Raw genomic sequence first — 144,179 nt, forward strand, 5'->3', positions numbered from 1 at the left:
CATATTTTGAAAAACACTTGGCATGATCCTGAAATACACAAAGAGTATTTGGTAAAACTCAATAATTTTTATTTTAAAATAAATATTTATAATAAACTATGTTTGTTAATTTAATACAGTGTATCCATTTTAAACTAAGAGCCAACAATATACCTAATGTTAAATTTAACTTGAAACATTGGCTTAACATTGCAGGTTTTTTTTTTTGACTGTAATAAAATTATGAAATTAAATCATTATTTTTTAATTTAAAAATAAACAGTAAAGTATGATCTAAATTAAAAAGTAAAAGCTCTACAGTATCCTGCCATCACAATCTGCCTATACCCACACATACAAATACGTGTTAAACCCTGTCTATCAGACATTACTAATTGCAGCTAGGACTGGATTATATCTCTTCAGACTTTCCCTCCTGACCTTTTTATCTTTCCTTCCTTTTCTTTTTTTTCCCATTCTTTATTTCTTTTCAAATTAACTTATATAAAGGTGTGTCTTTGTATTTAGGTTTATGCACACTTATGTAATACAGACATAACATAAAATTTACAGTATGTATTTACACACTGATATATTTTTGTATAAGTTTACACAAATTGTGTCATGCTGTGCTTCTTTTTCTATAGTTTTCTTATCCAACAATATGGTAAGGATAATGCCTCATATTAATATATGCAGTTATTTCTCATTCTTTTTTAAATTCATTCCTTTATTTATTAAGAACATTCACTGAACATCTATGTGTTCTATTCAATTTTTCAAGTGCTGGGAATATGGCAGTAAGCAAAACTCAGAAATGAACACAGGCACTGGGAGATTTCTATTTTATAAACAGAAATAGAAAAAGCCTATTGGCACTTCTGGAGGAAAGAAAAGTGAGGGTGTAAACATGTAGATATGGGTTGGGGTGGGCGCAAGAACTCCAGGTGGAGAAACACAGAGATAAATCTCTGAGAGAGCACTTCTGTTGTGTGAGATGAAAGCCTGCTGACCAGAGTGGCTGAGGCTCAGCAGGTTAGGGGTGAATAGTGCTGGCCAAGATCAGAGAGATAGAGGAGAGGGATCATTTAAGGCTTCTGAGTCATAATAAAGATTTTGGATGTTGGAAAGTCTGAATGAGATGGAAAATCACTGGAAGATTTGAGCAGAGTGGTAAACTGGCTGCAGTTTGGAAAACAGACTACAGGAATAAGAAAAATAAAATATGTCTCTTGGAAAAGGGCTTAGGTGAATTATTCTGAAATAATTATGAGTTACTTTAAAATAATTGTTTTCCGTATTATTAGTTTAACACATGCAACTTAAAATGCAGCGTACAAATTACCCAAAACAAGTGGACTGAGGGGAGCATACTTTTCCATGATTTCTTTGCCCTAGAATATTTTAAAAATGTTTACCCTCTTTTATCAATCTTGAGTAAAGAGGTTTTTAGAAGCATGAATTTAGAATATCTGGAAGAATAATGAAACCGTCCATGAACACATACAAATATTCACTTTTTCTGACCAATTTGAAAAAGTAAAGCTTTCATAATCTAAAGGTCAATTGTACTATATTGGATAATGATAATCTAGGACAGAATTCAGCCAACTTCTTTTGCAAAGGGCTATTTAGAAATATATGGGGTTTTCCTGGTCATACTGTCTCAGTGGCAACTACTTGACTGCCATTATAGCGAGAAGGCAACTGCAGATGACACATAAACACATGGGTGTTGCTATTATTTACAAAAGCATCAGTCAGTAGAATTTGGTCTGCAGGCCTCAATCTGCCAGTCCCTGACCTACCAGACGAATACGATGTGAACCAAGGATTCTTTTCTGTAAAGCCGCATGACCATATTTAACACATGTGTGGTGTATAATTGCAGGGGCTCTAAAGCCTAACACCTACTACATGGAGTTGCTATAAATATTAAATACTGAATGAATTTAAAGCATTTGAGGGGCATCTTAGTGGTTGAATCAGTTGGGTGTCAGACTCTTGATTTCAGATCAGGTCATGATCTCAGGGTCATGAGATTGAGCCTTGAGTCTGGCTCCAAACTTGGGGAGTCTGCTTGAAGATTCTCTCCCTCTGCCTCTCCCCACCTCTAATATAAATAAAAAAATAAAAAAATAAAGCATTTGAAAAATGTCTGGCACACCACGCATGCTCAATAAACATTGACTCTTATTGGTATTCTCTTTTACATACATAGGCTTATGATAAAAACATGCAATAAAATGCATTGCTAATACCATGCAAACATATTCAGCATACATTTCAGAATCAATCATATAAGTAAATCTGTGCATCAAGTACAAACTAGAGAAAGATCTTCAGCTACAGAACTAGAAATTTGGAATAGAAGTCTAAAGGTGATTTTAAAAACATTTATTTATTATATTATTATTTATCATTATTATATATTATATATATAATATTATATATTATTTATTTATTATTATTATTTATTAAGGAAAAAAATCATCAAAACAGCATTTGGTAATGTGCAACCTATATTACTAGTTTCCTGTTTCACGTATAGATGAGACAAATGCACCAACGACCCTATATTTACAAATGTCCAAATCAATTCCCTAGAGACAGGAGGGATCACAGCCCAGCTGATAACTTGATTTCAGGCTTCTGGTCTCCAGATTGTGAGAAAATAAATGCCTGTGGTCATTTGTTATGGCAAACAAATAAGGTTCCAAAGTACCTTAAAAACAGAGTATATTAATCCATAATTATCATTTAGTTCATATTTTAATATTTTTTTTGCTTTTATTTTAGGTTTACTCTAACCTATAATATAGCTATTGCACTCTTAGGAAGGACAAATTAGGATTTCAGAAAAAAAATTTAAATATGATCAGCGAAAAATATAAGAATTTCAGGAAGCTCAGATCTTGTAAGTTAAGGGTTTTAAAATACATAGTAAAATACAGTGAATTACACATAAACAATTTTAGACAAAGAGCCAATGTTCATATAAAACTAGAAAAAATTAATTTAAGAGAATGAATACAGGTAAATCTTTTTGTTTCCTAAAATATAAAGCAAACCTCTCTATAAATCAGAATTTTAAGAGACACATTCTGGTAGTTTATATGTATATAGATTTTTAACATAAAGATGATTTAGTCATTTAGTCTATGTTATTTGCAAATTTGCAACAAGTTATTTAGTACTGTATTTACTTTTAGTGGTATTAAACTAATTCAATGACAGCACACTTGTTAAATACTATTTATTTTATGTCATTCATATTTTTAAGATTAATATATTCTTATTTCTTAAATTTTTTATTTATTTAATTTAATTTAATTTAATTTTAATTTTTTAGAGAGAAAGAGAATGCAAGCATGGAGGGGAGGGGCAGAGAGAGAAAGAAAATCTTAAGCGGATTCCACACCAAGCACGTGGGGCTCGATCTCATGACCCTGGAATCATGACCTTAGCTGAAATCAAGAGTGGGATGCTTAAAGGACAGAGCCAAGCCACCCAAGTGCCCTCAACTAGTATATTTTAAAATGCACCACTGAGTTTCATTTAGTATAAGAAGAGGATGTTTTTCTGTCAGAGTAAGTTTTTCTTTTCTTTTCTTTTTTTTTAGGCTCTCAAATTTTTCACAGCAGAGTATTAATGTTAGCATCTGTGTTCTAACGAATAAGAATTTATCTTCAGTCCATAACACAAAATATCTATCAGGATATAAGACATTCATATAGTGTGACAATAAATTAATTTATTTTCTGTACCTGCCAAAATTGTAATTTAGATCATTATTATTTGAAACAGTCTGGATGGGTTGCTAATTATCTATTCCTTCAGATCTCTGGTTCTCAAGTGCTAATGTGCTTAAAAATCATCTGTGGGACTTTTAATATTCAAATTCTTTACTCTCTGATTTAATAAATGTTGAGGAGGAGGATAACATTGATGGTCTCTCTCATTTTTTAATTTCCCGCTTACCCCACAGGAAGGGAAATTTGTTCCTTCTCTCATGTTTGTCCTCATGCTCTTGCTTCTCTCTTCATCTGTGGGCAGCGATCCGCCACAAGCTGCTCTAGCTTCCCTAGCTGAAATGTGTCTGAGACACTCATTGTAAGAGGTTTAATCTACTGACGGGTGGCATCATCACCTCATAGTTAAGAGCCAGGTTCTGTTACCTGACAGAGAGTCAGTTCTGAACTGAGATTCTGCTGGTCCTAGCTTCAGAATCAATTCTCAAGAGACAAGTGATGGTAGGAAAGGAAAGGCTGTTTCAGTCAGGAAGCTGGAAACCTGGAAGATAATGGTCTAATGTCCCAAAGACCACTTTCCCCATCCAGGTGAAGCAACAAGATTTTAAAAGGGGAGGATTCTCATAATCTCATAATCAGCCTCATAAAGGTGAATGACATGGGAAATGGTTGGGGAGGAGACAAATGGGGGCTACATTTAGGAGAAGCTGGTGCCCAGGCTCTTAGTCAGATGTTGACTGACTGTAAATAGACATGCTGTCATCTGGGGCAGCTGTTTTTGAATGTAGTAGGGACCTTACCTTCTGGGAAATCTGGTCCTTCACGCCTAAAGGCCAGCGGTCTGCAAATCTCAAGGAAAGTAGGTTAGCTCTACCACAGATCAAAGGATTTAGGTCAGCAAGCAAGGAGTGCATAAGTTTGAGGCAAGTTAAACCTTAAGACCAGTTTTTGTGCTATTACTGTTTTACCTATTGGGATCATGTTTCAGAGGATCTTCTTTCCTTTTTTTTTTTTTTTTTTTTTTTTGGTCTTCAGAATGTAATATCACTGTGGATACCATTTTTCAGAAATATACCCAAGCACATGTGTTAGGTTTATGTACTAGATTCAGCTATGCAAGGCTGGGAGTAAGGTGGTTTCTGTGAGAGGCTTGTTTCATTGTTCATTTGTCTATATTAGAGATTTATTTTCCATATGGATTCTTTCTCAAGACTGGCAGAAATGAAATGTAGAATTTGGGACTTAAAACTCAACAATTTAACTTGAACATTCTTAAAAGCTATACATTATTACTGAAAGAAATATCCGATTGAAGATCATCTCTTGATGGTCAAACATTAAGAAGATACCACTATTTTAGTTAATATCCTGTTGTGTGTATATGTGTAAGAGTCTTATAAACCATAATAAATATTACTCATGAATTTTTAGGAAAGTTTATATACCCAGGAGACCCATATACTGATGTTGATTAAAACTTCTATTTTATAGGCCAGATGAGCTGAAATTTCTGCTTTGTTTTCTAGAAAATAAAGTTAAATATTTTGTATTTGCATAACAAATATCTGCCAGTCACACATAGACATTTCTCCACTCTTTCTAAATGTTTCTTGAAATTTCTTTCACAGTGTCACTATCAGCAAGCGACTCTGTGCTGCAAAGACTGTCACAAAACATCGAATAGCCTCATTAGTTGATGCCACTGTAAATTCTAGGATTTCAATCTCAGCAGGAACCTGAACTCACCTTGTAATCTTTCTGGTAGCAGAGAGATCAATTGTTTTGAATTTGTTTTTCCATTTTTAGCAAATTACCCAGGTTCTTAGCAGACAAGCTCAATTTCTATATCTCAGGTAATTATACAGGATCTCCTAAATTCCATATATATATATATATATATATATATATTTTTTTTTTTAAAGATTTTATTTGTTTATTTGACAGATAAAGATCACGAGTAGGCAGAGAAGCAGGCAGAGAGAGAGAGAGGAGGAAACCGGCTCCCTGCTGAACAGAGAGTTTGATGCGGGGCTCAATCCCAGGACCCTGGGATCATGTCCTGCGCTGAAGGCAGAGGCTTAACCCACTGAGCCACTCAGGTGCCCCCATTTATATATATCTTTACATATATAATATATATTTATATATAATCTATGTAAGCTTTATATATATACATATGTATCATTATATATTAAATAAATATATTATATTTATATATTATTTTAAATGTGTGTGTGTGTATATCTGTATGCAAGACAGTTCTTACTCTCTCATTTTTTTGTAACAAAAGAAAAGGCTTTTTTCTTGTGTTTGAACTTAGTCTCTGCACCTTCTTTGTCAAGATCATATGCCCTCCACACAGATGTTGCTCCATCTGTTATGTCTTTACCCTTGATCTTCATTCTCTCTAGCTCCTTTCCAGCAGCAATTCAGTTTAACTTTTTAAAAGTTTTAAAAAGGGGCACCTGGGTGGCTCAGTGGGTTAAGCTGCTGCCTTTGGCTCAGGTCATGATCTCAGGGTCCTTCGATCAAGTCCCGCATCAGGCTTTCTGCTCAGCAGGGAGCCTGCTTCCCTTCCTCTGACTCTCTGCCTGCCTCTCTGCCTACTTGTGATCTCTCTCTGTCAAATAAATAAATAAATAAATAAATCTTTAAAAGTTTTAAGAAGATTTTATTTATTTATTTGACAGACAGAGGTCACAAGTAGGCAGAGAGGTGGGCAGAGAGAGAGGGAAGGAAGCAGGCTCCACATGGAGCAGAGAGCCCTAACTTTTTTTTTTTTTAATTTTTAATTTTTTTTATAAACATATATTTTTATCCCCAGGGGTACAGGTCTGTGAATCACCAGGTTTACACACTTCACAGCACTCACCAAAGCACATACCCTCCCCAATGTCCATAATCCCACCCCCTTCTCCCAAACCCCCTCCCCCCAGCAACCCTCAGTTTGTTTTGTGAGATTAAGAGTCATTTATGGTTTGTCTCCCTCCCAATCCCATCTTATTTCATTGATTCTTCTCCTACCCACTTAAGCCCCCATGTTGCATCACCACTGCCTCATATCAGGGAGATCATATAATAGTTGTCTTTCTCTGCTTGACTTATCACTAAGCATGATACACTATAGTTCCATCCATATTGTCGCAAATGGCAAGATTTCATTTCTTTTAATGGCTGCATAGTATTCCATTGTGTATATATACCACATCTTCTTGATCCATTCATCTGTTGATGGACATCTAGGTTCTTTCCATAGTTTGGCTATTGTGGACATTGCTGCTATAAACATTCGGGTGCACGTGCCCCTTTGGATCACTATGTTTGTATCTTTAGGGTAAATACCCAGTAGTGCAATTGCTGGGTCATAGGGCAGTTCTATTTTCAACATTTTGAGGAAACTCCATGCTGTTTTCCAGAGTGGCTGCACCAGCTTGCATTCCCACCAACAGTGTAGGAGGGTTCCCCTTTCTTCGCATCCTCACCAGCATCTGTCATTTCCTGACTTGTTGATTTTAGCCATTCTGACTGGTGTGAGGTGATATCTCATTGTGGTTTTGATTTGTATTTCCCTGATGCCGAGTGAGAGTGTCCAGAATCTATAAAGAACTTAGCAAACTCAACACCCAAAGAACAAATAATCCAATCATGAAATGGGCAGAAGACATGAACAGACATTTCTGCAAAGAAGACATCCAGATGGCCAACAGACACATGAAAAAGAGCCCTAACTTTTTTTTTTTTAATTTTAAATTTTTTATTTTTTTATAAACATATATTTTTATCCCCAGGTATACAGGTCTGTGAATAATATGCAGCCATCAAAAGAAATGAAATCTTGCCTTTTGTGACAACATGGATGGAAAAGAGCCCTAACTTTTTAAAGGTTTTGCTATTCATTAACCACAATATACTTTTTACTATAAAATAACAGTAGATGTTCACATAGAAAAATCATCACGTAGATGTACACAACCCAGAGAAAACAACCCAGAAAATAATTAACTCTGTTTCCCAAACTAAAATGCTAGAAAACAATTACTAACATTTTAGTTTGGGAATCAGAGTTAATTCAATTCAAAGAGCCAGAGAGCTAAAATCTAGAGATCCAAAAAAACAACAAGGGTGACTACTAGTGGCACTGACAGAAGTAGCATTTAAATAATAACTAAGTCAAGAAGGAAAAAAAAGGGAAAGGAATTCTGGAAGAATTTCATGTATCAACTTGTAGGGCAAGACAAAATATAAGCATATGAAAACAACACATGGAAACCCTATCACTCTAAGGTCAGGAATAAGTAATTGGAAATGGTAGGACAAAAACTAGGTCAGAATTTTGTCTGAGTTCCTTTCTTTTTCTCATCAATATAAACTCATAGTCTGGATCAGAAGCTGACATATAATATGTTTAGTATATGTTGTTTAATTGAGCTACCCCTGAAGATAAGCAATTACCAAATTGCTGGTCAAGAGTGAGGGGAATCTGGAATGAGTGGTAGGGGAAGGATGTGATTACAACTGGGGATAACTGTATCCTGTCTGTATCCTGTCTCACTAACTCTCTCCCTGAAGCTAGAAATCTTAGGGCTTGAGTAAATTTATGTAAAAGTTAACTTTTTTTTTTTTTTTTTTTAAGATTTACTTATTTGAGAGAGAGAGCAAGCATACAGGAGCAGGAGGAGCAGAGGCAGAGGGAGAGAGAATCTCAAGCAGACTCCTCACTGAAAATGGAGCCTGATGCAGGGCTGGATCCCAGGACCCTGAGATCATGACCTGAGCTAAAACCAAGAGTTGGATGTTCAACTGACTGAGCACTCCAATGCCCGATCATTATCTACTTTTTTTTTTTTTAATCTGAAAGAGCAAGAAAGTATCCATGATTCTAAGAATTCAGCACACACACACATACCACACCACACACACACACACACACACACAAACACACAGCACAGATGAATGTAACATACCCAGCTAAAATGGAGAGAGTTACCTGGGTGGCTCAGTGGGTTAAAGCCTCTGCCCTCAGCTCAGGTCATGATACTAGGGTCCTGGGATTGAACCCATCAGGCTCTCTGCTCAGCGGGGAGCCTGCTTCCTCTTCTCTCTCTCTGACTGCCTCTCTGCCTGCTTGTGATCTGTCAGTCAAATAAATAAATAAAATCTTAAAAAAAATAAAAACAATAAAAAGGAGAAAGTCTACATCTTTAAAAAGTTTTGTTTTGTTTTGTTTTTTGGATTTCGTTTCTTTGAATGAGTAGGCTAAAGAACAAATTTTTAAAATTTCAATTCTATTTTACCCTCTTACACTATGGGTGGGAATGCAAAGTGGCACAGTTACTTTGGAAAACAGTATGGATGTTCCTCAAAAAGTTATAAATAGAGTTACTCTATGACCCAATAATTGCACTATTGGTATTTATCCAAAGAATATAAAAATACTGATTTGAGGAACACAGTCATACAATGTTTATAGCAGCATTATCTACAATAGCCAAATTTGGAAACAGTCCAAACATCCTTTGACTGGTGAATGGATAAAGAAGATATGGGGTGTGTGTGTTTGTACTACCCACCCATCTAAAAGAATGGAATCTTGCCATTTAAAACAACACGAATGAAGCTAGAGTGTGTTATGCTAAGCAGACTAAGTGAGTCAAAGACAAATGCCATATGATTTCACTCATATGTGAAATTTAAGAAACAAAACATAAGCATAGAAGAAGGGAAAGAAAAATAAAATAAGACAAAAACAGAGAGAGGGGCAAACCATAAGAGAACAAACTGAGGGTTGCAGGAGGGAAGGTAGGTTGGAGGATAGGGTAATTGGGTCATGGGCATTAGGAGGGCACTTGTGATGAGCACTAGGTATTTCATGTAAGTGATGAATCACTAAATTTTACTCCTGAAACCAATAATACACTGTATGTTAGCTAACTAGAATTTAAATAGAATCTTAGAAGAAGAAAAAAAAAACTAAAAATAAAATGCAGGATTGCTCAGTTTCTTAAGCATCTGACTCTTGATTTCAGCTTAGGTCATGATCTCAATATCCTGGGATTGAGCCCCATGTTGTGTTCCATGCTCAGTGGGGAGTCAGCTTAAGCATCTCCTTTCTTTTTTTTTCAAGTCCTCCTCCTTCTTTCTAAAATAAATAATAAATGAATCTTTAAGAAGTAAGAATATTAATTCCATTATTAAGCATGGAGTTGTCATATTTTTCACTGGTCAAGACAATAATATATAGATAATCAGGATATTTTAAAATACATAGATGAATAAATGAAACAAGATGGGATTGGGAGGGAGACAAACCATAAGTGACTCTTAATATCACAAAACAAACTGAGGATTGCTGAGGGGAGGGGGTTTGGGAGAAGGGGATTATGGACATTGGGGAGGGTATGTGCTTTGGTGAGTGCTGTGAAGTGTGTAAACCTGGTGATTCACAGACCTGTACCCCTGGGGATAAAAATATATATTTATAAAAAATTAAAAATTAAAAAAAATACATAGATGATCTGGATATTATTCTAAATTTTGAATATTCCAAGAACTTGGAAAGACAGATTTAGAGAGAATTTTTTTTCAGAACTTTTATAGAACTTAAAAAATAATTGCTACTGACATAAATGGTAATGGCACAAAAGTAGACACAGAGATCAATAGAGTAGAATACATAGCCCAGAAATAAACTCACAATTATAAGGTCAAATAATCTATGACAAAAGAGTCAAAAATATATACAATAGGCATAAAACAGTCTCTCCAACAAATAGTGTTGGGAAAACTAGACAACTATATGCAAAAGAATGAAACTCAACCACTTTCTTACACCATACACAGAAATAAACTGAAAATAAATTAAGACTTAAATGCAAGGCATGAAACTGTAAAAGTCTGAGAAGAAAATATAGACAGTAATTTCTTTAATATCAGCTATCGAAACATTTTTATAGATATGTCTACTCAGTCAAGGAAAACAAAAGTAAGATTAAGCTATTGAACTACACCAAAATAAAATGCTTTTGCATAATGAAGGAAACCATCAATGAAACAAAAAAGCAAACTATTAAATGGGAGGAGACATTTGCAAATGATATCTCTGATAAGACATTAATATCCAAAATATATGAAGAACTTCTACAACTCAACACCAAAACACTACATATAATCCAATTAAAAATGTTCAGAGGAAAAAAAAAAATGCTCAGAGGACTTGAATGGACATTTTTACAAAGAAGACATACAGATGGCCAGAAAGAAGCTCAACATTACTAATCATTAGTTAAATGTACATTAAAGTCACAATGAGATAACACTTTATACCTGTCAGAATGGTTAAAATCAAAAACACAAAAACTAACAAGTGTCATTAAAGACATGGATAAAAAGGAAACCTCGTGCACTTTTGGTAGGAAGACAAATTGTACAGCCACCATGGGAAACAGTATGGAGTTTCCTCAAAAAAATTGAAAATAGAATTACCATATGATCCAGTAATTCTGCTAGAGGGCATTTACCCAAAGAAGATGAAAGCAGCAATTCATAAAAATATATGAATATTAGTCAGCCATAAAAAATGAAAAGTTGCCACTTGCAACAGCATGGATAGAATTAAAGAGTATAGTGCTAAGCAAAATAAAACAGAAAAAGATAAATACCATATGATTTCACGTATATGTGGAATTTAAAAAACAAACAAGCAAATTAAAGAAAAAATAAACAACAACAACAACAAAAACAGATTCAAATACAGAGAACAAAGTAGTGGTTGCCAGAAGGGAGGTGGGTAGGAAGATGAGTGAAATAGATTTAAAGAAAATTGTTACTAATTACTGTTTTGCCATTGCAGATATTTTCTCAAATAGATAAAATGAGATAAAGTTTAAAAGTCCTACTTCTTTATAATTATTATATATGGAGAGATCAAGATTTATCAAATATGTCAATGAGTGTGATCTAACCGGTTACTTACCTTACTACAATAATGTGTTAGATAATTCTTGGTTTCCTCTAAGTTTCCATTTATTGCTTCCTTGCTTTTTATTTGAAATATAAACAGCAAGAAAGTTAATGAAAGGAAGAGCTTTGGTTTAGCCATCATAGCTGAAGAAATGAGGGTACAGAATAACACAAATAGAAGTAAGAAGCAATAAGGGAAACTGGCTCAAGTAGGCGTTTTTTCATGTTAACATTCTTTTCCCACCTCTGTGTATTACATTTACTAACTAAGAGAATAAGAGAAATGGTGATTACTTATCATCCATGATTTTAAAACTCTAGAAGCATTTTGTATGAGACCGTATACTTCAAGGGAGAAAGAAGGCAACAATAAAGCTATATTATTATCTGTTCTATTTTACATAGACAAATTTGTAAGAAACATGCCCTGGTGAGGATCACATTTAATTTTGTCTATAAATACTATGGAACAGAAAAAAATTGGTTGCATATTTCAAACTTTAAATGACTTTTTCTAAAAGTATCTAAATGAATAAACAAGAAACTGGAAAGTGCTTCACTTTTTTTGAGAAGTATCCAAATTTTCATGTAAAGAATTAATACATAAAGAACTAATACATAGCCAGAAAGCTATTAGATATTTATAGGTCTACATAGATTGATATATTTTTGTTAAAATGTTGAATTGTCCTCAATATGATGGTAAATGCACTAGTTTCCTTGAGTTATTCAAATAGCTTGGTGTAATCATTTAGGAAAACAAATGCCACAGCAATCTGAAAAAATATTAAATCACTAATAAATTTAAAATTTGGTAAATGGAGTTAGTAAATATAGATGTTAAAAGATTCTGAGCTACAATGCATGACAGTCATCTACTTTGGTATCCTTTTTTTTTTCCCCCATATGTAACATTCTTACTGTTTTCCAAAGTATATTCCTCATTTATTTCTCTATAATTCAAAATTAGAATTTTCTATAATTCAGAATTATATAATTATAATTCTATAATACTTCCAAGAATTGACCAACCAGAAGAAAAGGGTATGTTATGAAAGTGATGACCAGTAATGACTAGGAGATTCATGTGTCAGACAGAGACCTTTCTAAGCAATCCTTGGGAAATGCTGGCCTATCTCTGTTAGGTAAATGGTGGAGATAGGTGAGACACAGACCGTATACCTATTTCACAACAGAAAGTGATCCAAATGTGGATTTGGTATTGATTAGTATGAGAAATCCTGCTCCTTAAACTGCCATAAATATGTATTTGCTTTCTTATGCATTGGTGAATATAAAACTGTCACTTTTGGTAAACTGAAGTTTATTAAACCTAGAAACAGATCTTCAATAAATTTGTTACATATATAAAATACACACACACACACACACATTATCCATAGTGTGTGTGTGTGTGTGTGTGTGTGTATCACACATAGAGAATTAATGGTTAAAGAACAAGATTTGAAAGATGACTTAGACCCCACTTTGTCAGAAATACATTCTCCTGAAAATTCTTTTACTTTCTCAAACAAAACTGATGGGAAGATTGACAGAAACAAAATGGAAGATTTACCCAGATCTGATCTGAAACGTGTATTATTTTGCATTCTAAATTTTGCTAAGCTGTGCTTTGTGATTATGGTCCTGAGCGAAATTCCTTTCTGTTGTTTTGACTACAAGGCAATGCAGCTGCCTCATTGTCCAATAAAATTGCACATATATTAACTGCTTTTCAGTTAACAATGTGTGAATACTGGCTGAAAAGTATGGGCAGCATTCTGTATATAAAATACATGGTTCTGATTAAAGAACTCTTCCTGTATTATATGAAAAACTCTTTGAGATTATGTAGGTACTATTTCTCTCAGATATTTATAAAAATTGAACTAACTTAGAGTAAGTTTTCTTGATGTATTTATAGTGTTCCTGTTTTAGACTGAACTTATTTAAAAAATCAAAATTTAGTGCAACGGAAATAGAAATTCCCCTCCAGGCTTACATCCTACAGACAATAGGTGCTGTCATTCACTATTCAAACTATGAGCCCAATGATTCACATGTTAATAGGGTTAGATGTATCATTCATTAATCAATTCATCTGAGCTTGACCATTGTAAGAATTTAGAAAAATAGATTTTAAAAAATTAGTCCAAACACTTGAGAAACAATAAATGATTTTCTTCAGAGACAGATGTTCTGAGCAGCCCCTTAGTGATTGTTCACCTCAGACATGTTAACATCTTTAAGCTTTCTCCTCATTAACAAAATAGAGTTTAGAGGAATAAAAGAGCCCACATAAATGTCTTAGTATATTTTCTAGTGTATAATGAAGCATGTTGTATTTAATGGTAATAATTTTTTAATTTTTTTTTTATTTTTTTTTATTTATTTATTTGACAGACAGAAATCACAAGCAGGCGGAGAGGCAGGCAGAGAGAGAGAGGAGGAAGCAGGCTCCTCGCTGAGCAAAGAGCCCGATGCGGGGCTCGATCCCAGGACCCTGGGATCATGACCCGAGCCGAAGACAGAGGCTTTAACCCACTGAGCCACCCAGGCGCCCCTAATGGTAATAATTTTTTAAATGATTACTTATTGTCTTTCAAACAATATCCATTGTTTTTTTCTACTAGATAGATCCTGAAAGGTTTGTATATTTTATTTTTATTTCTCACTATGCCTCTATTAGATAGGATCATCATAGTTATTTTTACCTCTCATTATATACATCATTTCTTCTTGAACTTATTAATTGAAAGGTATTTAAGTGAACTCCTACTATGTACAAGATTACACCAGGCACTGGGTAAGATGACTGTTACATAATCTTCATTGTCAGTCTATTGATAAATATAGGCCCAAATAACAGTTAAAAGATGCATTTATTTAACAATGGAGGCCTGCATAAATGCTTCCCTTCTCGGCTGTCCATTCATATTTTCTTATTTACTCATCCTTTAAGTTGAATTTGAGTATTGTTTTGTGTTTAATATTGTAAAATGTAGCTTATAAGTATAATTAAGATGTACACCTCAAGAATTTAAATAAAAGATTTAAAGACTGTTCTGGGTGGGGAAAAAAAGGCTACAGGAAAAAAGTAAAATGAGATCAGAAATTTATTGAGTGATCTTATAACATTAATCTAATTTAAGAACAATACCTATTCCAATATAATAATATTTACTGAGAAATAAATGCTTTTTCTTTTTGTAATCAACCTCACAATTGTCCTTCATATAGAAGCAGTAAAGACAAAATAAAATGTAAGATATAACAGGCTGAAAATTATAAATTATTTGAAAAATAAATCTAAGTTTTGTAGGACATCTTTGTAGACCAGATGTCGTATTACTGAGAGAAATTTAAAAAGATAGAATCAAGTGGAGGGATATGCAGTGGTTGTGATAACCAAGGGGTCAGTGCAGGTAGCCAAGGGAAGTCTACTGATAAAGTACTGAAGTATGCCAAGGTTTAAAGACCATGGAAGAAAAGACAAAACATCAAATGAGACCAAGAAGAAGTCAAAGAAGTAGGAACAGCAATTTTAAAGCAACCGGCTTTTAAAGTCTGTTGTTATACATCATCAAACAGACATTAAAGGTATTTGCACCAATTTATATTCTTGTAAGTAAAGCAAAAGAGCTGTTTGAGCAGCTTCACTGATACCATGTCAGAGGTACTACTTATCCTGTGTGTATGCACATGTGTGTGCTCTTTCCCCCTCTGTCCAATAAATAAATAATTTTTTTAAAGAAGAGAAATGCTTTAATGGTTAAGGTTTTGAAATGCAATGTAGTCACAAAAGAAAATAAGCAATTATCTACCAAAATGATTAGCTAAATAAACATTTATGTTTGTCTCAGGGTTATATGACATATTTGAATTAAAAGTTTGAAAGTGGGCACCTGGCTGGCTCAGTTGTTAAGCATCTGCCTTTGGCTTAGGTCATGATCCCAGGGTCTGGGATCTAGCCCCGCATTGGGCTCACTGCTCAGCAGGAAGCTGGCTTCTCCCTCTCCCACTCCCTTTACTTTTGTTCCCTCTATAGTTGTGTTTCTCCCTGTCAAATAAATAAATAAAATATATCTTTTTTAAAGTTTGAAAGTGATGATTAAATTAACTAACATATGAAAGGCATGATTTTCAGTAAAATTCTTTGGAATGCTTATCACTTCTCAAAGTATCATTATTTCAGGAGCTGATGCTTTTAGTGACTTTTTTCTGATCATCTATTAAATTTTAATATTGGTTGCCCTTGACATTTTATATTTTATGATTGCAGAGGGGATAACAGAGGGGTTGAACTTTGGAGATTTGAATTGCAGAACATTCAGTAATTTCTTTTATTGACATAATTAGAAGACATCTGTGCATTTTTCAATGGAAGGTCCTCATTTTCTGTCATTTGTATACTTTGATGAAAGTGTGTGTGAAGGGGGAGATTCCATGCAAAATCATTAAAGACATAGTATTTTCAGAGAACAGCGAAAGTGAGAGCATTTCACCTAGATCAAATCTCAGATTTCTTCTATGTAAATAATCAATAGTGTTCTAATTAGGAAAACACTATCCTTAACCACAACATCAGTAACAATAACATTGAACGTTAATCAGTACTGTGTTAAGATCACAGTGGACTAAAGGAAGACATCTGTCAGCAAAGTCACAAATGTAGTTTGATAATACGGGATTCAACCTTAACAGGGTCTAAAATACATATTCAAAACAAACTTAATTTGTTAGTATTCCCCCCTTTTTATAATAGCTTCATAAATATTAAGCTTTTGAAAACATTTTATGAAAAGGAATATTTTTGTGCTCCACAAATATGATCTTGCCTGGATATAAAATAATGAAATATAACTGCTACAGGAACACATAACATTGCAATGAAATCTAATATGTCCTGTTGTGTTAGTATTCCCAAATCTGTAACAAAAGTAGCTTGTATCTCAGTGAGGGATGGATATGCCAGTAAATGGGAAGCTTCTGCTAGGCATCCAACTAAACCCTGTGACACAATGTCTCGGTGAATTCATCATCAATCAGCTAGAAAATTCACAGGAAATATTGTTTTCTGTTCTCATTCTCCCTACCCCGCGTCGAATTGTTCTTTCTATGCTGGTTACTCACTAAAGGTCAGAACATTGATTCAGGAAGCACTTGACAGCAGTGGATGCAATATGGTATAGTCAGTTATAGCAGGAGAATTAAAAAATGATCGTAGTTTCTAGTTACAAGTGCATGGCTTGCAAGTTGGATACTGGGAAGTTATGTTTTGTCTTACCAACACATTGTTTAATGTATTTGAATGGCAATACCTTCTGGTTAGCCTTGATTATCAAATTATTCTGCATTTGACAGCAAGATACTCTAGCTCCATTGTGTTTAGCCCCTGAAAGGCATCACATTCACATTCACATCTCAGCAGCAGGGAAATGTTTCCTGTCATTAAAATTTGTATTTTATATAGATTTGACCACTGTCAAGTAAATAAGAAAATTAAGTATGCTATTTCATAGTGAAATTTAAGTGGAAATTTGTTTTATACTCACATATATGGACTGTTTTATTTAATATTTAATACTATTCAGATCCTTCAAATCTTTATCTTTGCTTGGAGTTTCAGTGATGAGACTATAAAGACAGTGTGTGACTTTTTTTTTTTTAAGATTTTATTTATTTATTTGACAGAGAGAGATCACAAGTAGGCAGAGAGGCAGAGGCAGGCAGAGAGAGAGAGAGAGGAGGAAGCAGACTCCCTGGTGAGCAGAGAGCCCGATGCGGGACTCGATCCCAGGACCCTGAGATCATGACCTGAGCCGAAGGCAGCGGCTTAACCCACTGAGCCACCCAGGCGCCCAGTGTGTGACTTTTGACCAAAAGAATAGAGCTAATTCTTATAATTGATATAAAATATTTGAGTAGCTCATTAAACAATGAATTTCCAAGCATATACTAAAGACATACACTACTTGACTGGGCACATTGAATATGGACATTAAAAGAGACTATAATTTTAAATTGTGCTTAAGGATTTCAAAGTGCAGGGGCACCTGGGTGGCTCAGTGGGTTAAAGCCTCTGCCTTTGGCTCAGGTCATGATCCCAGGGTCCTGGGATGGAGCCCTACATTGGGCTCTCTGCTCAGCAGGGAGCCTGCTTCCTCCTCTCTCTCTGCTTGCCTCTCTGCCTACTTGTGATCTCTCTCTGTCAAATAAATAAATAAAATCTTTAAAAAAAAATTCTTTCTCCCTGCTTCTCTAAAATCAATCAATCAATTTTTTTTATAAACATATATTTTCATTTTTTAAGAAATATTTTAAATTATTAGTAATACTTTAGTTTAGCCTTAATTTCATTTAACTGACTAATACAACATAGAGTTGGAGAGAAGTGTTTTCAGGTAAAAGAAAAAGGAAAGGAATGGAAGCTATTGGAATTTTTAGAGACATGAAAATGTACAAAACAAGTTGATTCAGAAGAAGAAAAGGGTGAATATTGGCTTCATGGGAGATGAGATTAGAGGTTGGGTGGAAAAAGGATATTAAATCTAATTTATTAAAAAGCAACAGACAGTATGGAAGCAATTTAAGCCAGTGAGGAAAATGATTAACTCTTCATTTTCAAAGAAATTATGCTGACAGTGTTGGGACAAATAAAGTAGGACCATCTTCACTCTCAGGGTAGTTTTTTGTTTGTTTGTTTGTTTTATTTTTAGGGAGGTATCCTTTTTTTATTTTAATTTATTTTTTTTTATAAACATATATTTTTATCCCCAGGGGTACAAGTCTGTGAATCACCAGGTTTACACACTTCATAGCACTCACAGGGTAGTTTGATATTAAAATTTTAATTAGTTTTCATTGGCAGAAGATACCATAGACATTTGTATAGTGCAGTTAATGAAATGTTTTGGCCCTATGGAAAAGGCTAGAAAAAAGATCAGAAGCCTCTATCTATCACTATTTTCCTTGCTCAATTATTTCCTCTAACTTGAGAATAGGCATTAAGTACCAAACTATAATTGTCTTTGTCCTTGTAAGCCTAACAAATTAGCACTGGTTGATCTGACTTCCCTCGAAAGGCCAATGACAGTACAACCCAGGAAGCATTCTACTGTGGTTATAATGGCTGGAAAGAAAGCCAAGCATCCATTATGTGCCATTTATTCCTCTCCTAAAAATTAATTTCATTGCCATTTTGCTATTATGTATATTGATTATGTGATTTGGGTCATTTAGTAGTTTAACTTTTGTGAAGACCACAGTTTACTTTTACCACCATGTGCTTTCATTTGTTCTCCTCAACTCAGCACTTTAAGTTTTGATGGGTAGGAAAATTTAGAAACAGGCTACTGTGGGCCATAGAAATGGATGGGAAGAATAAACACACATAGCCTAGTTGTAATTCATAATATTTATCCAAGCAAATATTAGGTTTGAAAATATTTTCTTCAAGAAAAATGAGAATGTTCAGCCAGACAGTGTGAAAGTCTACTCTAGTTCTAAGATTTGATTTAATTTGATTATTTCTTGTAAATTGATTTCTGACATATTTAGTATAAAGCAAATAAGACTTTCTCCTCAACAAATAAGATAATGTATTGAAATATTTAGATAACACATAATGTTTTCAATTATGAATATCAATTGAAGAGGAGCCTAAAAATGCAATCCATTTTAACTTAAAGAATGTAGTAGATACTCAAGAATGGTAAACACTAAAGGAAACCCATTTTAAATTAACAAAAATTTTTTTTAGCAATAACATTGATGTAAATTTATAACAAAATTATTTATTTATAATGAATTTTTTATATATAATTTCTTTATTTATTCTTTAACCTAGCATTAGGGTAAGGGCCTAAGGGCATGACGGGCCTGATTTGTGGGCACTGAGATGGGATTCGGGGTGGGGGGCTGAGTTGAGGATGGGGGTCTGGCATGGAATCACACTCCAGGTTAGTGGCTACGGTGTGGGTGCCCCTGAAGGTAAGGGTGGCCTCAGGGGGGCATATAGGTTTCTCCCACTCTGATGGTTCTGAGAAGCTCCAAACAGCAGGGTTACCTCCTGGTTGGCTGGCGGACTCCTGGGGTGTGGCTCTGGATTCCCCAGTGTATAGGGCTTGGGGGCTAAGCCTCTAGGGACAGAAGCCTAAATACCCAAAGTAGGGTTAGGGTTAGGGCCTAGGGTCATGGCAGGCCCTATCTGAAAGCACTGAGGCAGCTGCCCAGGGGGCTGAGTAGGGGGGCGGGGGTTGGTCTTACATGTGCCTGGGTCTTGAGAGCACTTACTCACGGGGTTTGGGAGAGACCATTTGGGACCACGGACCAGGTACAGGCATCTCACATGAAGGCCCAGGCAGCCAGAAAGCCATTTCATAAGGGGTCCCCAGCGTTGTGCAGCAATTTGGGCCATGGACACCTGGTGTTTGGAGCTCTTTCTTGCTAAGTGCATGTTGTGACCATCAGGGTCCATGGGCTGAGGTCTGGCAGCTCTCCGGAAGGCCCCTGTGGAGGTGAACACCCCGAGGGCAGAGTTAAGAAAAGGGGTCAGGTCCCAGGTTTGTGGCCCTTGGGGGTGCAGAAGGTGGGAGTGGCCTCAGGGATTATACAGGTTTCTCCCACTCTGAGGGTTTTGTGCAGCTCCAAACAGCATGGTTTCCTTCTGGTTGGCAGGTGGCCTTCTGGTGTGTGCTTCTGGTGTCCCCAGTGTGGAAGGCTTGGGGGCCAGCCCTCTGGGGATGGAAGCCTGATAACCCAACATTGGGTTAGGGTTAGGGCCTAGGAGCATGACACTCCCATTTTGCCAGCACTAAGGTGGGGTCCCCAGGTCGCTGAGTAGAGGGAGAGTTTGGCCACATGTGTGCCTGGCATTGAGAGCACTTTCTTACAGGATTTTGGGGCATGAAAACTTGGGACCACAGGCTAGGCCCAGGCTTCTCCCCTGAAGTCCCGCGCTGCTGAAAGTGAGTTCTCTGTGGGTCTCCAACAATTCTCAGGAGCTTTCTGCCCAAATCAATATCGATTTGCGCAGAAATCTCCTGAGAATTGGCCAGCATTGTGCGGCTATTCATGCCACATGCACGGCACGTGTTTGGAGGGCTTTCTCGCTAGGTGCATATTGCGACTATTAGGAATCATGCACTGAGGCCAAGTGGCTCCCCTGAGGACCCCCAATGAAACGTGCTCCCCAGGGTCAGAGTTCAGGGAGGAGTCAGACTGAGCTTCAGGCCCCAGGTTTGTGGCCCTTGGGAGGTGCAGAAGGTGTGGGTGGCCTCAGGAAGGCATGTAGCTTTCTCCAGCTCTGAGGGTTTTGCGCAGCTCCAAATGGCACAGATTCCTCCTGGTTGGCAGGCAGAGTCCTGGGGTGTGGCTCTGGCATCCCCATTGTGGAGGGCTTGAGGGCCGGGCCTCTGGGGACAGAAGCCTGAAAACCCAACATAAGGTAAGGTGTAAGGCCTACAAGCATTGCAGGCCTGATCTGCCAGAGCTAAGGCAGGCTCCCCTGGGGGCTGAGTAGAGGGATGGCTTGGTCTTGTTTGCACCTGGCATCGAGAGCTTTTTTGCAGGGTTCGGGCCACGACCACTCAGGACCATGGGCCAGCAGGCCCAGGATTCTCCCCTGAAGGCCTGAGCCATGGGAAACCAGTTTTCCAGGGTGTCCGGCCAATTCTCATGAGGTTTCAGCCCAAATCAATATCAATTTGGGCAGAAATCTTGTAAGAATTGGCCAGCATTGTGCGGCAATTCAGGCCTTGGGTGCGCCAGGTATTTGGAGAGATTTTTTGCTAGGTGTATGTTGCGACTCTCAGGGACATGGACTGAGGCCATGCGGCTCCCCTGAGGGTTTCTGCTAAGGTGAGATCCCTGGGGGCAGAGTTGACGTGGCATCAGGCTGAGAGTCAGTCTATGGGTTTCTGGCCCTTGGGGGCTGCTGAGGGTTTGGGGTGGCCTCAGGGTGGCATACATGTTTCCAGCTCTGAGGGTTTTGCACAGCTCTAAATGGTATGGTTTCCTTCTAAGTGGCAAGCAGAGTCCAGCAGTATGGGAGTCCCCATCTTTGAGGGCTGGGTGTCCAGGTCTCTGGGGATGGAAGGCTAAAAACCCAACCTAGGGTTAGGGTTAGGGCCTAGGGGCATGACATGCCTAATCTGCTAGCTCTGGGGTGGGATGCCCAGAGACTGAGTTGAGGAGAGTCAGGCGGGACATCAGGCTCTAGGTTGGTGGCCCAGAGAGGGGTGCCCCGAAGGTGGGGGTGGCCTCAGGGTGACATGCAAGTTTCTCCCCCTTTGAGTGCTCTGTGAAGCTCCAATCCACATGGTTTCCACCTGGTTGGAGGTGAACTCCGGGGGTGTGGCTCTGACGTCCCCAAACTTGAGGACTTCAGGGCCAGGCCTCTGGGGACAGAAGCCTAAAAACCCAATGTAGGGGTAAGGGTAAGGCCTAAGGGCATGGCAGGATTGATCTACTGGAGCTGCGGCGGGCTCCCCAGGGGACCTAGTCAAGGAAGGGGTAGGCCTCACATATTCCTGTCCTTGAGAGGGCTTTCTGTCTTAGTTTGGGCCATGACCACTCAGGACCACTGGCAGGCCAGAATTCTCACTTGAAGGCTGGAGTCATCATAAGTAAATTTGCTGGGGGTCTCCAGCCAGTTCTCATGAGCTTTCTGCCCAAACTGATATCAATTTGGGCAGAAATTTTGAGAATTAGCTGGCATTCTGTGGTGATTCAGGCCACTGGCATGCCTCGTATTTGGAGCACTTTCATGCTAAGTGCATGTTGTGACGTCAGTGACCATGGGCTGAACCCCCATGCAGCTCTACTGTGGGCCCCCACTGAGGGGAGCTCTGAGGGGACAGAGCTGAGGGAGGGGGTCAGGCTGAGCGTCAGGGCCCAGGTTGGTAGCCTGAGGGGCTGCTGAAAGTAGGGAGTGGCCTTAGGGGCCTATGCAGGTTTCCCCAGCTCTGAGGATTTTGTGCAGCTCTAAAAGACACGGTTTTCTCCTGGAGGGCAGGCAGAGTTCTAGGGTGTGGCTATAGAGTCCCCAATCTCAATGGCTTGGGGGCAGGCCTCCAGGTACGGAAGGCTGAAAACCCAACAGTAGGGTTAGGGTTAGGTCCTAGGGGCATGGCGGGCCCAATCTGAGCCCAGCGCTGAGTCAGTATGCCCAGGAAGCTGAGTTGAGAATGGGGGTCTGACAGTAGATTAGTCTCCAGGTTGGTGGCCACTGTATGGGTGCCCCTGAAGGTGGGGGTGGCCTCAGGGAGGCAGGCAGGTTTCTCCTGCTCTGAGGGTTCTGTGTGGCTCCAAATGGCATGGTTTCCTCCTGGTTGGCAGGTGACTTCTGGGGTTTGGCTCCGGGGTCCCCAATGTGGAGGGCTTGGGGGTCATGCCTCTGGGGATGGGGGCCTGAAAACCCAATGTAGAGTTAGGGCCTAGGGGCATGGTAGGCCTGATCTGCCAGCACTGAGGTGGACTCCCCAGGGGGCTGAGTAGAGGCAAGAGTTGGACTCAAGTGCACCTGGCACTGAGAGAGTTTTCTTAAAGGGTTTGGGTCGCCACCATTCAGGACCACTGACCAGGCCCCACTGTCTCCCCTGAAGGCCTGTGCTGCCAGAAATGAGTTTTCCAGGATCTTCAGCCAATTCTCACAAGCTTTCTGCCCAAATCAGTATCAATTTGGGCAGAAAGCTTGTGAGAATTGGCCAGCATTGTGCAGCGATTTGGGCCACATGCACACTGGGTGTTTGGAGTGTTTTCTCACTAGGTGCACGTTGTCACCATCAAGGACAAAGCACCGAGGCCACACGGCTCCCCCTGAGAACCCCCACTGAGGCTAGCTCCCCAGGGACAGAGTTGAGGAAGCAAGTCAGACTGAGTTTCAGGCCCTGGGTTTGTGACCGGGGTGGGGGGGTGGCATCAAAGGTGGGGGGTTGTGGGGGGTATGCAGGTTTCTCAGCTCAGAGGGTTTTGTGCAGCTCCAAATGGCAGGGTTCCCTCCTGGGTGGCAGGCAGAGTCCTGGGGTGGGGCTCAGGAGTCTCCAAGCTTGAGGGCTTGGGGATTCTCCAATTATGAACATCCTACACCACAGTGGTGCACTTATTGCAATTGACCAACCTGAATTGACACAGCATAATCACCTGAAACCGATAGTTGATCTTAGGGTTCACTCTTAATGTGTACATTCTATAGGTTTGGATAGATGCATAATGAAATATTTCCACTATTATAGTATCATAGAGAGTAGTTTCCTGCCTTTAATATTTCTGTACTTACTTCTCCTGTTCATTTCTTCCTTTCCCCACACCCTGGAAACCCATATTTTTTTATCTTGAGATTTTTACCTTTTTTAAAATGTCATATAGTCAGAACCATACAGTATGTAGCCTTTCAGGTTTCCTTCTTTTCTTAATAATAGGCATTTAGGTTTCCATATTTTCACGTCATGATTATTTTTCTTTTTGTGCTGGATACTATTCAATTCTGTGTATGTACAACAATCTTTCTGTTTACCAACTGGGAGATATCTTGTTTGCTTCCAAGTTTTGGGAACTAGGAATAAAGTTTCTATAAACATTTTTGTGTGGTTTCTAGTGTGGACATAGGTTTTCAAATTTAGGGTATAAATACCAATGAGAATGATTACAAGATTATATGATAAAAGTATGTTTGGTTTTGTAAGACCCACTAAATTATCTTCCATGTGGCTGTACCATTTTGTATTCCAACCATCAGTAAATGGGAGTTTTTGTTTCCCTACAGTCTACTAGCATTTGGCATTATCAGTGGTGTTTTGGACTTTAGCTATTATAATAGGTAATGTAGTAATATCTCATTATTGTTTCAATTTACATTGCCTTGATGATGTATTATATGGAGCAAAATTCCATATGCTTATTTGCCATATGTATATGTTTGATGAAATGTCTATTAAGATCTTTGGCTCAATCTGTAAATTGTATTAGTTTGTTATTATTAAGTTTTAAGTATTCTTCATATATTTTTATAGTGGTTCTATACCATATATGTCCATGCAAATATTTTCTTTCAGTGTGTATTTTATCTTCTCATTCTCCTGATATTTTCTTTCTCAGAGAAGAAATTTTTAATGTGAATAAAATTCAGCTTGTCAATGATTACTTTCATTGATTGTGCTTTAGATCATGTGTCAAAAAGTCATCATCATACTCAAAATCATTTGCATTTCCTCCTAAGTTTTATTCTAGGGGTTTTATTAAATTGTGTTTTGCATTTAGATCTATGATCATTTTGAGTTAATTTTATGAAGGTTATAAGGTCTATATCTAGATTCGTTATTTTGGACAAAGGTATTCAGTTGTCCCAGCACATTTTGTTGAAAACATTATCTTTTCTCCACTGTATTTTTTTTTCTTTTGTTAAAGATCATTTGGCTATATTAATGTGGGTCTATTCCTGGACTCGACTCTGTTTCATTGATCTATTTGTCTATTTTTCATCAATACCATACTATCTTGATATTATAGCTTTGCTCTAAGTCTTAAAGTCAAGAAGCATCAGGTCATTCCTCCAAATTTATTCTTCTCCTTCAATATCATGTAAATTATTCTGGGCCTTTTGCCTTTCCATATAAAATTTATAATCATTTTGTCTTTATAAAAAAATACTTGCTGGGATTTTGATAGGCATTGAATCTATAGATCAAATTGATAAGTACTGACATCTTGGCAATACTGAGTCTTCCTTTCTATGACTGTAGAATATTTTTCCATTTATTTAGTTTCTCTTTGATTCATTAATCAGTTCTATAGGTTTTTTTATATGGATAATGTACATATTTTGTTAGATTTATTTTTAAGTATTTCAGTTTTAATGGAATCATGTGTTTAATTTCAAATTCCAGTTGTTCATTGTTTTATAAAGGAAAGTAATTGGATTTTATAAATTAACCTGACATCCTGCAGCATTGCTATAATCATTTATTAATCTGAGAAGTTTGATATTTTTAAAAATATTCTGCATAGATGATTATGCCATTTGTGAACAAAGATAAATGACGTCACAGGCATTTTAAATTTCTGTTATAGTACTTTGGATTTTTAATTTTTATTTTTTATAAACATATATTTTTATCCCCAGGGGTACAGGTCTGTGAATCACCAGGTTTACACACTTCACAGCACTCACCAAAGCACATACCCTCCCCAATGTCCATAATCCCACCCCCTTCTCCCAAACCCCCTCCCCCCAGCAACCCTCAGTTTGTTTTGTGAGATTAAGAGTCACTTATGGTTTGTCTCCCTCCCAATCCCATCTTGTTTCATTTATTCTTCTCCTACCCACTTAAGCCTCCATGTTGCATCACCACTTCCTCATATCAGGGAGATCATACGATAGTTGTCTTTCTCTGCTTGACTTATTTCGCTAAGCATGATATGCTCTAGTTCCATCCATGTTGTTGCAAATGGCAAGATTTCATTTCTTTTGATGGCTGCATAGTATTCCATTGTGTATATATACCACATCTTCTTGATCCATTCATCTGTTGATGGACATCTAGGTTCTTTCCATAGTTTGGCTATTGTGGACATTGCTGCTATAAACATTCGGGTGCATGTGCCCCTTTGGATCACTACATTTGTATCTTTAGGGTAGTACTTTGGATTTTTAGCATTTTCTTTGTTATTTTCTTAGAATTTCTATTTCTCTCCTCCCATTGCTTATCTGTTCTTGCATACTGTCTATTTATCTATTAAAGTCTTTAGCATATCAATCATAGTTGTTTTATTTATTTATTCTCTCTCTCTTTTCACAAATCTTTGTTTGGAGGGCTGGCTTTTAATAGATCATAGCAAGGGAGCTGCCTTGCTACCTATGAAACCTTAACTCAGAAACAGCACATTTAAGAATGGTTTAAAACAAGGTTCCCACAAATGTGTGTTGCATGATGGGTGAGGGACAAACCCCTCCAGCTATGCCTCATTTCTTTGGACAAGGGACTCTTAGCACTAAACTCCAGTCCCATTACACAGCACGCCATGCCTCTCCATGTAAAGAGTGCATGACAACCCACTGGTGGTGATGACGTAGACCAACAATTAGAGGTCAACCAAGGGTCGTGCCATGCTTCTGTATTATTCTGCCTGAGTCGGATTCTGACTTAGAGGCATTCATTCATAACCTCTAATCATAGTTGTTTTAAGTTTCTGTTCTGATCATTCCAACATTGCTGCCATGTCTTATTCTGATGCTTGTTCTCCATTTTGAAATTCTATTTTGTTTTTTGAGATATCTTAAATTTTTTCCTGATACCCAGACAAAACATACTGAGTGAAAGGAAATGCTGTAAATAGGCTTTAGTAATGTGATGATGTAGTGTTTGGGGAGAGGAAGCATTCTACGGTCCTATGATTAAGTTTCAATCTTTGACTGAGTCTATGCCTCTGGACTCTAAACTTCTCAACTGTTTTTCTCTCTTTCTCATTGTCAGGTGGAAGAGAATGGCTAGAATGAACAGGAATTGGGCATTTCCCTTCTTCATGTTATTTAGGCTCTGATAATACCCCAGCAGGTCAGGTGCAGGTTAACTAGTTCCTCCTGAAGGTAGCACCTTAAGAAGAACAGAATACTCTGGGATATTTCAAAATGATTTTTTCATCCTCCCTTGCTGGAAGCTCAAAGGGATGTTGCTATGATATTTACTGTGGGACTTTGTTCAAGCTCATGGTAGTATATCTCACAAAAGGGGGTAGGGTAGGTGGGTGGTGCCAAGATTGATCAGGTTCTTTTTGGAGTATTTTACTCTAAGGTTTGTCTACACCAAATCTCCAGCAATCAATCAATTCCAGTTCTGACTTTCCTACTTCAGTATTGGTTTTTGAATTGTTTTCCACACAAGTCGGATATGGTAAGAAATTATTCTTGGGCTCCCAAATCTTTGGGGGTAGCAGTTTACTCTGTTTCCTCATCTGTCTTTTAGACTGTAGAAGAGTTGTTCATTTTCTCTGACTTTCTGCTTTTTACTTGAAAAGAAAGAATAGTGACTTGCCAGCTTCTTATATCTGAGAACAGAAACAAGAATAGAGTTTCTCTCTTCTTTCCTTCTTTGTTAGAATTTTCATCTCTCTGCCTATATTACCCATATGGTCTTGTTTTTTGTCCACATTTCCATTAAAGTACTTAACATGTTAATCATAATTTTTTTAAAAAATCCCTGGTCTGACAATTCTAACATTCCTGCCATATCTGACTCTGGTTTCCATTTTATTCACTCTTTTCGACAATTGTCTTATCTGATAATTTTAACATTCATGACATATCTGACTTTTGTTTCCATTGTGTTCTGTCTTTTTGAAATTATATATATATATAATTTACATCTGTCAGAACAACTAAATTCAACAATGGAAGAAACAACAAGTGTTGGCAAGGATGTGGAGAAAGGGGAAGCCTCCCGCACTTTTGGCAGGAATGTAAACTGGTGCAGCCACTTTGAAGAACAGTTTTGAGGTTCCTCAAAAAGTTAAAAATAGAACTGCCCTATGATCCAACAATTGTAATACTAGTTATTTACCCAAAGGATACAAAAATGCTAATTCAAAAGGATATGTGCACCCCAGTGTTTACAACAGCATTATCTACAATGGCCAAATTATGGAAACAGTCCAAATGTCCATCAGCTGATGAATAGATAAAGATGTGGTGTGAAATATATATTATATAAAGATGTGGTGTGTAATATATATATGTATATATGTAATATATACAGATATATACAGATTTAATGTATATATATTCTGTAATGCATGTATACATTATGTATACATACATAATGTATGTAATGTATATATATTCTGTCTATATATTCTGTCTTAATATATACAGATGTAATGTATGTAATATATGTAATATATACATATATATTACACACCACATCTTTATATAATATTTCATTTTATACATATATATATAATGGAATATTACTCATCCATCAAAAAGAATGAAATCTTGTCACTTGAAATGACATGGATGGAGCTAGAGAGTATTATGCTCAGCAAAATAAGTCAGCCAGAGAAAGACAGATAACATATTATTTCATTCATATGTGGAATTTAAGAAATAAACATTATCATAGGGAAAATAAAAGAGAGATGCAAAGCAGGAAACAGACTCTCAACTACAGAGAACAAACTGATGGCTACCAGAGGGGAGATGGGTGAGGGTTAAATAGGTGATGGAGATTAAGGAGTACACTTGTCATGATGAGGATTGGGTGTTGTCTGGAAGTGTTGGATCACCTGAAACTAGTATCACATGTATGTTAACTAACTGGAATTTAAATAAAAACTGAAAGAAAAAAAAAGGCCATGGTAATGTAGTGAAATGGGTAATCATTCTACAGTCCTATGATTTGGTCTCAGACTTTTGGTGAACCTGAATTGTTAACTTCATCAGTGCCTCTCTGGGTTTTTCCCCTGTTAGGTAGAACAGAATGGCAAGAGGGGACTGAAGTTGGACATTTTTTTTTTTCCACTTTGTGTAACATTAGAGCCAGATGGGCTTGGGTATTACCCTGCCTCACCTAGGTTAGATTCAGATACAATCCAAGATGGTTAGGCTTGGATAACATAGTTTCTCTTGGAGGGTAGGTCTTGTTAAGAACAGAATGCTCTAGGGGCACCTGGGTGGCTCAGTGGGTTAAAGCCTCTGCCTTGGGCTCAAGTTGTGATTTCAGGGTCCTGGGATCGAGCCCTGCATTGGGCTCTCTGCTCACCTAGGAGCCTGCTTCCTCCTCTCGCTGTCTGCTTCTCTGTCTACTTGTGATCTCTGTCTGTCAAAAAACAAAAAACAAAACAAAAACCCAGAATGCTCTAGCACATTTCTAATGGTTCCTTTTCCCTCACCTTGCCATATGCATAAGTGTATTCTTCTGTATTTATTACAGTATGTATAGTACTCCTTTAGGTAAACATCAAGAAGTTTGGGACCCTCGGATCCTTTTGGAACTTTAAATTCTCAGACTTATTCTCACCGAGCCTCTAGAAATTTGTCAGTCATTTAGCTTTCCCCACCCAAGCAGTGTTTACTGTGGAGATTGTGATATTTGTTAGTTGTGAACTTTATATACAATTGTTTGTCTCTCCAGTTTTGGGATCCTGGGACCTCACCTCTCACAGAAATAAAATAAGTTGTTGATTTTTCAGTTTGTTTGTTTAGCTTTTTACTTGTTAAGATGGAATTATAACTTCTAAGCTCCTTAGCTGCTTGACCAAAAACAAAAAGTCAGATAGTTTATTTGTAAAGTTGGGAGAAATAACAGCCTATTTGAACATTGTAGAAAAAACACAGTAGAGAGAGAAAATTTGATGATTCAAGATAAGCCTTAAACTAAATAATTGAGTAAGTGATGCAAGGTGAATCTAGGGAACAAGTTGGATTAATTGATCAGTAATCTGAATTGAATCTTTTGGAGTTTTCAAAGTATTAACTTCTCAGACAATGCATTTAGAATAATTCATACTGGAATTTAAATGCTGAATTTGACTATAGATCTTACATTCTTTACATAAAAGAATGGTTGCTTTGAAATTATCTTAACACATATAATTATTTTCTTTCCCTATAATAGCAAGCTATTTTTTTTTACTCAAAATATTTTCTGCTCCTAGAGAAATAAAATTTTAAAATATATTTGCAATGTTTTCTTTATGGATAATTTTATTATAGAGTTAAGGTTGCTATTTAAAAATTCATCTGATCACTCATTGCTACCTTTAGTATTTTCTTTTTTCATCTTTGATATTTCCAGCTTGATTTATTAAGGAATGTCACTCACATAATTAAACTCAATACTTTTAAGGTTAATTGGGTTTTATGTATTTTTAAAGTTCTCTCTTCTCCAATTTATTATTTCTTAGAAAAAATATCTAACTAAATTGAGGATAATGGAAAAATATTTATGTGAAAACTATTATTTGTGGCAAATAATGTGAGGAATAACCAAATACTACAGTGAATTTCTTTTTTATATGTTTGATGCTATAATTACTTGGGAGAAATAAAACCAAATAATATTTTTACTTCAAAGTTGATTTGTCTCTGGAGTACAGATGGTAAGAATTTTCAAAGCCATCCTGTAGAAAACTTTTAAAATAATAAGTAGAGAGTGAAACAATAATCAAAGAGGATGAATAAATGTACATTTTTAATAATATCGATCCTTATCATGTTTTAGATTTCTGCCCTTGGAATGGTTTCTTTTGCCCTTGTGAAAAATAAAATGGATATTTTTATTGATTTATGAAATCATTCAAAAGTAGTGAATTGTATATTTCCTATATTTCAGGCAATTTTATACCATGTACAAAATGAATAAGAAGTGACCTCTGCCTTCCTAAACCTCATATAAGGGCTTGTCTTTCAAATTTCTGTATTTCTAAAACATAATTCTTACTATTGGTGTTTGTGTCTTGATCAACTGTCACGCTGAAAATGATTTTTAAAGCTGAAAATTAGTTCTGAAGATATGTTCTAAAGGATTAGAGAGCTGCCACTGGAGTGTGGAATTAGGGTCCAAGATCCATGAGAGAAGAGCACATTGCTTCCCAGAGGTGTTGGCAACTTTGTCAGCTGTAGTTGAGGAGCTAATAACCTGAGAAGAGCTTTTGACAGGCTGAGAAACACAAATCGAAATTTTGAGTTTACTAAGGAGTAAGGTCTATGGAAAACACTTAACATTTTTGTTGGTCCCCTAGAAGTAGAGATGAACTGGAGATAGAATAAATTTTCAGGGTTAAAAGTCCAGATATAAGTTATTTCAACTTCTTCCTGAATTAAAGTAATCAGGCAAAACTAGTGTCTCCAAACTAGATACTTTTAGAAAAAAAAAGAAAAATGATAGTGGGGCACAAATAGTATGCCAAGTTTCAGTTATCCATAAAACTTTTCAAGAAAACAGCCAGTACACAAACAAAACTTATCAGTAAAATGAAAGGATGAGCCATGACAGAGTAACAAAAGGAAAAAAAGAGAGTAGAGGCATGGATTTCTTAGGATTATCAGATACTTCAAGGTATTATTACACTAAAGTGATGAAATACAAAATTGAAATTTTAAGAAAGAACGAGAAATTCTAAAAACAAATGACGTTCAAAGTGAAAAAAATACAGGGGTGCCTGGGTGGTTCAGTGGGTTAAAGCCTCTGCCTTCGGCTCAGGTCATGATCTCAGGGTCCTGGGATTCCTGCTTCCCTTCTTCTCTCTCTGCCTGCCTCTCTGTCTGCTTGTGATCTCTCTCTCATCAAGTAAATAAATAAAACCTTTAAAAAAAAGTGAAAAAATACAATAACACAAAATCAATGATGCAAACAGAATTTTTATTTCTTGGGATGTAAATAGTTATGTTTATTTTTTACTCTTATGATAAGAGAAAAAATTAAGATAAACAAAATGGTGGATGCATAAAAGGCTTGATATGCTCATTTTTTAAAAAGACTTTTTAAAAGTTTATTCATTAGAGACAGAGATTGAGAGCACAAGCAGGGGGAAGGATAAGAGGGAGAGGGAGAAGCAGACTCCTCGCTGAGCAGGAAGCTCAAATGGGCTTAATGAGGGACTCTGGGATAATGGGATCATGACCTGAGATGAAGACAGACACTTAACTTACTGAGCCTTTCATAGATGAGTAGCAAGCTATTGTAGCTCAGATACTGGTCTGTGTGTTGGCAAAACAAGGTGGGTTTTATGCTTGTTTGCTTGTTTTTGTTTTCTTTTTGCCAAACACTACAAGAGTTCATTTCATCTAGAAGGGACAAGTGAGATATAAAGTCATACTGGGACACGCTGGAATGGAACAACCACAGATGCAACAATACTTTGCATGACATAGCAATCCTCCATGCCCTTTTAAAATTTTGCCTAGATAATGAATGACACTGATAAGCAGAAATTGCCCATAGAGTGTTGCATATTCATATCATGCCTGGAATGTCTGAATACAAAGATCTTATGAAAGGCCAACTCACTCCAGGCATCAACATCAAACATTTAAGTAGATATACCTTTAGGCAGTTACAATCAAAACAGTGTAATTTTATGAGTTTGATGAAAAATATATCCACAAATCCAAGAAGCTCAGTGAATCCTGAACAGTATAAAAAAAAGCTCAAGAAAACCAAACAATATATTTAAAATACTAAAATAAAATGTCAACCTAAAATTCTAGATACAACAAAAGATGTTTAAATTTGTGACAGAATCATGATTTTTTTCAGACAAACAAAGGCTGTGAGTATTACTACTAGCAAAATGTATTATAAGAAATATTAGGAAAAAATAAGATAAAATTCTTTGGGCCAAAGAGAAAGCATAGCAGTAGGAAACTCAGATATTTAGGAAACACTAAACAGCATCAGAAGTATTACATAGAGGGTGCCTGGGTGGCTCAGTGGGTTAAGCCACTGTCTTCGGCTCAGGTCATGATCTCAGGGTCCTGGGATCGAGCCCCGCATTGGGCTCTCTGCTCAGCGGGGAGCCTGCTTCCTCCTCTCTCTCTCTCTGCCTGCCTCTCTGCCTACTTGTGATCTCTCTCTGTCAAATAAATAAATAAAATCTTTTAAAAAAAAGAAATTGTTTTAATAAAAAGTATTACATAGAAAGTAAATATGAAAGACTCATTAAATAATCTTTCTAGATTTTGTAATATATTTGCTAGTTCAAAATTAACATCTCCTTCCAACAGCCTCTCAGTTTGTCAGTGTTGTCAGTGAGCCACTTCGAACCTCAAGCCTACAGCCCCAGTCAAGTCTTCAGATAACTGTAGTCCCGGCTAGTATCTGGGATAATATCTCATGAGATGACCCAAGTTAGAACCACCTACTCAATTTGTTCCAAATTCCCAACAAACAGAAACCATCAGAGATAAAATGATGATGGTGGTTTTCAGTTTCTATTGTGATATGTTATTCAGTAATTTATAACTAACACATGTGTCTTTGGCTGACAATAACTTTTATTTTGTCTTTCAAGTTTCACTCATTTTATTTTTCTTGTTTTACCACTCAAGCTAGGAACTGTTTTACAATGTTGAATATGTTGCAATAAAAGAAAACTTGTCCTATTCCTAATTTTAAGAATAAGTCATTTCACCATGAATTATGATGTTTCCTGTAAAGTATAGTATACATATTTTATTATATCATGGAATTTTTTTCAATGACTGTTTGCTTAGAGGTTTTTTTTTTTAAATAAATAATTTTTTTTAAGTAAATGTTAAATGATCCTTTTTTCCCATCTCCTAAGTGTTCATTTATTTTTTACTTATAAAGGTAAATGTCATGGATTTTCTTTTTCTTTTGTTTTAGTCTTATTTATTTATTTGACAGACACACAGAAAGCACAAACATGGGGAGTGGTAGGCAGAGGGAGAAGCAGGTTCCCTGCTGAGTAAGGATCCCAACTTGGGACTCAATCCCAGGACCCTGGGATCATGACCTGCACTGTAGGCAGACACTTAACTGAATGACCAACCCAGGTGCCCCTGGATTTTCAAATATGATACTATCATTGCCTCCCTAGCATAACCCCACTTAAAGTGAATTGACCTTTCTATACATTGTTGCAGTTAAATTTGAAAAACTGTGTAGAAATTTTGCATCTATGGCTATATGAATGACTGGTCAATGATTTCCTTTCCTCCATTGTCAGTTGTTATCAAGATTTTCTGGCCCTCAGGGCACCTGGGTGGTTCAGAAAGTTATGTGTCTGCCTTCAGCTCAGGTCATGATCTTAGGGTTCCTGGTATCAAACCCCACATGGGGCTGCCTGCTTAGCAAGGAGTCTGTTTCTGTCTCTGCCCCTCCCACTTGCTCATGCTCTCTCTCTCACACTCTCTTTCTCAAATAAATATATAAATAAACTTTTAAAATTAAAAAAAAAAAAAGAAGATTTTCTGACCCCACAAATTAGTATAATAAGTGGGCCAAATATCTATATTGTAGAGGATTAGTGTTATTTTTTCTTAAATGTTTAATAGAATGTACTGGTGAAGCCATCTGAGCCTTGAGTGGTTTTTGTTTGTTGGTTTTTGGTTTTTGGGTTTTTTGTTTTGTTTTGTTTTGCTTTGTTTGTTTTTTTTATGGAAGATGTCTAACTGGAATTACCCAATATTCATGTTAATTCAGTGTGGGTCAGCTCTGGTTAATTCTTTAAGTTTTCTCTTAAACTTTTATTTTTTCCTTTATAAGTATATGGCATTGGATAAAGAATTTGAGCTTGGCAATAGTTTTATTTCAGTGCTGGAAAAAGCTCTGAGACTGAAATAAAAGAAGATTAGTGGCAAATAAATCCTGTTTGGGGAGAAACTTCCCCCTTGGGAAGATAAAGAAAATGAAGTCACATGTATAGTGAACCAAGATTTCAAATAGCCAAATTCTTGGGCAGAGGACAGACATTGTAATAAGACAAAATTAAAGGTAGGAAAAAACACTCTTGTTCTCTTACTTTAAAGACAAGGAAAATAACATCAGAGTAATAAGATGACATTTTAGAATTAGTATAGCTTGTTGAGAACAAAGTCTAAACATGAACTCACATCCTTAATTCATAATCTGAATTGAAAATAATTCACTATACCATTATGTTTAAGATGAGTAAGCCAGCAAAGTGGGGATAGCAGACATGACTAAGGTAGAGAAAAAAATCAAAATTAATCAAGGGGACATAGTGCTGGGAGCTCTTAGTAATATGTCTAGTCAAGTTTCTTATAAGGATATATGTATATAGAGATATATTTCTATATATATATCAAGGTAGGTTTTATGTGCATGGCCTCATATCTTATATATTTTAAAATAACTCTGTAATAAAAATTAACATTTTGTACTAGCAGACTAATGCAGTGTGTTAATTACAAATCAGTACCATATGGTACTGAGCTGTGTTTTGGAGGTTAGCACCACTGGTCATATTAACACACTGCCAAAACAAAAGCATATTAAAATTGAATTACTCCAAAAAAATTTAAAAAATAAAAATCAATTACTTCAATTCTAACAAATGCAAAGGAACTCAAGTAGTTGGACATTAATGATTGTTCTTTTTGAATGTTTTCAATATATTTCTCAAGATTAATTTTTTGAGAGAGAGAGGAGAGAACAAGCACAAGGGGGCAGATGGACAGAGAGAGAGAGTATCAAGCAGATTCAGTGCTCAGTGCAGGGTCCCATGAGAGGCTCAGTCTCATGACCCTGAGATCATCACCTGAGCTGAAACCAAGAGTTGGATGTTAACCAACACCACCATCCAAGCACCATGAATTGCTTTCAATATTAAGCAACATATTGGGCAATCATTTTTTTTAACAGCTCTACCACAATGATTTGAGCTCTCTTAGCAGCCATTATGTGTCAAAATTACCGTAAAAGAAAAGAATACTTTGGTGTGTGAAGTTTTAGGAAGTGAACTGAGGTTCACTGGCATTAGCCCCACAATATGTTTGTCAACAATACCGTGTATGTCATTTGAATGGTGAGTGCTATGGACTGAGTTGTGTTCATCTCAAAATTTATATGTTGAAGCCATAAGCCCCCATGGAACTAGATTGGAGAGGGACTCTGAGAAAGTGAATACAGTTAATGAGGTCATAGGAGGGGATCCCTAATTTAACACAGCTGGTGCCTTTATAAGAGAAAGAGATACTAGAGTTCTCGCCCTCTACCATGTGAGGACATAGTAAAGAGGAAGAGAGTCTTTACTAGAAACCAATCATGCTGGCACCTTGATCTCAGACTTCTAGACACTGGAACTATGAGAAAATAAATTTCTGTTGTTTAAGCCACCTGTCAATGATTTTACTATAACAGCCCGAACTGGCTAATATAATGAAGTATGCATTATATTATCTGATGTGATTGAAATATGACTCCTTAATTATACTCTCTGTCAATCATTCCAGTTATGATCCTAAGTATAAGCTATATCTTTCCCTTTAATAATTATAAATTATATTTTATGTGTGTGTACATGCATTGATTTTAAATCATGTGGACAATTAATGAAACTAAGGAATATTTCTTTGTAAATGGAGCACATTTCTATGCTTTAAAAATAGCTAAAGCAAAATTAATAATATGTATTGATAAAAATATTTTTTCATGGTATTTCTATTGTATTGACTTGATTGTCTTTAGAGGTTTAGAATATTTTGCATTAAAGTTGATTTTCTGTCCTAGTGGCCATTTGTTTTGATGCATACATTTTCTTGGAAGAAATAACATGACATATTTCATTTCTAATTTTTCAATTACTGTATATTTAGGGTTTTTTCAAGCCTAGTTTGATATAATACTTATCTATTCTGAAATGACTACAAATTTCATAATCTTAGGTCATATTTAATTAGATCTTGTTAATTTATCAACTCAGAAGGTATTGAGTGCCCACAAAACTTATAAAAGAGACTTAGAAAAACAACCTAAATAATTTCCATGAAAATATTAACATAGGGCACATGATTTTTTTTAACATTTTATTTATTTATTTGACAGAGAGATTTAGAGAAAGAGTGTACAAACAAAGGGAATAGCAGGTAAATGGAGAAGTATGCTCCCCGCTAAGCAGGGAGTCCTATCCAGGGCTTGATCTCAGAACCCTGAGATCATGAACTGAACTGAAGGCAGACGCTTAACACACCCAACCACCCAGATGCCCCAAAGCACATGATTAAACACTGTCCTATGTAATACAGATATCTTATTAATATCATTTATGTATCAATTCTAAATAATCCCTATTCATATACATATTCATATACATCCTTGATATTCAGAAAAAAATAGTAAAAGAAAAGATAAATGCAACATAGAGTGAAGTATAAACCTGTTATTCAGTTTCCAGGGCTTGCTAACTGGACAGTAAGGGTCTTCTGCTTGTAATTGTTTATATGGTTCTTCCTTATAAAGGTTGGAACCTGCAGTGAGAATTGTCAGAACACAATATAATGAGTTGGATCTCAGAAGGACAGAAGGAAAAAAACAGAAACAAATAATGATAACATTAAAGTCACAACAAATACCTTAGTAAACAAGGAAAGAAAGTTCAGTGAATACTTTTTTTCTACCAGTACCACCATCTGGGAGAGGTGGTCTCTGTTGCAGGAAGCCCACACTATATAACTGTTTTCTAAATAAAAATTAATGTATGTACTAAAAATATTACAGTAAGCAATTCATTTTCAAGTCTCTAGGGGTGGTTACTCTGATGTATTTCAGAAGTTGTGTTATGATTTAACTGTAATTTTTTAAAATATTTAGATGGAATTGTTTTCAAAGCAAGACACTCAAGCTTTACAAAATCATTTAAAATTAATAAATTATAAGCTAAAAATCAGTGTTTGCTGAACTTAAAAAATGTGTTTTTCTAAGAAATGGCAATAGTAAATGGACTTACTTTAATATTGTACTGAGTTACCCTTAAAAATTCCACTTAGTGCTTGGACCAAGTTCAAATATTCCTTTTACCTACATATAGTTTAAAAATTTCATGCAAGTTTTCACGTTTCATGCAGTCCAGAAAGAGCAGCATAACATGTTATAAGTGTGAAATACTTTTTTAAAATTAGATGGAGCTCCTGGGGGGCTCAGTGGGCTTAGTGTCTACCTTTGGTTCAGTTCATGATCTCAGGGTCCTGGGATTGAGCCCTGCATCCCATCAGGCTACAGTGAGGAGATTGCGTCTCTCTCTCCCCCTGTCTGTGTGTGCACTCTCTTTCTGACAAATAAATAAATAAAATCTTTTAAAAAAAAAGTAAATTAAATATACTATTTTGAATAAATATTAACTAAATCAGGGTGAAAATAATAGTATAAGTAAACCATAACGCAGACTAGGTGAATCATGTAAATTTTGGTAATTTTAATCATATATGGTTGAATATTATGGTCGGACTGAATTGTGTTCCCCCAAAATTATATGTTGTAGCCTTAACCTCTGATGTGACTATGTTCTGATAGGGCCTTTAGGGTGATAAATAAGGTTAAATGAAGTCATGGGGGGTGGCTAATATGATAGGATGGGTGTGCTTATTTGAAGAGAAAGGGACACCAGAGCTTTCTCTCTGCACACGTGCACAGAATAGAGGCCATTTAAGGACACAGAAAGAAGGCAGCTGTCTGCACCAGGAAAAGAGACATCACCAGATACTAACCCTGCCAGCACCTTGATCATGGATTTCTAGCCTCCAGACTGTGAGAAAATTAATTTCTTGATTTAAGCCACTCAACCTGTGGTATTTTATTATGGCAGCCGTAGCCAACTGATAGAGTATATTAATCACACATGAGTATCATATGGTACTGAGCTGCATTTAGGAGGTTAGCACCGTCAGTCTAGCTATTATCAATCCTGCTATCTGTGAGATAATGCCTCGAGACAAAAGTTGATCACAGTACTACAGCGGCTTGGAGAGTGAAAGATTCATGAATGGGTGTTTCAAGCAGAAACTGTGCTTTCTTCTGTGTGTTTATCAAAACCATCTCCTTTAGGGATCTTGTTCCAGGAATAGAAAAAGCACATTCACAAAGCAGTGGGTGTTAGTTACAGCTTTTTTTAAGTGGGTCTCAGAAATAACAGCTAGGTGGTGTTGGAGGAGCTACTACATGGCCCTTAAAATTTGGGGAGTAAATGGTCACTGTGTTTCATAAAAATGTGTCTGTCTATAATTTAAAAGGTCAGTCAATGAAAATGTGACATTGCCATACCTTGTGTTCGCAAAAATGTACTGATTACCAAAGCAAGTGATATAGTAAGCATATAGATCAACAAGCACCTTGGTATACTTTGTTTTCTTTATTAACCAGTGACTCTAATTCTGGATCACATCCAGATTTTTTTCATTTATTTATTTTCAGCATAACAGTATCATTATTTTTTCACCACACCCAGTGCTCCATGCAATCCGTGCCCTCTATAATACCCACCACCTGGTACCCTGACCTCCCACTCCCCTGCCACTTCAAACCCCTCAGATTGTTTTTCAGAGTCTATAGTCTCTCATGATTCACCTCCCCTTCCAATTTACCCCAACCCCCTTCTCTCTAACCCACCATGTTCTCCATGCTTTTTGTTATGCTCCACAAATAAGTGAAACCATATGATAATTGACTCTCTCTGCTTGACTTATATCACTCAGCATAATCTCTTCCAGTCCCGTCCATGTTGCTACAAAAGTTGGGTATTCGTCCTTTCTGATGGAGGCACAATACTCCATAGTGTATATGGACCACATCTTCCTTATCCATTCATCTGTTGAAGGGCATCTTGGTTCTTTCCACAGTTTGGCGACCGTGGCCATTGCTGCTATAAACATTGGGGTACAGATGGCCCTTCTTTTCACTACATCTGTATCTTTGGGGTAAATACCCAGGAGTGCAATGGCAAGGTCATAGGGAAGTTTTATTTCTAATTTCTTGAGGAATCTCAACACTGTTCTCCAAGGAGGCTGCACCAACTTGCATTCCCATCAACAGTGGAAGAGGATTCCCCTTTCTCCACATCCTCTCCAACACATGTTGTTTCCTGTCTTGCTAATTTTGGCCATTCTAACTGGTGTAAGGTGGTATCTCAAAGTAGTTTTAATTTGAATCTCCCTGATGGCTATTGATGATGAACATTTTTTCATGTGTCTGATATCCATTTGTATATCTTCATTGGAGAAGTGTCTGTCTATATCTTCTACCTATTTTTTGATATGATTGTCTGTTTTGTGTGTGTTGAGTTTGAGGAGTTCATTATAGATCCTGGATATCAACCTTTTGTCTATACTGTCATTTGCAAATATCTTCTCCCATTCCGTGGATTGCCTCTTTGTTTTCTTGACTGTTTCCTTTGCTGTGCAGAAGCTTTTGATTTTGATGAAATCCCAAAAGTTCATCTTCGCTTTTGTTTCTTTTGCCTTTGGAGACATATCTTGAAAGAAGTTGCTGTGGCTGATATCGAAGAGGTTACTGCCTATATTCTCCTCTAGGGTTCTGATGGATTCCTGTCTCACATTGAGGTCTTTTATCCATTTCGAGTTTATCTTTGTGTACGGTGTAAGAGAATGGTCAAGTTTCATTCTTCTACATATAGCTGCCCAGTTTTCCCAGCACCATTTATTGAAGTGACTGTCTTTTTTCCACTGTTTTCCACTGTATATTTTTTCCTGTTTTGGTTAAGATTATTTGACCATAGAGTTGAGGGCCCATATCTGGGCTCTCTACTCTGTTCCACTGGTCTATGTGTCTGTTTTTATGTCAGTACCATGCTGTCTTGGTGATCACAGCTTTGTAGTAAAGCTTGAAATCAGGTAACATGATGCCCCCAGTTTTATTTTTGTTTTTCAACATTTCCTTAGTGATTCGGGGTCTCTTTTGATTCCATACAAATTTTAGGATTATTTGTTCCAGCTCTTTGAAGAATAACGGTGGAATTTTGATCGGAATAGCATTAAAAGTATAGATTGCTCTAGGCAGTATAGACATTTTAACAATGTTTATTCTTCCAATCCAAGAGCATGGAATGGTCTTCCATCTTTTTTTGTCTTCTTTAATTTAGTTCATGAGTGTTCTGTAGTTCCTTGAGTACAGATCCTTTACCTCTTTGGTTAAGTTTATCCCCAGGTATCTTATGGTTCTTGGTGCTATAGTAAATGGAATCGATTCTCTAATTTCCCTTTCATTGTTAGTGTATAAGAAAGATTCTCAACAAGATCCTAGCAAACAGGATCCAACAGCACATTAAAAAGATTATCCACCATGACCAGGTGGGATTCATCCCTGGGCTACAAGGATGGTTCAACATTCGCAAATCAATCAATGTGATAGAACAAATTAATAAGAGAAGAGAGAAGAACCACATGGTCCTCTCAATTGATGCAGAAAAAGCATTTGACAAAATCCAGCATCCATTCCTGATTAAAACACTTCAAAGTATAGGGATAGAGGGAACATTCCTGAACTTCATAAAATCTATCTATGAAAGACCCACAGCAAATATCATCCTCAATGGGAAAAAGCTTGCATCCTTCCCGTTGAGATCAGGAACACGACAAGGATGCCCACTCTCACCACTCTTGTTCAACATAGTTTTAGAAGTCCTAGCAACAGCAATCAGACAACAAAGGGAAATAAAAGGTATGCAAATTGGTAATGAAGAAGTTAAACTCTCTCTCTTTGCAGATGAACTGATTTTTTATATGGAAAACCAAAATGACTCCACCCCCAAACTACTAGAACTCATACAGCAATTCAGCAACGTGGCAGGATACAAAGTCACATCCAGATTTTAACAGAGCACTTGATTAAATATGGAACTTGCCCTCCATTATGTCCCTGACATTCCTAGAGAAATTCGTCTTGTTGTATGGACTGAGTTTCAAAGTACTCCAAACAAAAAGGAAATGAAAGAACTACATGTGTTTTGTTTGTTAAAGTCATAAATAATTTCATGCATGGATAAATTCATAAAGATAATGGGGAGCACATAAGCAAATGCAGAAGGGAATATATAAATGGTATTTATTTAGAGTTTAATGTATGTATAAATGTTGTGTATGTTATGATTATATACAAATGTAATGGCTGTTACAGGAAATTTATAAAGCAATCCAAATGTACTTTTAGTCTCTAGATAGGGAGAGAAGGATGGAGTTGAAGAGAAATCTATAAAGATCATCACTGGTATCAGAATTATTCCTGATCTTTAAAAATGTTTGATGCAAAAATAAACAATATAATTAAATAGACTTAAATAGAGTAAACAAAAGTCTATAATGTTATTCTTTGTACTGAAAAATCTAAATAACTCAGATATGAATAGAAATACAATATGACCTATTACCACAAATCTGCCATTTCCAATTATTGTTACTTATAAATCACATTACTTTTAAATCACATTTTTGAAATGATTTCAAATTCCAAATTCAGTTTACCCATACTCTCTAATCTTTCTAATAGTTTACAATTTAACATTTTTTTAAAAAATTGTGGCTCACTTTGTTTTTTGTTGTTGTTGTTGTTGTTGTTGTTGTTGTAGTTCAGGTAAAATATAAGTAAAACAAAGTATACAGATTGGAAGCACAAGACTCCAGCTGGCTAAAATTTGGCAAACCCTGCACATGTCACCACATACCATCAAATAGAGAATATTCATCATGACAGAAAAGTTCCCTCAAAGTTCTTTCTGGAAAAATTCCATTTTGAACGTATACGTGTTTATATGTGGGTGTGTGTACTTTTAGACACTTTATTCTATTGATCTATTGTCTGTCTATCCCTACAACTTGTAATTAGACATTAGGATATAAAATGGTAATATTTTTAAAGATCATTTTCATTTCTAGGTCCATGTTGCATTATGTAAATTGATCAGGTAACTTCGTAATTTCTGCAAAACATTTTCCTTCTATTGATCTATTGTCTGTATATCCCTACAACTTGTAATTAGACATTGTAGGATATAAAATGGTGATATTTTTCAAGATCATTTTCATTTCTAGGTCCATGTTGCATTATGTAAATTGATCAGGTAACTTCGTAATTTCTGCAAAACATTTTCCTGACTTTTATCTGAATTGCATTCAATCATGGGCCCATTTCATTCCACGAATGTTATTTTGTAGTTTTCAGTATCAGTTCTTACACACCTTTTGCTAACTTTATACTTAAGTAACTGGACAAAGAAATTTTTAGCTGAAATTTATTATTTTAGTTCCCCAAAAGCATAAACAGAATATCAGCAGAGTGTGGGAGTTGACAAAGCAAAATCTATGAGAACCATTCAGTTAAAGTCCTATAGTACAGGATTTGCCCAGCTTATCTGATCATAAACATATAGCAGTGGTATTCATAAATTCCTTGTTGCTGTCCACAATAACAATAGTGTTCCAAAGAAAGACATGTTCCAGTTCTAAGAAGTCCTTGTTATTTTTTACATTGCTCAGCTCTTACTACCTGCCTGGAAGTGCAAATTGCAGGAGCTGATGAAACTGCCAAAGGGAGAGAGACAAGGAGTCCAGTGTTTACAATGATATAATGAAAATATATTTACCTGTAAGTGAATTAAGTTGGCCCCAGATCAATAATGTAAATCAAAGGGGAAATAAACAAAATAAAACAAAACACAGAAGGGATAAAAAGGTAGGGCTCAATTCATTTTGCAGCATAAAAATTATGGTTAAAAGACAGTTCCAAAAGAAAGCAGGGAATAGTTTTAAACAAAGGAGGTGTTAGATCACCAGGAGGAAGTTAAATGCAACATGTAAGTATGGTTTGTCTGCAAAGATTGTTAGCAATCAGATTCCCAAGGTTTTATTATCCATTTGCCAGTTTGGTCTATTAAAATCATAATGCATAAAGGGAGAAATTAAAATCTATTATACATACATACTTTAGAGATATTACAAGTTCAGTACCAGACCACTGCAATAAAGCAAATATAAAAATAAAGTGAATCCATGAAATTTTTGGTTTCACAGTACATAGAAAATTTACAAATACAATATACTCTAGTGCATTAAGTGTTCAGTAGCACTATGCCTACAAAAAAAAAAAAACAACAACAACAACAACAACAAAAAAAAAACATGTACATACCTTAATTTAAAATACTTTTTTGCTAGGGTCACCTCAGTGCCTCATTTAGTTAAGTGTCTGACTCTTGGTTTGGCTCTGGTCATGATCTTGATCTTGAGATCAAGCCCTGCATCAGGCTCTGCACTCAGCAGGGAGTCTACTTGAGCTTCTCTCTCCCTCTTCCTCTGTCCCTCCTGCTCATTCTCTCTCTCTCTAAAATAAGTAAAATATTTATTTTTTCATAGTTCTTTATTATTTTGTTATTTTATAAAATCCAAGAGCATCTTTCTGGTAGCATCTTTAGGGATGTAGTAGCTTCTGAAGAGCATGACAAGATGTGTTGCAAGGGTCTTTTTGTGAATGTTGCTTAATTTTGTGAAAGCTTATCATCACAGGCAATGCTGCCTGGTTTTGTTTTCCCTGGTCTTTTGGCCTGATTAAAATTTTAGTTTCTCTCCCTTGACTTTTTATTTTATTTTATTTTATTTTATTTTATTTTATTTTATTTCTCTCCCTTGATTTGAGTAAACCCATCATGTCTTTTAGGTTTTGCTAATTACTGGAGTCTTCTTTTCACTGATCAGGGTGGTGGTTGTTGAAGGTTGGGGTGACTCTGGCAATTTATTAAAATAAGACAATAATAAAGTTTGCTGCATCAGTTGATTTTTCCTTTCATGAACAAATTATCTGTAGCACATGATGTTGTTTGATACCATTTTCTGCAGAAAACTTTCAAAATCGGAGCTGGTTCTCTCAGTCCATGCCACTGCCTTATCAGATAAGTTTATATAATATTCAAAATCCTTTGTTGCCATTTCAACAATCTTCATGGCATCTTCACCAGTAGATTCCATTTTGGGAAACCACTCTATTGTTCCAGTGATAAAAAGTAACTGCATATTCCTTAATGTGTTATTATGAGATCATAGTAGTTGAGTCATACTTTTACTTCCAGTTCTCTTGCAGTGTCTGCTGCATCAACAGTTAAATCCTCCCCTGGCCTTGGACCATTCCAAATCATCCCTGTGAGTTGGAATCAACTACTTCCAAATTCCTGTTCATGTTGATATTTTGACCTCTTCCCGTGAATCATGAATATTCTTCATAGCATCTAGAAAAGTGAATCTTTTCCAGAAGGTTTTCAAATTGCCTTCTCAAATTCATTAGAGGAATCACTATCTCTGGCTTTATGATCTTACAAAATTTGTTTCTTAAGTAATAACACTTGAGAGTCAAATAAACTCCTTGATACATGGGCTGCAGAATAGATTTTGTGTTAGATTTTCTGGACACACAGTCCAGAGCACAGGCAGAGTAGTTAGCATAATTTTTAAAGGGCTTAGGATTTTTATATGGTATGTAAACATTGCTGTCAACTTAAAGTCAAAACCTGCATTAGCCTTTAACAAGAGAGTCAGCCTGTGTTTGGAAGCTTTGAAGCCAGGCATTGACTTCTTCTCTCTAGGCATGAAAGTCCCAGATGGCATCTATTTCCCATATAATGCTGTTTCCTCTACACCAAAAAATCCATTTTTTAAAAAAATTTCAATCACTTTCATGAATTACCTTAGCTAGAATTTCTGGAGAACTTGCTGCAGCTTCAACATTAGCACTTGCTGCTTCCCTGCACTTTTATGTTCTGGAGACGGTTGTTTTTCTTAAACTTTATGAACCGACCTCTGTTAGCTTCCAATTTTTTTTCTGCAACCTTCACACCTCTCTCAGCCTTCAAAGAATTGAAGAGAGTGAGGTCCTTGCTCTGGATTAGCCTTTGGCTTAGGGAGTGTTGTGGCTGATTTGATCTAACCAGACCACTAAAACTTTCTCCATATCAGCAATAAGTCTGTCGTGCTTTCTTATCACTTATTCTGTTTACTAAAGTAGCATTTTAAATTTCCTTTAAGAACTCTGCTTTTGGGGAAAAGAACTCATTTATGTTCACAGCTTGACTAAGTATCTGGCAATTAAATCCACTGTCTCATATGCATGTGGTTCATTGTGCCCAAAAACAATTACAATAGTAACATCAAAGATCACTCATAATAGATCACCAAAACAAATATAATAATAATGAAACTCTGAAATACTGAATTGATTAAGCAATAAAGTACTTTTTATGTAGCCATGTATTTTAAATATATACATATATGTCATTATACATACATATATAAATAAATTATATATATATATATAATGCTATTATACATATAGCAGGAAGTAGTATAGTATAAACATAACTTTTATATGCACTAGGAAATAAAATTTCATTTAACCTTATTTATTTATTTTACCTTTTTAAAGATTTTTTAAATTTATTTTTTATTTCTTTTCAATGTTTCAGAATTCATTGTTTATGCACCACACCTAGTGCTCCGGGCAATACATGCCCTCCATAATACCCACCATCAGGCTCACCCAACCTCCCACCCTCCTTCCCTCCAAAACTCTCAGTTAGTTTCTCAGAGTCCACAGTCTCTCATGGTTTGTCTCCCCCACCAATTTCCAACTCACTTCTCTTCGCCATCTTCCCATGTCCTCCGTGTTATTCCTTATGCTCCACAAATAAGCAAGACCTTATGATAATTGACTCTCTCTGTTTGACTTAGTTCACTAAGCATAATCTCCTCCAGTCCCATCCATGTTGATATGAAAGTTGGGTATTCATCCTTTCTGATGGTGGCATAATATTCCATTGTATATATGGACCATATCTTCTTTATGCATTCACCTGTTGAAGGGCATTTTGGTTCTTTCCATAGTTTGGTGACTGTGGCCATTGTTGCTATGAACATTGGGGTACAGATGGCCCTGTTATTCACTACATCTGTATCTTTGGGGTAGATATCCAATAGTGCAATTGCATGGTGATAGGGAAGCTCTATTTTTAATTTCTTAAGGAATCTCCACATTGTTTTCCAAAGTGGCTGCACCAACTTGCATTCCCACCAACAGTGTAAGGGGATTCTTCTTTCTCCACACCCTTTCCAACACTTGTTGCTCCTGTATTATTAATTTTGGCCATTCTAACTTGTGAAGGTGGTATCTCAATTTGGTTTTGATTTGAATCTCCATGATGGCTAATGATGATGAACATTTTTTCATGTGTCTGTGAGCCATTTGTATGTTTTCATGCAATATATTGCCTTCAGAAGACACAGAACAGAAGTGTCTGTTCATGTCTTCTGCCCATTTTTTGACATGATTATCTGTTTTGTGTGTGTTGAGTTTGAGGAGTTCTTTATAGATCTTGGATATCAGCCCTTTATCTGTGAGTACTCAACCAATACCAAAATAATGACATTATTCCCTGCATATTTTCAGACCACAATTCTTTGAAACTGGAACTCAACCCCAAGAAAAAGTGGAAGGAATTCAAACACCTGGGAGCTGAAGACCGCTTTGCTTAAGAATGTTTGGATCAACCAGGAAATCAAAGAATAACTTAAACAATTCATGGAAACCAATGAGAATGAAGACACTTCATCCAAAACCTATGGGATACAGCAAACGCGGTCCTAAAGGGAAAATACATAGTCATCCAAACCTCACTTGAAAAAATTGAAAAATCCAGAAAACACCAGCTGTCTTTACATCTTAAAGAACTGGAGAATAAATAATAAATTAAGCCACCCCACACACAAGAAGGGAAATAATCAAGATTAAAGCAGAGATCGATGAGATATAAACTAGAGATATAGTAGAACACATAAATGAAACTAGAAGCTGGTTTTCTGAAAGAATCTATAAGATCAATAAACCATTGGCCAAACTAATCCAAAAGAAAAGAGAGAGAACCCAAATTAATAAAATTATGAATGAAAAGGGAGAGACCATAACTAACACCAAAGAAATAGAAACAATCCTCAGAAATTATTATCAATAGTTATATGCCAATAAATTAAGCAACCTAGACACAATGGATGTATTCCTGGAAACATATAAACTTCCAAAACTGAATCAGGAAGGAATTGACAACTTGAATAGATGAATATCTAGTAATGAGATTGAAACTGTGATCAAAAACCTCCCAAAAAACAAGAGCCCAGGACCTGGTGGATTCCCTGGGAATTCTACCAAAGTTTCAAAGAAGAAATAATACATATTCTTCTGAAGCTATTTAAAAAAATTGAAGCAGAAGGAAAATTTCCAGACTTTATGAAGCCTCCATTACCATGATACCCAAACCAGGCAAAGATCCCACCAAAAAGGAGAATTTCAGACCAATAACCCTAATGAATATGGATGCATAGATTCTCAACAAGTTTCTAGCTAATAGATCCAATGGTACATTAAAAAGATTATCCATCATGGGGCGCCTGGGTGGCTCAGTGGTTTTGGCTGCTGCCTTTGGCTCGGGTCATGATCTCAGGGTCCTGGGATCGAGCCCCGCATCGGGCTCCCTGCTCCGCAGGAAGCCTGCTTCCCCCTCTCTCTCTCTCTGCCTGCCTCTCTGCCTACTTGTGATCTCCGTCTTTCAAATAAATAAATAAAATCTTTAAAAAAAAAAAAAAGATTATCCATCATGACCGGTGGGATTTATCCCTGGGATGCAAGGGTGGTTCAACATTTGCAAATGAATCTATGTGAATGAACAAATCAATAAGAGAAGAGAGAAGAACCACATGGTCCTCTCAATTGATGCAGAAAAATCACTTGACAAGATGCAGCATCCATTCCTAATTAAAATGCTTCAAAGTATAGGGATAGAAGGAACATTCCTCAACTTCATACAATCTGTCTATGAAAAACCCACAGCAATTATCATCCCCAATGGGGAAAAGCTCACAGCCTTCCCTTTGAGGTCAGGAACACCACAAGGATGCCCACTTTCACCACTCTTGTTCAACATAGGATTAGAAGTCCTAGCAACAGCAATCAGAAAACAAAGAGAAATAAAAGGTATTCAAATAGGCAAACTCTCCCTCTTCACAGATAACATACTTTATATGGAAAACCCAAACCTCCACCCCCAAACACTAGAACTCATACAGCAATTCAGTAATGTGGCAGGATACAATATCAATGTACAGAAATTAGTTGCTTTCTTATACACTAACAATGAAAATATAGAAAGGGAAATTAGAGAATAGATTCCATTTACTATAGCACCAAGAACCATAAGGTACCTGGGAATAAACCTAACGAAAGAGGTAAAGGATCTGTACTCAAGGAACTACAGAACACTCATGAAAGAAATCGAAGAAGACACAAAAAGATGGAAGACCATGCATGCTCATGGATCTGAAGAATAAATATTGTTAAAATGTCTATATTGCCTAGAGCAATCTATACTTTCAATGCTATTCCGATCAAAATTCCACCGGCATTTTTCAAAGAGCTGGAACAAACAATCTTAAAATTTGTATGGAACCAGAAGAGACACTGCATTGCTAAGGACTCAGGAAGGTTTATAGATGGGTCCCAGGTAAAGAATCATAACCAGCTTAGGTACTTGCCTTCAGGAACTTGCCAGCTTTCTTTCCTCTCTTATTCTATTATTAGGTGACATAAGATGTATTACTGTATATCACAGTATTTAAGAATTGTTAACTTTAAATAATTGTACTTAAGATATAAGATAACCAAAAATGTCACTCAAAGATTTTACCTCTTCTGTGGATGGGGTTAGTAAGTTTTCAGTTGTGTGTTCACAACTGAAGTTGTGAAAAAACTTCAGTCATTATTAAGTTTTCAGTTGTGTGTAGAATAGTTGTGTTGAGATAGTTGTACTAGGTTAGGTAGACTTATCCTTGTTACTGTGTTTATTTAGATATTAATTATGGATTACAGAAATTAATAGGAGTGCAATTAAATATTAAGATAGTTAATTTTGTGGGTCAAATTGACCAGGCCATAGAATGCCCAGATGTCTGTTTAAACATTACTACTGGGTATGTCTGTGAAGGTGATTTAGGAAAAGAAAACATTTGAATTAATGGACTAAGTAAAGCAGATTGCCATTTCTGGGACCACATTCAACTCATTGAGGATTCCAGTAGAACAAAAAAAAGAAAGTTGAATTCTTTCTCTCCACCTGATTGCTCCAGATGTTTGTCTTTGGCCCTTGAACAGGAACTTACACTATCAGTGCTCCTGGTTCTCAGGACTTCAAATTTGGATTGAAATTTATACCATCAACTCTCCTGGGTCTCTAGTTTGTAGAGGATATGACAGATTAAGAGGCTTCTCAGCCTGCATAATCATGTGAGTCAATTCCTTATGTTAGGTTTTCAATGTATATGTGTTGTATGTACATATACATGTATGCATATGTATTTTTTTTCTCTACAGATCACTGAGTAATACAGAATTTGTGTGTGTGTGTGTGTGTGTGTGTGTGTGTCTAGAGTGATGGAGAGAGACAGCAACAATAAGGAGTTATGTATACAGCAACAATTAACAGAGAATGGACCTAAAACTTAAAAGAAAAAAAAATGTATTTTTATTTTTAATTTCCCAAGGTTTTTTTAATTAATTTATTTATTTATTTATTTGACAGAAAGTGACACAGCAAGAGAGAGGGAGCACAGCAGAGGAGTGGGAGAGGGAGAAGCAGGCTTCCAGCCAGTCAAGGAGCCCGATATGGGGCTTGATCCCAGGACCCTAGGATCATGACCTGAGCTGAAGGCAGAGGCTTAACCACTGAGCCACCCAGGCACCCCAAATTTCCCAAGGTTTTAAAAGGCATGACATATAATGCTATCAGAAAAATAAAATCTTCAATTTTTAAAGAAAAAAATGGACAAAGGTATGTTTCCTTGTGATACTTGATTGACAATAATACTATGAGGAAGATAAACTTCATGAATATAATTCATCATGATAGAAAAATACAAAAGAGATCAAGAACTATTAGGTTTCTATTTTCTAATTATTTAGAAAATATTGTCTCTATTTAAAGGCCTTCTTGAAAGACAAGGACTTAACTATAGTTCTGTTAGAAACAGAATTATCTGTTTGAGTTTTTATCAAATGATTTTTCTGTGTCCACTCAGAGGGTAATGTGATCTTTAGCCATCTTTCTATTAATGTGGTGCATCACACTGATGGATTTCCCTATATCAAACCATACTTGCAGCCTAGGGATAAATCGCACTTGATCATGGTGTACGATCCCTTTAATGTGCTGCTGAACTTGGTTTTGCTAATATTATGTTGCGAAATTTTTTGTACCCATGTTCATCAGGGTTATTGGCCTGAATTTTTCTTTTTGGTGTTTTTGTCTATCTTTGGTATCAGGGGCATGTTGACTTCATAAAATGTGTTCACAAGCGTTTCCTTCTCTACCCTTTTGGATGAGTTTAAAAAGGATTGGTATTCTCTAAATGTTTGAAAAGAATTCTCCAGTGAAGCCATCTGGTCAGGGCTTTTCTTTGCTGACAAATTTCTGAATGTTAATTCAATCTCCTTATTTGTTTTTAGTCTGTCCAGGCTTTCTATTTCTTCATGATTCAGTCTTGGCAGGTTTTTGTGTGTATTTATCCAGTTCTTCTAGGTTGTCCAACTTGTAGGCATATAATTATCAACAGTGGCTCTTTATAATCTTTTAAAAATTTCTATGGCATCAATTGTACAATCTTCTCTTTAATTCCCAATTTAATTTATTAAGATAGATTAAATCCAGATTTTACTAAAACCCAGGAAGTTTGGCATGTTGTATTTTTTGTTTGTCTTGAGATATAAACAGAATAATGTAACAAGGCCCTCAGGAGCTAATGTAGTATTATAACATGGTTCAGTTATTTTACTAATCAATTTGTTTGGGGGACCTGCATATAACTTCCTATAACTCCCTAGTTCCAATTATATACTCTGTTTATCAAGTAATTATTTTTAAATAACTTTTTGATTCTTGGATGGAAGATTTAGGCTACAGCACCTCTGGGTTGTTGTAAAGAGTAATTTTAGGAGCGAGGTTTTTTGGCTGACCCTGTGAAGTGTGCTTTTACATCAAACCAGCAATATGGGACTGGAATAAGTTTTCCAGAATTTATAGAATGGGTACTCTGGCATTAAAAAGGAAAGAACTCTTAAAATATCCTAGCTTTAAGACCTCCTTTTATTATACTCACATACACTGGCCCACATTTAAGATAATGAAAATTAAAGTTAAGTGGTCTTCCACTTCCAACACTGATAGAATAACAGGCTAGGACTTACATTCCTGCTGTATACCGCTGAACAACTGGCCAAAATACATGAAAAAAATATTTTTAGACAGCGAACGGCAAGCAACACAGAAGTGTTGTGAGCTTTACTTACTTCATCTTGCCTGATAACACAACCATGCCAGGGAGCAGGGCTGGGGATCCCAACCAGAGCATGGTGAACCCCCTTAAGTTGAGATGGTAAGAATTCAGGGAGGCTGAGGTGGCACAGCCACCAGCCTCCACTCAGTTGCAAAGTGGAGCTCCAGAGAGAAAGAAACAATGTTAAAAACATAAATGGGGACCTCACTGAGTCAGCTGAATACTAAACCAGCCTCATGGGCATCAGGTAACATTCCGTGAGGCTGTGCAAAGAAACTCACAGTGATAGACAGTTGTTTTACTAGCTGGAACAGAAAGTGCTCATTCATCACCTGGGGCTTTGAAAGGAGAGCCTAGAAAGGTCAAACATTAGTAAGGGCAAATTACCCCAAGACTGAATACCATCTTAGGCACACCCATAATAGTTTTAAAGTAAGCCTCTAAAGTAAGAATGCACAATCTTTGCCTAAAGGACCTACTAGTAAATTTTTTATGCATTATTAGTCTTTGCTTTTGTTTTGTTTTGTTTTGTTTTTACAAACCTGTAAACATATGTATTAGTTTCTTAGGCTGACATAACAAACTAATATAAACTAAGTGGCTTAAAATGAGAGAAATTTGTTCTCTCAGGTCTGGAGGGTAGATTTCTGAAATCACAGTGTCAACAGGGCATACGTTCTCCTTCCCAAGGCTCAAGGGAATAATCCTTTCATGCCTCTTGTAGCTTTTGGTGATTTCTAGAGAGCCCTTGGTTTGTAGATGCATCAGTCCAATCTCTGTTCCTTCTTTACATGGCCTTTACCTCCATGTATAGATGTATTTTCATGTGTCTGTGTCACTTCTTCTTTGGGGACAGGTGATTGGAGTTAGGGCCCAGCCTGATCCAGAGTGACCCCATCTTAACTCGGTTCCCCAACTCATGCTCATTCTTTTCTCTCTCTCTCTCTCTCTCTCTCAAATAAATAAATAAATAAATAAATAAAATCTTTTATATATATATTTAATTAGAAAACACAGTCCTGGGGTACCCGGGTAGCTCAGTTGGTTAAGCTTCTGCCTTCAACTCAGGTAATGATCCCAGGGTCCTGGGATCAAGTCCTGCATCAGGCTTCCTGCTCAGCAGAGATTCTGCTTCTCCCTCCCCTCTGCTGGTGCCTCTGCTTGTGCTCTCTTATTCTCTCTCTCTCATCAAATAAATAAATAAAATCTTAAAAAAAAGAAAAGAAAAGAAAACACTGTCCTGTCTAGTGCAGCAAAAAGCACCATAGTTTGAAATGACTTGTGTTCTTATATTTAATTTAAAAATTAAAAAAATAAAATATTGATCTATTAACATCAGAATTCACAACTGCAAAGTTCAGGTTAAAAAGAAAATTCTAACACCAGGGGAAAATAATAAAAATAGAGTCAGAGATATTGTCAAATAAAAGTTAAAGTACAATAAAGAAAAAAAATCTGGTGTGTCCTTTTTAATAACAGTTGCTAATCATTGTCTTCTTCCCTCCTCCAATAAGCCAACTTCTTCCTTAACTGCAAGTTTACACTAAAGAATTTCTTGACTTTATCCTAATTTCATGCCAGTAAATTCTAGACCTATACACTTGGGTCAACGTCAGTACAGTTTTTAACAGGTTTTCTTATGTAAGAATATATTTACATTAGCAGAAAAGTTGTCAGGATATTACAGAGATTTTTCTAGCATACCCTCTATCCTATGTTCCAGTGTTACATTTATCACAACTAATGAACCAATAGTGAAAGAATATTATTAACTAAAGTTCATGCTTTATTTAGATTGTCTTAGTTTCCATGAAAGGATCTTTTACTGTTCTACTTATACAGGTTGCCTTGCCATCCAAAAGTAGAGCATCCCTATGAAACCTTGCTTAAGCCAAAATGGCATAAAATGAAGAAGCAATTGCCATTAATTTTTGTAGAGACAGTTTTGAGCATTCCTAGACCTCCAAAATAACCTCTTAGGTCTTCTGATAACTCAGGACACATCTTGCTAAGGGATGCACAATGTAAATGGAGATTAAGCATAGTGCCCACAGGCACAGTTCAAAGCTATGGTGGCTTGATGCTGAGATGCTGAGTATCTTTCCAGTGGAAGGAACATGGTAGAGCCATTCTTGGTGCTCATAGAGGGTATGTACTGCCTTTGTAACAGCTTGCTACAAAACAAACCTTAAATACTATTTTTGCTTTTTGTCTTTTTTCAAAAAAAGTAAAAATCCTCTTTGGATTTTTTTTTTTTTCTAGATAACAGGTACAAATGTAGGTCTCTAAAAAAAAAAAAAAAAAGAAAGAAAGAAAAAGAAATGGCATAATATGAACTTTCAAAAACCAGGGGATATCTTAATGTGATACATCATACCTTCTTAGACTCCTCTGGGCTATAAATGTGTCTCAGACTTTTCTGATTTTGATGACCTGAGGGTTTTGAGGACTTGTGCTCAGGTATGGGTATGTAATAAATTTCCCTCTATTAGTGTTTGTCTTATTATTTCCTTTTCTTTTTAAGGACTTATTTATTTATTTGAGAGAGAGTGAGTGAGCAAGCAGGCAGAGGGGCAGAGGGAGAAGGAGACAAGCAGACTCCCTACTATGCGAGGAATTCAACGCAGGCCTCGATCCCAGGACCCTGACATCAGGACCTGAACCAAAATCAAGAGTTGGATACTAAGCTGACTGAACCACCAGGCACCCCTCTCTCATTATTTTTCTAATGATTAAACTGAGGTTATGGTGATACCAGAGACTTGGGGAGTTCTCTCTCATTGAGAACTTAACCATCAGTCTGTGCCAGGTTCTTGACTTTATTGCAAAAAAGAATTCAAGGATGAGTCAATCAGAAGAGGTTTTATTGCAAAGGAAAGGTCCACATTTGAGAGGGGAGTATGGGGGCAATTTGAGGAACTGAATTATGCCAGGTGGGTGTAGGGTTCTGGTTCATATAGGCAATTATAATTATGGGACACAATATCCACTTAGGGTTCTGGAAAAAGGTGGGAATTTTTAAAAATTCTGTATATCATTACAGCTACCCTATAAAAGTAACTATACATAGGTGTAGTCTGAATTTGTTAGCATATACTTCAAATGTACCCCAAATGTATGAGGAGTCCTCAAGCATCTCAGAAGAGGGGACATTCGCTATCATTTTCAGGCCAACTGGGACTTTATTCGTATATCTGCTGGCAGTTGGCAGTTGAGCGAACTTGTGGTATCTCTGCAGCTTGTCATGGTCACACTGGCCTCTATATTGTCTTTCTCCTTCATACAGTTGAAACCCTTACTGTGACCCCATGTTAAGTGACTCGAGTGTTGTATCTGTTGACAGACTTCTTCCTTATATTATTACAATATTAATGAACCTGAATTTTCTAACATTATGTTGTGCATGCCTATCACACTATGTGTCTCAGAAATTATTTAGTATTTAAATATGTTCCTTTAAAAAACAGTTATTCTCCTTCAAAATAAATTGTGTCCTGGAATATTATCAAAGAAAAATGCTTAATCAATCTTAACATGCAAAATAAAATATACGATGACTCATTATTTGTTATCTAAAATTTGTTGCAATTTAACTACCTGGTAAGTAAGAACACATTGGGTAAAAGATGAATTAGCACTGAAAAACAAACAGCTTGTATTTGTGAAGCCAGAAATAATTTCACTTTCACTTAAAACCATGAATTATTGTAGGATAAGAATCACAAAGATATAGCATAAACTAGAGCAACTTTAGTTGCATTATTTGCAAAATATAGGCTTTGTAACAGAGAAAATAAGGATTTCTCTTAGCCTTAGGGCTTTTATTGTAAAATATGTCTACTTTGCTTTTAGGAGGTAGGTTTTTTCCCTATTGTTTAATTATCAGATTGCCTGAAAAGATGCAGTTGTCCATTTTGTAACATTATCAATAACTTTGTGGCAAGTAAAAGAAAGACATTAATATCAAATTGTGGTGAGCCAGCCGAACAGATACAGGGAATGGATTTTTGCTCTCTTGTCGTGGTAGGCTATCACGGAACCTACTGGAGGGCTGGGAAGTAAAAGAGCTGAGGAATACAAATCATGACTCCTACAAAAGTGATATCCACTGATTGATGCATTCTGTAGAAGGGGGTTTGTGAGTAAGCTGATATGTTAAGGATATTAAAACCCTTTTTCTTGGGATGCCTGGGTGGCTCAGTTGGTTAAGCAGCTGCCGTCAGCTCAGGTCATGATTCCACGTCGTCCTGGGATCAAGTCCCACATCGGGCTCTTTGCTTGGCGGTGAGCCTGCTTCTCCCTCTGCCTCTGCCTGCCGCTCTGTCTGACAAATTAAAACACACACACACACAGAGGCCTTTTTTCTTGTCAGAATAACTGGTGCACAGCCTTCTTGGTCCTTCCCAACATGCTGTAGACTTAGGTTTTCAGAGTATTTGTCCTTCATGCTATTGCATTTGAGACAAGTTAAAAAAATTAAAAGTAATTACTATCCACGGCTAAATCAATAGAGAAAAAATGTGAAGATTGGTAATTAATTGTTTCTAGAACCACCATATAAAAGAGAAGCTTCTTCTCTAGATTAGGCTTCAAACTTCACTTTTTTTTTTTTTTTAAGATTTTATTTATTTATTTATTTGACAGACAGAGATCACAAGTAGGCAGAGAGGCAGGCAGAGAGAGAGAGAGAAGCAGGCTCTGCACTGAGCAGAGAGCCCGATGCGGGGCTCGATCCCAGGACTCTGGGATCATGACCTGAGCTGAAAGCAGAGGCTTTAACCCACTGAGCCACCCAGGTGCCCCCAAACTTCACTTTTGTATTCAGTCTACCCAAACTGTTTTTTTCATACCCTCTGTTTTAACCAGAAACTTAGAATACTCCATGTCACTATAATGCCATGAGAATTGCTTTGATCGAACAGAACTAGGCAAAAATGAAATGATGTGTGATGTCAATGGCCATGTTAGCGACAAAGGTTTTAAACAAATTGATAAAGATCAACATAAGTTTAATTTTCCACCATAGTTTGTAGACATCAAATAATCCATATATAACAAACTTGAACAGATTTTAACATATTCAAATCATTTCTTTTCATGATAAAAGAAAGCTATGGCAATCTCCTCCAAGACCAAAATTTGTACAGCATCCCTTGTATTGCATTCTATTCACCAAAGCAAATTGCAAAGCAAGTCTAGAGTAAAGGGATTAAATCAACACTGCCCTTTGAGGAGAGGAGCTGCATATATCTGTGGCTGTTTTTTAATAAACCCAACCCACTGATGATGGCATCAGTATAAATATACAGATGTCACTATCCAGGGCTTTATTTTCTGAGGCAAAGCTGTTAAATTCTTACTAGTTTCTCCATACTTTGACCTATTATCTAATCTACATTGTATTATCATATGTCTAATCTCTCTATATTGAGGATCATTATTGGATTATTTTCTTCCCTTTGTCATTAAGACAACTAAATACCAAAATGTAGCAACTTAAGATATAAATGACATTTTTACAGTGCAGAAACTTCCATTTGTTGTTTCCTCAGTTACCTCTGGGAAATGTGTAAAACGATCTAGTATAAAATATTTTAAACATGCAGTAGCTTGTTTTAGTGAAAGAAGCTAGACACAAAAAGTCATATGTTGAATGATTCCACTTATATGAAATGTTCAGAATAAAGAATTCTATAAAAATAAAAATAGTTAAAATAAAGATGCATGCATAATTTTTTAAAATAAACTAAAAATAAAAAGTAGGTGGATAAATATAGGTAGTTAGCGGGGGCTGCTGAGAAGGGGGAATGATGAGAGACTGCCGTGAGTATGAATTGTTTTAGGACAGGGATGAAAGATTCGTTGGTGATGATGTTTGCACATCTCTGAATATACTTACTTTGTGAACATACTTATGTGACTACCAGGGTGAATTTTATATTAGGTGAATTATATATCAATTAAAAACTATAAATTGGATTCTTGAATGATCAACTTTACAATATCTTTTAAAGGACCATTGTTGGACTTTGTAGTTAAAAAGGACATTTTACTTTTTTAAGTGATTCAGAGAGTTGAGTGATGTGTCAGATCAGTAGTTAGAGTAGTATCTGTGATTATATGTCCATATAATGAATATGTAATCTGCTAGATAATGTTATTAATTAGGGTCATAAAATCACTGAATAAGACACTTCGAATAATAGGAAGAGTCATAAAGAGAAGTTAGGAATTTGTTGCTTTTCAATAATTTTTAGACTTACTAAAAGTAAAAAAATAAATGTTAATGTATTTATCTGAATTATAATTTTAATTGACCTTTTCTTAGGGTTGATTGCAAAAAAAATCTGTTTATCATAGATTTATGCTTATTTATAGCAACTATGCTGGGACAGCATAGAAAATCACATGATGATACATGTACGTGTACTAAAGACTTTGTGCCAGGCACTATTCAATGCAAAGGGGATACCAAGATTAATAAAACTATGACTTGATACAGTTGTTGCTTTGATGGAGTATAGAGTCTGTCAATAATCTATTCCAACAATTATTTCTAGACATTGATGATACATCGTCAGCCATAAATGAGGTTTACTTAGGAAAACAGCAAATGTTTTGTGGAAATGGATGATTTACAATATAAATTAGAGTTCACATATATATAGGATGTACTGTGGAAAGGAAGATCTGAGTAATTTAAGGGATTTGGAGGATCAGAGGAATTCATGAGCCATGATAAGCTGAGGCATTTGTGGAAGCTGGTTGGTGTTTGCAGGAAAATTCCAGATGCTTTCCATGTCTGACTGTCAAAGTGGATCAGAAAGGGAGAATTCAGGGACAAGTGTATAGAAGCTGCCACCACTAAGAAAATTACAGTGGCGCATTTAGGAAAAGCCCACTGGTCAGTGGGGCCAGTAGTCTGGAAGAAGCGCTGGAACCTGGAGTCCGCTGGTAGGTCCACATTTGCTGTCACTCTGCCTGAGTGCTGTATTCTTCAGGGAGGAATGGCTTCTTCTCACTCACGTTCCATTTAGTAGTTAAAAATGAGAAAGAAGTGGACAGAAATGTTTATTTCTATAAATGAATGTTGAGTAAATAAAAAAATGTGTAATAATATATACTATAATGCTATATGTAACACTTTAAAGATCAAAAATATTATTCATTGATTACAGTAGAAAGGGTTTATTTATTTATTTATATTTCATTTATTTATTTGCGAGTGAGCAGAGCAAGAGAGGGAGAGAATATGAGCTGGGAGGAGGGACAGAGTGAGACGGAGAAGCAGACTTCCACTTAGCAGGGGGCCTGACTCAGGGCTCAATCCCAGGACCTTACAATCTTGGAATCTTCGAATCATAACCTAAGCCAAAGGCAAACACTTAACTAACTGAACTACCCAGGTGCCCCTAGAAAGGGTTTAAACAGAGTTCATAATGTCATAGCTCCTTAATAGAAAAAGATCACAAATATATAAGAATGTTAAAAAATTAATTTGTGCATTAGGAGTATAAATATTCTTCATATTATATTTTCTACCCTTATTTGTGTGTTCAAAATATTTTATAAACATTTAAAAAATACTTCAAATGGAAAAACTTTATACATACATTGGTTTTGACTACTGGTTATTCTAATGGAAAGTATGAAAGTAAACATTAAATAATATGGGAATTATACATTTATATTATAGGTTATTTCTCCAACAAGAGTGTGTTTTTAAAAGTTATATCACAGAGAAATGCTTATTTTATAATATTACAGTTGAGCAGAATTCGAAAGATTCAAATTCCATTTTTAAAAACATATGTGTGTGTATATATATACATATACACACACATATATACACATATTTTAACATGTACCAAAATGCTTGACAGAGGGACACCCAGGTGGCTCAGTCAGTTAAATGTCTGCCTTTGGTTCAGGTCATGATCTCAGCGTCCTGGGATCAAGCCCTGTATCAAGCTCTCTGCTCAGCAGGGAGCCTGCTTCTTTCTCTGATTGTGCGTGCCCTCTCTCTCTGACAAATAAATAAATAAAATCTTAAAAAAATTAAAATGCCTAGGAGAATGTAAATTTTAGCAGGGTAATTTTGATACATTGTGAAGAAACTTCAAAATTATGAAAACTCTTTGAAATGTAATGAGCTGCCATTAAAGGGATGATTTCCTTAACTTGGAAGTTACTCCAACAAAACTCATTTCTTAACAACAGGAGCTATGGAGAAGATTCAGACGTGAAGTGGAGGTTTTGACTGGAAGACCGTCTTTCTAATATTCTGACCAATCTATAACAGTGCTACTATAATGATACTGAGTCTGGCTTGTTCTGTTTTTGCCTGTTTAGGCAATTAATACAGTGCCAATCAATTTAATTTATTTATTCACATAGTTCATTATAAAGACAGTTGTAAATCTCATTCTCCTCAGACACACCACTTCTCAGTTTCTAAATCATTTACTCAACAACGTGTACTAAAGACTTTGTGCCAGGCACTATTCAATGCAAAGGGGATACCAAGATTAATAAAGCTATGATTTGATACAGTTGTTGCCTTTGATGGAGTATAGAGTCTGTCAATAATCTATTCCAACAATTATTTCTAGACATTCAAAAGCTTAAACATAAAGGGACATATCACTTTTGAATATGGAAAGAATTTCCCCACCTTACAGATAAGTATTCAAGAGATAATATTATGCAGACTTACTGCAGTGCTCACACAATTTCTGTGTTGTTTATTGCTATGGCATTGTGCACCTGTCATTTCCAATCATTCTCTCTCGTCTCTGACTCTATCTTAGTCACTGTTGAGTTGCAGTTTGGTCCCATGATTATTTGCTTTTCTAGAATTTTTTCTATATTTTCTTAAAGTTAAGGCATTTTAGCATGTAAGATATTCAAGGCTTTGACTGTAAATATGCTCATAATACACATTATTCATGAATTAAAATTACTTGAAACATATTCAATTCATGTAAGAATATGGTACCTCAAGGCAAACCAGATTCATACAGTCCATAAATCATAAACTTTTTCTTAAATCGTATAAGTAAATAAAAACTAAGAAACTCACATCCAACTACATGTCCCTGCTGTCGTCAATAGTTAAAAACTACCAGATGTGCTTTGCAGGGGCAAATTGGGGCTGGTGGGAAGCTGAAGTTGGCACCAGTGTGAGCTATGTGCTCAGAAGGGCCCAAACGGGGGCCGTATCTGGAGTGGGCAGTCAGCAGGAGTAGCCCGAGCAGCTGCCGCAGTCACACTGCGCATGTTCTCCCTGCACTCCGCCCCAGCCATCTGGATCCCAGAGGCCAAGGGAAATCAGCCTCCTCCCCCTCTGATCCCCTTCCAGCTTTGTCTTTATGTTCACACAACACAGAGGATGCCACAAAGGAAGACCCAACTCTGCCCATAATTTGGCGTGGGCTCCTCCTGATGGTGCAGGAGCAAGTGTGTCCTTCCTTTCTCCCCAGTAACCCTAAAGTCGTTTAACCCCAAATAACCTCAAACTCTGATACCCATCACCTGTCCTCTCCCAGGTGAAGTCCTTTTCATAGAGTTAGTGGCGGGCTGACTGGTATTAGGGTAACAAGATGCTCTATCCTGAGTGAGACTGCCCAAGCTGGGTTCCTGCTCTGCTACTTCTCTTTCACTCTGGCAGTTTGTGATACCCCAGGAGCTTCCGTTTGGTTTCCTCATCTTTAACGTGGAGGAAATGGTACCTAAGTTAAAGAATTCTTATGGGAATTAAATGAGGTCTACTGTATGTAAAGAACTGAGCAGAGCAGGAGGCCAGAGTAATCTCTAGATAAATGATGCCTCCCATTCCCTTCTATCTATATATAGCAAATGTACCAAAGCTTCCCTGAAGCTCAGCTGGGGATAGTTATGCTAGATCACTAACTGCTTGCACATTCATTGGAGAGAATAAGCACATGAAACTAGGAAATCTAAATCTTGAGGAAATATGTCTGAGAAGTTTTTGTGGAGAGATCAGATGCAATGAATTTTGCCATATTGGTTGGTGACAGGAATCAATTTTATATCATGACTTAATGAACTCTCAAAACTTCAGAATATATAAATTTATATATATATATGTATATATATATATATATATATATATATTTTTTTTTTTTTTTTTTACCAATCAAGCTCATTAATAACCCCTTTTTTTGCTTACAAGTATTGGGTCATTTCCATGAGAAAGCTTTTTCTAAATGAGTTTTTTTTTTTTAACCTCATATAATAGAGATTTTAGAGGGGGGAATTCAATAACAGTCCATGAACATTAAGCAGAAGAATGAGAGTTGACAATAATAAGACTCTTACCGAATGAAAAAGTCCTCATCAAGTGGAAAAACAGTATACCAGTCCATTTAAAATTTCCTACTATTGTTTGAGCAATTATAATTTTTAGATATTCCTAAAAATTGTTATTCACATTAAAACAAGTAGGAAGAAATGTTTTATTACCAGACTTAGCATATCTAAGTTAATCATATAAATTAACCATATATAAAGAAATATTAGTCTCTATTAGCATATATTTTGAAGCATAGTTTAAAGGATCACAATACAAATAGGATAGAAGTAAAAACAAACAAATAAAAACACAAAACTTCAAAGGATAGTCACCTCAGAAAAATTCTTCAATTACTCTAGTGTTTTATGACCCTTAGGTCAACATCATAAAATCTGAAGGAAAATCTGTAAAACCTTTAAGTAACTCTAAGAATCTTGTCTGTCTTTCTTTCTTTCTTTCTTTCTTTCTTTCTTTCTTTCTTTCTTTCTTTCTTATTTATTTGACAGAGAGAGCACAAGCAGAGGAGTGGCAGGCTGAAGGAGGAGGGAAAGCAGGCTCCCCCACTGAGCAGAGTACCACATTCCATGTCTCCATTTTTATTTTCTTCATATTACTCAATTTCACTTAATATATCTTTTTAAAAAATAGTTTATTTAATTATTTGAGAGAGAGAGTGTGTGCACAAGCGGGGTGGGGCTGGCACAGAGAGAGAGAGGAAAAAGCAGACTTCCTTCTGAGCAGAGAACCCATCTCAGGGCTCTATCCAGGACACTGGGATCATGACCTGAGTCACCCAGGTGCCCCTCTAAGAATCATTTCTTTCCTGCAGTAATAGAAAAAAAGTGGCATTTACAATGAATAATAAAGCAATGTGTTTACCTGCATGGGTGGTTGGTTTATTGAAGTTTGATTAACTCTGGTCAGAAAGTTTATAAAACAGTTAAGAAAATATGTAATTTTCCATTTATATTAACATCAAAATAAAATTTCAACAATAATGCTAAAATAATGATTTACTTTTCATGTCACTTTTAATTTTGAGTTCATTTTAAATACAAAAGCCTAGAGAGTGAAGGCATTTTGGAAACCCCCAGAAATAATTGGAGAGAGATTGGTTCTATCAGGAAAAAGTAGAGTTTTTGAAGAAGTTATCTAGCAAATGCCCACAGGTCAATTGGACATTCCTACCAAAAACATAGATATGATAATAGCAGCACTGTTTTCTAAATATAGAAAATCCTATAAGGTGGGTTTTCTATTATATTCCATGTCATATGCTTTAAATAACCAAATGAGTTAAAACAAATTAGGATCATGGGAATACTAAGATCACAGAAATATCCCCTATCAATTTAATTACTTCATAGGCAACACCTACATTTAAGTATTAATAAATGCTTATTAATACTTATGTCTTAAGTACTTAGGACAAATTTAAATATTTATTATTTTTAAGTATTAAGTATTAATGTGTATTTAAGACAAATTTAAGTATTTAAAAAGGGAAAAGAAAAGTCATGAAATACACTAGTTCAATTACAATGTTTACAAATTGCAGTGACATTTTGTACTTTTGTCTCTTCCACAAATAATTATTTCATGTCAAAGCCAAAGTGCCCCTTTAAACAATACTCAAACAGCCTTCCTATTGATCTTAGACTGAATTTCAAAGTCCTTACCGTGGTCTATAAGACATTAAATGGTGTGTCCCCTAATCCTTTTCCTTCGGTCATCCCTCTCACTCCACTCTTGTCATTCTGGCCTCTGTTGTTCACAGAACAATTGTTCTTCCATTCGTCTCAAAGCATTTGGACTTGCTATGTCATAGGACATTCTCCAGATACACTCATGGTTCTCTCCAATTTCATACAAATCTGCATGCAAATGCATCCTATTCAAAGAGATTTTCCCCTGCCTTCCTCCCACTCTGTCTAGAGCAGCCACGAACATTCTGCATTTGATTTCATTGTCTTATTTATCTTCTCTGCCTAGCAGTTTTTCACTAGCTATCTGCAAATTATATATATAATATTTTTGACCTCTAAATCTTCCAGTAAGGTCCATTAAGGTAAGTTCAAAGTTATTTTGTTAAATGAAGGTTGACAAAACCAATTACTACATATTGATTTAATTTTTATCATTCTATTTTAATGAGAGATCGCCCTTATTAATCTGTTTCAGGAGTTTATCCTTAGACAGAGCTTCACATTATTTTTGCTTTTTGGTAACTAATAAATACATTTGTAAAAATAAATTTTAGAATTTAGAAATGATAAGCATTGAGGTTTTTCCTTCTCTGTTCAATATTCAATCATATTCCAGAATGTGTCTTTTTTTTTTAAGCCTGTGTTTTCATGTCTTACCAGTTAATATAAATGACTTAAATATAATAACAATCTCTTTAATTGAATTACTCAAGATTGAATCAGTGAAAACTCAGGAGCCTTTGTAATTTCACGCCCAAGCTAAACTGTATTATGCTTTGCTTAATGTAGCTAAGAATTTGGTGATCTCGGTTAATTATGACTATTTATTATGCTAATTACAAACATTGATTTAAAGTGACTTGGGTGTGATTTTTTGAAGCAGTTATTTTCCAGTATATTGCTTCTTTAAATGTTATTAAATTCTAGCATCTGAATGTTTCATTTACTCGAGTTATTCAAATTTGCATGATTAAAAGTTTTGTAGTATAGAGCTATAAAAATATTTTTTCTTTGCAATATAGAAAGATATTAAAAGATGAGTCATTATTTATATTAGATATTTTATTTATTTCTTTCTTTGAGAGAGAAAGAGAGAGCACAGGAGGGGCAGAGGGAGAGAGAGAATCTTAAGCAGGTTCCATGCCCAGCATGGAGCCCTACCTGGGGCTTAATCTCAGTACCATGAGATCATGACCTGAACTGAAATCAAGAGTCGGACCCTTAACAGACTGAGAGCCATTAGCAATGTCTATACCATAAAGTTCCTAACGTACTTCATGTATTATCAAAGTTCACAATATCAGTTAATCTCCTTCAGAAAATTACATTTCAAAAAGACACATAAATAGTTGAAAAGATGCTTTTAGCTAAGCTATTTATGTAAGTGATAAGTTACAAAATACTGACATCAAAATGTTATATTGCATACCTAATGAAAAGGACTAATTATCATATTGATTTAAGATACAGTACCTAATTGTAGTGGGGCTTTCCACCTTTTAAAAAATGTTTCTCATAACAAAATCAATATAGGATTTTAAAAGACACTTTGTCCAATATGTGGCATTCTCAATGGTGCTCTCTGTAACGGTTACACCATTCCTCTCTTGGTTCTACTGAAGAGTTGTTTATGGACTGTTAATTCTTTGAAGTACCATAGTACAGTTGATGTTCTGTAATTAATAGTCTAATTGACAATTACACTGCAAAGACAAAAATAACATGAACAAATTAACATTATATATTTAGCTTCTAGGGTCTTTTATCTTTTAAAATATGCAAACTAACAAAAAATCAAGTTGAAATTTATGTTTTTGAAGGGCAGAAATATAAATATATACAGATATGTATAATCTACCACATCCCAGGGAGGAAGACTGGGTTCAGGTCAAAGATTTAGAAAATTTAGGGATAGATATCATAATTAATTTTGACCATTCAATGCAGTGTGCATCCCACTTGCCCACTTCTTGAATGGAAGTGATTATTGCATGTTTCCTATGCCTTTGGTGTATGGGAGTCAGAAATCTTTTTTCTTTAGTTCACATGTCTTCAGATCAAGAATAAATGCAACAAGGAAAGGAGCCCAAGGGTCGCCTGGGTGGCTCAGTTGTTTGAGCCGCTGCCTTTGGCTCGGGTCATGATCCCGGCGTCCTGGGATCGAGTCCCACATCGGGCTCCTTGCTCGGCGGGGAGCCTGCTTCCCCCTCTGTCTCTGCCTGCCATTCTGTCTGCCTGTGCTCGCTCTCTCTCCCTCTCTCTCTCTGACAAATAAATAAAATCTTAAAAAAAAAAGAAAGGAGCCCAAGGAACCCTTCAATGCCTGGATCTAATTTAACTTTCAAGTTCCTTCCTAACAAACTCAAGACTGTTGCTCTATTGAGGTGAAACTTTTGTTTGCATCTGGAAGAAACAGTGTATATTTCATGTGAAAGGAAACATTTGTTATCAAAGGAAGGAATGTGGCTACCTAAAAATTACCTACAAATACTGTAGTACCCTTCTTATGCAAAGGATGTCTCTGCTTCCTCCTCCTCCCCTTATACCTGCTCCATCTTGAGCTTGAAAGTTTTGTTCCCACTTTGACCAGAAAAGTGACAGGACATAACTTCCAATGCTAGGTCACAAAGGGTCATAAAATTCCTGTGTGTTTCACAAGAAAACTCATTCTTAGGACCTAAAGCCACTACTCTATGACACTACCAACTGGAGAGACCACATATAAGCATTCTGATAAATAGTTCCAGATGAACCCAGCCTTTGCCTCATAATTTTTATTAGATGCTAAACAATGTGAATTTCCCATTGTTGAGGACTGTATTTTTCTAGCAGACTATAAAGTTCCTTGCAGGGCACCTTGATCCTTTCAAGGATTCTTGAAAACTTTATGTGGACAAATGTGAATTAACTTTTTTCCTAGGGCAAGTTTAGCTTTACTTTTCTTCGGTCTCTAAAGTAGAGTTTCACGACTATCCCCAGAGAATTCTGATTTCTAACTGTTCCAAACTTGAATGTCCCCTAGTCCTGTAGGGATTCTTGGAAACATTTACATTTCCTCCATCGTTCTTTGATTGGCCTCAAGTATTTTAACCAGTGTCTAGAGAAGACTTTTGCAGTTTTCCGAACCATGTTAATCACCTTTTTCTGCAGTTGTAATGCCTAGCAAATAACAGTGGCTTCAGCATCTTCTAACTCCAGTCTCTCCTCAATTCAGCAAGGTTTCCAGCCTCTTCTTAGGGTTTCCCCTCCCTGTAAAAGCAAATCAGTGTGAGTTTTCTCCTTGGTGAGTCAGAAACTTCATCAGGTCTCACAAAGAAAACATTATTTTTCTCTTTTTCTTTTTAGTTTTATTTTTTTCATTTGTCAGAGAGAGAGAGAGAGAGAACAAGCACACATTCACAAGCAGGGGGAGCTGCAGGCTCCCAACAGAGCAAGGAGGCTGATGTGGGACAGGTTCCCAGGACACTGAAATCATGACCTGAGCTGAAGGCAGACACTTAACCAATTGAACCACACAGGGGTCCCACAAAGAAAACTTTTGTTTGCAAAAAATAAGGAGATCAAGAGAATAACTTCCAAAGCTGTGACTCCCTGAACTAAGGTGGATGGCTTCCTTTTGTTTAGGATAAGGAGGAATAGTTATATAGGGAATCCTTGTTCTTTGATGTCTAGGTGGGCTTAAGTTCCCACATGCACCTTAAGGAAACATTCCATATGCATATATTGTATGTTATGTAAATGAGGCTTGTGCTCCTCCATGGGTGGAGATTTTAGCATTACAATGAGGTAAAGGTAGTTGTTGACCATTCTGGAAGTTACTCCATGGATCCTGTGCATCTACACAAATGGGGGATGACAATAAACTGGTCTGGGTGGTCTGGGCAGACTGGAGGTCTTGTCAGGGCAGTCGCTATCACTCAGGGGATGGTTTCAGTTTCCATTTGCCTAATTTAAGAGATAGGTGGAAAGAAGAGCTTAAGGAAAAATGTGGGACAAACATTGGAGACTATATGAAGGTGGGCAGTAAAAGTCTGATCTTGAGGTCTAGCTGGTGACCCTTGCACAGTGGACTGGGAAATACTTCCAGGCAGATATTCAAGGCAATTGTGGGGCTCACCTCACTTCTCTCCTTTCTGTCAGAGATGATAGTCTTATGTTCTCAAATATATGAAAACAAGTTATTTCATATAATTAGTCCAGTTTGCCAATTATTTACAGTAGGAGTGTAAGTTCATTCAGTTATTCTCTCATGACTGAAAGTAGAAGTCTCCATTTGAATTTAATAATTATCTACCATAGGCACAGAGGTCTGTGTAAAGGAGGAATACCCACCCCGTAAATACATGGAATTATATAACCAATAGACAGATACCAAAATTTTTGAAAATATTGTTATACATGCTTTATTCTCTGTCAAAGAAAAGTGCCAATAAAACTACTGGAAACAAACATCATATTACCCTTATAGATTTCAATAATTTTAGAAGTCTGACATATTTATATTTTTATAAAGATATTAATGTGAAATCTAAAACTCAAGCCCTGCCCTTGGACTACATTTAACGTAAAGCTTAAATTGAAAATTTAAACTGCAGAATATCATTTGGTATTACAAACTCAAAGAAAGGAAAGATGTATGGTTAAAGAAGTTTCTCTACTTAAAAACCAAGGGAAGAGCTAGAGGGGAAGAATTTGTAAAGTTAAGAGACAATTTTAGGCTAACTCATAATTGTCTTTTTCCCTTTCAATAATAAAATAACATTTCACATCTATGCATAAGTATTAGTGCTCTTCACTTTGATATGGACCTTTCCTGAGGGCAACATCTATCACACTTGCATAGGTAGAGCTGGAAAGCCTGTCAAAAATAATGCCAAACAGAAATATAAACAGAAGTTCAGCTAACAGATTGTGCAAGTGTTTTTTTATATTTAGTTAGTATGCCACAAAGTGATCAAAGCCATTGTGTGTTCCTATAGAAAGACTGATAAATTCTCTATTTAAAATAATAAGTTACAAAAAGGTAGATGTGCATTTTCCTGAGTAAACTCTTGATAATTTCCACAAGACACTGCTCTTTACTTTCACCTTTTCCCCCTCCCCAACTACTTTTAACAGGTTTGATTTTTTTTTTTTTCATTTCTTGGTGTCCTAATTTTTGCACCTCTATTTGTAATTCTTCACTGATTTAGTTAACCCCAAATAGCATTCCTAATTGAGCTGTCAGAGCCAACAGCTGACTAACAGCCATGAAAACCAAATAGAGAAGTCTTACTATGGTAAAATATGTAGTACTTTCCCTAACTCAGGAACATTGTCTACAACAAATTCCATATGCAATTGTTTGACTGTTCTAGGAATTGCAGGCACACATTGATCAGATTATTTTGTTCAATATCTTAAAAGTAATTACACCATTTGGACTGCATCTTTTGTTAGTGCACAACATGCAGAGTAACAGTGATAAAAGGCAATTGGCCATTCTAAATTTAATGTGTGCTTTATTATTTAAACCATGTAGCACTTTTATTTTGAAATGTATATTCCAAACTTCAAACTTTAACTATCAGTAATGATTATGATCTCATGAGACCCAGAAGAAACAAGAAATTTGCTCCAGATCCAAAGAGACGGACTCACATGAAATTCGAATAGAGCAAGGTATTAGCATTTACAAAAGGAGCTGTTTTTCAATATATGTATTTTAGCAAATTTATATGCAACCATCATAAAATGAAACAAGAGGTTCTTATCTGCTAGAGTAAGGAAAATCAATTTTGGGCTTTATAGCCAAAATACCTTCCTATGAACTGATAAATAGTTCTCCCCATCTAACCACCACTCACCCTTTAAGGATATAATAAATGCAATTAATGCCACTGTTATTGTTATTGATAACACGGCAACTATTCTTTTTTTACAGTGTTTCATTGTTGCTGTAGGGAACTATTTCTACGTGTGAAGGATTTACAGTCAGGGGCGATACAGTACAACAGTGAAGAGCACATGCTCTGAATCCAGACTGGATTCAAATCTTGCTTTTGACATTTACTAGCTGTGTGATCTTGGGCATATCTTCCTTAACCTCTTGGTACCTCAGTTTCTCATCTGCAAAAAAAAAAAAAAAAGGTAAAAAGTAGGGTGGGGGGGGGAATATTACCACTCCGTATCTACCTCATTGGGTTTTCCAGAAAGGATGCATTTATAAATCTGAGCAAAGTGCTCCGAACAGCACCTGTAAACGCTAAGCACCGTGAGAGTTTGCTTCTAACATCATTATGGGGATGATGCTGTTTTTATAACCATTCTGATGAAGAGCAACCAGAGTTCTAGCCTGCCTTGTCAGGATTACTGACGAGGATGCCACTGAAAAAGAACTGGGGAGCATCCCGACGGGGCCAGCGGATTTCAAGAGGCGACGATCAACGTGCAAGATCCACGCTCGCAACCCCGGGCCTGGCGCCGGGCAGGGGCGCGGCACTCGATTTCCTTCCCTGCCTCCGCCGTCCCCCTGGCGCGCATGCTCAGTCCGGCTCGGCCCTTGCCTTTGATTTATTTTTTTTCTGGGCGGCCGCGGCGACCCGGGACTGGCTCGGGGATGGGAAGCGAAGCCCCCGGAGCTGCGGCCGCGGCGGCGCTGTGAGGAGCAGCCAGGGGGAGGCAGCTGCGGCTCGTCGGTGAGTATCTGGGAAGCGCTGCCATGGCGTTTCGTAAGAAGAGCACCAAGAACCCCCCAGTCCTGAGCCACGAATTCATCCTGCAGAATCATGCGGACCTCGTCGCCTGTGTGGGGATGTTCTTCGTGCTGGGGCTTATGTTCGAGGGAACGGCCGAAGCGTCTATCGTTTTTATTACTCTTCAGCACAGTGTTCCCTTCCCTGCGGCAGCAGAGCGAGCCACAGAATCAAAGTTCCTTTACTATTATGGCATCAAAGATTTGGCCACGGTTTTCTTCTACATGCTGGTGGCAATCATCATTCACGCCACAATTCAGGAGTATGTGTTGGATAAAATTAACAGGCGAATGCAGTTCCCCAAAGCGAAACAAAGCAAATTTAACGAATCTGGCCAGTTTAGTGTGTTCTACCTGGTGTCTTGTATTTGGGGCACATTCATTCTCATTTCTGAAAACTGTCTGTCAGACCCAACTCTCTTATGGAGGGCTCATCCCCATAATATGATGACCTTCCAAATGAAGTTTTTCTACATATCACAGTTGGCTTACTGGTTTCATGCCTTTCCTGAACTCTATTTCCAGAGAATCAAAAAGCAAGACATCCCTCGTCAACTCGTCTACATTGGCCTTCACCTCTTTCACATCGCCGGAGCTTACCTCTTGTACTTGAATCATCTGGGACTTGTTCTTTTGATGATGCACTACTTTGTTGAGTTACTTTCCCACATTTGTGACCTGTGTTATTTTAGTGATGAAAAGTACCAGAAAGAGTTTTCTCTGTGGGCAATTGTGTTTATTTTGGGTCGACTTGTGACTCTAATTGTGTCTGTGGTGACTGTTGGCTTTCACCTGGCCGGAGGGCAGAATCGGAATCCAGATGCTCTTGGTGGAAATGTAAATGTGTTGGCAGCTAAAATCGCTGTTCTTTCATCCAGTTGCACCATCCAAGCGTACATAACATGGAATTTATTTAATGTCCAGCTTCAGAGGTGGATGGAGGAAGACACTACTCTTCAGGCCCCCGTTGTGAAGAAGAAACGGACTAAAGGGAGGTCTTCTCGAAAAGGAACAGAAAATGGTGTAGCAACTTCAAATAGAGTAGACTCTCCCCATAAAAGGAAAGAGAAATCTTCATAGTGAATTACAAGCTAATTGATTACTGTCCCCAAAGAAGTCTGCCCTTTACTATAAGATATCTTTGTGTGCTACAGATTTTTCTGTTCTTCAAAATAGTTTGTGCTGTCTTTGATTTCTGTTATTGTACTGTGTAATGTATTTTTTTAAAGGCACTTGAGGGGAGGATGCTTATTATGAGTGGAAAAAAAATTGATATAGACCAAGCAACATCAAACGGTTCAGGGATGACCACCATATTTTGTTTTGTTATTTCGAACATTTTTCCTAATGATTTGTAGATATAACTAAAAAGTTCCACATATCAGTGACACAAATTCTTGCTCCTGGCAGTCTTTTATATCATTAGCAAGGTGGTCTGGTATAGCAATGTCACATTTTTTAATGTTCTCTTTTAGGATAAAATGGAAATATTATAAAGGTGGAATTCAACTTCATTACGTTTTCGGTATTCTCTAATTCTTAGAATTTTTAAACTTTTGGGTTTTTTTAGAACTTACAACTGAAGAAAAGATTTGTAAAAGCACCAAAATAATGATGTGTTTTATATGTAGTGTTGTTATTATTACAGCCCCATTAAAAATATTAATGGGTAATGTGTGGAGATTTATGACCATATATTGAATCAAAATATCATGAATTAATATAAAAGTGTTATTGAAGAGGTAAAATCATTCTTGTCCATTTAAACACTTGTAAACTAGCAATCAAAAAAAATTAAATATTTACGTAAAAGGAAACCAGGCTTAGTCTTTTTTGCTATGTTTATTAAAAATTATTCTTAATGAAGTTTGTTATAAGTTTGGTATCCTCAGCAACTTGGGAAAAATATTATTTAACCTGCAAATCATTTTGAAAAACAATGCTTAGTTGATTTATAGCTATAAAAAGAAGGTGAGCTAATTATACACAGAAAAAACTTAATACACTAACCTAAAGTACTTTGAAAATCAGGTGGATAGTCTTATGAGAGGTCTGTCAAAAATACTGTTATAATTATAGTGCTGCTTTCATCTTTAATTGGAGAAACATTCATCTGTATGAGCCCTATTTTGGATATGTATGTATACTAAAGTATACGAGGATATATAGGTATATAGATAGTATCTTTATTGAAGCTAATAGAAAGAATGGGTGTAGTGCGTGAGTATTTTATTTATCTCCTTTTCTCAACCTTCATTTTGATTTCATTTCCATAATGTGACTGTTTATACTTTTTTGTGAGATTGTGCTTGAAAAATATGCTAGAATAAGGTCATATATTTCCCATTCATCTGTTTTCTCACACTGTGCCTCTCATCTCTGCTTTTGATAGTCTTCTGTTTGGTTTGTTGTGGGGAATTCAGCTTTTCCAGTCATGAGGGTGGGCAATGGTCCTTGAAAATTAAATTTAGTATACTTGTAGACTAAAGACAGAAGAGCCAGTCTTGGCCAAGTTTTCTTTTCTCTTTGGTTTGAGTAGTGCGCAACAAAGCAAGATTGTTTTCTTTTTAGACTATAGAATCCATTATCCTTCTTTTCTTTCCCCCTTCAGTTGCCTAAGGCTGTCTTGTTGGAAACACATGCCCTGAGGCCCAAATTATAAGAACACCACTTTAACCAACCATTGTGCAACTGTAAAAGAAGGATTTTCAACTTCTCCTGTGAGAATGGTCTTTCACATTTCCTCACTTCTAAAGAATTCTAGCCTGTTACTTGTAACTCCACTCCTGGTAACAAATTTCTTATCCATTATATGCTTCATCTGAAAGTAAGTGCAGGCCCAACTCAAATTGGTAAATGATTACAAGAAAATCACTATCTTATGTGACAACTTCAAAGAATTAAACTGGCTTTAACATTAAATAGGATTAGAGTCGGATGGATTTTCTTGGCTTTGTCCCTCTCAGATTAACTTTCTGCTTGGTAGCATATGGTTATAGCTGTTCTAGACTTTATACCTATACACTACATGGTAGAGAGGAAGGGAGAAAACCAGATTTCTAGAATTCAGCGTACTGAGAGTTACCTTTAGTGAACTCCTATGATAGAGGGGTGTACTGGATTGGTTGGTGAAGTTAGGCTGTATGCTTCACCTGTGGAAAAAGGCAAAGCATATTTCTTGTAAGATGCAGATTCATGAAAGGTAACAAAGATTTTGAAAGAGAAAGGGGGAAGGATGCTGTGTACATCTCAACTATTCATAAAAATTAAATAAGAGTTCCCAGAATATAAACATATGCCAAATAAATTATGAAAATAATGCTACCAATGATATTCAGCAATACAAATTAAGTCCCTCTTTAATATACACTCCAAAAAAATAATCATGCTATAGTAGATCTTACTGCAATAATTGGTTTCTGTTAAAATGGACCACATGAAAAACAAAATTCCCATTATGATTACTCAAGGTGTTATTAAAGTAAGCATTCGTTAACCTTATGAAAATTCAAATAACTAATTAATCACCAAAAGTTGCATAGGTCATAAAGGTATGTCTGATATTTGAATTTGAAGATTCTGCTCTGATTTATTGGCTTCGATGATTGCCAAACTTTATTCTTTTTTTTTTTTAAAGATTTTTTATTTATTTATTTGACAGACAGAGATCACAAGTAGGAAGAGAGGCAGGTGGAGAGAGAGGAAGGGAAGCAGACTTCCTGCTGAGCAGAGAGCCTGATGCGGGGCTCTATCCCAGGACCCTGGGATCATGACCTGAGCCAAGGCAGAGGCTTTAGCCCACTGAGCCACCCAGGTGCCCCTACCAAACTTTATTCTTTAAAATAAGTCTACAGGTATATATTTCCTAGGAAGGATTCAAAGTAAATTTTCTTCAAAAAAAAAAAAAAAATTACTCTAGCACTTAACTAAAAGTATATCCTATTTTTCTTAAATAGTATACAGTCCTCCGCTCTACCAACTGAGCTATCGAAGGCTCCGCTTTTTCTTACATAGTATAAATGTGTTTCTCAATCTATATATCTCATAAAAGATAAGCAAGTTTTAGACCCTATTATTTTCCTAGTGACCAGTGTAATTCTCCATTTCATTTCAATAAAGAAAATAAAATCGTAAATATTTCTTTATTTATAGATATGTATAGCCAATAGTATATTAACCTGGAATAGATTCAAGAAGATTACTTGCAGCATTAATAATTTAAAGATAATTTAAATAATTTAAAGATATATTAAAGATATATTAATTTAAAGATATATTAAATAATTAAAGATATATTGAAGAAAGGATATACTCATATTATTTTAATTTGGAAAAACAAGGGTAATATTTTAATTTCTCACTTAATCCGACTAAATGAGAATAGTTTAGAAAAGTAATAGAAGACTTACCACTGATGCTCTTTACTGGACATGACATATGGGAGTAGTTCGTGAGAGGAAGTTCCTACAGGGGAAGCAAGCTGGAGAATGTGGCCTGTGCAGTGGGCTGGAACTCAGGTAATTTTGTTATGGCAGAGAATGCCTCTTGTGAGCCTAGACCATTGTAATCGGAGACAGAGGATGCCTGGCATGGCAGGGATAATAGACAGTATGAGTGAGTATATGGAGGTAATTGAGGTTTAATGACACATCACATTACCAGAGAATTCACACACTCCCATCTCCTGATTTTCTTTGGAAATGTTTTTGTTTTTGTTTTACTGCCATCTTTCAATCAAACCTATATTCTGGGAGGAACTACCCAAACTGAGTAAAAAATGCAAATTCCTACCAACTCTGTAGAAACATTATAAATACATCATTAAAAAAATCACACATTTCTACGTATTAAATTGGAATGTTCCTCATGATTTTACAATCATATGACTAAGTTTTACCTTCTAAGTCCCTGTGAACAAATCCTTTTAGGGTCCTGCACCACATGGAATTTTAAAATATTTAATAACTATGAAAGAAGTCAAATGTTAAGATGTCTCCAAGGTGATTCACCTTTTTCTTCCTCAGTCCTGGTCATGTGTTTTGAGCTACTGCATTGGGTCAGCTACATCTTTTATCAGCAATGCTAGTACATCTTTACTGTGACATTAGTTTAACTCTGTTCATTTTTAATTACAAGCAGACCTTTAACACACATCACATTCCACTTTTACTTCCTACATTTCAGTTGTATTGCTATAAATTCGGCAAAGAAAGGTAATAATATGATTATAAATAATGGTCAATAAAAGAAATTATGGCTGTCCTTGCTGTGGTCCTTAGAGTTGTGTGAACTTTGGAAAACACTTAAACATTCTAAGTATTGGGTTGCATGTCTCTAAAATGACAAAGATATTTATCTCAAAAGCCTCTTTGAAGATTGAAAATATATGTACATACAGTATCATAAACTGCAGGTACATAGGCAAGTTCACATGTTTTATATATATATATACACACATGTTTTATATATATATATATATACACACATATATATATATGTGTGTATATATATATGCCCACTTATGTATGTAGTCTCATTTATACACACACACACACATGCATATACTTATGTACATAGTCTCACTTAACATATATGCATTTACGCATACATATATATGCATGTATGCACATACAGAAGTAGGTAGTTTCCCTTATACATTTACTTGTTTATTTTTTAATCTATTTTTGATGTATTTTAAGATTTTATTTATTTATTTGACAGAGAGAGAGTGTGCAAGCAGGGGGAGCAACAGGCAGAGGGAAAGAGAAAAGCAGGTTCCCTACTGAGCTCCATCCCAGGACCCTGGGGGTCATAACCTGAGCTGAAGGCAGACACTTAACTGTCTGAACCACCCAAGTGCCCCACTTGTTTATTTCTTAATAGACTTTAATTTTTAGAGAAGTCTTAAGTTTATAGAAAAATTGAGCAGAAAATACAGAGTCCCCATATTACTCCTAAGTCCCTCCCCTACCCAAACTTCCCTATTATTAATATATCCACTAATTTAGTATCATAAAAAATAGTTCCATTGCCTAAAAGTCCTCTGTTCTCCACCTATTCATCCTTCTCTCCCCTATTCATTTTTTTTAAAGATTTTATTTATTTATTTACTTGACAGAGAGAGAGAACAAGTAGGCAAAGAGGCAGACAGAGAGAGAGAGGGGGAAGCCGGCTCCTTGCTGAGCAGAGATTCCCAATGTGGGGGCTCAATCCCAGGACCCTGAGATCATGACCTGAGCCAAAGGCAGAGGCTTAGCCCACTGAGACACCCAGGAGCCCCTTCCCTATTCATTTTTGAACCCTCTACATATATACAGGATTGACTTTTCCCTTAAGTCTTAGCAGGAGGCAATGGAAAAGTGTGATAGTTCAAGTATAGTCCAAGAGCTCCACTTCTGTATTTAGCTGATGTTTTGTAAGGGATCCTTTTCCAAATGTATGAATTATTTTGACTAAATAATGCACATCATAAATTCATACACAACTATATTTAAAATGTCTAGAAACTGTCTTTTGAGTAAATGTTCACTTACAGAGTTACTAAATTCCTAGTAACCATGAACTATTTTTCTGACAAATTATGGAAAATATGAATGATTTTATGTAAAAACTTTTGATATGTATAAATTCTGAATGTAGGTCTTTATACTGAAAGCACTTGAAAACATTGGTCTAGATAAATTGCATTACCAATAAAAATTCAGTTCATAGCATATTCAAATTACATTTCAGACTAAGTAAATGAGCTAAGCATTTATTTAGGAAAATCCAAGAGCATCAACAACCATTTTAGTAGTTATGAGTACTAGACAATAAGCTCCTTTGGTGTCAAGTAATATATTTTTTCTTTCAAACATTTCACTCTCATTAACTAACATAGTGTCTCTTAGTAGTTTCTCAGAATTTGTTGAACTCAGTTGAAATAACCTTTTATTTCATAATTAAATAAGGAAGCAATATTTAGTATGACATTCCTTTGCTATCTTTTTAAATATTGACTTCCTTTCTCTTTGATACCCTTTTCCAGTTTGAAGTATTAATTATTAATTTATTGCTGGTTTCCCATACCAGTCTGAGGTCTGGGATTGTGAGTTTGTTTGTTTGTTTGTTTTTTGTTTTGTTTTGCTTTGTTTTAAGATATTTATTTATTTGTTTGTTTATCTTAAGTGGGTTCCATGTCCAACGTGGGGCTTGACCTTACGATATTGAAATTAAGAGTCCCATGCTCTACTGACTGAACCAGCCAGGTGCCCCAAGTCTTTAAATTACTAAGGTAAACTTAACATCTAGTATAATACCTAATACAGTGGATGCACACAGTAAAAAATGTGTTCACCGACAATGAACTCGATCTGTGGCAGAGTATACATTATTTACTGGGCTACCCATATCTTACAAAAACTAACATATGTAAACTTTGATCTTTTGTTTTTAAGCTACTTAAATGAAAGCTGCGGTTCCAAACATTGGACTTTTCTTTGGAAATATCTGAGAGTCTTGCAGCATCTACCTAATGATGCTTGTGATTTGCCAAACTCTGAAACTTCAGTGCTTTTTCTAGGAATTAAGCTGGTACCGCTTCCAAATATGAAGCTACTTTAAAAACCTTCAATATATGAATCAGAATTTTATTTTTAATGTGCATATGAATAAAAGATATGATATTTGATCCACATCCTGAAAAGCAGTTTTGTAATGCTAAAGAACAAGGAGAACAATGCTATTTAAAATGATGAAAACGACTAAGGCAAGGAAGGACCCATCACAGAAGCCAAACCTGAGTAATAGCTGATGCCATAGGCAAAAAAAAAAAAAAAAAAAAAGTAAATGATGTCATGGAACCCAAAATGAAAGTATAATAAGAGAATGAAGATATCAGTTTTAGCCAATATTATTGATCAATCAAGTTTCTTAAGATTAGAAATAACAAAGCCTGCACTAGGCAACATTTAGGCCCCTGGAGACAATGGCAAAATCAGTTTCAGTGGAATTATGAGATGAGAGGAGCCCTAGTGGAATGGATTAAAGAGAGAATGGGGGGGTAAGGATGTGTAATGTGCTATCACAAATACTTTTTGTAACGAATGTCTCTGTGAAGAACAGAGAAAAGGAAAAGAATAATGTATCCTCTTATGCAATAAGCAAAGATGGACAATGGAGTCAAGAGTTGGTTTTGTTGTTATTTTTGTAATTCTTTTTAGGTTGAAAGATATTAGGAATATCTATATATTTGTATGCTGAAAAAGATATGACAGAATGGAGGACAGCTGCAAGAGAAAAGCCCAGTTACATGAGTTCACCAAAGAAATGCATATACAATATGCTTTCTTGATCACTTTTAATCTCCAGTTTGCATATTTTCAGGCAACCTTTGAAACATCTGTATACAATAGACACATATCAGGAGATGCATATAGCTCCATGACTTTATTCTATATTATTGCAGTATAGTAGATATTAGATTTACTATTATGACCATTAAAATCTGAGCGGTGGTAGTAGTATAAACATTTTTAAGGGATGGTATTAGTTGATCCTTTTCCTTTTTTTCCCTTTTTTTTTTTCAATATGTGTTGTTCTAACTTAAGTGATTTTTTTTCTCCCAGAAATGAAAATTAAAATCTATTCAAATGGAGAAGACATTGAATTAAGTATTTGCAGTTGACCTCTCTCTTTGGTTGACATATTGACAAACAACTCGTATCATTTTGTAAGGGCTGGGTGGATGTCTGTTTCTGTCCATTAAGGAACTTGTCAACCTTAACAGAGGGTAATTATCCCCAAACAACAACAAGTTGCCATTAAAAAGGTTGTGAAATGTGTGCAAATATAATTTATTCAACTAAGCAAAACTGATTGCTTCTATTAGCATACATTCCACACTTCTCAAAATCCTAGGAGTACTTTAGATGCATAAGGTTCCTCTTAAATTCTTTCTATTGATGCAACACATAACCATTACTCATACGAGCAAATATGTGTCACATTATAGGATTTTAAAGTTTTATTTTTTTGAAACACAATTCTAGATTTCCATGGCTTTAAACATTTTACCTTGCTAGGCCATTTATTCAGAGAAATTCAAGCAACCAACCACCAGATACCTTTAAACTCTTATCAGAAAATAGCTTAATCCAAGCAACTACTAACTCAGAACCTATACAACATTTTTAACCACAGAATCTTTGCTGGAATTTTTATATATGTCACCACATTCCAAGTTAGACATAAAATTAATAAAGGCCTGCTGGAACTCAGTGAAATCTAATATCTGGAAATTTTATGTTTATCATAACAGTGATTAAAACCTATATTAAACAACAAAATGTACATTTACAAGGTCATTTTTTAGTTCTCATATCTTTAAAATACCTACAGAAAATTTTAAAATATCCAACCTATACATAGCACAGTCAAAACTGTAAACAAATCTATAAATTTTAGAGGAAAAAAATGTCAAATAGTTAAAAAATAATGCCAGCAAGCTGAATTTCAGCAAATACTGCATGCATTTATGAAAATCATCAGGAGATAATGAAAATATATTTGAAAGTAATATATCTCTATCCATAATGTATAGATATCTTTTTTGGCTTTGCTTTTGCCTCTTTGTCCTATTTTTTTTTTTCTCTCCATCCTTATTTTCCAACAAATTCAAATAATCTAATGGATTTCAAAAGCATCAGGTGTTCATCTGATTCTGAGAAAACAGGAAATCTGAGCTGTGTTTTCTTTTTAATTGAAGTTTCTATCTTTCCATTCAATTATCATGGGTAGGACTAAGCTGAGCTCATGACAAGTTAAAATTTAAAAAAAGGAAAGAATAGAAAGTATGCTTTTTTGAAAATTCACACCAAGAGAAAGGCCTGCTGATATTTTTAATCAATTTCATTATTCCTGTCAGTAATACGAATTCATAGTAAAACATCCAAAAACTCATTCACTAACCCTGCTTAAATACCTAATATTACTATATTTTGGAGGCTGACTTTTTAAATTTTCTTATGTTAACAAAAAGAACATATTTTGAAAGCAATTTTTCCAATTTGAAAATATCCTATTAGTTACACTCTATCACATACATACACATTAGTAGAGAACAAAACAACATAAACTAGGAATAGCATTACGTAACACACTTACATAACATGTCTGATAAAATCATGTGATTGGTTAAACAGAGAAAGATGTCCAAGGGATTACAAGAAAAAAAGCCGGCAAGGGAAGTTTTCAATGAAGCTCCGGGAAGTTACCTTAGGTAACCAGAGTGCCTAAGTGTCAAGTGGAACATTCATTTCAGGTCAGATGGCATGCCTGTTACTTGAACTTGCTCCAATTTTGGCAGTCACAAAGTCCTGTAAAACAAGGAACTGTTCTAGCTAACCTAAAGTTGAGGCCAAAACGTCTACCTTTTTCTTTAGAAGAAAAGTGAGTCTCAGTAAGCATTCCTCAAATATTTCTTAGGCATTTTCCAGATTTGGTGGTAGGCAGTGAGGAGCTAATGATAAACAATATATCCAGCAACAGGCTGTAGTTCAGTGGTATGTACAGCTTGAGAATCAGCCACACTACGATATTCGGAAGCTGTCTAGACAAGCAGAGAATCAAAAATTTCCTTAGAAAGACAAATACAGTGGCAGAGTGTGCATCATCCCCTAGAATGGCTCCAACAGCAATGCAGAAGTAAGCGATGGGCAAAATAACATATGATTTCAACACAGTCTTGATTTCAACACAGTCTTGACTAGCTGTTCAGAAGAATAAAGTAAGCCTGGCATTGCTACTGGGTGAGTCTTGGGCTTCAGTGTGGACAGGAGGCACGGCGCGCTCAGGGTGGTTGGAGAGCTGAATGCCCCAGCCTCATGAGAATCGGTGCCCTGGGTGAAAGGGTAGTGGTGCAAATGGCACAAAACCTTGCACATGGCAGCATTATGTGCTGATCTATGGCGAGGTGGGAATGGTAGAGGCAAGAGCAGCCGGAAGCAACTTATAAGAGTGGCTGTGACTAGGTATGGAAGAGAGGAGGGAGAATTTGAAGGAGTCAACAACTCCTGAAGTCACACTTGTTGAAATTAAGTCATTGACAGAATGCTGTTAGAATGAGCTGGTTGGTGAAGTCTAAAGAAAACAAGTAGCCCACTAAAATAGATCAGAATGGAGACAATTCAGTGTGATACATCACATGGAAAACACATACTCCATTTACCAAAACATAAGCACATCCAAAGTTTAATGCTGATTATGTGAGAATAGTGGATAAAATGAGAATATTTGTAAATCAGAAATGGAATCACGTATATCCACTTCAAACTTCCTATGAAATTTTTTGACAGCTGTTTGAATTAATCCTTGGTGCCTTGATGGCGGCATCTCTGTACTACATTATTTATTATCTCCCTGCATGATGGTCCTTATGTGAATAACTAAGCCCTTTAACAGTCCCCTCACTGGAGTCGCTCTTTGGAATATGACATTATTAAAGAGATATACTTGATCTCGGTTTTAAACCTTGGAGAGAAGAAACCATGAGTGGGTCAAATGAAAGTGTTAAACAGGAATAGGCTCTGGCAGGGAAATCTAAAGTGAAGTGCCAGCTCATTCTCCGCCCAGGCAGTGTTATCAGGATGACCTCCAACTCAGCGGCTTTTTAACGTGCGGTGCTGCTGGCCAGCAGCAAGCATCCTGTGAAGTTCTCAGAGTTGGATTTTCTTCCTGGGGAAAAGCTATTCATTCGCATCTGTTTTCAAGGTTTTTAAGAAAAGAAAACAAAAAACAAAAAACACAACAACAACGCTTGCCTTCCTGCTGCCTACAGGCAGGCTTAGAGAATGACATTACCATGCCTTTTAAAAATATTGAATTAGCTGCCTAATAATGTTTTCTTCTAAATTATTCTAAAAAGAAAAGTAGTTGGCATGTATTGGGGCATGTTTTACATAAAAAAGCAATTTCAGTATTGACTGAAATAATTCAAATCAATTGTTCTCATTTTAAACAATAAAATATAAAGGAGAAAACAAAAACCTACCCTTTTTAGTTATTCCCATGTATTTTACTTAAGTTGTATTTTAACCATGTTAGAAAACTTGTAAGAAATGTTTCACTATATTTACATTGATTTTGAGATATATGTCAAAATGATATATATATATATAACAAAATGTTTTAGTTTCTGCACTAGAATTAAACCCCTTGGTGATTATGACAATAGCCTTAAAATTTTGAAGTTACTAAGATTTCCTCATTATTTAATTTCTGTTTTTTTAGTACATTATTTTAAAATATCAGAAATAATAATAATAACAACAACAATAATAATAATAATAACCTGACTGTTATGTAAGGTTGTGGTGAAGTTAATCTATATATGAAAATTTATGAGACAAAATTATTCACAAATAATGAAGACTTAAATTCTCCATTTTTGTTATCATTCTTGAAATCTGTTTTATTAACTGAAATACATATAATAGAGAGGTTAAAAGATTTAAATATTGTCAATATCAGAAAAAATACCTAACAAAATTTAAATGGCATTTTTGAATGATTATATTTAGATTTGTTTTATGTTATTCTCCAGATTCCATACATTATTATAACATTAAATATGTCAAAGCTTCATAGCTATTCAAGCTATTTCTGACTATTATATATTATTACATTCTGATTAGGGGCATCATTACAATTACTATGCTGCCTTAAATTCCATATTTTGATCACTACTTCTCTCACTAAACTGTAAGTATGTGAAAGAAACTGAAAATATTTGTGGAAATGAATGTATCTGTTTCCAAATGCTTGTTTATTTTTCAAATTGGATAAGGTTATTCTTATTTATCATGGAAATGATATTATTTGCAGGCAAGAAATTGGGCTTCGTTAGGGTTTAGCAGAAGACAGGTATGATAAAATTTCAAGGACTTATTAGTATAAATGCTCCAATGATCTCCTATGTGAATTGTTTCCTGCAATACATATTTGACAATAGTGAACAACATTGTTCATCATCTTTATCTACTTACAGTCATAATAGGTTTAGGTAATTTATGGCCAATTAAATTATAACCCCTTGAGTACAGAGATCTTATTCATTCTATGCCTTAAATTCCACAACACACAGTATGATGACCTGTCAAAGATGACACTTAAATTATTTAATTGATTGTACTTGGTATAAAAGTGTAATTCAACTCTCAACTCAGCAAATGTTAACTGAGTGCCTTCTGTGGCCAACACGATGCTCAGGCCTGCATCAACCATGAGGAGACACAATCACTCACTGAAAGAGAGGAGTTATCAAGCAGGTATGATGATGTAAGGTAAGCAATGTAATTAGGTGGGTTTTTCATGCTCTAGAAGAAACTATTCTCATCTAAATGGTTTAAGGAAGAATGTCAAAGAGCTGATGTTGATGATGATAACTGTAGGAAAGCACAGAAGTTAGTTCCAGCAGTGGGGTGCACATTTTGCAGAAGGAGAAGAGCACATGGAAAGGCTCAGAATGCCAGAGGGCATGAATGTCTTGAGCACTAGCAATATTGTTAGAATATACAGCACAGAAGAGGGAGGAAAGGAAGACCTTGAATATTATGCTAATAACTCTACACTGATCTGAGAGTAATTTCTTATCAATATCTTCTTTTGACACTCTGGTTTGGATAAATTAGCTGCCGAAGATACTGTTTTCTGAGATCGAAAATGCAGAGGGAGAAATAAGTTTGTGGACTAACATCAATTGGGTTTTAGATACTTTGAACTGAGGTGCTCTTGAAACAAAAAAAATATCAAAATAGAGAGTATCAATATTATCAAAACATACCAGACTGGAAATGAGGAGAAAGAGCTCAGGTGGAGAGCTCTTTGGAAAGATATACTTTGGAAAAGTAATCATTATGTGGATGACACTTGAAGTCATATTGTGGGTTGAAATCTCAAAAATGAATATGTAGAGGGAAAATGGTCAAGGATTCATGAAATCTCTGTGGATGGATAGGTAAAAGGAAAAAAAAAAATATGAAACTGCCAATGAAAGAATCCTTAAAAACAGCAAACAGCATTTCTAGGAATGGATAGATTATGTCTTTACGAAGGCAAATGTTTAAGTAAATCATTAAAACCAACAGGGTCTATTTCTGAGAACTCTCTTCTGTGTGGTTCAACAAAATGTACAGTCTGAGGTAAGAATTGGAGACATTAAATTGGCTAAATTATTTAGCAAAAGGAACTTCTTTTATTAAGTTTTCCAGAAAATTGTTTAAATAATTACCACACATTATTTTACAAAGAAACTAGCACCTCACAATAAATCAAATAATAATTAACCACACAAGAAAACAAAGCATCATAAACATTTGGTAGATGAAGAGAAAGACTTTTTGTATACTGTTGACAGATTTCTTGTACTAAATATCAGAGATTTTAAAACTATGATTAGTATGTTAAAAGAAATAATGTGAGCTCCAACATATTTTCAGGAAACAGAAAACTAAAAAATGTGATGTAGCATACTTGGATAGAAAATAGAAACTCAAGAAGTATTATATATATAACAAGGAAAATATAAAACTTAAATGAAACAGACAACAAATTAGAAACAATTAAAACTAAAGGAGATGTCAAAAATGTATGCCAAAATAACACAAGGAAACAGAGAACATAAATGCTATAATGAGAAGGTTTAATGTGTATTTAACAGGAGTTCCAGAAAGAGACGCAAAAGAAAACAGCATATTTTAAAGGTGATAGCTGGAAAATTTCCAGAACTGCCAAACAACACATATCTTCACGTCCAGCAAGCCTAATAAATTTCAAACACAATTAAAACAAAGCACACATGCATAGACATGCCGACTCATATCCTAGTGTCACTTATGACATGCATGGGGATGGTCTTAAAAATTGCTAGAACAGAAGGAGAAGTTGGGTACAGAAAATGGACACTCTGAGAAGAATTGATTCTTTACAGTGATGATAATCATATGTAAATCTCTGTACTAACAGAAATGGTCAAGCTAGGAGTCTGTATCTGTAAAAAAACATTTTTCACGGAGAAACAGTACCACTCTTAGGACACTTGAAGGCAACTCTGACTTCTTCCCTGACCTCTTGGTTTTGTCTTTTTTTGTTTTGTATTGTTTTGTTTTTGTTTTTGTTTTCCTGGGTCTCCTTTAGCATGATGTTAACTAACTGCCAAGGATGTTAATCTCTGTGGAACTGAGGATAGGCCTACTGGAGCCCAACATCCATTTCCTTCCAAATTATGCTATATGGATCTAGAATCCCAGAATTCTGCACAATAATAGCTTCAAGTTGCTTTTTAGGCCTGTGCAGAACACATCCTCAGTCTTATCTGCCTCTGGGTGAATGAAAATTCTGCTCTAACACTTGTTGCTCTCCCAGGCTTGAGGAGGAGCCAAAAGATGGCTCTTTGAAGAGATGGGTGGGATTTTGGACAAGGTGTCCACACTCAGGTACTTAGGAGCCTTGGAGGTCCGAAATGTAGGAGGGAAGAGGAGCACCAGGAGTCTCCAAGTGTATTCTTGCACTGGGCTCTAAAAATATTAAGGGTGGTTATGTACTAAGAGAGTTTCAGGGTGTTTGTTAACACGTAGAATTTTGTTAAATAATTATTAAGTCCTCACTTCGCTCAAAAGGAAAAATGAAAGAGAATGAAAAAAGTAATTCAAAGAGAGAAAAGAAAGGAAAGATAGAAAAATAAAAATTAAACAAGACCCACAAAAAACATAAAACAGCACTATAAATAAAAAAATTAAAATTACTCATAGTCAGCTTAAATCTAAAAGGCTCAAATCTTCCAACAAAAGAGTAAATAAAAAATATGTATACTCATCTTTACACTGTTCAAAGGAAGCACATCGAAAATATAAAAAATTAAAAATCTTGAAATCCAGGAACACACGCACACTTATATAATACACACACGTAGATGTGTACATAAATTTCTATTTATACATAAATACTGCACAAATGTGGTTGTAGCTATATTCCTATCAGACAAAAGAAACTTCAAGGAAAAAAGTAATACTGGCTAACTATATGAAAACAGCACAATGATTAAAGTTTCAACTTAACAGGAAGATAAAACAATTTTAAGTTAGCATGCATCTAAGAATATAGCTTTACAAAGGATCTTTGATTTTTTAAATTATTTTTTTAATAATTTTTTATTTTTTATAAACATATATTTTTATCCCCAGGGGTACAGGTCTGTGAATCTCCAGGTTTACACACTTCACAGCACTCACCAAAGCATATACCCTCTTTGAGTCAAAGTTCTCCAATTTCAAGCAACAGAAAGAAAAACCAGCTTAGGTAGAAAAGAAAAATGCTGATACCAAATGAAGTGATTAGCATGAGATGTCTGAAGGGCAGGAAGAATGAGAAAACAGAAACGATTTCCAGGCATTAACCCCTGCACCCAAGGACATAAGGACATGGTGCAAGGAAGGGTCCAGACCCTGGGCACAGCTGCCTGACGCTGTCATGGCCAGATGTGAATCAACTGCATGCTCCCCTGATTCTATTCCTTCCGAGCCCCATACTGGGAATAATACAATATGGTGTCTTTTATTTTTATTTTTATTTTTTTTTTAGGTTTTAGGTTTTAGGTTTTGTTTTCATTAAGGGTGAGGTAAAGAGCTTCAAATATTTAGGTAATTGCCTCCATTTTCTGAAAGACTAATTATTATGCAATTTCCTAAGAAATATATGACCACTTAAAATGAGGGGTGTGTGTGTGTGTGTGTTTGTGTGTGTATATTTAAGAATGTAAAATAGGGTCACAACAGGCTGACTACCAATTCCTTTCTGTGTTCTGGCTTCACACAGCTACGTGCATACCTACACACATACATACTGACATGTATCTAGTACTGGTATTTAGTAAAAATGAAATAAAATGACAGGCTTAGCAATATTAAAATAGACTATTGCCGTGGCAAATAACAGAATAAAAACTTCCCTCAAAATGATAGCCTAACATTCAAAGATGTGATTTTTTCATGGAAATTACTACTGAGAAGGAATTCAACTTGCCTTTTCATGCCTAACTCTGAATGGTATTTCTGAATTATTGATTCACCTACAAGAAATGTTCCTAAAATAACCTTAATAATTAAGAGGATGGAATTCAGTTTCCAAATAAAAAATAACTTGTCTCATACCCACTCTGACCACATACACACACATTCACACATGCACACACACACCATATAGGACTGAGACCTTTCTGTGTGGAACTCTGCTTGCCATCATCACTCACTAAACTAGTCTTGAGGAAGCAACTGGCAATTTGACAGGGAGAGAGGCAAGCTGACAGTTTCTCATCAAATATCAAGTACTGCTGCTGTGTTTCCTATGTCAATCTAGATTTGACATTTAATTTAAGAAGTATCTTAACATAGGTCTACACACAATAAAACAGATAGCAGCTACAAAACCAATTTTTTTCATATTTAATATTGTAAAGTGCCTGTTGCCCAGAAGGCAGAATTATTTTAAGAAAAGCATCAGTGCTTTAACTCTGGGAGTATTGGCAGTACTAAGAAAAAAGCATTTTTCAGTAGTTCGAGATATTGGATTTGGCTCAGAAAGAGAAAATCATGGTGTTTAATAAGAAAATTGTGTTTCTGTGAATATAGAATTTCTATTGATAGATTTAGTAACCAACTTGGATAAAAGTTTACTCCACCTGTGTGTGTGTGTGTGTGTGTATGTGTGTGTGTGTGACAGAAAGAGTGTGTGATTTCTCTCCCACATACAAGTAGGTACAAAAACGATAAATGCATCATAGAAGCATTGGTATTGTGCATCTCATAGATTGTTTCTTTCTTTTTAATAAAGGTTTTATCTTCTCATGAAAAGTTGAGAATATACTCTTAAGATAACATAATTAGTGGTAGAAGCAATATTTTTCTTCATATTATTAACCTAATAAAATTGTTTTGATATTATTTCATTGTGACAAGCTGAAGGAAAACAACTTTTCATAAATAAGAGGAGATTTCAATTTAGTGTTTTCAGTGTTTTAGATTATATTAGGAAATTAAAGCTTAATATTCTTCATTACTCTAAAATTTCAAATTAAATTATAAAACTATGCTAAATTATCATAATTAAAATCATAATCAGATTATTTATTTATTATTATAAAAATACTGGATAACAATGTCTTAGGATAGCAAATATCAAGTCCTGCTAAAACACTAGATCTATTGGGGTGCCTGGGTGGCTCAGTGTTTGGGCACCTGCCTTAGGCTCAGATCATGATCCCAGAGTCCTGGGATCAAGTCCTGTATTGGGTTCCCTTCTCCAGTGGCAAACCTCCTTCTCCCTCTTCCAGTCCCCCTGTTTGGGTTCCCGCTCTCACTATCTCTGTTTTTTTTTTTTTTTTTTAAACTAGATCTTTCTTGTTCTTTAATAAACTTCACATTACTCTTTTTTCGTGTAATATATTTCTTAGAATTTTCTTCCCTCAATGGTTCCAGATTAGTATTTGCCAGTTGGATGGCCGCGAGTTTTGATATGAAAAGCACGAGTAGGAAGAAGTCATTATATTCTTAAGAGATACTAATGACCAAATTTTCCAACTTTACTGTTGCAAGTTAATATAGTGTGCAGGGTAGTATGCAAATGATTCAGAAATTGTGGTGTTTTCCCTGAAAACTTTCAAAAACCATTTCCTTCAGTTATGCAGGCTTTTATGACTGTTTCCATGACCTTCCAGCAGCAGCGCCATGATCTGTCTGCACAGCCTCTGCTCTTTCTACATGTGTGAAAACCCTAAATATTTTATTAATCCTTTTTGTCTCATACTATTTAGTGTGCCTCTGTTTATCTGACAAAGTATAGAATGATGATCTTCACTGAAATAATGTACTGTTTAAACCTTAATGACCTACACTGGAGACCTATAAATATGATGGGAATAAAGTAGCTTTGTAGCTTCTGGGTACTTGTTATCTGTTTGTGGCATCTCCAGGCAGAGCTGGCCCATTATCCAAATAAACAACAATCAAAAAAAGCAATTACAAAAAAGCGAAGAGACTTCCTTTCACTTGGAAGTTAATAACCTGAATTTTATTCCTTGATAGCAATTCTTGGCAAGTTTTTGTTTCCTCCTACACAAAAATACTTAAAGTGGTATTGCTCTAAACCATCATATATATCTTATTGTGAATAACAAATCTAGGGCTGCAATCTCTACAAAACCATGCTATTTTTCCCCAAACCATGCTGTTCTAATGTTCTTTATTAATTTCACTTCTATTTGGTCTTAACTACTATCTTCAAGTAGAGAATCATTATCATCTTTTGGCTGAAACAAAACTTAAAAAGTGGTCTTTAAAACAAAACATCAGTGTTGTCTTTTTGGAAACAATAAATGAAGAAGATCTGTCTCACTCAGATAATGCTCTGCCCTTTTCCTTCTGGTATAAACTGATTGTGGGTAAAGACCAAACCTTGTTTATCAATATACACACCTTTTGCCTTCTCAACCACGGCATACAGCATAGTGCCTTGAACATAAGTAGGTACTGTCTAGATGTCTTTAATTAAAATAATAAAGTTTAACTTCAATTAAGGTGAGATACAGGGAGGTTGGACAGAGAGCTATACTGTATTAAAACAAAACAAAACAAAAAAACAAACAAAAAACTATGGTCAGATTATACTTTCTGCATAAATGTGGTAGGACCCGTCCATGGGAGAGTAAGAATAAGAACAGAATGACGAAGATGGTCCATCTTAATAGGAGGCTCTTAACCTTCTCATCAATTATGTATATACACATCTATATAGAAAAAAAGAAGTTGTTGCATTTTACTTTTTTGAATTTGTCAAAATGATTCTATATCTTTCATAAACTTTAGTGCTTATAATAATCTTAGTTGGGAAAATTACCACTACCTACATAATCAAATTCAAACTTCTCATATATCATTTCCTCTAAGGAACTTTTATTTTTCTTTTTTTTTTTTTAAAGATTTTATTTATTTAACAGAATGAGATCACAAGTAGGCAGAGAGATAGGCAGAGAGAGAGGAGGAAGCAGGCTCCCTGCTGAGCAAAGAGCCCGATGCGGGGCTTGATCCCAGGACCCTGGGATCATGACCTGAGCTGAAGGCAGAGGCTTTAACCCACTGAGCCACCCAGGTGCCCCGGAACTTTTATTTTTCATCTCAAATCAAATTATTCGCTCTCCTCTGTGACTCCATTTTATATTACACCCAATTATATCATAGCAATTTTAACACTTTATTGTACTTATTTCCCTACCAAACTGGCCCTTCCCTACATTGAGCCTACCTTGGAGACAGAAAATAAGCATTTAAAAACATACTTCCTGAGGCACCTAGGTGACTCAGTCAGTTAAGCATCTGCCTTAGGCTCAGATCATGATCTTGGGGTCCTGGTACTGAGCCCCGTGTCGGGGGTCTCTGCTCAGCAGGGAGTCTGCTTCTCCCTCTTCTCCTCCCTTGCTCATCTTCCCTCTCTCTCAAACAAATACAATCTTTAAAAAAACACACACATACTTCCTCATCTACTAGTATAGTTCCAAGAACATTCTTCTTGAATAAATGAATGTATGAATGCATGAATTGATGTTTCTTGAATGAATGCATGGAGAAACATTTTTTTTTTTTCTGTGTAGGCTTGTATACCAAATAGTATTTTAATCTGAAGGCTTGGATAGAATGTTCTTCATTCCTAAATCATCCAAGGAGAATGCAAAGAGAGAGGACACAGAAAAAGTAACAGAATATTTGGCTCATTACTCCTGAAGTGGATTACTCAACATTAATCTACCACTGCACACCTTGTATCTGTTGTATACAGTTGTCTGTTTTTTTGTATAGTAGTCAAAAAGATATTTTTGTTGGAGAAAAACCTGGCAGGAGAAAGAGTGATTATAGGGTTGATGATGGGTAGATTATAGGGTAGATGATCCTCTATGGCTCCAGGAAAGAAACTTGAACCACTACCATCAAGGGGTGAAGGCCATACGTTCTCAGAATTGCATAGAAAAACTGTGCAAGTCTCTGGCTGAAAGCCCAGCTACTTTAGTGTCCAGGTGACCATGTATAATATACACTGAGATGAACCCTTTTCTTCTGCGACGAGGGAGAACTTTTCATGATTCTGACTGTAAGAAAGAGAAATACTCAGGACATTTCAGAGTGGTGACTTGCAGTGGCAAGAATTCCATGAGTGACTTTGTGTGAAACAGGTGTGGGCAAGTGGGAGCTGAAGGAGTGGTGGGAGCGTGGGGTAATACAGCATGGGGACTACAGTTGTGCAAAAGTCTCCTCCGAGTGGCCTGAAGTAGGAACAAGATGCTGTGGAAGGGAGAGCTGTGCTCACACCATTGCACAGGTCAGGGCTATCAGACTCAGTCATTTGAGTAAAAGGATTTGAGTAAAAGGTTTTGAGGACACAACTGAAATTGGAAACTATAAATCTGCCTCACCTGGCAGAGTTATGTGATTTTCTCCAAGAAACTCAGCAGCTCAGAAGATGGAGAATGTTATTAGAGAGATCCAGGTTGAGAGTGTGTTCAGATGGAAGTAGAAGAAAGGCAGGATCACAGGGAGATTGAAGATAAGAGTGATAGGAAGTGGCCCAGCATGATGATGAAGCTCATTAGGAATGTAAAGCCAAGAAGCACGATATGAAAAGCTATATATATAAAGAGGGATTTAAGACCCAAGTGAATGAATGGATATATTTAGTGAGGATAAGCTTTTGTTATTAGAGTGAGGGATTTAGGATGTAGTTCAGTTTATGAGATTATAAATCCTGCCTTTGGCCTCAGGAGGAGTTTCCTGAAGAAAAATGATGTGATATCATTGTTGTAAAAAAAATATTAAGAAATTTGGAATGCAGTAAAGTTACTCAGGATAATGAAAATTGTGGAAATGGGGAAACCAAAATGAGTGGCTCATCGCATTCTCCTTATAATGAAAGGCTATAGCCTTGCATTTAGTTGTATAGATTAAGAAAAAGTAACAACAGTTATTCTTAATATCCTCAAGTGTCATTCCTTGAAACCAGAAAGCTCTCTTTTTGATACACAGCATAGTGCAAATGGCAATGCGGTAGGGTGATCAAGGTGCGCAGGATTCTTCCAGGTGCTTGGGTCCTAACAGGATTTGCTAAGAGATGAGAGTTGGTAGAGCGAGGAGGTTGGAGCGAGGTGTTTCAGAGGCTAGCCCTGGAAGTGGTATACTCGGGTTCACTTCCTTTTCCTTGGCTGAAACTTAGAAAGCACCATGTAATTACATAAGAGCTGGGAATTATAGTTTGTGTGCATAGGAAGAAGAGGAGAAATATGAATATTTGTAAACACCAGCATTCTCTGACACAGCAGGTGATGGCAAAAACATGTTATTAGTCGGATTTTACAGTGAAGGACAAGAGCAACAATAAAGGTTGTAGTCTGGAAGGCTTATGTAAATCTGGAAAAATTCTTAGCTTGTCCTCAGACAAGACTCTTGTGAGGAAACAAGTAACTTTCTGAGAATGTTATCAGGATAAAATACCATTCAAATTGTGGACCCTAAATATAATCTGCAATAACAATGGGAATAGATAAGTGTTTTTAAAGTTACATTATCAAAGTGAGGATTAGTGGCAAGTCATTGAGGAGACTCAACAGAGGGAAGACTGGTTGAGCAACTGAGCTCCAATGGACGAAGGAAGTTCTCGCTGTTGGTATCACAGGATGTCTTGGGAAGGAGAAAGGACAACCTGACAGGGAAAGAAGATAGAGACTACATATACTAAGGATTTCAAGTATAAGTAAATTATTTAATTATCTGAGAGTATTACTGTCAATAGATGCACCACATATCAATGGTTATGAAAGCTCAGAAGTAAATCACCAGCAACATTTCTGGTGGTATATTTCTGCGACAAGAGGATCAAACTATCTTATTTACTTACATGCAGGAAATATTTAGTTATGACATATCAAAATAAATTCTGAGTTACTAATTTTTTTATTCTCCACAGTTTTACTCTTATTCTTCAAATAATACATGTTTATGGTCTCTTGTAATATACTTCATTTGACCCCCACGGGAGGAAAAAAAAGTGGGACAGTCTGCCCTCAGACTATTTAAAGTATAGTAGGAATAATCATGGATATATAGGTGAGTGCCACAAATGAAAGAGCTATGCACAAAAAGTTATTTACATAAATATGGAATACGAGAAATATGACTTAAATGGATAACACGGTCACACACAACCATGTACATACCTCACACACACACATTAGGGAGCTTGTCTGGCTATACAAGAAATATGTGTGTATGTCATGGGATAGTAGACAAAGAGAGGAAAGAACAGTGCGGAATGACATGCTTCCTCAGTAGTAGTCCTTTCCAGGGAAATATCTGAATTTTGTGGAGAAGAGGGAGAGGGAACACCTGAAGAATTGGCAGGAGACAAAACTGAGGAAGTCAGTACCTACCAGAACATAAAACACCTTTGGCTCAATGTTAAGGCATTTGAGCCTAAAATAATCCACTGAAGAACTGTAAACAGGGAGATGGTTTTACCAATGAACACTATAGGAAGATCACCCTGACTCTGGTGTGGAAAGAAGCATGAGAATGGGTATGAAATTTATTAGGAAGTTATTCCAATTGTTCAGGTAAAACTGGTAAGTCCTAAATGAGGGTAATGACAGTTGAAATCGAGAGAAGAGAATGGATATTTAAAAACAACAACAACAAACTAAGAATGTAGAATCTTTACCTCTGGGCTTACTGAAAATAATAGGATGAGTGAGATCAGAGAGACTGGTAGTGGTCTTGTCTGAGTGATTTCATTCACTGAGATAAGGAGAACAGGAAGACAGGAACATATCATAAATATTTTCCTTTCAGATGCCCATGTGTTTTGACTTTTGGTATGGTGCTCGACAGATATGATTTAGTTGGTGATCATACTCTGAGATTTGTCAGCATTTACATGGTACTAAATCCATATTGTACATGAGTTCACCCAGGAAGATAGATACATATAACAAAAATGAATGCCAAGGGCAAAGACTTGGGAATAGAAAATGTAAGAGATGACTAGAAGAAGAAAGTCAGGAGGAGGAATGAAGTGAATGCTGGAGGAAAATCAGATATTAAAAATTGAGAGAAATTAGGAGAGAAGACTTTCAAAAAAGAGAGAACTTTCAGTAGCTGCAAATAATGTAGAAAGCTTCAGGAGGCAGGAAAGTGTTGATTCAACTTCTTAAGCAGGATGATGAAACCAGTATCTTACTTATACAGATTGCAGAGGCATTACAGAGGTCAGGGTGATGATCTCTTTCAAAAGGACTGCTTTTCTCGGCAATGCTTTTCTTTAGTGATATCTAAGCCTGAAGTATATAAAGTTTGATCTCCTATTTATTTTACAAAGGTAGTTTGAACATGCTCCCATGCATGTATATTTAATGCATAAAGAGCAAAGATACTGCTCAAGATCTTAGTTTAAAAAACAATAACAGAGAAAAGTAACAACAATAAAATAGATACAGAAGAAAGTGTGATAGGAGCAGCAGACTGTTATCAAGGAGATATTCAATTAAAATTACATCTCAAACCCAAGAGTAAAATATAGTATAGAATATGAACATTCCATAATTCCAATAGTTGATTTAATGTTTACAGAAAAGTCAGTGAAGAAATGAAAGTAAGTGATTTTATTGTGGTCAAAGACTTTAAACAAACTGTGCCTTCAAGAGGATAAGACTTGTATTTTCAAAACACAGATTACAAAATTTATTCGCAGGCAAGGCACAATGCTTATAAGGAGACTCTATTCATTCATAAATTGTTTGACAGGTTTTGTTTGGCCAAAATTAAATAATCAAGATAATTTATCATATGGCTGATTTATTTTTCTGAGTATGGAAAATATGACTACAATAGTGTTCTAAATACTGAATATTAGCACAAAGATTTTTTTTAACTCTTAAAGCTTTTGTTTTACTAATATTTATAGAAAGAACATTACAGGCCCAATTTTCCAATACATACTTTCTTAAAATTTAATTTAATTTATTAATTTTTAAATTAACATATAATCTATTATTTGTTTTAGGGGTACAGGTCTGTGAATCATCAGTCTTACACAATTCACAGGACTCACCATAGCACATACCCTCCCCAATGTCCATCCCCAAGCTACTCCATCCCTCCCATTCCCCCTCCCCTCTAGCAACCCTTAGTTTTTTCCTGAGATTAAGAGTCCCTAATGGGTTATCTCCCTCCCTGGTCCCATCTTGTTTCATTTTTTATTCCTTTCTCCCCAATGACCTCCCACCCTGTCTCTCAAATTCCTCATATCCAAGAGATCATATGATAATTGTCTTTCTGTGATTTACTTATTTCACTTAGCACAATACCCTCTAGTTCCATCCATGTCATTGTAAATGGCAAGATTTCATTTTTATGGTTGCATAATATCCCTGTGTGTGTGTGTGTGTGTGTGTGTGTGTTTATACATATACCACAACTTCTTTACCCACTCATCCATTGATGGACATTTATGCTCTTTCCATAGTTTGGCTATTGTGGACATTGCTGTTATAAACATTTGGGTGCACATGCCCCTTCGGATCACTACATTTTTATCTTTAGGGTAAATGCCCAGTAGTGTGATTAAAGGGTCATAGGGTAGCTCTATTTTCAAACTTTTTGAGGAACCTCCATACCATTTTCCAGAGTGGCTTCCCTAGCTTGCATTCCCACCAACAATGTAAGAGTGTTCCCCTTTCTCCTCATCTTCGCCAACACCTCTCATTTCTGGACTGGTTAATTTTAGCCCTTCTGACGTGAGGTGAGATCTCCCTGTGGTTTTGATGCACAAAGATCTTCTAAGTAGTTTTGGAGGTCATTGATTTATTTTAAATTTAACTTTCTTAACGGCAACTATATATTTTCTGAGGATTAGGATAAAGTCATGCAGTCCATTATTTTACTTTAAAAAATAAAATATTGAGGTTCATCAACTATAATGTGGAAACTAGAATGTATACTGTAGTGAAATGGTTTCTCAAATGATCTCAAGGGAGGAATAAAAGCAAAAAGGAAGTAGTTGGTGAAGAGGGAATGACAGCCACTTGGGAAAGAATAAACATTTTCATGCCATCATCACATTTATGGTAGCCATGCAAATGAGGACATATCATAATGATTCATGGACCCTAGAGTTTAGGAAAACAGGTTTTTAAAAATTCAGATACAAGTTATTTATTTCATACCTCTGAAATTGGCAATATCTCAGGCAGTCTGGAAAGCCCTAAAAAACCTGTATCTCTCTGTGCAATTAAGTATAACCTTAGTGAAGAAGAAGAAATGGAGGTGTATTTTAAAAGTTAGTACAGTTGCACTTGAATTATGAGAAAATTAAAGGGTGAGGGAGTACTTACCCAAGATGGAAGTGAGGAACATTAAAGCATATGATCTCCCTGATATGAGGAAGTGGTGATGCAACATGGAGGCTTAAGTGGGTAAGAGAAGAATAAATGAAACAAGATGGGATTGGGAGGGAGACAAACCATAAGTGACTCTTGATCTCACAGAACAAACTGAGGGTTGGTGGGGGGAGGGGATTTGGGAGAAGGGGGTGGGATTATGGACATTGGGGAGGGTATGTGCTTTGGTGAGTGCTGTGAAGTATGTAAACCTGGTGATTCACAGACCTGTACCCCTGGGGATAAAAATATATGTTTATAAAAAATAAAAAATTAATAAAAAAATAAATCTTAAAAAAAAAGCATATGAGGAATTTATCACAGAATTTTAAGAATAATATTAGTAGGTCCTAAGCTTCAATAGAACTGATTTTATTATATGAGCATTAACAATTACTAATGATTGCAAATACTGCTTTATTAAATATATTTAGAACTAAATGATATAAGAACAGTTGGATCACTGCTTCAGGCTGATGGTTTAATGTTTATGAATAAGATTGCAGTTGCGAAATCTGCCAGCTCCTATTCCCTTCAGTTTTCTCTATAAAAGAATTTTATAGAAAGCATTTGTAAGAATGAATTGAAATCTAAGATGAAATACTGATTATAGGATAACTTTAGCTTCTCTTTACAAAATCAAATCTCTTGGCTAAGAATAATTACATCCCATTATACTGAAAGTAGCTACAAATTAATTGTTTGACCATGGCAAATAATCACTGAATAATGGTGAAAACAGTAGAAATTACCAGATCATTGAGAGCAGGCAAATGTGATTATTTTAATCTACTTCTTTCTATGTTGGTTTAGAAATAGATAATTAATCAACATTTTAATAAAACATGATACAACCACTATCAGTCTAGATATATTCATATTTATAAAATATCCTATACTTTATTCTTAATTTTACTCTATTAAATAATTGTGGCAGTGATATGATCAGAGAAATAAAAATCTAGAGTAAATTTAGCTGAAGTTAAGAATCTTTCAACATAAAAGGAAAAAACGAAGGTGATTGAAGTATTAAGTTTTAATTCTCTGGCACTTAATATATTTATCCAGCCCTCAAATCAACTCTGTAAGTTAGATATTATTATATATATTGTGATTGTTAATTATCTATCAACTTGATTGGGCCAGATTGCTCAGTATTCAGTCTAATATTATTGGGTGTGTGTGTGAGGATATTTTTGGATAATTTTAATATGTAAGTCAATAGACTTAGTAAAGGAAATTGCCTTTCCTAATGTGGATGGGTGTCATCCAATCAGTCAAAAGCCTGAGTAGAACCAAAGGCTGAACCTTCCCCAAGAAGGGAGAATTCCTTCTGCCTGACTATCTTCAAGCTTGGACATTGTTTTTTTCCCTACCTTCAGACTCAAAACATTGGCTCCTTCTGGGTCTTGAGCCTGCCAGCTTTCAGACTGGACATGTACCATCAGCTCTCTTGGGTCTCCAGCTTGTTGACTACAGACCGTGCAATTTTGAGCCAATTCCTTGCAATAATCTTTCCTTTTCTGTCTCTTTCTTTCTGTCTCTCTCTATAGATAGATAGATAACATAGATATCTATATCTATATATCATCTATATCTATATTTATATATGGGCTCTTCATTCCTCTGGAGCCAATTCATGTATATTGAGAGATCTGTTGGTTTTGTTCTTGGGAGAACTCTGACTAATACACATATTTACAGTTGAAGCAACAGAACTGTAGAGGAAATTATTAAAGTAATTGTAACTCACATGGCTGCATCTGTGAACTGAGATTCAAGTCTATATACTTTCTAATAGATTAATTAGGAAAACTGTCATTTGAGTAATGAAAGAGATGAGAAAAGTAGCAATGTAAATATCAGATGGAAGAGACCTTAGAAAGTCATCATATTAAAATTTTTATTTTTTCCTTTCTAGTAACTCTATTGAGGTAAAATTCAAATAACATAAAATGAACCATTTTATGGTGTATAATTCGGTGGCATTTAGCATATTCATAGTTTGTGAAACTGTCCTCTCCATCTAGTTCCAAAACATTTCATCATGGCAGAAGGAAATCTTGTACACATTAAACTGTCATCTCCATTCCTCCAACCTCTGACAATCACTGATCTGCTTCCTGTCTCTATGGACTGATCTATTCTTGATACTTCCATTATAAATGGAATCATTCAAAATCTGGCACTTCAAGCCTGGCTTCTTTCAGTTTGTTTAACGTTTTCAAGATTTATCCACATTGTGGGGGAGAATAGCCAATGAAACTGTTTGCAGCCAAAGGATTCATTGGATGTTGGAGAAAGCAATAGAAGTTGAATTCTAACAAGAAATAAGGCTGATTATGCGGAAGATTAGCTGTTAGTGTGAACAGTGTGCAGGACAATTTAATACCAATAACAGCATTATGTAAGGTAGGGTTGAGAGACAAGGAGGGACTTTCTTGTAACATGAAGAAGCAGAGGTCTCTCATGTCACTGAAGAATTAAAAAGTCAGCAGAAGGGGCACCTGGGTGGCTCAGTGGGTTAAGCCTCTGCCTTCGGTTCAGATCATGGTTTCGGGGTCCTGGGATCAGGCCCCACATCAGGCTCTCTGCTCTGCAGGGAGCCTTCTTCCCGCCTCTCTCTGTCTGACTCTGCCTACTTGTGATCTCTTTCTCTCTCTGATAAATAAATAAATAAAATCTTAAAAAAAAAAAAGCCTGCATTAAAAGTGAGTAGCACTGTTGTCTAAGAAACTAAAAAAGACTAGTGAAGTGAGTAGCACTGTTGTCTGAAAAACTAGGAAAGACTAGTGCACATTTTACAACATAACAAAGCCCAGAGTGATGTACTGAAGCTCCTGTACAAAGACCATAATACAGGGGCAGTCAGAAAACCATGCAAATGGAATACCAAGAATAAGTGCAATAGGCTAAAGGAGGAATTTCAAATATAATTAATTACCAAGACAACTCAGTCATGTCAACAGCTTGCTTCTATGAGCCAGAGTGCGGTTTATAGGTTGTTTGGGCAAGGAAAGATTGAGAGACAATTTACAATATCCCTTTCCCTTAACATCTCACCTCTTGGGGGTCTACTGGAATTGGGGTTCAGGCTTTATCTGGTGGGAAGTCCTGAGAAGTTCTAAGTTGATTTTGAAATTGAAGATGACTTCCCAAGTTGGTTTCCACTAGAGGAGCTCCTCTGATCTTGAAGAGCCTGAAGAGTATATTCTCTGGTTTGTGCTATGGTCAGAAAAACTATGTATTTATGAGAGGAGGGATGTCAATTAGCATCTCATAGACCATCTCCCACAGTGCCCAGAAATGCTGGCATAGGCTCCAAACTGTTATGTCTTATTTCAGAAAATAGCAGAAATTATCTATAGCTTCACTGAGTGAGACATAGAACATAATCCTTGTATTTGGGACTCTAGGGTAGTGTGCACTATGAGTTCAGAACCTACTGCTATTGCCTTACATCCATCTAAACAATCAGCAGTTTTTCAGCTTGACCCTGAAACACCACACAAGAAGTGAAAGATAACTTTATTTATTAAATAATTATTGTTATTAGACAAGGAAAGAGTTGATGTGCAAAAGAAGAAAAAAATAGAGAATCTTTCTGTGAACATATTTTGAAGTAACAATTTTTTTTCTCATAATCAGGCCTTTGATTAAATGTATACCTTAGGGGAATTAAGGATTCTATCCATAAACTCTTTAAGGATGGCCAAAGTCTTTTGGTAGAGAAGATATAAAAAAGATTAAAATTGTGTGACTATATAAAGGATTAAAATTTTGTGACTTGGGTTAACTTCATTTCTGTAACGACAGCTCCAAACTGAATGACTCAAGCTTCCGCCCTTCCCGTGAGCCAGCATGAGCGCATGCTCCCATAACACCGATGATCTCTCCAACTTTAAGGAGTAAATGTTTCTCACTGGCAGATTATTGTCCTCAATGTGGTGATTCAGGCACACGATGTATCCACGATGTGGCTCTGCCATTCCCAGAGCCCTACTAATCGTCATTGCCACCCAAAATTGAAAGAGTAAGGGGGACATTTCTCTTCTTCAAAGATTTGGCTCCCCTGTAGCAGACATTGCTTCTGCTTACATTTCACAGTTAGAGCTCAGTTATACGACAATTTTTAACTGCCAGGGAAGCCGTAAAATTAAGTTAGTTACAGTTCAGGAAAAAGGGAAACACATTTTGGGTAAATGACAGCATTTGCTGCACCAGCTATTGGCTGCTCATTGCCTGAGTGACCATAGAGATTCTCTTCTGTGAGTCTGTGTGCCATATTTAACCCATTGATTATGAACCCATAGGCAATATTTTGGTTATTGCTAGTTATAATTATAGACTGACCATGAATAAGAATTCATCCTGTGAAATTAATCTAGTTATTTTTATAATAACACTTTTAATAAGAAATTTGGATAACATAATGTAAATATTGTCTATCTATTATGTCAGATATTTGACAAAGTTTCTTAAGTATTTTTCCTGGGATGTAAATATTGTCTATCTATTATGTCAGATATTTGACAAAGTTTCTTAAGTATTTTTCCTGGGAAGTATAAATATTAAGTAGATTTTGGCTGAGTTACATGAATTAACACTTGTTATAATAACTATATTCAAAGTGTTCTAATAAATATATTCAATGTTGGCCTCTTGAAGTATCTTAAAGGATGTGACTCAGGGCTCAGACCTGACTCTGTAACCATTAAATATTTTAAAGACAAAAGTATTTATTTTATCATCTTTTGCTATAAAGTAAACCAGAAGAGTATGGTTATAGAAGCATAATTTTCTAAAGATCTGCTCAGTCTGTTACCCGGTCCATAATAAAATAATGGGACCATAATGGACAACTAGAAACTGCTATTCTATTCCATTTGAAGATAAACTATGGATAATTATCAGGGAGGAAGTTGATGTCATTATAGACCATGTGGGGAAAAGAAAGTCCAATAAGCCATCAGTATTTTATGAATAGAAAAAAGGAAATAAATAGTTCTGAATTCCATACTCTTGTCAGGACATATCTGGGGTGATCTTTTGTTCTGGGCACCACATTTTAAAAGAAAGTAGAAGATATATTATATCCCAAAGATAGGCAGCTGGGAAATCAAATCTTATCAAGGATAATTGAATAAATAGAAATTTTATTATTTGGAAAAATAAAAGGCAAAGAAATAAATATCAGAAAGCTTTTCAAGTGACAGAGGAATTGGGCATAGGCTATCTGACTAGGAAGTAGTGAACAAATTATTTTAGAATGATTATATGACAAAGAACAATCACTAATAACGGATTATTCTGAAATGATGCCTTAGAATTTAGGTGAGGTGTCATACTTGAAAGGGGATGGAAACAAGCACTCAGCAGTCACTAATTCCTCTCAATTCTGTAATGTTGCTGGGCAAATGTCGCCAGACCCCACTATCTGCAGGTGCTATGTGTTCCTTTCTTAGGAATCAGTTCTGCTCTGGAAGAGATTTTACTCCACAGTTCTGCTAATTTGTGTGATTTTGCTGGTCTCAATTCAGCTGGCTCTTCGTCGGTTTGGTTGGTTTGGGAAAGCCGAGTTGGAATGACATGGCTTAGCTTTTCATGGTCTCCCAGCCTCTTGGCCAGGCTTGTTCACATGGCAGTGGCAATGCCTGGTGAGGCCTGGACTACAAATTGGTATACTGTGACTTTCACTGCTTTCTGGAGGCCAAATCCACTCACAGGGTCAGCCCTGATTCAGGTGGAGTGACATTGTAAACAGCATAAAAGCCAGAAGAGTGGAGAATCGATGTAATGTTTATAATCTATATGCAACAAGAAGCACAAGATAATTATTATATACAAGAGAAACATGTGCTTTGATGACCATAAATGTAAACTATTATTCTGGGCTCTCATGTTCAAATGTTGCCTTTAGTATTTCTTAGAAACTTGAAACTTGATGTTCAGTTCAATCCCTAATATTAGCATTTCTCATGGGGAACATTTTTTCAGAAATCTGTAGTTTCTAGGGACATAAACTTTGATAAAAGGAAAAAAGTTTAGAGATATGAAATAAAGGGGACTGCAAAAAGGTTTTCATGCAAAAATATATTGCTGGTAATGATTTGTACAAAACCTAAGATATATTTAATGTGGGTTAAACTTCTAGGACTTTCTCTCTTTGATCTATTTAAAATCGAATTTAAGACAAATCTTACATACTTAAAGAGAAAATCAGTTGTACCAGGAAGTAAATTGTAAATGCCAAATTAGTTGCATATAAAATGAGTTCTGTAAAAAGCCAAAGGAGTGTGATTTAACTAGTCTGTCTGAGTCATCAAGAGACTTCACTTGTCTGGTGAACAGCATAAGCTAAGACTCAGAGAAAAATGCACACATTTGCACACACACACTGAGAAATGTAGTGGAGTGTGGGGAAACTACAGAAAAGCAACAAGATTAGCTGAAATTTAGATTAATCACATTTGGGACTTAGATAAAAGTTAGAATTGTTGGGAATTTAAATTACCAAATTTAAATTTAAACCCTAAAATTTAAATTTAAACCCAAATTTAAATTGAAACCCTAAAAATTTATGCAGGGGAATTAAGTAATAAAAAGGATATTTTAAGAACACTAGGTGGGGTTCATTTTGTATTCAAATTAGAAGCTAATGAGACAGAAAGATCTGCTGGAAATTGTTGTCATACATTTTATAGACATATTAGTGATGAATATTGGGATTACAGGGTTCTGTTTATTTGTATTTTAAGATTTATTTATATATTGGGGGGAGGGGCAGAGAAAGAGGGAGAGGAGGAATCCGAAGCAGACTCCCTGCTGAGTGCTTAGCACCATGTGGGGTTTGATCTCACAACCCTGAGATCATGACCTGCGCTAAAATCAAGAATCAGACTGTTTAACTGACTAAGCTACCTAGGGGCCTCTGGGATTACAGTTTTGATGATGAAGTAGAGTAATTTATGATGGGATTTTCATTAAGAGGGAAATGATGAGTAAATATCAGCAAGTGCTATCATCAGTATATTTGCACCTGTGCTTCTAAGTGGTGTGAGAGGAACATCCCTACTGAGAATGCAGGACGAGGGAGGGACAGGCATGGGCAAACTAGGGTGGGGGTACTAACATGAAGACACTAGCCTAGCTGTCCTCACAGAGAGCTAGAAACATTGAATTTCTCCAATTTGAAATTCAAATTTCTCCAATTTGAAACCATGCATTATATTATGAAAACCACAAAGAATTAAAGCCTGTTAATCTGTTGGTCAGGTGAAGAGCAAATTGTCTTTCTTGACAGCTTTCTGCCAAAAGTTCACCCAGAAACAACATGTAAGACTCCCTTTTCCACGGACTCAATTTTGCCCTTATAAATATTACATTCCCCTATGTTTACAAACTGTATATGATTGATGTCTTTGGTATGTGAGAATATTCAGCTCTGCTCTAACATAACATCTTTGAGTTATTCTTTGACACTGCTGACAAAAATATGCCCAATGATGGTTTCCACAAGAAATATTACCTAGGATTGCTTTGATTTCCAGATCCCGGTGAATTTTTTATACCATTATAATTCACAGTTCCATATAGAAATTCAGATCCTGAGTAGCTGGGTGGTGGAAGAGGTTTTTTCAAAACAGAATTCACTATATGAGGACAGCTACGAATTATAATCAAAATACTATTAAAATTTACCCCCATTAATAAGTATCCCAGGATAGTATATTATTTACCTACCAATAATATTTTTCTTACATCTATCCATGTTACTCAAGCAGTGTATCACAACATATCAAACTTTTATAACACCCATACTTTTTCCTTCTTTGTTATCACTAGAACAATAAAATACTTATTTTGAGGGTGTTTATTTAAATATTTAACACTATTATAGCATGTTTATTTGTTCATAATTTTATTAAGCACTTAAAGAGAGTAAGGTAGCATTCTAGTGCCGTGGACACAAGGATGACAAAGTCCCTGCTGTTGGCTTCCCACATTCTGGTGGTAAGCCTTTCCCAGAGGCCTGCTGGGACTTCCCAGAGTGGAATTTAAGAGAGGGGCCACTTGGTGTGCATAAAGAAGTGAAGAGACACTTCCCAGGAAAGGAAACACTAGAGGTAAGTTTTAAAAGATAGGTAATTTTTCTAGGGAACAACAGGAAAATAATTTTAGATGGAGAAGCTATATAGTACAAAATATTCCCTATAGGAAGCAACAGTTGTCTTGGAGATAATAAGTGTGCACTGTATATAAGAAATGAGAATGGATCTGGTTTTCACTGTTCCAGCTCTCCTATGTTACCTAAAATCTTTGGCCAACTCTGGTATTTGGAAATAGTGAGTGGACTGAGAGGAGAATATGTGATTTGGGAGCGGGGACATTACTTTTAGGTACATAGGAGGAAAGGGAAGAAACAGATGACTATGGTAAGTTTAAAGAAACAAATAGGATGCAGGTGTTGTCCAGAGACTGAGCCCTCAGAATATATTGTCTTTTTAGGTCCTATAAGAAAGAGAACATAAGTGCACCTGGGTGGTTCAGTGGGTTATGCCTCTGCCTTCCGCCCAGGTCATGATCTCAGGGTCCTGGGATTGAACCCTGCATTAGGTTCTCTGCTCAACAGGGTGCCTGCTTACTCCTCTCTCTCTGCCTACTCATGATCTCTCTCTCCCTCTGGTCAAATAAATAAATAAAATAAAATAAAAAAGAAAGAGAACACAGGAACTTTCTTGTATGACCTGATGTATATCTATTTTTGGTTTAATATAAGTATAGATGAATTAGGTTTAAATGAATTGATTGCTTAGTTATGAAATGTCCATTTGTAATCATATTTCTTTTTTATTTTAGCTCTTCTTATATAAAATACCATGCATTTGAAAGCTTCTTATTGAATTCCTTTTTCTTTTTGAAAGTTAAGAAAATGTATGAAAGAGAGTCTTAGGGCATATGCTAAACCCCTACGCCAGTCCCTCTTTTTAGTTTTAAATTTAGGAATTCCTGATTCAGCAAATGGCAGCTACGAAGAACATCTACTATGAACCTAAACTTAATTGCAAACTAGCAATTTAAAAGTTTCAGTTACTTTTAGAAAATTCATAAAAATGCTTTGTTTTATAAAATTAAAGCATGAATTTATAATTTGATTTGTCTACATGATATAAAAATACATTTGACCGAAGGGCTCTTGACTAAATAAATTTATTTAATCAATTGTTCTGTTTTGTCGTCAGAGTTTAGGAAGCACACATTTAATTGCTGGAGTTTTCTAGACTAAAATATATTCAATTTCTAAATACTAAGAGTATCTGCTAAAGTGCTACAAACAATATTCTACCTCCAACTTTTGACATGTTAAGAAAAAACAAACCATGTAGAGTTAGTTTTACTCTTTTATTAAATTTACTAAGATTTCTCTATTTTCTTCACTAAGTATATTAATAATATATTAAGGTCATTGTGTTTACTTTAAAACTAAGAAAAATTAAAACTAACCTAGAGGGGCACCTGGGTGGCCAAGTTGTTAAGCGTCTGCTCAGTTCATGATCCTGGGGTGCTGGGATTGAGTTCCACATGAGGCTCCCTGCTCAGGTGGAAAGCCTGCTTCTCCCTCTCGCACTCCCCCTGCTTGTATTCCTTCTCTCGCTGTCTCTCTTTCTCTGTCAAATAAATACAATCTTAAAAAACAAAACAAAACAAAACCTAGAGAATTCCATAGTGGATTTGTATTTAATAGAAAACTCTTTATTCTCAAATTTTATTATTCTCAATCTAACAACTAATTTTGTTTTTACTTTGTAAATTTTCACTGATAATTATAAATGCCTCCACTATCCAAAGTAATATATGCCAAAGTAATAGGTACAATCAAATTGTGTCACATCAATGAAATGTATTCTGTATATCATTACACTACTAATATTCCTCTTTATTTTTAGTGGCCCTCTTAAAATGAAAATGTTTTCTAATTATCCCCTAATGTTTTTCCACTTTAATATTTCTGTGTCACTGAAGCATGGCTAAAATGACAGGGGAGTCATTGCAAATCTCATTAGCTTTTATATCACTAAAATTCAACTTCACAAGAGAACTCCCGTGTTTTAGGATGCATCTTTTATTTTATTTCCTTAGCTGATTTTAAATATATATCACTTATTTGGGGTAATAAATGCAGCTCTAGTATAGTATCTCTTTACCTTTTGGTGTATTTTCATAGTCTGTGGAGATTAGAGTAGGATGATGGTCATGTGCAGTTTTTAGAAGATTAATTAGAATCACTAATAAAGTTGGTGCCTGGGTGGTTCAGTGGGTTAAAGCCTCTGCCTTCGGCTCAGGTCATGATTCCAGGGTCCTGGGATTGGTCCTGGGATAGGTCCTTTATAGGTCCTGGGATGGAGCCCTGCATTGGGCTCTCTGTTCAGCAGGGAGCCTGCTTCCTCCTCTCTCTCGGCCTGCCTCTCTGCCTACTTGTGATCTCTGTCTGTCAAATAAAGAAATAAGATCTTTTTTTTTTTTTTTTTTTTTAAAGAATCACTAATAAAAACAATTTTACTTCAACGTTAGGACAAAGATAGCGAAGTGGTGTGTTGCATGAATTTTTTTTTTTTAAGATTTTATTTATTTATTTGACAGACAGAGATCACAAGTAGGCAGAGAAGCAGACAGATTGAGAGAGAGAGAGAGAGGGAAGCAGGCTTCCTGCGGAGCAGGGAGCCCGATGTGGGGCTCGATCCCAGGACCCTGAGATCATGACCCGAGCCGAAGGCAGCAGCCCGAACCACTGAGCCACCCAGGCACCCCATGTTGCATGAATTTTAAGATTTGTTTTTTTCGGTGAATTATTATTTCATTGAATGCAGGAAACTGTTGTTTGACTCCATTAAAAATTTATTCATATTAATCAATTATTAATTTTATTTTTGTGGTTACAAGTATGGAAAGGGGAACTATAGTTTTCAAAATACAGCTCTCATAAACTTGGAAACATCTGTGGGTCATCTATCATGTGCCAGGCAATGTAAAACTAATCTAGTGTCCTACAAATATGAATTAACTAGAGTTTCTTAGATTTAAGAAACTCACTGAATTACCAAATTTTGTTGACTTTTTGCCCCTGAGCATTTTTCTACACAGTGAAAGTATCAGGTTCTATCTAAATAGGGCAATCGTTAATTCTGATGGGGGAGAAAACATCATTGTTATAGAAACCAACTTTGCGTAGCACAAATCTCTGCTTGTATTTCAACCTACTCACCTTTATTTTGTTGTGAAAACTGAGTACTCACTTAGAGGAATGAAATATAATAGAAAATAAATGGAATGAAAATAATAAAATTAATAATAAAACAGAGGTGTCGAGGAATTTTCACAGTAGAACAGGTCAGTAGTTCATCTAGTTGGTACATTCATTCTGAGGAAATATTTTCCAGGATAACCAAGACCACATATTTTAGAGGAAAGCATTGTGCTGACGTAATATAGCCTAACTTTCAATATTCTTCTACAGAGAAAATCTTTTCTTTATCCCACTATTGATTTTATAAAGAAAAGCAATATACTTGAGGCCATGCTCAAAACTGTTATTCTATCTGAATAATGAATAAAAATATTTATTTTTTTTAAAAATATGTTCCTTCCAATTGACTCTTGAAGAATAAATTCTAGACTTTTAATCACCTTTTGTCATTACACATATGAATATACCTGATAGAATATAAAAGTTTGAGAAATGGGGCAATTATTTAATTGCAGACCTATTTATCTTTATTAAAGCAATTAAACCAAAATCTCTGAACATACCCTGTATGACTTAGGTATGTGACAGAACTACCCTGAATATTACTTTGTATCTTTGAAAGTCACTTAATATATGCTGACTTTTTTCTTGGCTAAAGTAAGTAGAAGCACTTTCAAACTACAGACTGAAATTTAAAATGATCAATATACTTATAAAACAGTATCAATCTGTTTTTATTTTCATTCCTTCTGTAATAAATTAATAATGTCAAGATGCTAACGGAAGTTGACATTCTGGAGGGGGAAAAAAAAGCTTTAAATTTTAATATGCTGCCAGATAGTGACAATAAAAATTTGCTTTCCAAAGCAATAAGCATTTTTTAGAAACACAGTGTATCCTGTTCATCTGAATCTCAACCTTTCAGTGTGTCACCTTGTGTAACACCCATTTAGTAGGCCATATTACCTATATCAAGCCAGCTCTACCTTGATGGGGAATATGTGATTACATTAGTAAATTCCATGAGCTTAAGGCCATTGTCTGAAAGTTTATGCAAATGACTTTCTTAATCAGAAGCATTTCTTAATCAGAATCAGTGTTGGTTAACATGATAATCAAAATGTTATGTGCAGCATGCATACTTGAGAAGTGTTGTCTTCAATTTTCTGAGAGAATTCTGATGATTAGAGTTTTTAATAATATTCACTGAAAATCAAAGTCATAATTTTATTCTTTTCTTCATTCCTTTACAACAAATTTGCTATAACTTGTGGAGTAAGATTAGACAACTTGCATAAGAGTCCATTCTTTAAAATAATGGGATGTTGGGGCGCCTGGGTGGCTCAGTGGATTAAGCCGCTGCCTTCGGCTCAGGTCATGATCTCAGGGTCCTGGGATCGGGTCCCACATCGAGCTCTCTGCTCGGCAGGGAGCTTGCTTCCCTCTCTCTCTCTCTCTGGCTGCCTCTCTGTCTACTTGTGATTTCTCTCTGTCAAATAAATAAATCTTTAAAAAAAAAATAATGGGATGTTAAATTTATGAAAACTCAGAGGCTGTGGAATAAAACACTGGACTCACTGGACTATGAATCTATAAATAGCCACAAAGTAAACAAGGAGTAAAGATATACTACTCTTAACGGTTTAGGAAAAAAGTCCTTGCTTAAAGCTAGAATAAAAATACATTCAAATACAAAAGACCAGTTTCATGAAATGCCTAAGGTCAAATACAATGGTACTGCTCTGAAGATACCTGCATCAGAAAGAAATTGATCAAAACATAACAGTGAAAATCATGAAGAAGCTTAGTATATTGATATGAGGTTAATCCTTTTTTTAAAAAATTTAAAAAAATTTTTCTTTTGATGGCAGTAAAATGTTATATGGCACTATTTTGTCCTGGAGGACTCTAATCTTGAAACATTTTATTTTTAAAAGAGGAAAAGGAACAAAACAGCTATCAGAATCATATGTTCTTCTTTCATAGAAAATAGACAGTAAGTCATTAATCATACAGTCCTAATCTTAGACTATTGCTTGCAATCATGGAAATTAAGAAAGAAGAGAATAAGGAAAAAGAGGAAAGGCTGAAAGGAGGATTTTAAGAGAAGGAGAAAGGGGATGAGGGAAAGGGGAGCAAGGATTGAGAGTGACAGAGAGAAGATGGAAGAAAAGAAAAAGCAAGAAATGGATGTATCCTGTACTCCTGATTCACCTTGATGGACATTTGGAAGAGGATACACTTTGGCAGCAGAATGTGTTTTTCACTTTTTTTCCTGGATGTTTTAAACACAATCTTTATTTAGGTGTGCTGATTGTCTTTTTTTTTTTCTTTTCCTCTCACGTGGTTAGTAACTCTAAATTGATATTCTATCAGGGTTATTTTTCACTGGAGTTCCTACCATCCTGAATTGTTCAGACAAGATGTTGAGCTTCCTTTGGCCAGCATCTGAGGTTTCACTTATTCTGGACTGACACTGTGTTAACCTTTTGGATTTGTGTTCTGCCATGACATTGGTAAAATTTTATTTAGTGACCTCAAAAAGTCCTGATCTCTGGTACCTGTGAGGGTGTCCTTATTTGGAAATAGTGTCTTTGCAGGTGTAATTAAGAATCTCAGAAGAGATCATCTTGAATTTAGGATGGTCCATAAATCCAATGACCCACATGCTATGAGAGACAGATTTCAGACACAGAGAATTTACTGTAAGGATGGAGACTGATTAGAGTGGTATGTCTATTAGCCAAGACTTGTCGAACATCCACCAGCAGCTGCAAGAAAGGTGTGCAATAGATTCTGCTTCAGAACCTGCAGCAGGAGCCGACATCTTGTTTGGGATTTCTGGTTTTCAGAACGGTGTGAGAATAAATTTTGGTTGCTGTAAGCCACTAAGTTTGTAGTATTGTATTACCACAGCCCTAAGAAACAAATAAAGCAGCATTATTTAAGACCCCATACAACTCGTGGGGCAAGATTAAAGTGCAGATGGATCCTTGATGATTCTTTGTCCATCCACACCCCTGTCAGACTGCTATCCCTCTGTCACTTCACAGTGCTGACATTTAGTAATTATTTAATTTTGCGTGGTCATTAAAATTGGGCTTTAAGGGCAATATTTGTTTTTTAAAGTCATGATTTTTTTTTTTTTCTATTTTAGCTCCCACTGACAACCTTGTTTTTTCTGAGTATCTATTTTGATTGTGGAGGTTGTAAATTTCCTTATCTCACTTTAGAGCTCAATTTTTTTGTTTGTTCGTTTGCTTGTTTGTTTAAGTCACACTTTTTCAGGGCACCTGGGTGGCTCAGTCAGTTAAGTGTCAACTCTTGATTTCAGCTCAGGTCATGATCTCAGGGTTGTGAGAGCCAACTCTGAACTGACTTCTGTGCTGGGTGTGGAACCTGCTTAAGATTCTCTTTCTCCCTCTCCCTCTGCCCCAACCATACCCCACTCTCATTCTCTCTAAATAAGTAAATTTCACATGTTTCATATATATTAAATATATTATATAATGTATATACATATATAGAAATAAATGTGGGGAGTGCCTGAATGGCTTAGTAGATTTAAGTGTCTGACTCTTGGTTTCAGCTTAGGTCATGATTTCAGGGTAGTGGGATTGAACCCCTCATCAGGCTCCCCACTCAGTGGGGAGTCTGCTCAAAGATTCTCTCCCTCTGCTCCTCCCTCAATTCATGCTCTTTTTATCTCTCTCAAATAAATAAATCTTAAAAAAGAAATATATATTATATATATCTAATATATATTTATATTTAATATATATCTAATATATTTATAAATTTATATATTATATATTTATATATGTGTATATATATCATATATGAATAATATATCATATATATCATATATATGAGAGAGATATGTCATATATATGAGAGAGAGAGACCGAGAAAGATGGAGAAAGAAAGTTGTAGGGTTATGTATTATGCATGTGTTATGTATGTGTTATAGGGATCTTTTCATACTGATTTAATTGTTATGGAGGAAAAGCCTTTTAAAACTGAAATTAGGTAAAATGGACTCATATTTTATAGAGAACTGGACTGATTTCCAAAGATTCCTTTACTTAGCTAAATATAATTTTGGTTCTATTTAATCACTCACAAATTATGTAAAATTAGAGAATGGTTCTAGGAATTTTTTTTTAAGATTTTATATATTTATTTGACAGACAGAGATCACAAGTAGGCAAAGAGGCAGGCAGAGAGAGAGGAAGGGAAACCGATGTGGGGCTCGATCTCAGGACCCTGGGATCATGACCTGAGCTGAAGGCAGAGGCTTAACCCACTCAGCCACCCAGGCTCCCGGATTCTAGGAATATTTGAAGAGTCACTTTTGTAATCCAATTAACAACAGTTTTAGAAAATGTTAAGAATTGTGGATCTGTTGGATATCCTCATGGATGAGAAGATACAATATTGTTAAAATGTCCGTACTACCCAAAGCAACTTACAGATCCAGTGCAGTCCCCATCAAAATCTGATTGGAGTTCAAAGTTTCACACTGTCTGATTTCAATACATATTCCAAAAATATAATAATCAACGCATGTAGTACTAGGGTAAAGATGGACACATAGACCAATAGAACAGAGGAGAGAGCCTGGAAATAAACCCTTGGATGTAAAGTCAATTGGTCTTTGACAAAGATGTGAGACCAGTCAATGGGAAGGGACAGTGTCTTCAAAGAATGGTGTTGAGAAAAATCGATATCCATAAGAAATATCCTTGCCTTACACTAAACATAAGACTGAAAACTATAAAAGTCCTAGAAGAAAACATAGGGAAAAGACTTCCTGATATTGGATTTGGCAATGATTTCTGGTATATGATGTCAGAATATAGGCAACAAAAGCAAAAATAGACAAATGGGACATCAAACTCAAAATATCCTTTGTACAAAAATAATAAAGTGACAAGGCAATCTACAGAAATGGGAGCAAATACTTAATCATGTACTAAGAGTGAATATCTGGGCTGCGTAAATAACTCCTACAGCTTGACAACAACAACAAGAACACATAATCCAATTTAAAAATAAGCAAGACTTGAATAGCTATTTCTTCAAAGCAGACATACAAATGACCATCAATCATATGTAAAGATGTTCAATGAAGTAATCTTTAGAAAAATACAAATAAAGACCACAATGTGATATCATCTCAGAATCATTAGGAAGCCAATGTAAAAACAATAAACCAAAACCAACCAAACAGAAAAAAACGCAGAAAATAGCAAGTATTGGTGAGGATGTGGAGAAACTGGAATACTTGTGCACTTCAGGTGGGACTGTAAAATGGGGCAGCTGCTAAGGAAAACAATAGGGAAGTTCCTCAAAAAATTAAAAATGCAATCATTGGGGTACCTGGATGGCTCAGTGGGTTAAGCCTCTGCCTTCGGCTCAGGTCATGATCTCAAAGTCCTGGGATCAAACCCTGGGTGCATGGGGCTCTCTGATTGTCAGGGAGCCTGCTTCCCGTCCCTCCCAACCCCTGCCTGCCTCTCTGCCCACTTGTGATCTCTCTCTCCATCTGTGTCAAATAAATAAATACAATATTTTTTTAAAAGTACAATCACTATATAATCTAGCAATCCTACTTCTGAGGAAATACCTGGAATAATTGAAAACAGTACCTTGAACAGCTATTTGCATAAAATGCTTATTGCAACTGTACTCACGATAGCCAAAAGGTAGAAGTAACCCAAATGTCCATGGATGAGTGAATAAAGAATGCAGTCCAAACATACAATGGAAAATGACACATCCTTATTAAAAAAAAAAAAAAAAGCCTGCCATATGCTACAATATGAACAAAACTCAACAGTATGCTAATTGAAATAAGCCAGTCATAAAAAGAAAAATATTGTATGGTTCTAGTACATGTCAAACTCATAGAAGCAGAAAGTAGAATGGTGGTTGTCAGGGGCTGGGGCCAGGGGTGAGGTGGGGACAGAAATGAGGAGTTGTTCAACAGGTATTGAGTTTCAGTTTCACAAGATGAAAATTTCTAGTGACATGCTGCATAACAATGTGAATAAAGTTAACGCTTCTAAACAATATACTTAAAAATGGTGCAGGCTGTAATTTTCAAAACTAAAAAATTAAAAATAAATAGGTAGGTAAATCTAGTACCTTATCAACCCTCTAATACAAACAGATCAAGAAGAAGAAGAAGAAGAAGAAGAAGAAGAAGAAGAAGAAGAAGAAGAAGAAGAAGAAGAAGAAGAAGAAGGAGAAGAAGAAGAAGAAGAAGAAGAAGAAGAAGGAGAAGAAGAAGAATTATTATGGATACTTGGATAATATATTAATATCAATTCAAATTAAATTATTTTCAATGACACAAGTCATCAGATAGTCTAAAGAAAACAGAGTGGAGCACACACTGAAGCAATGTGAACTGGTTCATCTGAAAATCTTACATTTCATACACCAGTAACCTGATACTTGACTAGATAGAGAAGCAAAAACCACTTACTCTGCGGCCAGCCCATAAACTCAGCATCGGATGCAGTTTTATATTAAACACGGTTCTCTGTTGCTGCATCCAGCCTTCCTCCTGCGATGTGTGTCAACATTCCTACCCTGTGCCAGCTCTCGAGTACTGGCCTCATCCACCGTGTCTCTAAGTCATAGCACTTTGCCGCACAGCCAAGCCTTGCATTTATGCACAGCGCAGAATGTACTGGGCAGCTTGCCTAGCATATGCTGTGTTCTTGCCTTTTTTAAAAGATGTAGCACAGAAACATTGCAGGTCCTTTCCTTCATCAACATCCTTTATGTTTATGAACGACACTTTATCTCTTCTCTCCCAACCTTGTGAAACGTACCTGCTTTAGTAACAGGGAGCCTATGATGATGATTATGATTATGATTATGATTATGCCATCCTCTGACGACAGGTTGTAGGAGTGCTGAGACACTGACTAGAATTTGACTCCTTTTAAAAATTTGGATCTGAATGGGCTCAAGAAGGCATTTTGCTTGTCAGAATCTTCAGGCTCAGAGTCTGAACCCAAGAACAAGGATTACTATCACCTTCTGCAGAACAAACAGGCATCCAGAATGTGCATTTCTTATATTTTGATGACTCTACTAGCACCTTATTCTGTTATCAGAATGGGATGCACACCAGTTACGTGAGAAACTGCTTCTCAAGTTTGTGTAGCTAGTGTTTAGGCACTATTTAAGGATTTTTATACTGGTCACGTTTGTTTCAGAAACATTTTAAAAGTGAAAGACTTTATTGTTAACTACATGTAAAAGGTAATACTTCAGTGTATCATTTAGGACATCTCAAATATCATTTTGATAAAAAGCAGTATAAATAGCAATACTGTATCAAGGATATCTATTTTTGACATATTTACATTGCTATTGAGAATTATATAGATCAGATTTCCATAATTTTATTCTCAGTGAGAAATTATTTTATATTTGCTTAGGTTCTACCCATGTCCCAGACCACAGCGCACTTTCCCCCTGTAGCTCTCTATTTTGCCTGATTCAAGCTAGACTGAACATGTCAGAATGTATGAATCCCAGGAAGAAGGACAACTGACGTCAAACTCTTCAACAGGTCTCAAGGGAACTATCTTAACCTTTGTTTCCAAAGTTAAGGGCGTGTTTAGTTATTAAACAACAGATTTTGAGAATGGGTTCTACTTTTTTGGTGTTGTTAATGTTGGCTATCTCAGATCCTAACCTCAACATCAAAATGTAGTATCAGTAGGAGCAAAATATTCTAGGAACCAACAGATTTTCAACAAAGTACTGCCAACACCACCCACCTAATAACTGGGGCTCAGTGAGAAATGAAAGCAGGGGGCAGCTTGTTCAAAATGCAGAAAAAGATGTCATTAAACGTACCAACACATAAAGGTTTTTCCATTTTTTTTCTGCAGTGTCTCTCTGACTTCTCAGTGTTTTTATTTGCTATTTAATGCCAAAGTAAGGGAAAAATAATACTTTAAGGTATGAACGTGAATTTTACTGTTTATTATTATCTTGTACAATGACAGTTTTAACTGTAATGTAAGAGCATTTTACTCATATACAGAATCCCCCAAATCACACAGCTCATACCTCATAGCTTGCAGATGTATGTGTATCCCATTCTTACCAGGACAGTAAACACTACAGACCCAACTGAAATGTTTTTGTTTTAGTTCTTTATTCATGCACAGTCAACCAACACCTTTTGCTTTTGGCTTATGATGAGGAAGAAATGAAAGGAAACAGAGTTACCATTGTCCTTCATTTCCCTTTTCTTCTTCAAGGACATTTAAGTGGTTGGTTAAAAGAGCAAAGTAATTTACGAGTAAGGTAGAATACCTCAGGGTTCCTTGTTGTTGGCATTTCTTAGAACACTATTGCCTTCTTCAAGTAAAACCAAGATCTGTTTCAGGTGAAAAACCTAGCCTCCCTGCGCTGTTGGTACCCACACATAGTACTTAGGAACTGAGTCTCACTGAACTCCTTTCCTACGGATTACTGGCTCACCAGTTTTCTGAGCTCATGCAGCCTCCTGAGGGCATGCCCCAGTGAGTGTATCTCCTCTGCTCACACACCTGTTCTACTATCTTACTAAGTTTAATAATAGAAATTATTAGATAAAAGGTTTAATAATTGTAAGACAGTGACAGCAGAGCTTTAAACCAGACATGCCCCAACACGCCCCAACTCAGTGTACGGTCCATTGCACTTAGATATCTACTGGTCACATGCTTGTGAATTCAATTCTCAATGCTGTATTAGTATTCAGCAGTAATTTTATTTTGCAATCACTGCAGCATATGATTTTGTCAATAAAAATTAGTAATAAGTCAAAATTTATTTTGACAATAATGTATAAATTTATCTATAATAAATTTATTATTTACAATAAATTTATGCAATAAATTATAAATAAATAAAATAAAATTTTATTTTGACAATAAAAATTAATGGTACTCCTTGTTAACAGCTCACTGTATACAAATCAGGGAAACTTGGGCAAAACATTAACAGGTAGTTATAAAATAATATAAGTTCTGCCCCTAGCCCTGAGCCTGGCAGGCAGTAGGCACTCAAAATTAGTTATTTCAGAATTTTATTATTTAATTGAATTTTCCCTTATTATTTTCTCTTATTATTTTTAAATTTTTCCCTTATTATTTTTGAATTATTTCATGTTTTTTAAAATAATCTCTTTTAAGCAATAACATATTAGAGAAAGACATATGCCCTGAATATCAATAATTACTTCTTTTCTTAAAATAGGAAGGATTCATTATATTTCTAGTTTAGTAATAGACTTCATTTTAATTAATTGTTTTTCTTTTGATTGCAGAATGCTGCTTATTTTACAATCTTAAAATTACTAATTTACATATATAATTTTTTTTTCTTTTGCATGTTTTTTCTGTCTTCTGAGATAAACCCTAGCTTTAGGAGAAGCTTACAAATTGTCATTGGAAGATACCTCTAACCCTAAACTCTTCTACAAATCCTGTTGACATCGACCAGACATACCCAGTATGGAGACTGGTCATGGAGATCCCTACCCAGCCTTTGGGTGCGTATGGATCTCCATTCCTGGTGTATGTAACTATCTCAAATGCCCCTGGTTTTGAGATCTCCATGTTTGGGGTTCTTCTTGTCCAAAATTCAGGAATTTTAGATCAATTTTTCAGGTTTTCTAAGCCTTTTTATTTAACTGAGGCATAAAAAAACATTTTAATTTTCTGCATACCATAACCAGATCATGAAAACCAGAAAGTCTTATCCTAGGCCTTCCTGCCATCTATCCAAGCCATTCTACCTCTCCTGCAGCCACTGTGCTGATACTCGATGTTTTTCAAAGCTCTTGTCTTCCAGATTTCCTAATGGGAAGCAAATTCTCATTAGAATTCTCCTGATGGCAATCACATATTCCCAAGTTTTGCAGGAAAGAGTAAGGGATGGTCACTGAGAACTTATTCAAAGAGAAGGATCTTCTCTCTACTCTTATGCCAACTAAATTACTGCCTGAAATTCCACTCCCTGCAAAAAGGACTTTCAATTTCTAATAGGAGATAAAATGTTCTTGTGGCATTTTGATCATTCATCTTATTTTATGGTATTTAGGAGTATCTTGAAGTTTAGAAAGTAGACTGCCCCCCCCTCCAAAGTTTTTGCAATGGACCAACACCATGCTATTGTGTAAAGTCTTTTTACAAGGTTTTTTTGTTTTGTTTTGTTTTGTTTGTTTGTTTGTTAATTCAAATATAAACTAATTTTTTTTTCCTTTGCTGGGTTTTATCATTCCTATAAAGCATTTAATGCTTCTCATTTGGGCCTTTTAGGAAGTGAAAAATAGTGAACTCCATTTACAAGTGTGAATTATAAAAAAAATCGTAAAAAATATCGTAAAAAAAAAAATCCTTTTTTTTTTTTTTTTAAAGATTTGTTTATTTGGGTGGGAGTAATGAGAGAGAGGGAAGAGAGAATCCCAAGCAGACTACACACTGACCATGAACCCTGATGAAGGGCTCAAGCCCATGACCCTGAGATCATGACCTGAGCCAAAATCAAGTCAGATGCTTAACCGAATGCACTACCGAGGTGTCCCAATCTTTTCCACTATTTTGAGCATTGACCAAGACAGCTGTAATATTTCCATCAGCTTAACTAAACTTTGGATAGATTTGTTCCTGACTACAGGTCCCTGACCCTCCCTTTTCTTAGGGCTTTTACTTTGAGAAAACATGTGATTGCTCATTCTTTCTCTTTTCCTTTTAAATGTATATAAATCTTCTCTCCAGTGTTATAACTCATGACTGAATTTCTCAAGGATCTGAAAATCATCTCTTTGAAATGTAAATGTTAAAGGGCATAGCATCCCTATCTGCCCATCTCTGTCACAGAAGTGTAACTTTGATGGGTGCTGATTAGAAGATGCAAATAGCTTAATCACAGAGAAAAACATTTGCCAACTCAGAAATAACCCAAAATGTTCACATTTCATTGGTCAACCTCCCCTTTAATGTTCTACAGTACTTTATACTAGTTCACCCCAGGGCTTAAAAAACCCACCTACCTTTTGTTTTAGCACAGTTGAATTTAGTCTCCCTTACCTATTGCTATAGTTTCAACTAAAGTCTTCCTTGCCTGTTTCACTTTGCCTGGCTTTGATAGCAGTTTTGCTTTGATAGTAACATTGGAAGACCTACAAATCTTAAAAGTGAAGAACCAGAGTCCTAAATTCTTCTGTTCAAAAACAACAACCATTGCCTGACTGATGAATTTGGAAAATACCCTAAAGGATGAAAAATGTTGATTGAGGAGAGAAAGAAATTTACTTCCTCTAGTTGTTTTCCCTACCATTTTTTTTTAAAATAAAACCATAGGGCTGCTATACTAGATAGCAATTTCTCTCTCTTTTGAGAACCAGTTATGACAAACTATTCCTGAAACTAGCTAATACATCCTCATGATAAACCTCCCAAAGAACCCCACCTTCATTCTGCTGAGATAATACAATCCTTTGAAATTGCCTTACTATTTAGAATAAAGTTTCATGTTTAATGATGCCCCAGGATTTTTCCTGTAGCTCTACAATGACTAGTCTGGTGACATTTCTAGTAATAAAAGGGTTTGGTAGAGTTGTCATTACTATTATTGCATATTTCTTAAATAAAACAATGCAGATTGAAATTTGACAATGTATATTTTAGAAGCATATTTTTAGAGGCCATACATTTTCATGCTTATTTAAAAACACTATTGGTCCTTTAAATATTATTCTAATTTCATTTCATATTAGATTACAAGTTTGGATGAACCTAAAAGATTGGCTCTCAATCAGGGATAAGATTTTGCCTCCACACCCCAGGAGACATTTGGCATTGTCTAGAGAGATTTTTAATTACCATGACTGAGAGAGGTGAGGTTACTGATGTCTAGTGGATAAAGGCCAGGAACACTGTACAACATTTTGCAGTACATAGGATACCTTCTCACTGCAAAGAATTACCTGGTGCAAAATGTCAATAGTTAGTAACAAGGTTAAGAAACTCTGGCCTAGAAAGTAAAAATGGCTTGATTTTTGTCAATAATTATCCATATTAATGAAATTTGAGTAAATTAGTTATTTTACCAGGCACATTGACTCTTTTTTTTATTTAATTTTATTTTTTGAGCTCCAAGATTGTTTATGCACCACACCCAGTGTTCCAAGAAATATGTGCCCTCCTTAATACCCCCCACCAGATTCACCTATCCCCTCACCCTCTCACCTCCAAAACCCTCAGTTTGTTTCTCAGAGTCCAAAGTCTTTCATGGTTCATCTCCCCCTCCAATTTCCCCCAACTCACTTCTCCTCTCCTTCTTCCAATGTCCTCCATGTTATTCCTTAGGGTCTACAAGTAAGTGAAACCATATGATAGTTAACTTTCTCTGCTTGACTTATTTCACTCACCATAATCTCCTCCAGTCTCGTGTATGTTGATACAAAAGTTGGGTATTCATCCTTTCTGATGGCTACGTAATATTCCATTGTAGATATGGACCATATCTTTTTTATCCATTCATCTGTTGAAGGGCATCTTGGCTCTTGCCACAGTTTGGTGATTGTGAACATTGTTGCTATGAACATTGGGGTATTTATGGCACTTCTTTTCACTACATCTGTATATTTGAGGTAAATACCCAGTAGTACAGTTGCAGGGTCATTAGGTGGCTCTATTTTTAATTTCCTGAGGAATCGCCAGACTGTTTTCCAAAGTGGCTGCCACAACTTGCATTCCTACCAACAGTGTAAGAGGGTTCCCCTTTCTCCACACTCTCTCCAACACTTGTTGTTTCCTGTTCTGTTCATTTTGGTGATTCTAACTGGTATAAGGTGATATCTCAATGTGGTTTTGATTTGAATTCACCTGATGGCTACTAAATCAGTTAAAATAAACATTGTTAAAATGTCTATATTGTCCAGAGCAATCTATACTTTCAATGCCATCCTAATCAAATTTCCACCAGCATTTTTCAAAGTGCTGCAACAAACAATTCTAAAATGTGTATGGAACCAGAAAAGAGCCTGAATCTCTAAGGAAATGTTGAAAAAGAAAAACAAAGTTGGGGGCATCATGTTGCCTGATTTCAAACTTTATTACAAAGCTGTGATCGCCACGACAGCATTGTACTGGCACAAAAATAGACACATAAACCAATAAAACAGAGTAGAGGGCCCAGATATGGACCCTGAACTCTATGGTTAAATAATCTTCAGCAAAACAGAAAAAAAAATATCCAGTGGTAAAAAGGCAGTCTCTTCAGTAAATGGTGCTGGGAAAATTGACAGCTGTCTATAGAAGAATGAAACTCGACCATTCTCTTACACTACATAAAGATAAACTCCAAATGGATGAATGACCATTTTGATGGATGGAATCCCATCAAAATCCTTGAGGAGAACATCAACAGTAACCTCTTTGACATTGGCCACGGCAACTTCTTTCAACACATGTCTCCAAAGGCAAAGGAAACAAAAGTGAAAAGGAACTTTTCGGACTTCATCAAAATCAAAAGCTTCTGCACAGCAAAGGAAACAGTCAAGAAAACAAAGAGAGAACTCATGGAATGGGAGAAGATATTCACAAGTGACACCACAGAAAAAGGGATGATACACATTGACTCTCTGAAACCATTTTAAGATTAGTTCCTTCCTATTAAAAATTAAAACAGTAATGAGGAAGTTATATTCTAAGCATAAATAGATTAGAGTTTGTATGGTGAACTAGTTCAGAATTACAGATTTTCTGAAAACTGTCAAAGGGGGTTGATCCATGATAAATGGAAAGGCTAACATAAACTTTACACCAATATTATCTAAGTATTTATATGTTGTTATGTCAGTGGATCTCAGGCTGACAAATTAAAAAATAATAATAATAATAATTTTAAAAAATAAATAATTTAAGTCTAAAATTATTTTCTTCTGTTTTTATTATTTTTTTAATTATTTTTTTTCCTTGATAGAAGTCTAAAGTGTTAACCTCCCGGGAAAGCATTTTCAACTCGAACCTTAGATTTACTATGTGATACAGTCATATTTTACAACTTTCATAATTTCAGTTTTCATTTCATAAAAGAGGCTTTTCTCTGTTGAAATCTCCTCTTTGATCCCACAAGAAAGTCACAGTGCTAAGTTGTCTTTTAAAAGATATTTTCTTCTAATAGATCAAGGACTTGTAAACACCTGAGAGTTGAGTATGATAATAGATGGTTAGGGGAACACGCTGGAATTTAGGAGGGAAACAGACATACTTTATTAATACCTTGGGAACACAAGCCTAAGATTCACCGGCCCAGTGCATTCAATTTCCCTTCAGCTTTCCATAGTCTCTAGGTTGTAGATTATTTCACAATGTCAACTTGCCTTGCTGGAATAGAGGCCATAAAAAGGGAGTTTTGCCTTTCCATATGTTTTCTACCTTGAGTGGAAAAGTTTGAATGAGTTGGATGAAAGATTAGGTGAAGCTTAAGTTTTATATCTGAGATATTATCAGGATTTTTAGGCATGGTAAAATTTCAAAGTCTCAAATTTAATCTATTGTGAGTAAAATGTCATTAAAGGTATTATATAAATCAGATGCCATTAATAAAGGTTTGTTTTCATTTTTGTTTTATGGTCACATATGAAAATATGGAATGTTTATCCCATCAACATTTGAACTCAGTCACTTTTATGGATATGGTGAGGACCCAAATACTGCCAGAAAATAACAAATACAGCTAAAATATTTATGTGTAGTCACTTCAGGGTCAAAAACAATTTGGTTGAAATTACAAATGTATTTTCAGTCATCCATTGTTTTCATATATGTGAGCGCATCTTAAGGATGGTTTTATAACATTTCAGGTTTTTTTTGTCTCTTTCTGTCTTTCTGCTTTCTCTTTCTATCTGTCTATCTTTCTTAGATATTTTCCTATCTAATTTTTAGTTAATTATTTTTGTTTTACCTGTTTTCAGACACTTGAAATTCTCTTAGAGAATTGTTGGAAAGAAGAAAGCCACCAATGATTGTTTTGAAATTGTCCAAATATTTGTATTTTCATGACAATAAATGATTAAGAAATTTAAATGTCATTTCAAAGATTTTTTACATTTTCTCAAGTATTTTTAATTTAAAAATTTAGGTTGTATTTGATCAATGCTTGTATTGCTTCTTTAATTATGTTTTCACCATTTTATTTGCATTTTTAATTCTATAAAAGCAGGATTTCCAGTGGAATTTTAAATGTAATTTCTACCACTGTGTAATTATATTGCTATAATTTAAAACAATCTCTCATTTCAAGACTTAAAGTTTTAGAAGAAATCATGTGACATCTCAGTCACATTCAGTGATATATTTAGACACAGAAAATTGAACTAAGATGCTAAGAATGTGTAAATCTTCAAAACCATTTTAGAATTGCAAAAATTTCCCCTAGCTATAGACAAAAGAATGAAAATGCTTCAGGTTACAAAAAAGTGATAAAACACCCCCATATGAACAAGTTTACAAATTATTAAAAATAAATGGCTAGCAATAAGCATTATTGATCATTTTGTCTTTTTGATCAATCAGTTACTATAATCAAATTTTGAATCAATCTGTTCTTTTCAACCATTTCAACTTGAACTGAGTAAAATAAGTCTATGTTTGCCAGTGTCAGTCTCAGAATTTCAAAGCCACTATGAGAGAAAATTCTGTTTGAGGCAACCCCTCATAAAAAAATTCTCCCAAGGGAAATACCTTTTTCCCTTCATTGATTAAAGGATAGTTTAGGATTACCTCAGAATTCTCAATTTAACAGTACTTCAGAAATGAAATATGTCTACCATATATTTTTGCATTTATATTTAGCACTTTTTCAAAAATTTTGGTTTGTAAGAGAAAAACCACAACAACAATAATAACACATCTTCCTGCCATTGATCCTAATTATTCACAATAGTGAATAGGAGTGGTAGTGTTTTGCCAGCACTCTGAGCATCCTTTAGCCCAGTCAAATTGACAAAAGCAAGTAGCCATCAAAGGCATCATATAACAGGCTATTAGATACAGTTTTGAGGAAAAATGATTTGCCTAATGATTGAACCTTAAGAACAACACAATGGTATAATAGTTAAAAAGTCTCAAAATCACAAATAAACAAGTGGAATGGCATAAGATGTTCTGAGAGGGGTAAATTTAATGTCATAGAAAATAAAATTAATTTTAATTATTTTTAAAGATTTTTAAAATTTATTTGGAGATAGATCACAGAGGGGAAGGGTAGAGGGAGAAGCAGACTCCCCAATGAGCAGGGATCATGATGTGGGACACAATCCCAGGGTCTGGGGATCATAACCTGAGCCAAAGGCAGATGCTCAACTGACTAAGCTACCCATGCACTCTACTTTTAATTTTTTTTTTTTACATTTTTTTCCTTCAGACGTTAAGTAATTTAGATTTTTCAAAATTCTATGAAATGATCTTGAAATAAATAGGATAAGGATGCCTGGGTGGTTCAGTTGGTTAAGCATTTGCCTTCAGCTCAGGTCAAGATCACAATGTCCTGGGATCAAGTCCCATATGGGGCGGGGGGTGGGGGGGTTTCCTGCTCAGTGGGGGGTCTGCTTCTCTCTCCCTCTGATGCTGTCCATGCTTGTGCTCACTCTCTCGCTCTCTCTCTGTCAAATAAAAAGAAAAAAAAAAAAAAACAGGGGTAGTAAACATACTAGAATATCCAAGAATATTATTAATGAAAGACCATTAAGATGAACTTGACCTACCAAATTTCACAGTAAGTGATGAATTTATAATATAATCAATATGGTATCGATTTAGGAGGAAAACATAAATGAGGTAAGCAGTGTAAGGCATCCAGAAAGAGATTTTAGTATGTATAAAAAGTTAATATTCAGTATAGCTCTTAGTTTAATTAGTAAGCAAAGAATGGATTAGTTAATGTATGTTTCTAGAAAAACTGAAATCCATATGTATGTATGTAATTATTTAAAATTGACCTAGGGGCGCCTGGGTGGCTCAGAGAAGCCTCTGCCTTCAGCTCAGGTTATGATCCCAGGGTCCTGGGATAGAACCCCACATCCAGCTCTCTGCTCGGCGGGGAGCCTGCTTCCTCCTCTCTCTCTGCCTGCTTCTCCGCCTACTTGTAATCTCTATCTGTCAAACAAATAAATAAAATCTTAAAAAAAAAAGTTGACTTAATGCCAAACCTTATACAGAATATAAATTTGCTGTGGATTAAATAATTAAATAATTAAGTAATTAAGTATGAAAACTTGAAATAATTTTGTGGCAGGAAATTTGAAGGTCTGTTTTTAGTGAATGAGAACATATTTTATCAGAACTAATATTTTGGTGTCTGAATATAGATACACAAAGTAGAAAGAATTTGGTGTATGGTAACACCCCCATCTTGTTGAGCAAGGAAGAGGAGAGTCCTCCCAGATGGCAGGGCTGAAAACTAGAGTGTAAAGATAATTGACCTAGAGGAAAGAGAGATGAAGAGCCTAACACACCCTACCTAGGGATGGTTGGGTATTGAGATAGGAAGACTGCAAAGTGCCACAGGAATAGCTGCACAATTTTTCTATGTCCCCACTGATCACAATGTGGTGTAGGAGAGGAAAGCAGAAAGAGCAGAGGAAAGTGACTGCTTAAGCCAGCTATCCTCAGTTTCTCTTCCTTATTAGTGCCCAAAAGACTACAAAAAAGCAGGATGTACTGTTAGGGACCTCATAAAAAACAGCTGACTTGACTGGTGAGATACCAGAGAAGGCCCATCATCCAGTAGCTAAAGGATCTTTTAACTGAGTGCTGCAGGAAGGATCTTGAAGCCTGGGGTCTTGTTACTTGCATTCCAGTGTGGCTTCAGTGATGAAAAAGTTTGACCCACACTGCAGCTTAAGGAGGCCAAACACAGCTGGGGGTTAGGGCATCTTGCAGAGAGTGGCTGTACCCTCTTCTTGAAAAAAATAAATAGTATTTATCTGTCCTTGCAGACATCAGTTAGTGTGGAGGGCGTGGGAGTACCCCAGGGGACAGACTGCACAGAGAGTTAGAACATTGAACTGACCCAATAAAATAACTCAAAAAATAAATCATTTATACTGCAAAGAAGAGGGAGGAATAATGACATATTTAATTCTTTATTGTCTCTCCCTTCAATAAGTAGAAATGAGAGTGTGTGAGCAAGATATTTATTATAGATGAAATAAATTCCCTTAAAATATTTTGTGTACATGGATTCTATTGTGTAAATATTAATGTCATTAAATTTTGCTACTGAGGGGCACCTGGGTGGTTCAGTCAATTAAGCATCTGTCTTTGACTCAGGTCATGATCCCTGGGTCCTGAGATAGAGCTTGGGTGAGGGTTCCTGCTTAATAGGGAGTCTGCATCTCCCTCTGCCCCTCCCCTAGATACTCTCTCTCACTCAAATTAAAAAAAAAAAAAAAAAAAACTTTAAAAATATTTAAAAAATAAAATTTACCACTGAATCATTACTGCTACTATTTCAGATTTTAGTCTGTATGGAAAATGTGAAGAAAAGCTATTAGCTATCAAAGTTATGAAGACATATTATGTACCCCAAAAATGAATATTTAGTCCTAATCTCACTAACTGTATAAATTTAACAACAGAAAATAGATGTTTTCATTGCTAATTTCTATTTTTTGATATGAATTGCATCAACATGTTTGCCATCACTTTAAAATGAGAACATAAGTATAAAGAAAAATAAATATTATTCAAAGAAAAGTTGGTCTTTCAGTGAAATTCAAAAAATTATAAAAAAATAGAGAAAATCTCCTTTATCAAATTTATTGGATACTTTGTTTCTTTCCATGGTCTTTCATATTGCTGAGCACTCTCTACAGTGTTTGTCTTAGTATGTTTGGCAGGAGGTGGGGCAGGAAGGAGATTCTTCATGTCATTCTTTCTCTGATACTTCTCTGTTATTTAACTTTAATTCCAGTATAATTAACATACAATGTTACATTAATTTCAGGTGTACAATATAATGATTCAACACTAACATACAATGCCCCATTCTTATCACAAGTGCTCTCCTTAATCCCCATCATTTATTTCACCCGTTCCCCCATACACTTATTCTCTGATAACCATCAGTTTGTTCTCTCCTGTTAAGAGTCTGGTTTTTGGTTTCTCTCTCTCTCTCTCTGTCTCTGTCTTTCTCTCCCTCTCCCTCCCTTTTCCTCTCTTTCCCTATCTCTCTCTCTCTCTCTCCCTTTTATTCCCTCTCTGTTACTTTTAAAGGTTTTCTATTTCTGATTGATCTTTTCAGATTATTTTTCTCAAGGCCTCTATAAATTGAGAAGTGTAAATGTGTAATGTTGTTAGAAAAAATAAAGCTTGAAGAAGGAAATTTGATTTTTCAACATCTTGGAAAAAAAAGTCTTGAAAATGTTTGCTTGTTCAGGAAGGCAGTTAATATTATGCAAATAATTGAAGAATCATGCAAGAAGAGATAAAATTGGAAGGATAAAAAAAAGAAGAGAAGGAAGAGAGGGAAAAACATGGGCCTCAGATCCCAGGTAAGAGAAAATGTCTGGAGGAGGGAATACCCACATTCTTCTCTAACTTGAGGGAATAAATAAATCTAAATGCTGTGAGATACCATGCTGATGGACATTTATGTGTCTGACTCATATTTAGCAAATACCCAAAGATAATATTAAAAATGATTTAATATTTTGGACTTTAGCTCAAATCTAGACCCTTTCATGTGCATAATAAATAACTTATATATTTCATATAATTAAATAAAGAAAGAAACCTATATTTCCACAAGAAAACAGAAGTAGGTGAATAGTAGCTCCTAAAAGTTTAATGGCTGAGGCATGTGAGGCATTACCTAACCTTGAAATTTATTTACTCAAGGATCATTTCCTTAATATAATATATGCTAAAACAAGACTAATTCAAGTCATCCTGAGCACAATTTTGAGAAAAATTGTTTAACAATTTAACAAATTTGTTAAATTTAACAAATCCCTATTTGTGTATTTGTTTAACAATTTAACAAATTTGTTAAATTTAACAAATCCCTATTTGTGTATTTGTTTGTTTATTGCTTATACAATTTCTTCAGCATAAGGATGATCATTTGATTTTAGAGATGATAAAATTGAGGACTAGAGAGATTAAGGAAGCTACCCAAAGTCACACATCTAGTATTTAATAGAAAATAGATTAAATGACTGGATTTTCCTAAACCCCAGCGTACTTTGGGATAGAGGCATAATTTGTGTTAAACTCTATTTCACTTTGTTTATTTTTCTTTGTAGATATTGTGGTTTTTACAATGGAAGTTTCAAGACTTCAGTGGGGGAGGTCACTGCAGATGTGGTGGAAATAGCAAGAGAAATAGAATTAGAAGCTGACCCCAAAGAACTATAACTAAATTGTTACAATCTCTGAGAAAGCATTAATAAATGAGGAGTTGCTGATCATAGATGAGGGAAAAAAAAAAAAAAAAAAAGTGGACCAAAGATGGATTGTACTCCTGGAGAAGATGCTGTAAAGATTGTTGAAATGACAACAAAGAATTTGGACTATTCTACAAACTTAGTTGACAAAGTGGTGGCAGGGTTTAAGGGGACTGACAGTTTTGAAAGAACTTCTTCTGTGAGTAAAATGCTGTCAAACAACATCACATGCTACAGAGAAATCAATCATGAAAGGACGAGTCCATCCGTCATCCTTTATTACTGCCTTATTCTAAGAAATTGCCCCAGCCACGCAACCTTCAACAGCCACCATCTTGATCAGTCAGTGACCATCAATATTGAGGTAAGGCCCTCCATCAGCAAAAAGATTGCAATTCACTTTAAAAATTAAATATAATGAATATACTACCTTCATACTTTACTTAATGCTTGAATAACAATAACAACAAAAAAGTCAAATAATACAGTAATGACTTATGACTTACTTTCCCCAAATAGGGAAGTAGTTTGTATTTAAGGTATTTGAAAATATGGTTTCTATTCATTAGCATATTTTTTCACTGACATTTTTTCCTAGACAGTTTATTTATTTCTATCTCTTTCATGTTTGGCTATATAGTGCTAACAAGTGGGGAAATTTCCCTTTTATAACTGAGACCTGATTCTCATTCCATCCTTCTCTCCTTGGTTCAACAGATAACATTTTGGGAAAACACCTCAGATCTAGGAGTGGGTCCTGATTAGTTTAGCCCAGTCATGCCACCCAGCTCCCTTGTCAGTGTTTGGCTCACTGTCAGAAAAGCATCAACTTGGAAGGACTGGGTTGCTAGTGACCTGCATATTCCAAAGAAAGGTCTTCAGTCAGCTCTAGGGAAATAACATCTGAATCATTGGAATATTCTGTCTGATAAGAGGTTTGCCTGTAGTCTTGGGCCATGTTGTATGAATAGATAAGTGTATCCTAACAGCATGGCAGACCATGAATGCCTGGGATGGTGAGTAGGGGGAGGAGTCTGAGTAGCTAAGGTAGTCATCAGGCACTGTACCTGTGACACCAAAACTTGAGTGAGCTCTGCAGTTTGGCAACATTTTGCATGTGTTCTTACACATTGTTGCTGGGAGAATTAAGTGCTTCCTCATAGGATTCCAATGCAAAAGGATAGCTGGAATCTTGAGCCTGGTTTTGCTTGAACTGTGGTCTATGAACCCTTTCTCTTTGCTGATTTTGATTTCTAACCTTTATCGGTAATACACTGTAATCATGACTACAACAATTTCTGAGTTCTGTGAGTCCTTCTACTGAATGATCCAAACCAAGCGTGATCTTGTGGACAGTCAACACATTCAGAAAACCAAATTAACTAAATGAACTACTTTCATTGTAGTAGTTTCTCCTTATAAATAACATTGGTGGGGAAGAAAGCAAGAGGACAAAGGGTAGGAGTCTGAAATATCATAAGGTCCCAGGAGTTCAGCTAGATAGTTATCAAACCATTCTGAACACCTACAAATTCAACAGGAGATAAGACAGAAGAAGAGCAGCAATTCTAAGAGCAGAAAACCAACCACATTCCAGAAGTTATGACATGCAGAGAAATGAACCCAAAGTGAAGGGAAAATTGAGTGTGGGGAGGGGCTGTTTCCCCATGAGTAAGAGAACAGTGCAGCACAAATGCAGAACTTTTAGAAGTCTGATCCACTGAGGGATGTCACTCTAGAGGCTAAGCAGGGAGTGGAGCCCTCATAGGAACAGTGTGATCTCAGGACCTGCAGGGTCACAGAAAGACTAGGGGTGCCTGAATGTGGCAGAGATCCCAAGTATCAGAGCAGGGAAGCTGACTGTAGAGACAGAACTGAGCAGTGTGCTCTCAACTTGGGCTTACTTTAAACCATGATCCAAGGCACAGTCAGACCACTGCTTTTTGAGCAGGGACCCCACAAGTGAAAGATCCAGAAAGACTTCCTCCTTCCTCCTCTGGAAGGAGCAGCTCAGGGGTGTACAGCAGGAATTTGCTGCTCTTGGCACTCCAAACAGAGCTGTGTTCCATAGATAGAAATGTTCAGTCACAAGCTGGATGAACACAGAGTGTGGCCTGAGACCAGGGAGATGGGAGGTATTGACTGCTTTTCTCTGAGGGTTCACTAAGGAGTGGGGCCTGGAGCTCTCAACTCCTACAGGCAGGAAATTTGGAGGCTGCCATCCTCATTCCCATCCTCCAAGCTGTACAGGAAGCATTCAGTGAATAAAAGTTACCAAGAGTGAACCCAGGTAGATTACTTAGCCTGACCTCTGGCAAGGGCCATGCAATTCCACCTCAGGCAGACATTTGTGAATCACTACAAAAGGCCCCTACCCCAGAAGATCAGCAAGAATATCTAGCCAAGACCAAGTTCACCAATCAATGAGACCTGCAGAACTCCAGAGCTAGGGGAAAGCAACACATAGAATTCATGGCTTTTCCCCCATGATCCTTTAGTCTTTCAAAGTTAATTTTTTTACATTTTATTTTTTCTTACTCTACTTTTTAAACTTTTTCTCTATCCTGCTTTAACTTTTTAACTATTTTATCAATACATTTAAAAAAATCTTTTTAAATTTTCATTGTTATAGTCATATTTTATCCCTTCATTGTACTTAACCTTATTTTTTTGTATACATATAGTTTTTTTTTTCTTTAAAATTTTGAGATCCAAATTCTTCCAATAGATCAAAATATACCCTAAATCTAGTTCATGGCTTTGTTTTAGTCTCCCGCTGGATCACATTCTCTCCTCTTTTTATTTATTTTTCTTTTTCAAATAAACTTCTTATATTATCAATTTCTTTCTTAGAATTTTTCTTAATTTGCATATCTACAGTCATATTCCATCCCTTCATCATGTTTACCATTATTTTTGTATATATGTTTTTCTTTCTTTAAAATTTTGGGAGGTAGTTTCTTCTAAGAGAGCAGAATACAACCAAAATCAAGTGGGTGGCTCTGTTCTATTCACCAGTCATATATATATATATATAGTTTTCAATTTCCCCCCTTTCTTCTTCCCCTGGTTTCAAGTCTCTTCTAATTTGGTTAGTGTAGATTTCTCTGGAGACTTTGACACCCTGTTAGCATTTTGTTCTCTCATTCATCTATTCTTATCTGGATAAAATGACAAGGTGGGAAAACTCACCACAGAAAAAATAATAATAATAAAAGAACAAGAGGTAGTACCAATGTCTAGGGACCTAATTATTAGGGACATTGGTAATATGTCAGAAATAGGGTTCAGAATGACTATTATCAAGGTAGTAGCTGGGCTCAAAAAAAAGCATGGAAAATTAACATGAAAGAGAAACAAAATGCATTTCTGGAGAGATGAAAGAACTAAAATATAACCAAGTTGAAGTTAAAAAAAAAAAAAGGTATTACTGAGGTACAACAAAAAATAGAGGCTTTTACTGCTAGGATAAATGAGGCAATAAAGAGAATTAGTGATATAGAACACCAAATGATAGAGAATAAAGAATTTGAGCAAAGGAGAGACAAACAATTACTGGACCACAAGGGAAGATTTTGAGATATAAGTGATACCACAAGACAATGCAATATTAGAATAATTGAAATCACAGAAGAAGTAGAAAGAGAGAGGGGGACAGAGGTGTATTGGAGCCAATTATAGTAGGGAATTTCCCTAACACGGTAAAGGGAACAAACATCGACATCAAGGAGAATTAGAGAACCCCTCTAAAAATCAATAAAAATGGTCCCCACCCCATCATCTAATAGCAAGCTTACAAATCTTAGTGATAAAGAGAAAATCCTGAATGCAGCTTGGGATAAGAGGTCTGTAACATACAATGGTAGAAATATTAGATTGGCAGTAGACTTATCCACAGAGACTTGGCAGATCAGAAAGGACTGGCATGTTATATTCAGATCACTAAACAAGAAAAATATGCAGCAAAGAATACTATAACCAGCTAGACTGTCATTGAAAATAGAAGGATAGATAAAAAGCTTCCAGGAAAAATAAATAAATAAACGAATCTACAAATGCCCAACCATCCCTATAGGAAACATTGAAAGGGGTACTCTAAGCAAGGAGAGAGCCTAAAAGTAGTAGACCAGAAAGGAACAGAGATAATATACAGTAACACTCACTTTACAGGCAATACAACGGCATTAAATTCACATCTTCAATAGTTACCCTGAATGTAAATGGGCTAAATGCCCCAACCAAAAGATACAGTGTATCAAAATAGATAAAAAATAATTTAAAAAGACCCAATGATATGCAGTCTACAAGAAACTCATTTTGGACCCAAAGACAGGTCCAGATTTAAAGTGAGGGGGTGGTAAACCATATACTATGTCAATGGACATCAAAAGAAAGCTGGAGTGGCAATTCTTATATCAGATAAATTAGATTTTAAGCCAAAGACTGTAATAAGAGATGAGGAAGGACACAATACCATACTTAAAGGGCCTTTCCAACAAGAAGATCTAGCAATTTTAAATATCTATGTTCCTAACATGGCATCAAGGGATTATATAAACCATTAATAACAAAATCAAGGAAACACATCGACAATAATACAATAATAGTATGGGACTTTAACACCCCCCTCACTGAAATGGATGGACCAACTAAGCAAAAGATCAACCAGGAAATAAAGGCTTTATATGACACACTCGACCAGATGAACATAACAGATATATTCAGAACATTCCATCCCAAAGCAACAGAATACACATTCTTCTTTGGTGCACATGGAGCATTCTCAAGAATAGACAATGTCCTGGGTCACAAATCAGCCAGTACCAAAAGATTGGGATCATTCCCTGCATATTTTCAGACCACAATGCTCTGAAATCAGAACTCAATCATAAGAGGAAAGTTGGAAAGAACTCAAATACATGGAGGCTAAAGAACATCCAACTAAAGCATGAATGGATCAACCAGGAAATTAAAGAAGAATTTTTAAAGAATCATGGAAACAAATGAAAATGAAAACACAACTCTTCAAAATATTTGGGACACAGCAAAGGTGGTTCTGAGAGGAAAATATATAGCAATACAAGCCCTTCTTAAGAAATGAGAAAGGTCTCAAGAACATAACCAAACTCTACACCTAAAGCAGCTAGAGAAATAACATCAAAGAAAGCCTAAACCCAACAAGAAAAGAGAAATAATAATGTCAGGAGCAGAAATCAATTAAATAGAAACCAAAAGAACAGTGGAACAAATCAATGAAACTTGGAGCTGCTACTTTGAAAGAATTAATATGATTGATAAACCCCTGGCCAAACGTATAAAAAAAGATTTTTTTTTTTTAAAAAAGAGAGAGAGAGAGAGAGAAAGGACCCAAATTAATAAAACCATGAATGATAGAGGAGAGATCACAACCAACACCAAATAAATACAAACAATTATAAGAACATATTATGAGCAACAGTACACTAGCAAAGTAGGCAATCTAGAAGAAATAGATGCATTCCTATAGACATATAAACTGCCAAAACTGAACCAGGAAAAAATAGAAAACCTGAACAGACTCATAACCACTAAGGAGATTGATGCAGTCATCAAAAATCTCCCAAAAAACAAGAGCCCAGGGCCAGATAGCTTCCCATAGGAATTCTACCAAACATTTAAAGAAGAATCAATACCGGGGCACCTGGGTGGCTCAGTGGGTTAAAGCCTCTGCCTTCAGCTCAGTTCATGATCTCAGGATCCTGGGATCGAGCCCCGCATTGGGCTCTCTGCTCAGCAGGGAGCCTGCTTCCCTTCCTCTCTCTCTGCCTGCCTCTCTGCCTACTTGTGATCGCTGCCTGTCAAATAAATAATTAAAATAATAATAATAACAACAATAATAATACATAAATACCAAAAAAATACAGAAAAATAAAAGAAGAATCAATACCTATTCTCCTGAAACTGTCCCAAAAAAATAGAAATGGAGGGAAAACTTCCAAACTCATTGCATGAGGCCAGCATTATTTTGATCCCAAAACCACACAAAGATCCATCAAAAAGGAGAATTACAGACCAATATACTTGATGAGCACAGATGTAAAAATTCTCACCAAAATACTAGCTAATAGGATCCAACAGTACATTAAAAGGATTATTCACCATAACCAAGTAGGATTTACTCTTGGGCTGCAAGGTTGCTTCACCATCTGCAAATCAATCATTGTGATATAATACATTAATAAAAGAAAGAACAAGAACCGTATCATACTCTCAAAGACACTTAAAATGCATTTGGAAAGTACAGCATCCCTTCTCAATCAAAACTCTTCAGTGTAGGGATAGAGGGTACGTACCTCAATACCATCAAAGTCATTTATGAAAAATCCACAGTGAATATCATTCTCAATGGGGAAAAACTGAGAGCTTTTCCCCTAAGGTTAGGAACATGGCAGGGATACCCATTATCACCACTGCTCTTCAACACAGTACTAAAAGTCCTAGCCTCAGCAATCAGGCAACAAAAAGAAATAGAAAGCACCTAAATCAGCAAAGAAGAAGTCAAACTCTCACTCTTTGCTGATGTTATGATACTTTATGTGGAAAAGACCTCAATGTGAGAAAGGAATCCATCAAAAATCCTTGAGAAGAACACAGGCAGCAACCTCTTTGACCTCAGCCGCAGCAACATCTTCCTAGGAACATCACCAAAGGCAAGGGAAGCAAGGGCAAAAATGAACTATTGGGACTTCATCAATAGCAAAGCTTTTCCATAGCAAAGGAAACAGTCAACAAAACCAAAAGACAACTGACAGAATGGGAGAAGATATTCACAAATGACATATCAGATAAAGGGCTCATATCCCAAATCTATATGGAACCTATAAAACTCAACACTCAAAGAACAAGTAACCCAATCAAGAAATGGGCAGAAAACATGAATAGATACTTCTATGAAGAAGACATCCAGATGGCCAACAGACACATGAAAATGTGCTCCACATCACTTGGCTCAGGGAAATGTCAATCAAAACCACAATGAGATACCACCTCACACCAGTCAGAACGGCTAAAATTAACAAGTCAAAATGACAGATGTTGGCAAGTATGAGGGAAAGGGGGCACCCTCCTATACTGTTGATGGGAGTGCAAGCTGGTGCAGCCACTCTGGAAAACAGCATGGGGCTCCTCAAAAAGTTGAAAATAGAGGTACCCTATGACCCAGCAGTCACACTACTGGGTATTTACCCTAAAGATACAAATGTAGTGATCTGAAGGGGCATGTGCACCCAAATGTTTATAGCAGCAATGTCCACAATGGCCAAACTATGGAAAGAACTTAAATGTCCATCAACAGCTGAATGGATAAAGAAAATGTGATTTTACACACACACACACACACACACACACACACACACACACACACACAGGAATACTATACAGCCATCAACAGAAGTGAAATCTTACCATTTGCAATGATGTGGATGGAACTAGAGAGTATTATACTGAGTGAAATAAGTCAATCAGAGAAAGACAGCTATCGTATGATTTCTCTGATATGAGGATATGAACTAGAGGGTGCTGCAGGGGGTAGGGAAGGAAAAAATGAAACAAGATGGGATTGGGAGGGAGACAAACCATAATGTATTCTTAATCTCAGGAAATAAACTGATGGTTGTGGGGTGATGAAGGGGTAGGAATAAGGTGGCTGGTTTATGGACATTGGGGAGGGTATGTGCTATGGTGAGTGCTTTGAAATGTGTAAGCCTGAAGATTCACAGACCTGTACCTGTGGGGCAAATAATATACTATATGTTAAATATATATGAAAATAAAAAGAAATAAAATTGGCACAAAGCCTTACTTGGCCCAATCTCTCTCTCTCTCTCTCTTTCTCTCTCTCTCTCTCTCTCTCTCTCTCACACACACACACACCCCTTAGTATCACAGTTCTGCTGTATTTTGTGTTATTTTCATATTGTTCCAGTTTTTTTTTAAAGATTTTATTTATTTATTTGACAGACAGAGATCACAGGTAGGCAGAGAGGCAGTCAGAGATAGGAGGAAGCAGGCTCCCTGCTGAGCAGAGATCCCAATGTGGGGCTCCATCCCAGGATCCTGGGATCATGACCTGAGCGGAAGGCAGAGGCTTTAACCCACTGAGCCACCCAGGCGCCCCCATATTGTTTCAATTTTATTGTTTGTTCTTTCTTTATAACCAGAAAGCTTCTTAAGTGAAATACAAGATATATACAACATGTAGTTCCTTTTGAGTTTAGTGTTATTTCAAATGAAGGACTTATTATTACCTTTAGTATCAAAGATTTTAGTTGAGTTTAAGAGGCTGTTTTTAAAATAACATGCTGAGGGGCGCCTGGATGGCTCAGTGGGTTAAGCCTCTGCTTTCGGCTCAGGTCATGATCCCAGGGTCCTGGGATCGAGCCCCGCATCGGGCTCTCTGCTCAGTGGGGAGCCTGCTTCCTTCTCTCTCTCTCTGCCTGCCTCTCTGCCTACTTGTGATCTCTGTCTGATAATAAATAAATAAAATCTTTAAAAAAATATTAAAATAAAATAACATGCTGATAATTGGATTGTCTCTCTAATTAGAGATAAATATTTTGTGGCTGTTATGAAGAGTATCAAAATTGTATTTTATACATATATATAATATGCATTAATTTATTTAAAATACATATTTATTTATGCTATATACATAATTAGTTATAGTTGTTTCTATGTATTATATTGATATGTCATTATATACCATTATGTGTCAATATGTGCATTTATCTATCTAGCATCTCTATCTGTCTATCATCTATCTATAGTATCCCCAAATAGGGAATTGTGGCATTGGTAAGGTATCTTCTACATAATAAAAAACAGCAGATCCTTGCTCCAGCTATAACTAAATTTGAAATTAAAAAGTAAATATTGCTTGTTAATTAATTTAACCCTGTAATTTGCATTCCTATTGCCGACAATAGTAACAATGTATTACTTCTGCAAACAATCTTTTGTGGTTTTAATAAATGAGCAAAAGAATTCAACAGGGTAAACTTAGAAGAAGAATATTGGAAGAAGGAACATTCTACATGAATACAATGTATTTAAGATGTTGTATAAAAACCACATTTTATCATTAGCAAAAGTTTAATTTTCTTCCAGCTGGGAAAAATAGAATGATTCAAATGTCCATTCCCTTGTACCAACAAAGAAAATAATTCCACATTTATATTGAAATTTTGTTTATCCAAAAGTGTTTTCTACTTTGATCTTTAATATTGCATTTCTAAAAGCAACTCTAAAAGACATGTATTATCTTGCTGGTAATTATTTGTATATTACACCAGGTAAAGCATAATGTATTGTGACACTTGAAAAGTGTTATATTGGATAGTAAATTAAAGTGGACAGATTCCAAAAGAATATTTTATTAAATTTTCTTGCTAACGTATTACTTTGACATGAAGAGTTTAAAGTTAATGAAGCTTGGCCTTTAGATAATCCAGCTAAATAAAAAATGTTCCCCTCTATTGTACATTTTCTTCTTTTTCCCTCCCTCACCTCCTCCCCCTTTTCTTCACCTTCTTTCTCTTCTTTTTGTACTAGAATTTAAATACACTGTGTCCTAGGGCCTACCTACAGAGTCAAAGCAAAAATTTAGTTATAAGATTTATATCTTCATTTCTAAGAGTTCCCAAAGGCTCATTTAATATTAACTTCAGAAGCACTTTATAGCCAGTCAACAGTTTCTTAATATCCTTTTGAAGATGAAGAAGAGTACTGTTTCATTATTGGTTTAGAATAGACCGTATTAAAATACACTCTCAGAGAAGGGAGTTGGGGGAAATTGGAAGGGGAGGTGAACCATGAGAGACTATGGACTCTGAAAAATAATCTGAGGGGATTGAAGTGGCGAGGGGGGGGGAGGTTGGGGTACCAGGTGTTGGGTATTATAGAGGGAACAGATTGCATGGAGCACTGGGTGTGGTGAAAAAATAATGAATACTGTTATGCTGAAAATAAATAAAAAATAAATTAAAAAAATACACTCTCTGTTTAGATGGAAAGTTTATATTATTTTTAAAGAGACAATATTTATACATCAGTGAAAGAAACATTTATATAGCAAGCTAAAATGTGAATACAGTGCCAGAAGAACTTGATTCTACCCTTGATTCGATTATTAAGTTGTTCATTTGTAATCAGCATATTTAAGTCTATAAAACAAAGACACTGAATTAAAAAAAAATAAAGAATATATTTGATGTTTCCTACAGGTATAAATTGTATCTTTCTGTCATTATCTAAATACAGTATCATGAAAAGTATACAAAATCATAGGGAGCGGTGAGAGATTTTCTGGACCGAGCTTAGTGATGTTCCTCAGAACACTCCTTGACTAGCAACTTGAAAGGTCATAAAATATCCCAAAGTATCTTCTGAATATATATATATATATATTTTTTAGAGGTCGATTTATTTATTTATTTATTTATTTAAATTTTTTATTTTTTATAAACATATATTTTTATCCCCAGGGGTACAGGTCTGTGAATCACCAGGTTTACACACTTCACGGCACTCACCAAAGCACATACCCTCCCCAATGTCCATAATCCCACCCTCTTCTCCCAAACCCCCTCCCCCCAGCAACCCTCAGTTTGTTTTGTGAGATTAAGAGTCACTTATGGTTTGTCTCCCTCCCAAACCCATCTTGTTTCTTTTATTCTTCTCCTACCCACTTAAGCCTCCATGTTGCATCACCACTTCCTCATATCAGGGAGATCATATGATAGTTGTCTTTCTCTGCTTGACTTATTTCGCTAAGCATGATTCGCTCTAGTTCCATCCATGTTGTCGCAAATAGCAAGATTTCATGTCTTTTGATGGCTGCATAGTATTCCATTGTGTATATATACCACATCTTCTTGATCCATTCATCTGTTGATGGACATCTAGGTTCTTTCCATAGTTTGGCTATTGTGGACATTGCTGCTATAAACATTCGGGTGCATGTGCCCCTTTGGATCACTACGTTTGTATCTTTAGGGTAAATACCCAATAGTGCAATTGCTGGGTCATAGGGTAGCTCTATTTTCAACATTCTGTGGAACCTCCATGCTGTTTTCCAGAGTGGCTGCACCAGCTTGCATTCCCACCAACAATGTAGGAGGGTTCCCCTTTCTCCACATCCTCGCCAGCATCTGTCATTTCCTGACTTGTTGATTTTAGCCATTCTGACTGGTGTGAGGTGATATCTCATTGTGGTTTTGATTTGTATTTCCCTGATGCCGAGGGATATGGAGCACTTTTTCATGTGTCTGTTGGCCATCTGGATGTCTTCTTTGCACAAATGTCTGTTCATGTCCTCTGCCCATTTCTTGATTGGATTATTTGTTCTTTGGGTGTTGAGTTTGCTAAGTTCTTTATAGATTCTGGACACTAGTCCTTTATCTGATATGTCGTTTGCAAATATCTTCTCCCATTCTGTCAGTTGTCTTTTGATTTTGTTAACTGTTTCCTTTGCTGTGCAAAAGCTTTTGATCTTGATGAAATCCCAATAGTTCATTTTTTCCCTTGCTTCCCTTGCCTTTTGCGTTGTTCCTAGGAAGATGTTGCTGCGGCAGAGGTCGAAGAGGTTGCTGCCTGTGTTGTCCTCAAGGATTTTGATGGATTCCTTTCTCACATTGAGGTCCTTCATCCATTTTGAGTCTATTTTTGTGTGTGGTGTAAGGAAATGGTCCAATTTCATTTTTCTGCATGTGGCTGTCCAATTTTCCCAGCACCATTTATTGAAGAGGCTGTCTTTTTTCCATTGGACATTCTTTCCTGCTTTGTCGAAGATGAGTTGACCATAGATTTGAGGGTCTATTTCTGGGCTCTCTATTCTGTTCCATTGATCTATGTGTCTGTTTTTGTGCCAGTACCATGCTGTCTTGATGATGACAGCTTTGTAATAGAGCTTGAAGTCCGGAATTGTGATGCCACCAACGTTGGCTTTCTTTTTCAATATCCCTTTGGCTATTCGAGGTCTTTTCTGGTTCCATATAAATTTTAGCATTATTTGTTCCATTTCTTTGAAAAAGATGGATGGTACTTTGATAGGAATTGCATTAAATGTGTAGATTGCTTTAGGTAGCATAGACATTTTCACAATATTTATTCTTCCAATCCAGGAGCATGGAACATTTTTCCATTTCTTTGTGTCTTCCTCAATTTCTTTCATGAGTACTTTATAGTTTTCTGAGTATAGATTCTGTGTCTCTTTGGTTAGGTTTATTCCTAGGTATCTTATGGTTTTGGATGCAATTGTAAATGGGATTGACTCCTTAATATCTCTTTCTTCTGTCTTGCTGTTGGTGTAGAGAAATGCAACTGATTTCTGTGCATTGATTTTATATCCTGACACTTTACTGAATTCCTGTATAAGTTCTAGCAGTTTTGGAGTGGAGTCTTTTGGGTTTTCCACATATAGTATCATATCATCTGCGAAGAGTGATAATTTGAATTCTTCTTTGCCGATTTGGATGCCTTTAATTTCCTTTTGTTGTCTGATTGCTGAGGCTAGGACCTCTAGTACTATGTTGAATAGCAGTGGTGATAATGGACATCCCTGCCGTGTTCCTGACCTTAGCGGAAAAGCTTTCAGTTTTTCTCCATTGAGAATGATATTTGCGGTGGGTTTTTCATAGATGGCTTTGATGATATTGAGGTATGTGCCCTCTATCCCTACACTTTGAAGAGTTTTGATCAGGAAGGGATGCTGTACTTTGTCAAATGCTTTTTCAGCATCTATTGAGAGTATCATATGGTTCTTGTTCTTTCTTTTATTGATGTGTTGTATCACATTGACTGATTTGCGGATGTTGAACCAACCTTGCAGCCCTGGAATAAATCCCACTTGGTCGTGGTGAATAATCTTTTTAATGTACTGTTGAATCCTATTGGCTAGTATTTTGTTGAGTATTTTCGCATCTGTGTTCATCAAGGATATCGGTCTATAGCTCTCTTTTTTGGTGGGATCCTTGTCTGGTTTTGGGATCAAGGTGATGCTGGCCTCATAAAATGAGTTTGGAAGTTTTCCTTCCATTTCTATTTTTTGGAACAGTTTCAGGAGAATAGGAATTAGTTCTTCTTTAAATGTTTGGTAGAATTCCCCCGGGAAGCCGTCTGGCCCTGGGCTTTTGTTTGTTTGGAGATTTTTAATGACTGTTTCAATCTCCTTACTGGTTATGGGTCTGTTCAGGCTTTCTATTTCTTCCTGGTTCAGTTGTGGTAGTTTATATGTTTCTAGGAATGCATCCATTTCTTCCAGATTGTCAAATTTATTGCCGTAGAGTTGCTCATAGTATGTTCTTATAATAGTTTGTATTTCTTTGGTGTTAGTTGTGATCTCTCCTCTTTCATTCATGATTTTATTTATTTGGGTCCTTTCTCTTTTCTTTTTGATAAGTCGGGCCAGGGGTTTATCAATTTTATTAATTCTTTCAAAGAACCAGCTCCTAGTTTCGTTGATTTGTTCTATTGTTTTTTTGGTTTCTATTTCATTGATTTCTGCTCTGATCTTTATGATTTCTCTTCTCCTGCTGGGCTTAGGGTTTCTTTCTTGTTCTTTCTCCAGCTCCTTTAGGTGTAGGGTTAAGTTGTGTACCTGAGACCTTTCTTGTTTCTTGAGAAAGGCTTGTACTGCTATATATTTTCTCTCAGGACTGCCTTTGTTGTGTCCCACAGATTTTCAACCGTTGTATTTTCATTATCATTTGTTTCCATGATTTTTTTCAATTCTTCTTTAATTTCCCAGTTGACCCATTCATTCTTTAGAAGGATGCTGTTTAGTCTCCATGTATTTGGGTTCTTTCCAAACTTCCTTTTGTGGTTGAGTTCTAGCTTTAGAGCATTGTGGTCTGAAAATATGCAGGGAATGATCCCAATCTTTTGATACCGGTTGAGTCCTGATTTAGGACCAAGGATGTGATCTATTCTGGAGAATGTTCCATGTGCACTAGAGAAGAATGTGTATTCTGTTGCTTTGGGATGAAATGTTCTGAATATATCTGTGATGTCCATCTGGTCCAGTGTGTCGTTTAAGGCCTTTATATCTTTGCTGATCTTTTGCTTGGATGACCTGTCCATTTCAGTGAGGGGAGTGTTAAAGTCCCTTACTATTATTGCATTATTGTTGATGTGTTTCTTTGATTTTGTTATTAATTGGTTTATATAGTTGGCTGCTCCCACGTTGGGGGCATAGATATTTAAAATTGTTAAATCTTCTTGTTGGACAGACCCTTTGAGTATGATATAGTGTCCTTCCTCATCTCTTATTATAGTCTTTGGCTTAAAATCTAATTGATCTGATATAAGGATTGCCACTCCTGCTTTCTTCTGATGTCCATTAGCATGGTAAATTCTTTTCCACCCCCTCACTTTAAATCTGGAGGTGTCTTTGGGCTTAAAATGAGTTTCTTGGAGGCAACATATAGATGGGTTTTGTTTTTTTATCCATTCTGATACCCTGTGTCTTTTGACAGGGGCATTTAGCCCATTCACATTCAGGGTAACTATTGAGAGATATGAATTTAGTGCCATTGTATTGCCTGTAAGGTGACTGTTACTGTATATGGTCTCTGTTCCTTTCTGATCTACCACTTGTAGGCTCTCTCTTTGCTTAGAGGACCCCTTTCAATATTTC

The 144,179-nt window shown here is 36.0% G+C and overlaps 2 protein-coding genes and 1 long non-coding RNA gene across 3 annotated transcripts; 2 read left to right on the top strand and 1 right to left on the bottom strand.

Annotated features, from left to right (window-relative positions):
• Positions 1 to 57,522: 57,522 nt before the first annotated feature.
• On the bottom strand, positions 57,523 to 115,684 carry LOC309862956. The gene is made up of 5 exons (XR_014310814.1): positions 115,523 to 115,684; positions 75,694 to 75,868; positions 74,370 to 74,436; positions 67,690 to 67,800; positions 57,523 to 59,551 (listed from the first exon to the last, which is right to left on the bottom strand). It is a non-coding gene; the product is annotated as an uncharacterized lncRNA (long non-coding RNA).
• On the top strand, positions 70,912 to 71,232 carry LOC309862954 (uncharacterized protein; the record flags this gene model as incomplete). The annotated part of the gene is made up of 1 exon (XM_082727419.1): positions 70,912 to 71,232. One exon carries the CDS (start codon positions 70,912 to 70,914, stop codon positions 71,230 to 71,232), a length of 321 nt encoding a protein of 106 aa, XP_082583545.1.
• TRAM1L1 (translocation associated membrane protein 1 like 1) lies at positions 71,252 to 73,101 on the top strand (the record flags this gene model as incomplete). The annotated part of the gene is made up of 1 exon (XM_082727398.1): positions 71,252 to 73,101. One exon carries the CDS (start codon positions 71,252 to 71,254, stop codon positions 72,362 to 72,364), a length of 1,113 nt encoding a protein of 370 aa, XP_082583524.1. The 3' UTR covers positions 72,365 to 73,101.
• Positions 115,685 to 144,179: the final 28,495 nt, after the last annotated feature.

The sequence above is a fragment of the Mustela nivalis genome (assembly GCF_964662115.1).
Source record: "Mustela nivalis genome assembly, chromosome: 4".
In the NCBI taxonomy this organism is placed as follows: domain Eukaryota; kingdom Metazoa; phylum Chordata; class Mammalia; order Carnivora; family Mustelidae; genus Mustela; species Mustela nivalis.